At 40.5% G+C, this 144,179-nt stretch overlaps 2 protein-coding genes and 1 pseudogene across 3 annotated transcripts; 2 read left to right on the forward strand and 1 right to left on the reverse strand.

Moving 5' to 3' along the window:
• Window positions 1–1,662: 1,662 nt before the first annotated feature.
• On the forward strand, window positions 1,663–107,514 carry ANAPC1 (anaphase promoting complex subunit 1). 2 transcript variants are annotated; one of them, XM_060187343.1, is made up of 48 exons: window positions 1,663–1,899; window positions 3,543–3,779; window positions 5,157–5,318; window positions 7,768–7,819; window positions 8,002–8,102; window positions 9,457–9,539; window positions 12,565–12,638; window positions 17,655–17,800; window positions 18,072–18,292; window positions 19,054–19,263; window positions 19,739–19,834; window positions 22,761–22,851; window positions 22,941–23,006; window positions 27,607–27,738; window positions 32,308–32,448; window positions 33,180–33,240; window positions 40,415–40,602; window positions 42,268–42,342; window positions 45,426–45,694; window positions 46,673–46,764; window positions 47,807–47,955; window positions 48,818–48,896; window positions 49,689–49,725; window positions 49,826–49,896; window positions 50,994–51,172; window positions 53,958–54,184; window positions 56,281–56,399; window positions 57,621–57,892; window positions 60,030–60,264; window positions 62,684–62,775; window positions 66,050–66,184; window positions 66,340–66,422; window positions 67,519–67,597; window positions 68,368–68,442; window positions 70,611–70,687; window positions 71,170–71,260; window positions 71,391–71,444; window positions 71,910–72,103; window positions 77,555–77,641; window positions 78,794–78,911; window positions 81,422–81,499; window positions 88,619–88,686; window positions 89,714–89,852; window positions 92,684–92,770; window positions 99,531–99,626; window positions 103,081–103,279; window positions 105,211–105,345; window positions 107,146–107,514. In XM_060187343.1, exons 2-48 carry the CDS (start codon window positions 3,567–3,569, stop codon window positions 107,259–107,261), a joined length of 5,844 nt encoding a protein of 1,947 aa, XP_060043326.1. In that variant the 5' UTR covers window positions 1,663–1,899; window positions 3,543–3,566; the 3' UTR covers window positions 107,262–107,514. The 2 variants fall into 2 exon arrangements, with proteins under 2 accessions (XP_060043326.1, XP_007532225.1); XM_007532163.3 differs by having other exon boundaries at window positions 53,970–54,184.
• Window positions 43,800–44,712, forward strand: LOC107523001 (large ribosomal subunit protein uL22-like; annotated as a pseudogene).
• Window positions 107,515–112,472: 4,958 nt separating the features above from the next.
• LOC103121652 (putative speedy protein E7) lies at window positions 112,473–116,862 on the reverse strand. Its single transcript, XM_007532173.1, has 6 exons — window positions 116,703–116,862; window positions 116,348–116,545; window positions 113,556–113,614; window positions 113,181–113,266; window positions 112,610–112,784; window positions 112,473–112,532 (listed from the first exon to the last, which is right to left on the reverse strand). Exons 1-6 carry the CDS (start codon window positions 116,860–116,862, stop codon window positions 112,473–112,475), a joined length of 738 nt encoding a protein of 245 aa, XP_007532235.1.
• Window positions 116,863–144,179: the final 27,317 nt, after the last annotated feature.

The following is a 144,179-nucleotide window of genomic DNA, read 5'->3' on the forward strand; positions in this document are numbered from 1 at the left end:
GTGCTGCCAGGGATAGAACTCAGGACCTCATGCTTGAGATTCCAATGCCTTATCCACTGCACCACCTCCTAGACCACGGAAAGAACTGTTAATTCTTTTTTTTTTGTACTTTCTTTAAAAAATATTTTTATTAGTGATTTAATGATTAATAAGACTGTAAGATAACAGGCATATAGTTCCACACAATTCCCACCACCAGAGTTCTGCATCCCATCCCCTCCATTAGAAGATTCCCTATTCCTTTTATTTTATTTTATTTATAAAAAGGAAACACTGTCAAAAACCATAGGATAAGAGGGGTACAACTCCACACAATTCCCATCACCAGAACTCCATATCCCACCCCCTCCCCTGAGAGCTTTCCTATTCTTTAACCCTCTGGGAGTATGGACCCAGGGCCATTATGGGATGCAGAAGGTGGAAGGTCTGGCTTCTGTAATTGCTTCTGTAAAATGGACATTGACAGGTCGATCCATACTCCCAGCCTGTCTCTCTCTTTCCCTACTGGGGTGGGGCTCTGGGGAAGCAGGGCTTCAGGACATATTGGTAGGGTCGTCTGCCCAGGGAAGTCCAGTTGGCGTGGTAGCATCTGGAACCTGGTGGCAGAAAGAAGAGTTAACGTATAAAGCCAAACAAATTGTTGACTAATTGAACTCTTAATTCTTGAATCTTCCCATACTGCACCCCAGCACAACATGTCCAGGTTCCTGCATATGTTCTCTAATTCTGCTTATGAGGTTTTACCTTAGCACATGGCAGAAAGAGAAAGATGAACATGAGACAAAGAGACAGAAGCCAGAACACCCATGCAGCAGCACCTAGGGCAGCAGAGGGCAACCTGGGCTTCAGGTATGCAAAGCTTACACTCTGCCTGTTGAGCTATTTGTCCCGCCCCCTCTTTGGCTCCTGAAGTGAAGAACAGCTTTAAAGAAATGTTCAACGGGGCGGGGAAAGGGGGGTGCGTGGTAGAGCAGCGGGTTAAGCGCACATGGCACAACGTGCAAGAATCGGCATATGGATACCGGTTCGAGCCCCCGCCTCCCCACGTGTGTGTAGGTCCTCACGGGCTGCTATTATAACAACATCATAAGCTGTGTGCCTTAGAAGCTACAAACATCCGTTTCTCAGTTTTGGAGTCAAAAATTAAGATCGTGGTTCAGAGCTGTACGTTTTCTCCTAATATTTTTCATTAACTTTTTCTTTTTCTTTTCACCAGAGCGCTCTGGCTTATAGTGGTGTGGGGGGGATTGAACCTGGGACCTCGGAGTCTCAGGTATGAGACACTGTTTGCATAACCATTGTGCTATCTCCTCCGCCCCCCTTCATTAACTTTTCAAAGTGTCAGAAAGGGTTTAAGTGCGCTAGCAAGAAGATTGTCAGCAGCTCCTTCTCCCTATCCCAAGCCAGAAGGCATGCGCTTCCCATTTAGGGATCCTGAGGTGGTATGAAAAAGACCTGGAATTAGAAGGAAATTCAGGGTTATAACGACATCGCCGGGAACTCAAGGAATCCAGGCCGACTCTAGTCGTCCCTCCTAGCTAGGCATTGCGCTTCTAAAAAAGCGGCACTTGCCGGGCCTCCTCCTCTCAACTGCGCAGGCGCCTGGGCCGCGCGCCTCCTGCAGCGACCGGCCCCGCCCCGGCGAGGGGCAGGACGGGAAAATCAAGATGGTCGCGTCCATTTGAACATCCTGCTAGAGACACGCCCTTCGCGCCTGCTCGGCTTTAGGAGTCGAATCCGCAGTTGCTGTGTATTCTTCCTCCGGAAAAGAGAGGAAGAAGGAATGAGAAGCTGTAGAGGCTACGGAATTACTGTGACAGACCCCGCCGCTGCCCTCGACCCCCGCGCCTCCGGGAGCTGCTGGGGCTCTCCGCGCCTGACGCGCCCCGAGTCACACAGGTGCGGGCTGGGGTCCGAGGCACCTGCTGGTGACCTGCGTGCTCGGTGACCTGCACTCACTCACCTTGAGTCTGACTCGCCACGGGTGATCGGGTGGACGCGGAGCCAGGTGGCATCTCGAGGGCGCTTCTGGCCTGAGGGTTTGACATTCCGGGGATCCTGCACGCTGCACTGACCTCTTTCCAGAGCTAAATGTCTTGTTCCAAATGTCACTCCAGCCTCCTTGTCCCTCGGACAGGATTTTCGGAGGCCCAGGCACTTAACTGCCTGGTTTCTGCAGAGGCTGAGGAACCTCTGCTTTCTTTTGCGGAGAGTTCAAGGTGCCGCACGTCAGTGTATATTTATTTGTGTTTTCTCTTGGAGTATTTTTATGGTTAAGTCTGCAGGGATCCTCCTGGAACACTGCTGATATCTTGGCTTACAACAATGCACTGTTAAAATGTAACTTTTGTGGCCCCTAGTAAGTTTATAAAACCCTCAGAACTTGTAGAGTATTGTAAAAGAATTAACTTTGTTTCCGGGTACAAAAAAGGTGTGAAAATAATTCTATAATTGATCTCAACGTTTTAGTAAATTTTCAGTTTCACAACCGAAATTGGATACAATTTCTTTAATTTTGGCTGCCTTGTTGATTAGAGGAAATAGGAAGACTAGCTCAATTTAATTTTCTGTAAGTTTTGTAGGGCTCTACTGTAGTTATGCCCCAAATTCAAGTATTTTCAATTCTGAATCTTTGCAGGAGGAAAACCAGTGTCATGCAGATGACATTCAGTTATCTCAGATCTCAGCAATAATGCCTGAAAAAAAAGATTTGTCTTTTAAATAAAGAAACAGCATTGCTCTGTTACATGGTGCAGTACTGGCGCTGGGACCTCACACAGAACTTCGACACTCCAGGCTCTGCTACTAAATGTCCTCCTATCACCTCTCTTCCCCCAATTCAATTCAGAACAAAACAACTGCAACAGTAGAAGAATTGCATAGGGACCACAAGTACTTCTAGAGTAAAGAAAATAGCTGATGCAGGGGACAGGCAGTGGCACATGAGGTTGATTGCACACTGTACCCTGTGCAGTGACCCCACTTTAAGCCCCTGGTCCCCACCTACAGGGGAAAGCCTCACAAGTGATGAAGCAGTGCTTCTATCATTTTTCTTTCCTGTTCTGTCTCCTCTCTCCAAAGTTCTAGGTTCAGTCACCCAACCACCTTAAGTCAGAGCTGAGCAATGCTCTGGTTTAAAACAAAAACAAACAAAATCTCTCTCTCTGTTTCTCTCTGTCTCTCTCTGTCTCTCTCTCTCTCTCTCACACACACACACACACACACACACACACAATGTGGCACCTGAGAGCTTGGTGTATTCCAATCCCAGTGGTTCCCTATAGTTATAACTTTCTATTGACCAGTCTATTAAAATGTATTATTACATTTTAATAAGTATTATTACTTGAGAGTCAGATCTAGAATGCCCTTTCATGTTATAATTATTTGTACACCTATAGTGTTGTAGGGTTGAGTCTCATCTAAAGGATTATGATGTTTATACATACATATATATATATATATATATATATATATATATATATATATATATATATATGTTTTGAGTAGAAGCTAATCAGAATGCGTTTGAATTCACACAGAAATAATGTTGATATTTGAAACCCATGTCGAACTTCTATGAAGAAAGGGCAACAATGATTGCAGCCGGGGATTTGCAGGAATTTGTTCCTTTCGGTCGAGACCACTGCAAGCACCACCCAAATGCTTTGAATCTTCAGCTTCGTCAGCTGCAACCAGCCTCTGAGTTATGGTCTTCTGATGGCGCTGCTGGCTTGGTGGGATCCCTTCAGGAGGTTACAATCCATGAAAAACAGAAGGTCTCATTAAGACTGCCATTGTGTTTTTGAAGTGTAGAGTGATATGGTTTACTTGTAATTTAAACATACTCAGATTTGATAGCGATATGAATGTTATACTTCTAGGGTAGAGATTAAGATTTACTAATTTAAATCAAGGTTAAAATGATGACTTTGTTAGAGTGTCATTAGCATTAAGAAATGATGTAACTTAAGATTTTATTTTATTTAAATATTTTATTTTTGAGAGAGATGCAGAAAGAGAGAGAGAGAGGGAGAGAGAGAGAGAGGGAGAGAGAAGACAGACACCAGAGCACTGCTCAGCTCTGGCTTTGTGGGGGATTGAATCTGGGACTTTGGAGCCTTAGGCATGAGAGTCTGTTTGCATAATCATTATGCTATCTCCCCCATGCTAATTTAAGATTTTATAATGAGAGTCAAGTTTTATGCTATGAATATGGTTAATTTTAAAACTCTTTAGTAACCAGGGACCAGACTTCATGCTATTTGATGATTAGATGTAGAATTAGATATGATTCCTACTGTAAAAAAGTTATATGTCTGTAGGTAACAAAATAAATGACAGGTTATTGCTGGGCCTCAGTGCCTACACTACTAATCCACTGCTCCTGGAGGCTATTTTTTCCCTTTTGTTGCCCTTTTTTTATTATTGTTTGTTGTTGGATAGGACAGAGAGAAATGGAGAGAGGAGGGGAAGACAGAAAGGGGGAGAGAAAGATAGACACCTGCAGACCTGCTTCACTGCTTGTGAAGCGACCCCCCTGCAGGTGGGGAGCCAGGGGCTCAAACCGAACCGGGATGCTTACACTGGTCCTTGAGCTTCGCACCATGTGCACTTAACCTACTGTGCTACCACTCGGCCCCCTGAGTAATACTTCTTTTATAGGAGAATGAGATTGTGCACTATAAAATGACACTGCTTTATTCCATTTTTTTTTAAAAAAATTATTTTACCAGAGCACTGCTCAGCTCTGGCTAATGGCAGTACAGGGGATTGAACCTGGGACCTTAGAGCCTCAGGCATGAGAATCTTTGCATAACCATTATGCCATCTACCCCTGCCCTTTTATTCCATTTTTAGGTGCCATTCATATCCCTCAGGGAGAGGACATCTGTATATTTAAAAATTTAAACTTTTCTCTCTCCCATTCATTTTGAAGGGTGGGAAAAAGATGGAAGGTGGGTATATATGTACAGAAATTGCCCAGTGACCCCATGTGCACCTTACTGCACTGTTGGGTTTAGATGAAATCTTACTCCACAGCCAAGGAGAGTAGGGGACTTGGATCCAGATGACTGATTTTATTAATGAATTTTGTCAGTACTACTACAGAAGAAAAAGTGATTGAGCATACCTTATATATCTTAATTTTTAAGGAAAGCTGGCAGTTAAGGAAAGGCATAAGTGAAATTGGAGAAGAAGTGGATTATGATGAAGAACTCTATGTGGCTGGAAATATGGTGATCTGGAGCAAAGGAAGTAAAAGCCAGGCACTGGCAGTTTATAAAGCATTTACAGTTGACAGTCCTGTTCAACAGGTGAGTTGATTGACACTTTAGTATTTGATTAACTTTCACATATTTAGTAATAATGATTTTTTTTTAAAAAAGTCCTTTTCTCTTAAAATTTAACAAAGATGATCAAAACATAGCATGCTGACCCTGTCAGGTGTCCTTTTGGACATATAGTAAAGGTAATTGTAGGAAAATAGATATTTCATCTTTTTTCCTTCCTTTTTGAAAATTTCTACTTATTTTTATTTTGTTGGAAAATGACAGAGAGAAGGGGGGGAGGCAGGTAGTGGCGCACCTGGTTGAGTGCACATGTTACAGTGCACAAGGACCCAGGTTTGAGCCTGGTCTCCACCTGCAGGGGGAATGCTTTGAGAGTGGTGAAGCAGTGCTGCAAGTCTCTCCCTCTCTTGCTCTCTCTCTCTCTCCCTCTCTTTCTCTCTCTCTCTCTCCCTCTCTTTCTCTCTCTCTCTTTCTCTCTTTTTTCCCTCTAGATTTCTGGCTGTCTCTACCCAATAAATAAATAAAGATTAAAAAAAAAAAAAGAAAGAGAGGGGAGGGAAAGATAGAGAGTGAGAAAAGGGCAGACACCTGCAGCACTACTTTACCGCTTGTGAAGCTTTCTCCCTGCCAGTAAGGACCAGGGACTCGACGCCGGGCCCTTGCACATGGCCTGTGCATTCAGTCCGCTGTGTCACTACTTGGCCCTTCATTTCCTTTTTTTCCCCTATATCATCATTTCCCCTATATCATCATTTTCCCCTATATCATCATTTCCCCTATATCATCATTTCCCCCTATATCATCATTTCCCCCTATATCATCATTTCCCCCTATATCATCATTTCCCCCTATATCATCATTTCCCCTATATCATCATTTCCCCCTATATCATCATTTCCCCCTATATCATCATTTCCCCTATATCATCATTTCCCCCTATATCATCATTTCCCCCTATATCATCATTTCCCCCTATATCGTCATTTCCCCCTATATCGTCATTTCCCCCATATCGTCATTTCCCCCTATATCGTCATTTCCCCCTATATCGTCATTTCCCCCTATATCGTCATTTCCCCCTATATCGTCATTTCCCCCATATCGTCATTTCCCCCATATCGTCATTTCCCCCATATCGTCATTTCCCCCTATATCGTCATTTCCCCCTATATCGTCATTTCCCCCTATATCGTCATTTTCCCCTATATCGTCATTTTCCCCTATATCGTCATTTCCCCCTATATCGTCATTTCCCCCTATATCGTCATTTTCCCCTATATCATCATTTCCCCCTATATCGTCATTTTCCCCTATATCATCATTTTTTTTCACAGTATCCTTTGTTGACTTAATTTTTGTCTTTAAAACTTTGATGTTTGTTATTTGATTTGCTATTATCAACAAACTTTTTAGGAAAGTAAGGGAACAAAAAATTTGGACACATGATAATTATAATTGATTTCAACATATTTAATGAATGAAAACCATAAGAAGAAAAAAAGAAAACTGGATTTATAGTAATAACTGGAAAAGAAGACATAGATAATTTACCATCATTACAGTTAGCTTTCACACCTAACTCTTCTGAAAATTGGAGTAGCATTTGCCCTGACTTTTTAGGAAGACTGGGGAAATGTCGTTTCATAAAAGGAAGTTGAGGCTATAACAGGCTCAGTGGATTTCAGACATCTCTATAATTAGAGTGAAGTGCCAATGCCTGTTTCTCTTCTTGAATTTTAAAATGTTGAAATAATCCGCAATTCAACTACAAAAAATATCTTCTTCAAAATTGAGTACAGGAATTGAATAGACATTTTACTAAAATCATGTTGAACAACAAACACATGAAAAGATGTTAGTGTTGTTAGTCACCGAACAAATGCAAATCAATACCACAATAAGTCTAGAAGATTGTAAGGATGAGACTATAATTAGGTAAATCTGGAGATTATGAAGTTTGGCCCATGGGGGTAGCACCTTCACCATAGGCTCTGGGCATCCAGACAGCTCATCTGCACACAACGTGCGGCCCTGCAGCAGATGTTGGTAGGCCAGAGATCCAGGTGAGGGTCCGTCAGCGACTGTCTCCCCTCCAACCTGTGCAGCCATTTTTCTACTCAAGAAACACAAAGCTGCCTCTCATTCCTACAAAAAGTAAATAAATAAATAAATAAATAAATAAATAAATAAATAGGAAATTTGGAAGGAACCATTATTGATTTCACATTTGCAGCAAAGACATCTGTCTACTGAAAGTAGATTTTTTTTTGCTTTCTTCTTTCATAAAACCTATTTGCAAATATAGTTTATCTTACAATATTTGTCATAAACTAGCTTAATTTTATTATTACTATTTTTTTGTACTCAAAACCTTTATTGAACTAGTGAAGAGGTATAGTTATTATGTAGATGACATTAGTAAATAGGTTAATATCTACATGCAGTTTTCTAAAGCATTTTGTTTTGATTTTAGGCATTGTGGTGTGACTTCATTATATCACAGGATAAGTCTGAAAAGGCTTACAGTAAGTTTCTTCTTGATAATTTATGATTCTAGATGTTTTATTATTTTCATACAAAGTGAGTAGCCGCTAACAATAGTGACATAGCCTGAGCATTTTATATTGTTGTCGAGACTTTGTGTTGCTAGGTATTACCCTTTTTTAAGGAGAATAATGCATAAATCTTGTTGTGCCCTTCTTTTCAGGCAGTGAGGAAGTGGAAAAGTGCATATGTATATTGCAAAGCTCATGTGTTAACATGCATAGCATAGAAGGAAAGGACTACATAGCTTCTTTGCCTTTTCAGGTAAGTTTTAGTGTTCCAATTTTTTTTTTTTTTGCCTCTAGGGTTATTGCTGGGGTTCAGTGCCTGCACCATGAATCCACTGCTCCTGGAGGCTATTTTTTTTCCCTTTTGTTGCCTTTTTTTTTTTTAATTGTTGTTGTGGTTATTCTTATTGTTGTTATTGATGTCGCTGTTGGACAGGACAAGGAGAAATGGAGAGAGGAGGGAAAGACAGAGGGGGAGAGAAAGATAAACACCTGCAGACCTGCTTCACCACTTGTGAAGAGACCCGGGGAGCCGGAGGCTCGAACCGGGATCTTTACGCTGGTCCTTGCGCTTTGCGCCATGTGCACTTAAGCCGTTGCACTATTGCTCGACCCCCTGTTCCAATGTTTTTGTGTTTTGTAGGTGAATGTTGAAATAATTAGGTTTGATGTAGTACTCTTGTGTTTCATGTATTAAAATTATTACTTTTATTCAGGTGAAATAACTAAATTTTAGAAACTTTTCATCCTTTGCATAAAATATTTAATAAAATGAAAACTTTATTGTCTTTTGACAGCCTCTTTTTAGACTAAGTGATAAATAAAAAATAATTCAGATTATATTAAAATGCACATTAGTTACGTCTTTTGTGCTTCTCATACTTTTTTTCATGTCTAGTGCTATTAAAATTTTAGTGTATTTTCATTTTGAGACTTATTTTAGCCACTGACAAGAGCTTCAGATTTAATTCCTCTTCTTAGAGTTGTTCTTTAGAACAACTTTAGAACTTTGTAGAAGTTGTTATAATTTTTTAAAAATCTTTATTTGTTGGATAGAGACAGTCAGAAATTGAGAGGGAAGGGGAGATAGGGAGAGAGACAGACATCTGCAGCCCTGCTTCACCACTTGTGAAGCTTTCCCCCTGCAGGTGGGGATCAGGGGCTCGAACCTGGGTCCTTGCACACTGTAATATGTGCACTCAACCAGGTGCCACCCAGCCCCTTGAAGTTGTTGTAATTAATAATTGTTTTACTTGGAAAGCTCTTATTAAATTGGAAAAAATAATCTGGGGATTGGGAGATAGCTCACCCAGTAGAGCATATACTTGATCATGCTTGAGTACCTAGGTTTGAGCCCCTGACTACTACATGCTAGCACCATACAAAGAAATACTGTGGTATCTCTCATCTCTCTGTTTTTCTTCTTTCTCTTTCCCTCTATCTGGGAAACTATCAGGAGCAATGAACTCAAGCAGGCATATTCTGGCAGAGTCCCAGCAGCAAAAATAAATAGGAAACAAAATTAATGCTTTATAATGTTTCCTAGAACCATGTTATCAAGAGTGATTTCTTTTACTTGTTTTTTTTTTTTTCTCTCTTCTACGTGATAGGTTGCAAATGTTTGGCCCACCAAATATGGTTTACTGTTTGAACGAAGCAGTTCTTCACATGATGTACCTCCTGGTCCTCCCAGGTATTCAATTTACTTACTTTTACTTACTTACTTACTTGCTTTTTTTGGTGCTTGTTGTGAGGCAAAGTTGCCTAAAAGTGGTAATACTTTTTGTGCTAACATAGATACATCTTGTTTTTTCTCATTCAAGTATTACACATGAGTTATGTTTTATTAACTATTAATTTTAAATGTTTACTTTGAAAAGACAAATTGAGACGGTAAGGGAAGACAGAGAGGGATAGGGCTGAGAGAGACACAGCACAGTTTCACCTCTCATGAAGCTTCCACACTGGACTGGTAGCTTGAACCCAGGTCCTTGTACATGGTAACTTGTGCACTCAACTGTTGTACCACTGTTCAGCCCATGAGTTCTATTTCATGTTTGGCACTCAATTATCTGCATTCCCTTTCCCACCTTGAAAGTAGTAAGACTGAGCAAGTAGATGATTTAAAGGTAGCAAGACTTCAAAAAAGGATAGCAAGACTTACTTTATAGCTTTGCCACTGTTTGCTGCTTTGGACAAATCATTAGAGCTTCCTTAGCCATTATAGAATCCCGTTGTTTACTTCTTAGCAGTTAAGCAAGAGTTAAACAAATTAATGTATATGATCTTTGACAGAGTTTATCATCTTTCAGGTTTGTGATGGTGATAGGAGTTTGTTGTGTTTACTTTTTCACCCAAATGTTGAGTTTGTTGGAGGGTAAGAATGTACCTGCCATAGTGTGTTTTAGTAGTAGACGTGTTTTTTTTTTTTTTTTTTTGTTTTTAATTGCCCTTAGATTTTATTTATTACAAATGTCCACAAAACAGTCAGCCTTGGGAGTCGGGCGGTAGCGCAGCAGGTTAAGCACAGGTGGTGCAAAGTGCAAGGACTGACATGAGGATCCTGGTTCAAGCCCCTGGCTCCTCTGCAGGGGAGTCGCTTCACAAGTGGTGAAGCAGATCTGCGGGTGTCTAGCTTTCTCTCCCCCTCTCTGTCTTCTCCTCTCTCCATTTCTCTCTGTCCTATCCAACAATGACGACATCAATAACAACAATAATAACCACAACAATAATAAAAAAAGGGCAACAAAAGGGAATAATAATAATAAAAAAAAAGCAATCAGCCTTTATTGCAGTGTTACACACTTAATTCTAAGGGTTGAGAAGGAGAATGTTATAAACTAAAGGGGGAAATTTCAATGGACATTTCTAAAGGAGATACTGTCCTAGCCCTCTCACCCAAGTGAAAATTACCTAAGAGAGACCAGGAGGAAAGCAGCAGGTCAAACTGGTGATTTCACTATGGATCATGTTAGAAACAAAGGAACACTTGAAACAGTCATCAATATGGTCAGTTGTGCTGATCATTCCTGATCATTCCATTCTGCTTCCATAGCCTACACATCGGTCCCTCTGCAGCTACCACCTCTCCTGTCTTGCCTGCAGCCTCCACTTTGGTCTCTACCAAAGTTGCCAGCATGATCTTCTTCATAGCCTCTGTGCCCTTCCACTCTCTTGGGTCTCCTCCACAGTCACCTCCTTGATTCCCATCACCATGGTTTTGGTGCCTCCATAGTCACCTTTTCATAGTCACCCCTACCGCTTATAGGCTTTAATCTCTGTGTGTAGATGGAAGGCCTCTTTTCTCTTTTTTCCTTTCCTTTTCTTCTCTCCCCCTTTCTCTTCCTTCTTTTCTTTTTCCTTCCTTCCTCTTTCTTTTTCCTTAGTGTAATCTTAAAAAAAAAAAAAAAAGCCTTTACTTGTGGCTTCTGGTGGTGCCGGGGATTGAACCTGGAACTTTGGAGCCCCAGGCATGAGTGTCCTTTTGCATAACCATTATGCTATCTACCCCCATTCCTTGAAGTTATTTTATAACCATTATGCTATCTACCCCCACTCCTTGAAGTTATTTTATTTTATTTATTTATTTTTTTCCCTCCAGGGTTATTGTTGGGGGCTCATTGCCTGCACTATGAATCCACTGCTCCTGGAGGCCATTTTTCCCATTTTGTTGCCCTTGTTGTCACTCTTGTTGTTGTTGTTAATGTTATTGTTGCCATTGCTGTTGTTGTATAGGACAGAGAGAAGTGGAGAGAGGAGGGGAAGACGGGGAGAGAAAGATAGACGCTTGCAGACCTGCTTCACTGCTTGTGAAACGATCCCCCTGCAGATGGGGAGCCAGGGGCTCGAACCGGGATCCTTACACATGTCCTTGCACTTGGCGCCACCTGCGTTTAACCCGCTGTGCAACCGCCTGACTCCCCCTTGAAGTTATTTTTAAAGTGCATCCCTTTGTAAATAGGCGTAGAGTAAATTGCTCTAACAGTGAGCTGTCTCCCAATTCTCAAATTTCTCTCTCAGCTGCTGTGGATATACTGTCATTGAAAGCTTAAAACAAGAAAGCAGAAGACTGCCAGTTATTCCATTTTTTTCTGTAATGTGATGACTTCTGTTTGCATGTTTTCTGTGCTATGTTGATTTCCACTGGAATGTATAAGCATAGAATTACCTTGCAAGGAGAAACAAAAAATAATTATCTTTCAGAAGTGGAGATATTTCCAGTAATGAAAATAGATGACATTATAAAAAACTTTTATTGCTATTATTATTTTTTACCAGAGCACTTCTTAGCTGTAGATTATGGTGGTGTTGGAGATTGATGCAAAACATCTTATCATGGGTCTAGGCGATGGCACACCTGGTTAAACGCTCACATTACAGTGCACAAGGACCCAGGTTCAAGCCCCTGATCCCCACCTGCAGGGGAGAAGCTTCACAAATGGTGAATCAGGGCTGCAGGTGTCTCTCTGCCTCTCTCCCTGTCTGCCCCTCCCCTCTCAATTTCTCTCTGTCTCTACCCAATAGTAAATATACAAATAAATATTATAAAAATTTTTTAAAATTAAGAAAACAATTTATTGAGTTTTTAGAAGGTTACTTTTGTGATAGCCTATTTTTAGTTCACTTGTGTAATCTGCGAAAGATTTTTCTTTATAAAGATAGTGCAAAATTTGTCACAAATGGAGGTGTATTGTGACTGATTATTTGTCTATTACTAGAGAGCCTTTGCCCACGATGTTCAGCATGCTGCATCCACTAGATGAAATAACCCCACTTGTTTGTAAATCTGGAAGTAAGTATCTTTTTTTTATCAATTTATTTTTCCAGTTGGGGTCGGGGGGAGGGAGGGAAAAAAAGGGAGCTTATGAGCATTTGATTTGCTTAAAAAATAATGTGACATAAGAAATTTGTAAAAATGTGATGAGAATGGTTCATAGTGAAGCAAGAACCTGAATATCTTAGTGCTCACTGTTTAGGCACTTCTACTTCTAGCATATAGATTTTTAGGTTAATCAGGAATACATTTGTGTTTAACAGCTTAGCTATAGATGATGTTGGACTTTATTCTTCAGTAATAAGTCAATGAGTTACTCTTAAATAAGGGGAAGAAAAATTAGGTTGTAGTCGGTCGGCAAGGTGGCCTACTGAATCCTATTGGACCCTCAGGTATGAAATTCTGTGTTCAGTCTCCATTTTTTCTGTGCCAGAATGATGTTCTGGTTCTCTCTTTCTTTCTCCTCCTGCTTCTCTCCACTCTTTTTTCTCGTCTCTTATATAGATAAATATTTACAGAAAAATGTAGATCTTTTAGGCCTGTGCTATGTAAATTCAATATTTCATCATTCGTGCTCAATATTAAATAATTTGTTGGTACTGAAAACTCACATTTTCTACAGGTATTTCTAGATGCTTGTTCACATATATATTTATAGTGTGTGAAAGAGAGAGACTAGAGCACTGCTTTAGTATTTATGATGGTATATGTTTTCCTCTTGTTATGCCATGCTGGAGACTGAACCCTGGACCTTGCAAATCCTGCACCACCCTATTGCCACGGCACCTCCCTGGACCATATATTTATTTCTAACTCCAATATCACTTTACTGGGGAAATGTTGATTTATAGGATTGTTGTTGTCAAAAGGGTACATTTCCACATTTCCCTAAGACAGGTGTCAGTAGATTTCACTCTCAACCAAACCACCATCCTGTTCCTGTAGATACTTAGGCCCCAAACCTCCCTATCCCCTTCTGAGTCCTGCCTTTTATTAATTTTTTAAAAAAAATTTTTCATTTACTTTATTTTAATGAGAAAGAGTAGATACAGAGTGAAAGATACTGAGAGAAAGAGACCAGAACACTGCTCGGTTCTGGCTTATGGTGGTGCTGGGGATTAAACCTGAGATCTCAGAGCCTCAGGCTTTTAAGGTATTTGCATAACCATTATGCTGTCTCCCCAGCCCTATTCATTTTTTTAATTAAAATATATTTTTTAAATTATCTTTATTTACTTATTGGATAGAGATAGTCAGAAATAGAGAGGAAAGGGTAGAAAGAGGGCAAGAGACAGACACCTGCAGCCCTGCTTCACCACTTAGCAAAGCTTTCCCTCTACAGGTGGGGACCAGGGGCTCAAACCCAGGTCCTTGAGCACTGTAATGTGTCCTCAACCAGATGCGCCTGCCCCTCTTTTATTCATTTTTAGATAGATTTTTATTGAGGTAACATAGGTTTATAACTATTGTATAAATTACAGGCGTACAGTATAATTTAACTTCTATAGATGACTAGTTCATTTATCTTTATGTGGCAGCGAGCAAGGAACTCAGGCCCTGTGCACGTGTCTTTATTAAGCATCCTTCCATCCTCAATCCTTTATTCTTCTTCTCCACCACATCCTCCTCCTTGTCCTTCTTTTGCTGCTTTTGTCATGCCTACACAATTCTGTTGTTCCTGGTGGCCTTTTTTCCTTCTCTTTCTTTTTTCCCTCCCAGATAGAGGGTGAGAGAGGAAAAGCTATAGAAAGCCACCACTGTACTAGTCTACTGCTTGTAAAGCTTCCCCTTTGCATGGTTACCATGCAATGGTGTCAGGGGTTCTTACACTGGTCCTTACCCATGGTCAAGTGTGTGATCAGCTGAATGAGCTATCTTCTGACTATTATTATTATTATTATTATTATTATTAATGTAGCTACTGGGAGTGAATCCAGTATCTCATGCATCATTGAGTGTTCTCCTAAGGCAATTAAAAAAAAGATTTTTTATTAGTAATTTAATATTGATTTACAAAATGATAAGATAACGGGTATAATTCCACATGTTTCCTACCACCAAAGTTCAGTGTCCCCATTCTCTCCATTGGATACTGCATAAGTTCTCCCAAGGTCACAGATATGGGTTGACTATTATTATTTCTTTAATTGTCTACTATATTAACATATAGTAGACAATTTTTTGCTCATTTTTTCTAGGATCCTGACTTCTCTTCCTAAGTCACCTACTACTTCTGAGTGTCCTTCCTGTTTTTTTGTTTTTTCTTCTTTTTTCCCTCTTCTCTCTGGGTCCTGATAGAATTGGAGTTCAAAGCCCTCTGGTCATCTTCCCCTAACACTTAGCCCTCTGGGAGTATGGACCAAAGATCTTTAGGGATATAGAAGGTGGAGGTCTGGCTTCTATAATTAACTTTCCTCTAGACATGGGAGTTGGCAGGCCGATCCATACCCCCACCTAGGCAATTTTTTATTAATTCTTCAGTTTAAAGAGAATGGGGTGACGGGGGTGTGTGTGTGTGGGGAGAGAGAGAGAGAGAGAGAGAGAGAGAGAGAGGAGAGAGAAATAGATACCAACTCCACCATCTGTAGAACTCTGATATTTTTCATAGTTCTATTGGTAATGGATTTTGAGATGGTGGATCATGATTTTTCTTGTGATTCTGGGACTTGAATCCAGGGCTTCATTCAGAACAAACATAAGCTATCTCCTGACCTTTGGATCTTGTTTTCAAAATTAAATGTGGTTAAATATACTAATGATTATAAAAAGTGAGAAATTAAGGGGTAAGCAGTACTTCTGTTCTCTGATCAGTTTTATCTGCCTACATACTCTTAAAATATCATTGTGGTTAATATAATATAATATAATATAATATAATATAATATAATATAATATAATATAATATAATATAAAAATTTCCTTTATTTTTTAAATATATATTGTATATAAATTACATTCCATGGGCTCTATCTACCAAGTCTTCCAAACTCATAAGGGTTATGAATTTAGAATGCTTTTACCTTTTTTTTTTAAGCATTAAAGAAAAAAAAATGATGTAACAGTTAACAGGTGGTCCATAATATCTAAAGTTTCTCTTTTTTTGCCTTGTTGACAAATCCATATTATATTGATATGATAATAGACTCCATAGATAAATATACCAAGTTAGCTCTTATGGTTTAGTCAGGTGTATAGTTACTTTTGAAAATTTAATAACCTCAGAAATTACTTATTCATGATGTTAAATTAGAAAGTTACGTACATTATGATTCTAATTTAGTTTTTTAAAAATATTTTATTTTATTTTTGAGAGATGCAGAGAGAGATAGAAACAGAAAAACACAGAAAAACACTAGAGCACTGCTTAGCTCTGGCATATGGTGGTGCAGGGGATTGATCTTGGGACTTTGGAGCCTCAGGCATGAGAGTCTGTTTAGCAAAACCATCATGCTCTCTCCCCCACCCATGATTCTAATTTTGTAACAATATAAAATGTATAGGGCCCAGGTGGTGGCACACCTGTTTAAGTGCACATGTTACAGTGCACAAAGACCTAGGTTCAAGCCCCTGTCCCCACCTGCAGGGGGAGAACTTTGCGAGTGTTGAAGCAATGCTGTAGATGTCTCTCTGTCTCTCTCCCTCTCTATCTCTTTCTACCCTCTCGATTTCTGTATCCAATAAATAAAGATGATAAAAAATTAGAAAAAAATATATGTATAGGAACAAATTAAAAGTTGCTAATATATTAATAGCTCATATATTAGCAGTGTAAATTATGAGATGGTAGAACTATGAATTATTTTTAGTTATTGATCTTTTTTATAAAATAATTTTTAAAATTTCTAATATTTGGCTGAGAGGGAGACAACTTAGGATATTGAAATCAGGACTGGGAGATGACTCATCTGGTAGGTAGTACATTGGTCTTGCTGTGTATGGGGCCATGGGTTCAAGCCCTGGGACCACCTTAGTGCACTGTGAACTGCATCAGGAGAAACTCTGTGGGTGGTGTCTCACTCATTTAAAAAACAGTAAAGAATGAAAATAGGACCAGGGAAAGCACTCAGTGATACATATGTGTGTGTGTGTGTGTGTGTGTGTGTGTGTGTGTGTGTGTGTGTATGTATATAGCACATGTGTAAGACCTTCAGTTTGTTCTCTTTTACCACATTAAAAAAAAAAAATAGTCATGGTCTGGGAGGTGGTGCAGTAGATAAAAGCATTGGACTCTCGAGAATGAGGTCCTGAGTTCAATCCCTGGCAGCACATGTATCAGAGTGATGTCTGGTTCTTTCTCTGCTCCTGTTTTTCTCATTAATAAATAAATAAAATATTTTTAAAAGTAGTCAATGATTTATGGTACTATGGAAAAGATATACTTACTAGAAAGATAATTTAATTTGCATGTATAACCACTAAAACAGACAGGAGATATGGTGTTCTGTTTAGTACTGTTTGAATAGTTCTTTTAAAAAATATTTATTTACTTTTATATATTTTTACCAAGGCACTGTTCAGCTCTAGTTTATGGTGGTGTAGGGACTTGAACCTGGGACTTTGAAGTCTCAGGCATGAGAGTCTCTGCATAACCATTATGCTACCTACCCTGCCCTGTTTGAATGGTTCTTAAAGAAGGCGGATATCATAAGAAGGGCCAGTAAGGAAGTTACTTGGTAGAATGGTTGATAGCAGTATATAAATAAGTCAGTTATTGAAAGAGTTGTGTGTTTTTTACCTGTGACCAATGAAGTTAATGATGAGTTAGCACAATCTTCAGTACGTAGCTAACTATATATATGTGAAATTAAAACTGAAGATACTATCTTTAACATACATACCTTAAGATGGCTGATGCCCAAAGTAAATTTATTTAAAATTCAGGATTGACTTTATAATACATTATTAGACTTTTGTGTTTCAACTGGCTTGTACTTTTTTCTGTCTAACTTTCAGAATTGCAGGAAGTAATTTTATGAAAAGAACTGTCTTGTAAAGTTCATTGTTTCATATCTAATCATCTTTTTTATTTCTAAGGTCTTTTTGGCTCACCACGGGTACAATATGTTGTAGATCATGCCATGAAGATAGTTTTTCTCAGTACTGACCCCTCCATTATAATGACTTATGACACTGTTCAAAATTTGCATTCTGTGTGGGCTCTTCGGAGAGTCAAAACAGAGGTAAGAGTAAATGCATGTTACTACTTAATATGAAGGGAAAGTTACTATTTTTTTAGATTTTTTTTTTTTTTTTGAGGGGACAGTTATTAATCCTGGGGACTTCTGCATACTTTTGGAAGAGTTTTTGGTGACATAGATGGTGGTTCCTAAGGAAAAAGGATTACTATGTCTTTAATAACTGATGCTTCCCCTACCTTTTCAAAAGGCCTTTTAACTCTAATCATTGTCTGTCCCCCTGTGTCTCTCCCCCCTTGTCCAATTTTGATTTAAGGAAGAGAATGTTGTTTTAAAATTCTCTGAGCAAGGGGAAACCCCACAGAATGCGGCCACCAGCAGCTCTCTCACGGCACACCTCCGGAGCCTCTCCAAAGGAGATTCTCCCATGGCTTCACCTTTCCAGAATTATTCCTCCATTCACAGCCAGAGTCGGTCAACCTCATCACCCAGTCTACACTCTCGCTCACCGTCTATTTCCAACATGGCAGCTCTGAGGTGTGAACTTAGCGTGAAAGTATTTCCTTATTTTAAATAAGATACTTCAAGAGAAAGATACCTTTTAAAACTTTCTTTTATAGTTTGAAGCACTGACAATTTTTTCCTTAAGGCTCTTAGACCTGATTTTCAGGTTTACTCAGGCGCTTTTATTCTATGAGTCATGTTTAGAACCTATCTATACTTGTTATAGATTGGCTGCCCTATTTCTGTCACCAAGTACCAGTAGTATAATCAGTATTAATTTGCAAAAGTATTTTGGTCCCTTTCTTTGGTCTTAATTTGCATTAGCTTTTTTTTTTCCCTTAATGCCCATCCATCATCTATCTGATGATATGTGGACATAGTTATTTATAACTATGTAAATGTACATATATATATGTATGTATGTATTGGACTTCTATACAAAGGAAGAACATTTATTTTGTTACCACTGACCCCTCCATTATAGTAACTTTGTGATGCTATTCACTGTCAGACCCTTTTGAATAATATAAAGAATTCATCTTCAGAGATTGAACATGAACTCATTTTTAGTTTTAAAATAATTTTGAGGGAGAATTTTGATTTTTTTATAGTATAATAAAGCATATTAACACATATTTTCAGTAACTCTTCCTATTTCAAAAATTGTTAGTAATTAAGCCATGAATGCTCCATGTATTTAGGATTTTGAGTGTTATAGAAAGTCAGTTGTATTACCCTGTCTTGCTAACCGTGATGTGATTTTTTTTTTTTTTTGTGTGTGTGTTTATTTGCAGCCGTGCTCATTCTCCCGCTTTAGGAGTGCACTCTTTTTCAGGAGTACAAAGGTTCAACCTTTCAGGCCATAATCAATCTCCAAAGAGACACAGTATTTCTCATTCTCCAAGTAATAATTCTAATGGTTCATTTCTTGTACCAGAAACAGAACCAATTGTTCCTGAACTTTGTATTGATCATTTATGGACAGAACCAATTACTAATATAAGGTTTGGAGTATGTATTTTTATACTTAAAGAAAATTGTTGCTGTAGTCATAGAAAATGTTACTGTCTAGAAAAGATATTTTGGGAATTAGAGGTATGGTTTAAAAAGGAAAGATGAATTGAGGGCTAATCTGAGAGAGGACACATGGCAGAGGTCATATTATAAAGTCTGACGCCTTAGACCTTTTGAAGGGTAGGAATTAAAGTTTGAATTACTTTATGAGTAGGTGAAATATATAACATAGATTTTAAAAGTTCATTGACCTGATTAAATTTGTATAATTTCACAGGGAAAGAAGGCTTGTAATGTATTCAGAATCATAGAGTTGAAAGTAATCTTAAGAGATCATGAAATTTAAACATTAGAGAAATGTTTGACTTAGTAGTTTTTAGATTTATTATTGCAGAATATTTGATAGTTATTCTGGTAGACTTTGAACCAGTGTTGATAATTATTTTATTCATGTGTCTGTTACAGAGAGAAAAATTCACAGGCTTCAAAAGCATTTATTACATCTGATTTATGTGGACAGAAGTTCTTGTGCTTTTTAGTAGAGTCCCAGCTCCAGTTACGGTATGTACAAGTGTTTTTCATTCATTCTGTGTCATTCATTGCTTTGTTTTGGTTAAGCAGCTGTATGGCAGTAATTTATAAACCATAAAGTTGATATGTTTTATATGCACAACTAGGTAATTTCTAGTAAGTTTAGTTATTCAGTCAGCACAATCCAATTTTAAAACATTTCTGTCATTTTAGAAAGTTCTTTTGTAATTGATTTGCAACACTTTATAAATATGTACTTTCGTAATTTGTCTTCTGGACATTTTATAGACTCATGCATTATATTGTTTTTCGTACCTAGCTCTTTTCACATAATATTTTTTTTTCTCTCTTTTAAAAAATATTTATTTATTCCCTTTTGTTGCCCTTGTTTTATTATTGTAGTGATTGTTGATGTCATTATTGTTGGATTGGACAGAGAGAAATGGAGAGAGGAGGGGAAGACAGAGAGGGGGAGAGAAAGATAGGCACCTGCAGACCTGCTTCACTGCTTGTGAAGTGATTCCCCTGCAGGTGGGGAGTCAGGGCTCGAACTGGGACCCTTACACCAGTCCTTGCACCACATGCATTTAAACTCGCTGCGCTACTGCCCAACTCCTCACTTAATGATTTTTAGGGTCCACCATGTTGTAATGTGTATGAGCATTTTTTTCCTCTTGCTGTGTCATTGTCCAGTGTATGGGTATACTATATTTTGTTTATCCATTTATCATTTAGTGGACATTAGCCTATTTCTACTTTTTGACCACTGTGAATTATGTTGCTATGAACATTAGAGCAAAAGTCTTTGTGTGTACATACATAATTCCTTTTTTCTTGAAAGGATGCCTAAGTGTGGGGTTGTTGGTTAAAACAGTAACATTGTGTTGAATTTTTTTTTAGTAGTGATTTAATAATGATTGATAAGATTGAAGGATAAGAGGGGTACAACTCCATACAATTCCCTTCACCATGAGTCCCATATACCATTCCCTCCATTGGAGGTTTCTCTATTCTTTATCTCTCTGGGAGTATAGACCAAAGATGTTTATGGGGTGCTGAAGGTAGAAGGTTGGCTTCTCTGATGAACATGGCTGTTGGCTTATTGATCCATACCTCCAGCTTGTTTTTGTCTTTCCCTGATGGGATAGGACTTTGGGGAGGTGAGGTTCTAGCATACATTGGTGAGATTGTCTGCCCAGGGAAGTCAGGTTGGTGTCATGGTAACATTTGCAACTTGGTGGCTGAAGAGCAGTAAGATATAAAGTAGGACAAATTGGTTAATAATCAGGAAACTAATGGTAAGAATATAGCAGGGTCTTCATGTTGGCAGAAGCTAGGAAGTCTATTTTAGATATATTCTAAGAGGCTCATGACTTGAGTAATTTTTGCCTGCGCTCTACAGCTAACATGTAAGTGGGCTAAAGGTGTTGTCTAGGAAGATGGTGTCAAAGTTGGGAATAGGACTAGAAAGCTGGATTAGGGCAGAGAGTAGCTTCCAAATATGGGGAAAGTATATAAATACTGTTAACTGTAAATCCCATCAATCTAACCTAGGGCCCATCTCTATTTATATTAAGCACAGGAACTTGTGTTCAGTTTTTTTAAAAAAATATTTATTTATTCCCTTTTGTTGCCTTTGTTGTTTTATTGTGCTAGTTATTATTGTTGTTGATGGCATCATTGTTGTATAGGACAGAAAGAAATTGAGAGAGGAGGGGACGACAGAAGGGGAGAAAGATAGACACCTGCAAACCTGCTTCACTTGTGAAGCAACTCCCCTGCAGGTGGGGAGCAGGGGGCTCGAACTGGGATTCTTAAGCTGGTCCTTGCGCTTTGCGTGTTCAGTTTATAACAAAATCTCCAAGCCCGATTTCCATTTAGGCTACACCATTTAATATCCTTAACAGTAATGCTGAGGATTCCAATTTTTTGTCTTTGCCAACATTGAATGTTGGCAGTCTCTTTGATTGTAGTCATTCTAGTGAGTGTGTGCTAGATAATTTCTCTGTTGACTTATATATAATGTTGAGTACCACCTCATGCACTTATCAGCTGGTCATTTACTTTCCTATGTGAAACATGTATTCAAATATTTTGCCCATTTTTTCATCTTTCTATTTTGAAATAGTTCTAATAGCTATGATATAATATTGAAATAACTCTAAGTCAGAGGAAGTTGCAAAAACAATAGAAGAATACTGTGTATCTGATACTTATTTTTTTCCCCATAGATAACATCTTACATATTACATTATCAAAAAAGTAGTTCACCAACCATATTCATATTTAACCAGTTTTACGTTTATTTGTATAATCTTATGGAATTGTCTTGTGTATATTTATGTAGATACCACAATCAAGTTGTAAAATTTCATATTGCATTAAAGAGTTCTTTCATGTAACCCTGTTAGTCACATACACTATGTCTCTTTACAACTGCTAATTTGTTCTCTCTTATTATTATTATTTTTATTATTTTTTGCCCCCTGGGTTATATTACTGGGGCTTGGTGCCTGCACTTGACTCCACTGCTCCTGGAGGCCATTTTTCCCTTTTGTTACCCTTGTTTTTTTCGTTGTTATTGTTGTTGTTATTGCTGTCATTGTTGTTGGATAGGACAGAGAGAAATGGAGAAAGGAGGGGAAGACAGAGAGGGGGAGAAAGATAGACACCTGCAGACCTGCTTCTCCACTTGTGAAGTGCCCTTCCCTCAGGTGGGCTTGAACTGTCATCCTTGCGCCAGTCCTTGCGCTTTGCACCATGTACACTTAACTTGCTGCACTACCGCCTGATCATTTCTCTTTATTTTTATCAATGTTCTTCTTTTCGATAAATGATAGTATACAGTAACTAGTCATTTTAGATTGGCATTTTCCAGTTATGGTAATATCCTTGAGATCAGTGCAGGTTGCTGCATGTGTCAGTAATGTGTTTTATTTTTTATCTTAATATTTAGCTGTGTCAAATTTCAAGAAAGTAATGACAAAACCCAGCTCATTTTCGGCTCTGTCACCAACATACCAGCGAAAGATGCAGCACCAGTGGAGGTAAATGCAGGCACATTTCTTGAGAAGTTGAAAATCATTATACTTCATAATATACAGATATGGAAATTAAAACTTATGTCTTTCTTCAGAAAATAGACACCATGCTGGTCCTGGAAGGCAGTGGGAACCTGGTGCTCTACACAGGAGTGGTTCGAGTAAGTGCTTCTTTAATTTTTTTTTTCCTTTATGTCATTTTAGTTTGATGTTTCAAAATTATTACTCTATAATATTTGCCAGATGATTTTTTGTAAGAGTTAAAAGTGAATTTGCCATTTTAGGTAAGTCCTAATCTGGAGGCATAGAACTCACCACTGTTAGATGTTGGTACTATGTGCCCAGCACAACTGGGGCACCTTCATAAAGGAGTATAGGTAGATTAAACATGAGAAAAGGTTAACTAAAGCTTTATAAGTAATCAAGTGTTGAGGGGGCTAGAGAAACAGCTCATTGGGTAAGATGCCTTCCTTACTATGTACATGGTCCAGGTTTGAGCCCCCTAGTGCACCATAAGGGGGAATGCTAAAGGGAATCTGAGGGACATTCCAGTGCATTTATGTCTCTTCCTTCTCTATCTCTTATCTGAGTGAAAAAAGTTACTTGGAGTGGTGGAATTGCACAGGTGTGAGACCCTAGTAATGCCAAAAGACAATGTAGTTTTGACGTTCCCAACGGATGTGACCAGTGATGACAGGGAGAGGGATCTGTTTGAGGTCTTAGCCCGTATTATTGATGAGGAAATCCAAAGATTCTCTGTATGACTCCTCTTGTTTGTTTTGGAAGGTTTTTTTGGAAGGTTCTTTTTTTTTTTTTGGAATTATTTGTGTATCTTTAAGGAATAAATTGATTAGTTCTACTTGCTTTTGAATTTCTTCTTCTTTTTTTTTTTTTTCCTTCTGTCACCAGGGCTTGGTGACAGCAGTATTAATCTACCACTCCTGGAAGTCATTTTTTTCCTTCTTTTTTCCTATTTTTTTTTTTAATTTATTGGATAAGACAGAAATTAAGAGGGGGGGAAGGAAACCAAGAGGGAGAGAAAGAGAAACACCTGCAGAGACACCACTTGTGAAGCATCACCCTGCAGATGGGGAGTCGGGGCCTTGAATATGGATCCTTGCACATTGCTTTTGAATTTCTATATAAAGGAAACCATGCCATATAGTTTTCTCTAGCCAGACTATTTTTTTAAAGATTTTTATTATTATTTATTTTATTCCCTTTTGTTGCCCTTGTTTTATTGTTGTAGTTATTGTTGTTGTCGTTGTTGTTGGGTAGGAGAGAGAGTAATGGAGAGAGGAGGGGAAGACGTAGAGGGGGAGAGAAAGACAGACACCTACAGGCCTCCACCGCTTGTGAAATGACTCCCCTGCAGGTGGGGAGCCGGGGACTCGAACCGGGATCCTTAGCTGGTCCTTGCCCTTTGTGCCACGTGCGCTTAACCCGCTGAGCTACCGCCTGCCTCCCCAGGCTATTTTGTTTAACATATCTTATTACTAGACTTATTTATGTTGATATATATCTATTGTTTACTTATTTGTTGTTAAAGAGTTTTTCATTGTATGATTTATATCAAGACTCTATTTTACCTATCTACTGCTTACTTTAATAAATGTTTGTAAAGTTATAATATAGGTCTCCTTATAGACATTCATTTGGCCAACTCATTTGGTTGTTTTCCAGAGTGTAAGCTGTGCCAATTTGCAACATCTATTTTTCTTTTTTTAAAGAGGTTTGTTTATTTATTTATTTATTTATTTATTTATTTATTTATTTATTTTTGTCTTTGGGGTTATTGCTGGGGCTCAGTTCCTGCACTATGAATTCACTGCTCCTGGAGGCTATTTTTTCCCTTTTGTTGCCCTTGTTGTTTAATCATTGTTGTTATTATTGTTGTTATTGCTGCCATTGTTGTTGGATAGGACAGAGAAATCGAGAGAGGAGGGGAAGATAGAGAGGGGGAGAGAAAGACAGACACTTGCAGACCTGCTTCACCACTCTTGAAGCGAACCCCTGCAGGTGGAGAGCCGGGGGCTTGAACTGGGATTCTTACACCGGTCCTTGCACTTTGTGCCACATGTGCTTATCCCCTACTTTTAATTTCTTACCTTCAGTAGCGTTTAAGAATTTTTAATGTGCAGTTGGGAGGGTGTGCAGCTCTGGTGCAGTAGATGGAGCAGCGGACTCTCATGAGGTCTCAGGCATGCGGTCCTGAGTTTGATCCTTGGCATTGCATATGTTATAGTGAGACTCTAGTGTTGTCTCCCTTACCCCTACTAGTAAATACATAAATCTTAACAACAACAAAAAAAGAATTCTTAATGTCTTTTTAAAATTTTTTCTTTTACCAGAGAACTGCTTAGCTCTGGCTTATGGTAGTACTGGGTTTTGAACTTGAGATCTCAAAACCTCAGGCATGGAAATTGTTTGCATAACCACTATGCTGTCTCCTCAGCTCCTTACTGCTTCTTTATATTCTTGTTAATCCATAGTATTATTTTTACTGTTTTCTCCAAATTGGTGCCATGATGCAGCCGTGTGAGAATGGAAGTTTAGCCCTTTGCTGATTGGATTGGGGAGGGTGAGGCACAGTTTTTTCCATGGTGTTTGTTTTGAGTAGGTGATTATTGCCTGTTTTCTATGTATATCTAATTTTTCCTACATTGTTAGACCATTTTTTTTTTGTATGATGCTTTGTCTGGAGAGAATAGAGAGCAGCATTTTATGGGTCTCCCCCCCCCCCCTTTTCTGTCTCTGCCCTTGTATTAAGTTTGTGGTTAACTTCAACTGTGATTACCCAGAAGCCACTCTAAGAACTGAATGTTATATGCCAGAACTGGTGCTATATGTCAGTGGCTAGTTCTCTAGACTCTTAGTGCATCAGGTTACAAAGGCTTGTCCAGGATTTCTCTCCCTCTCTCTCTCTCTCTCTCTCTCTCTCTCTCTCTCACACACACACACACACACACACACACACACAGAACCCTTTTCTCTATTTTCTTGTACTTAATTCCTTCTCTCACTCCACAGTTGGGACAGAGAGGCTTCTGTCTTATTGCAAGATGGGGAGGTAATGCAGTGTGGAGAAGGCGGAGGGGGAGATATACAGCCTTGTTATTGTAGAGTAAGGATCAAAGCCCATGCTCCTCCCCAATTCCCACTGCTGCACACCATCTGCAAGTGGGGAGCGACTTCACCACAGCTGTGAAGGCAGAGCTCTGTCCACAATCTCTCCAGCTGTAGATGATGCCCCCTGGTTACTATGGAGCAGAGATGGAGGATAGGCCTGGCCTTAGTCTCTGCTGAGGAGGGGTAAAAAGAATGTGGGATAAAAGAACTCAGCTTGTCAACCACACCCCCTGATGAGGGGGATGGGAAACATGACTTTCAGAGTTTTCTTTTGATTCTTGTTATAAATGCTGTGCTGACATTTTGTTGTAGTAACTAATGCCTATTCCACATTTTCATGACCTGGAGCTTTTATTTATTTATTTTTTTAAATTTTTTGATCATCTTTATTTATTGGATAGAGACAGCCAGAAATTGAGGGAAGAGGCTGATTGAGAGGGAGAGAGACACCTTAGCACTACTTCACCTCTTGCAAAGCTTTCCCCCTTCAGGTGGGAACTAGGGGCTCAAACCTGGGTCCTTGCACACTGTAACATGTGTGCCACCACCTGACCCCTCTGATAGCTTTTAGGAAGCTATATGTCCTGGCTCATTCTTGGTTTTGTTTTCTAATCCTAAGGCTTAGGCAACTTTTGTTATTTTATGGAATTTTTGGTACAATTAACATAAGTGTGTATGTTGTTAAAATTGTATTTTAGTTCATAGTATTTCCTTGTAGTCTTTTCAAGAGATTTCACTGTGTATAAATGTGAGTTTTGGTTATTCATCCTGAGAAACCTATACATAGTTATAGTAAGGAATGGTTACTGTGGCTTGCTTAGTCTCTCTCTATTTTTTTAAACCAATGATACATTCATGTGTGATTTATTTTATTTTATTTTAATGAGGAAGCAGCACTTAAAAATTTATGGGGGTGGGGGAGATAGCATAATTATGCAAAGAGATACATTTCTGAGCCTCTAAAGTCTCAGATTCAATTCCTCACACTACTATAAGCCAGAGCTGAGCAGCGCTCTGGTTAGAAAAAAAAAAAATAGAGTTTATGAGGGAAGACAAATAGTGAGCACAAGAGAGCACAGTTTGAATTAGATTGACTGCCTTGTTTTCTAATGATTAATTCTATTATAATGAATGAGTCAGCATCACTGTGGCCTATGTCGTGTCATAGACAGAATGCAAGGTGTTATACTTGGGGCCTCCTCCACGGCTGCAGAATTTTGTTTCTTGAGCATTATGTAGCCTCAAAATTTTTATTATCATCTCAAAAGTCATTCATGTTCTTTCTCTCTGTGTGAAGGCTTAGTCAACTAGATTACTGCTTATAGTTTCTGAAAGCTTACTGTGTCTGTTGTCCTTATTACTAATAAGGTATTAAAATGCATACAACTGGAATTTTGCGTAATGTCTTGACTATATTTCTATAAAAACTGGCCTCAGTAATGAAAATAAATCATAAGAGAAGGGATGATATCATACCAAGATATTTATTGTTGGATGATGAATAAATTTGTTACATTGTGAAAAATTTTAATTTCTTTGTTTTTTTGCTGTGTTCGGTGGCTTTAACACTTTTATTTATAGATATACATTAAAACCAATATGTATTTCATCCACTCTTTTTGCTGCTTACAGGTGGGAAAAGTTTTTATCCCTGGGCTGCCAACTCCTCTGTCAATGTCCAACACGATGCCTCGGCCCAGCACTCCACTTGACAGCGTCAGTACTCCTAAGCCTCTTAGTAAGCTACTTGGATCCTTGGATGAGGTGAGAAGTGAAGTAACTGTTGACAGGAGTTTTAAAGAAGTTTGGTCAGGGATCAAGGAGGGGCCCAGTTGAATAGGGCATTGCATAAGTGTTTGAGTCCCTGAGTTTGATGCCTGGCTTCACGTGTGAAAACAAAGACATGTAGTTCCACGAATGATGGAACAGTGGTTTAGTCGTCTCTCTCTCTCTCCCCTCATTATTTCTGTCATTAAAGAAAAGGAGGAGGGGCATGGAGACAGCTCATCTGGGAAAGTGCATGCCTTGATAGGCATGAAGCCCTGGGTCTAAACCTTGGCACCACATCTACGTGTTTTGAATGGCACTTGGGCAGTTCCACAGATAGTGGAGTGGTGCTGTGGCATCTTTGCTTCTCTCCTCTCTATTATAAATAAATGTTGGAAAAAATGTGCAGGGGATGCTCAGTGGCATCATGCATATGTGAGGCCCTGCATCATAGCATCACAGTAAAAAAAAAAGGGTTGAGGGAGCCTAACTGGTAGAGTATGTGCCTGGTATGCTTGAGACCCAGGTTCAGTCTCTGCACTTCATTAAAGAAAAAAAAAAAGTTTGGTCAAATGTTAGCTTTTATCATGAATAACTTTGCTTCTGTTTTAGAAATAACAGAATTGGGTAGACTGGAGATAATAGAGCATAAGATTTGCATATGTGAGGTTTGTTCCCTAGCACATATATACCAGAACTGAGCTCTGATTTCTCTTTTATTAAAAATAAGCAAATAGGGAGTCGGGTGGTAGCGCCGCGGGATAAGCGCACATGGTGCAAAGCACAAGGATCGGTGTAAGGAACCCGGTTCGAGTCCCCGGCTCCCCACCTGCAGGGGAGTTGCTTCACAGGTGGTGAAGAGGGTCTGTAGGTGTCTATCTTTCTCTCCCCCTCTCTCCATTTCTCTCTGTCCTTTCTAACAATGACAACATCAATAACAACAACAATAACTTCAACAACAATGAAAAACAAGAGCAACAAAAGGAAAAATAAGTAAATATTTAAAAAAAGCAAATAACTAAAAGAAAAAGATATATTTCACATTTAATAGATTTTCATATGAGTGAGAGCCGGGGAAGCCTAGGTGTCATGGTACATGTGATGGTACATGTCATGTAGGGACTTGAACTGGGAACCTTAGGCATGTGAGTCTGACCTTCTTATCGGTGGAGATATTTACCCACTAACACAAATAAACTTCTTTAAAAATAAATTAAATTAACAGAATTAGAAGCTTAGGTAATACTTGTATAATTAATGTTTTGTTTTTTAAAATAGGAACACTGCTCAGGTCTGGCTTGTAGTGGGAATTAAGCTTGGGACCTCAAAGTCCCAGGTAAGAGATTTTTTTTCCCACCAGCGTTATCACTGGGGATTGGTGCCGGCACTACAAAGCCACTGCTCCTGGTGTCCGTTTTTTTCCTTTTTGTTCTCTTATTTTTTCTATTTTGCTTTTCATAGGACAGAGAGAAGTTGAGAGTGGTGGGGGAGGTACAGACGGAGAGAGAGAGAAAAAAAAAGACACCTGCAGACCTGCTTTACCACCTTTTTTTTTAAAATTTATTTTTTATTTAAGAAAGGATAAATTAACAAATCCGTAGGGTAGGAGGGGTACAACTCTGCACAATTCCCACCACCCAATCTCCATATCCCACCCCCTCCCCTGATAGCTTTCCCATTCTCTATCCCTCTGGGAGCATGTTGAAGTGGCAATCGTTGTGTTGATGCTTTACCACCTTGTGAAGGCTTCTGCCCTCCACCCCCACAGGGGGGAGTGGGGGCTCGAACCCGTGTCCTTGAGCTTTGTAATATGTGCACTTAACTGGTTGTGCCGCCACCTGGCGCTTGACCTGAGTCTTTTTGCATAACTATTATGCTATCTCTCTCATCCTAATTAAATGTTTTAAACACAGATTATTCAGTAAATTAATACTGACCTCCCTTATAATGGGTAAGTTACTTTTTGAAGGTGCTGTAGTGAAAATGATTCATTCTGTTCTGTCTAGAAATTTCACAGTTTACTTTGATGGAACAGGTATTCTGTTTGCATCAGAAATTATAATTTAAGCTAGACTTTGAAGATTTCTGAATTCGGAACAAAATATACTGTAGGAGATTCACTGATAGCAAAATACATCCTGATTATTCTGACTCTTTCAGAGGCAGATCTATCTTGGTTTGGACCTGGTAGGTTTTCTGTAGGTGGAAAGCCTTAGTTGGGACAAAGAGCAATCACATGGACATACGTATGGAGGAAGGAGAGTGCAGAACATTTCTTTATGCCTTTCTGTATCTCTCTCAGTGTATAGTTTAGGACTCAGCACATATATGGAATGAATGTTAGTGAAAGTGCAAGTAGCCTGCTGGTGAGACAGGGTAGGGAGTGGAATAATAATAACAACTCAATTTTTGAGTTCTCTCTATTTTAGGTATTATATACACATATACTATATATATATACATATATATATATTTCCTGTGAACAATTTTATTGGGGCTATACTATTATCTTGCTTTATAGGAGTAACTAAAAGTACAAAGAGGTTGCCTGTCTTAGGTCATAAAACCAATATAAGTTTTTAAAAAATATTTATTTATTTTCCCTTTTGTTGCCCTTGTTTTTTTTTATTGTTGTTGTAGTTATTAGTTGTTGCCATTGATGTCGTTGTTGTTAGATAGGACAGAGAGAAATGGAGAGAGGAGGCGAAGACAGAGAGGGAGAGAAAAAGACACCTGCAGACCTGCTTCACTGCCTGTGAAGCAACTCCCTGCAAGTGGGGAAGCAAGGGGCTCAAATGAGGATCCTGCGCTTTGCATCATGTGCACTTAATCCACTGTGCTACTGCCCAACTCCCTAATATAAATTATGTAGTTGGGATTTACATTCTTATTCACATGCTCTGCCAAGCACCAGGACCCATGCAAAGATGTGGGTTTGAGTTCCCAGCTCCCCACTTGCAGGGGGATGCTTTACAAGTGGTGAAGCAGGTCTGTGGGTGTTTCTCTGTCTCTCTCCCTCTCTATCTCCCCCTCCTCTCTCAGTTTTTCCCTGTTCTAGCCAATAAAATGGAAAAAATGGCCATCAGTAGATTCACTGAGCCCCAGTGATAACCCTTGGAGGCAAAAAAAAAAGAGTGAAGAGGTTTTTTGTTATTATTGTTTTCTCTTTTGTTTTAAAATTTTTATTTATAAAAAGGAAAACACTGGCTTATTATTGTTATTATTTACTGCAGTCACCAGGGCATTACAGATTCTTGAGAACAGAGGGAAGTAACAGGTGAAAATGAGTAGAGTGTTAGCTGATTGGATTGAGGAGGGCTGATGTGGATCCAGGCACAGAGATTTGTGACTAACCTTCTTTATTGTTAGGAAATTTGGAGGAGACTTTATATTTGAGAAATTTCAGAGCGCAGAAGTTTAAGGCCATTTCAAAGTGAAAGTTGGTTCTGTCAGTTTTTCCTACCCCTTCACACCCGCCAGGGTTATCAGTGGGGCTCTATGTCTACATGATGACTCTGTGGCTTTTGTTGGCCATTTTATTTTTCCTTATATTTTCTTTGATATAGGACCAGAATTACAAAGACAGAGAGGGGCAGAGAGGAGAGATATCTGTAGCACTGCTCCCACTGCTCATGCAGCTTCCTCCCTTTTTGGTGGGGATCAGGTTCTTGAACTTGGGTCCTTGGCATGATAATGTGTGCTGTTTACCAGGTACTCCACTGCTTGATCCCTGTTTTGCATACTATCTAGGCCTTAATTTCTTTCTGTAAATACTTGCAGTATTAAGTTCTTTTCCGTTTGTACCACTTTCCAAAAGGGGAACTGGAAGAGTGTCTTGAGTTTTGTGTAATTTAGAAGACATTCTCTTAAAGTAGAAACTGGCTTCAGACTTCCTTAGAATTCTTTCAATATAGAAATAGTGTCTTCATGCTAGTAAGGAGGGTCATAGGGAGAGTATATACTCAGGGGCTGGGTGGTCTGCAGGTGTCTCTCTATCTTTCCATCCTCTCTCAATTTCTCTCCTATCTAAATATATGTATCTACCAGAAGGGGTAGATATGTAGTGCCTGCACCAAGCTCCAAAAACTGGAGGCAAAGAAAAAAAAAGAGAGAGAGAGTATATATTAACATAGTGGCTAATGACTTTGCCACATCTCTAGTAGATTATGCAATTAGATTTAGAACAATGGGTTCAATTTTTCCTGGAAGTTGTTGGAGTACAAACTGGAGTATAATGACTATATCTTATGCTTGATTGATTCTCATTGTTGACAAAAGACTTAGAAATACCCTATATATTGAATTAGAGGAATACAAAATATGTTGGTTCTTGCAGAATGTCTGGTCAATGGCACTACACAGCTGTGGAGATACACTGGGGCCAAAAAACCAAAGATTGACAAGGCTAAAATGATGGAACTTCATCATACCTAGAGCACAAAGTTCTATTGTGCACTGCCTTCATTTTGTACAATTAAACCATAAGCTTATGAGAAATAAAATGCTTTTTTAAAATCTTTAATTTCTTTTTTAAATTATATTTATTATATTTATGACTTTTTATAGGTTGTTCTACTGTCTCCAGTTCCTGAACTCAGGGATTCTTCAAAACTTCATGACTCTCTCTATAATGAGGATTGTACTTTCCAACAACTTGGAACTTACATTCATGCTATCAGAGATCCTGTCCATAACAGAGTAACTCTAGTAAGTGTATATATGAGAATGGGTAGTTTTCCTAAGAAGAATGACTATTACTTTTAATTTATCAGAGTGTAGTATTTTGTCTGAAAAGTTAAGACCTTTTTCATGGTATTTAAAATCTTGTGTCCTCTTTAAAATTTTATAATTCTGCTTAACTTTTCAAATTTCTTTATTATTTAAAAATTGGGGATTGGGGAAATAGCATAATGGTTATGCATAAAGACTTTAATGCCTGAGGCACCTAAGATCCCAGGTTCAAACCCCAGCACCACCACCATAAGCTAGAGCTGAGCAATTCTCTGGTGGAAGGAAAAAAAAAGATTAAAAATAAATAAATAAATAAAAAATCCCATACTACAGAAAATTGGGGTGGTTTTATTTAAAATTGGGAACAAAGCTTGTTGAATTAGTTCAGTTGCATACTGATGTGATGATGTCAATTTTTAAAATTTTCATCAAAATTAAATCTGCTTTTGGTAATAGTGATTGTATAAAAATTAGGTACTTTATGAAATAAATAATCATTTTAATTTTTTTTTTGCAAATAAGCAAATTCAGTTTCCGAAATTGAGAAGACTGTGCTCTTCTTCTTGAGATATATTGTTTATTTTATTGAATTTTGCTTTGAAAGTCAGTCTTAACAGTATCATCTACTTTTAAAACATTAAAGGACTTTACTTATTTTACTACTGTTTACTTGCTCTGACTTGTATCCATTTTTTTTTTTTTTCTAGGAACTGAGTAATGGCTCCATGGTTAGGATCACTATTCCTGAAATTGCCACCTCTGAATTAGGTATGCCTGAAATAAAGCTTCACTTCTCATTTTGATTTGTAAGACTTGAAGTAGTGATGGCTTTATCTTAAATTGGGGCTTAAAAGTTTTTTTTTTTTTCTTTGTAATCATAGGATTTTTACTTATAGAGAAGCCATAAACAGTGGGGAGTACTCTGCTGTAAGTACTTTGCTGTGTACTGTAAGGCTAGGGTACATATGAAGGATGTATTAGCTGTCTTCTGGAAAAAAAAGAAAATTTACCAATGATGGAGGAGGGGGAGAAAGAGAGAGAGAGAGAGAGAGAGAGAGAAGAGACACACCAGAGCATTGCTCTGGAACATGCAGTGCTGGGGATCAACCTCAGGACCTTATGCTTGAGTATGCAATGCTCTATATCCACTTATCACTTCCCAGCCTGCACTTTCTGAAATTTTTAATTTTTACATCACATTGTATTTTATGGACATACTCTGATAACTAAGGAAACTTACACAAACAAAATAGTTTTTTGCATACTTAGTGGTTTTAATCTTAAAATAAATCTAATTTTTTTCCCCACCAGAACACTGCTCAGCTCTGGCTTATAATTAACAGGAATTGAACCTGGGACTCCAGAGCCTCAGGCATGAAAGTCTATTTTTTATTTTAATATTTATTTATTTTTATTGTTGGATAGAAAGAGAAATTGAGAAGGGAGAGGGAGATAGAGAGGGGTAGAGACAGAGACCTGCAGCCCTGTTTCACTGCTCGTGAAGCTTTCCCCCTCTGGGTGGGGAGTGGGGGCTTGAACCTGGGTCTTGTGCACTGTAATGTATGAGATGTTGAAGTCTTTTGAATAACCATTATGCTGGCTTCCTGGCTCAGTTTTAGGCAAATGAGAAATTAACAAATCGTCTCAAATGAGTAAAACAATATTATAGTTAAAATATAAGTCAAGTATTTTAGTAAAATTGGAGTCTGATTGAATTAGTATTGAAATGAAATTTATAAAATGCTAATTAGGTGGAAAAATACGAGAGAAGTAAACTTTCGAATTGAAAAAAAATTGCAAAAAAAAAAATTGCTAACCTATGGAAAGAATGAACCAAGGAAATTATTTTCATAGTCTAATCAGCAGATGGTGTGATTTTTTTTTTCTTTTCTTTTTTCTTTTGCCTCTTTTTTTTTTCTTTTCTTTTTTCTTTTGCCTCCAGGGTTATTCTGGGGCTCAGTGCCTGTTTTATGAATCCCCTGCTCCTGGAGGCTATTTTTTTCCCTTTTGTTACCCTTGTTTATCATTGTTGTTATTATTATTGTCCTTGCTGTCGTCATTGTTGGATAGGACAGAGAGAAATGGCGAGAGAAGGGGGCAACAGTGAGGGGAAGAGAAAGATAGACACCTGCAGACCTGCTCCACTGCTTGTGAAGCGACTCCCTGCAGATGGGGAGCCATGGACTTGAACCAGAATCCTTATGCTGGCGCCGTGTGTTTTTAACCCACTGCCTCACCCCCGAATTTTTAAAAAAATATTTATTTCCTTTTTTTGTCCTTGTTGTTTTATTGTTCTTGTAGTTATTATTATTGTTGTTGATGTCATTGTTGTTGGGTAGGACAGAGAGAAATGGAGAGAGGAGGGGAAGACAGAGAGGGGGAGAGAAAGACACCTGCAGACCTGCTTCACCGCCTGTGAAGGGACTCCCCTGCAGGTGGGGAGCGGGGGGCTCAAACCAGGATCCTTACTCCAGTCCTTCCGCTTTGTGCCACGTGCGCTTAACTCGCTGCGCTACCGCCCACTCCTGAATTTTTGGTTTTTATAATTAAGTTAGAGTATCTTTTTGTTTTCTTTTTCTTTCCTTTTTTTTTTTTTTTACCTCCAGGCTATCACTGGGGTTTGGTGCTGCCACTATGAATGCACTGCTTCTAGTGACCAGGGCTCTACATTGGGATCCTTGCTTTGTCCTTATGTTTTGAACTATGTGTGGTATCACTTGTCCCCCCTCCCCCCAGTATGTCTTCTTTAAATGCAGTGCCTGTGATCAAACTCAAGGATTCTTGTATGTACAGCTGCTGAGCCTTCTCCCTGGCCCAGTTATTTCTGAGTGAACAAAGCACCAATTCAACATCTTTGGATTTCCGCTCATTCCTGTCTTTGTTAATCTTATGTGATGGTTGGGATTGAACCCAGGGACTTAAGCATGCAAGGTAGATGCCCTGCTTTTGAGCCACTTTTCTGGCCTTAAAATGATTAAAAAGTAATTGATTATGTTTTTGATAGAGGCAGAGAAGGCAGAGAGAGTGAAAGAGACCACTGTACCAAAGGTTCCTTGTGATAGGGGCTGGGCTCAAACCTAGGTTGTGCATATTGTAAAGAACACACTGTCCAAGTGAGCTATTTTGCCAGGCTCCCTAGAATTACTTTTTCATTTTAGGATATACCTCATTGGTGTGATAAATGGTATTCTACATTGGTATAGAGATACCTTGCTTTTAATTTTTTATTGTGTCTGTTTATTTGAGGCAGTCAGAAAATGAGAGGTAAGGGGGAGATAGAGAGGAAGAGAGACAGAGACACCTGCAGCACTGCTTCACCCCTTGAAAAGCTTTCCCCCTGCAGGTGGGGGCTGGGGGCTCGAACCTGAGTCCTTGTGCATTGTAACGTGCGCTCAACCTGGTATGCCTTGCTGGGCCTTGCTGTTTTTAAAAAAGCATTGGGTCATTAATCTCAAGATATATTCCTATAGCTATACACGTACAGTATGAAAGCATACAATAATATATTAAATACAATATAAACAAAATAAAATCCTGTTCTTATAGCCAAATAGAAGCCATAGCCATCATTGCCAGTATGCTTCCACAGAAGTCTGGGGGAAATAACTGCTCAAGGACTGGACTTTTATGCCTATGGCTCTTGTTTGTTTATTGTTTCTATTTGTTTCTTTTTTTTAACCAAAGCACTGCTTAGCTCTGGTGATTAGTGGTTAGCATGAGGGACTGAACCTGAGACCTTTGGTGCTTTAGGTGTGAAAGTCATTTGCATAACCATTATGCTATCTCCCCAACCCAGTCTATGGCTCTTGGTTTGATACCCCCTAGTGCTGTGTGCATCAGAGTTTCTTTCTTTCTCTCTGGTGATACTTTGTGTCATACTGTATAAATAAAATAAATCTTAAAATAAGTAATAAATAAAAAAGGTCCCATAGCCCTTTATGCAGCATCTGGTTTATACTTACTTTTGGATTCAACTATGATATGTAATTATGGTTACTTTGCTGGCTTTCCATTTGATTCTAACTTTTGCTGTGTGTGCACCCCATTTCCCCCTTTTCCTAGAGCACTGCTCAGCTATGACTTATGGTGGTGCAGGAGATTGATCCTGGGACTTTGGTGCCTCAGGCATGAGTATTTCTTTGCATAACCATTATGCTATCTACTCCTGCAACACATATTTTTCGCCTGTGTTTAACTTGTAGGAATATGATCTTTTTCATACTAATGACACTGAGTTATTAAAGAAAAAGCATAAAAAAAACCTGTATGAGGTACTAGGGAATGAACGCAGAACCTGTACCTATGCGCTATTGCTGGGTAAGTTCCCTAGCCCAACTTTCTCATTCTTTTAATTTTAAAAAAACTTTAAAAAATTAATTTCTTTTATTATCTTATTGGATAGCGACAGCCAGAAATCAAGAGGGTGGGGGAACTAAGAGAGGGAGAGAGAGAGACCTGCAGCACTGCTTCACTACTCTCAAAGCTTTCTCCACACAAGTGGGGATGCCTCCCCCCGGGGTGGGGGCTTGAACCCAGGTCCTTGTGCATTGTAACATGTGCACTCAACCAGGTGCACCACCACAAGGCTCCTCTTTTTGATTTTTTTTTTTTGAGAAAGAGGGAGAGATAGCAGAGACATCAGAGTACTGCTCTACTGTTCAGGGTGCTTCCTAGAATGTTTTCTATACTCTCATATTGTTGGTATGCTTCTAAAAACCCCTTCTGTTTCATTAGTTTAATCCCCCCTGCTTAACACTATTCTATTTACATAACCACTTCATTCTATTTACATAACCGCTGTTAACAAGCACCACCCTCCCTCCAGGGCATTGGTGGTTCAGTGATGGAATTCTCGCCTGCTCCGCCCCCTCTCCTTGTCATACCCTGATTTTCACCAGTCACTTTTCTCTCCACCCTCTCTGCGTCACATCCTGTTCCCACCCTACTGGGCTAGTATATTTATAAGGACAACATTGTTTGTAGTTAAGTTTAGCTTAGCTTGGTATAGATTGCGCTGCGTCCTGCATGAATAAAGAGATACTGCGTATAACCCAGCCATGAGTCCCGGGTCATCTGTTACCTGCCCGTGAAGCCAGCCCGGCGAAAACAACATAATGGCGCCTACAACGTGGGACCGGACCTGCGCAACTCCCAAATTAAGTGAAGACTTTGCCTACCTATGCACTATGGTCTTCTCTTCTACTTATGAAGAGGTTTGCCAAAGCCTCTACTGTTTCATCATGAGACAGTTACTCTGTCTCTGGAACATTTTGCTCTGGGTCACACTTTGTTTCCCTGACCGGGAACTTTGGTTTCTTGTGACCCTAATCATAGAGCTTGGGAGATGCACTGAGATTTCTCCTTGGACTTTCTGGATTCCCTCACCCATGTTTCCTGAGGAAAAGGACTACATTTTGCTCCGGGCCACAATTTGGTTCTTTATGACCGTGATCGTAGACCTTGGGATATGCATGGGGATTTCCCCTGGGATTTTCTGGACTTGCATGTTTCCCATGGAGAAGGACTACTCTAATTTGAGGATCATTCTCGAGTACCCTGGCAGTCCCCAAGAATGGAGACACGTGGTTAGTTCTACTCTCCTGATTGGATTCTTTCTTCGATGGAAAGACACTTTTAAAAGTAGATGCCTGAAGCAATACAGCAGGAACAGTCAGAAGCACCCTAAATGGAATTTTGAAGAGCTTTTTGGACTAGGATGCCCTCCCGGGACTCATGATACTACATGGTGAGATCTGTTTCATAAGAGAGTGATTTAAATGACTGAATTTTTGCTTGACGTTGACTTAAAAAAAATTGCTGGATGCAGCCATGATTTCTAGAGACATCCAGAAATAATCCAAAAAATTGTTTTTTCCTCCTTTGATTTCTTTTTTTACGTCTTGGCATAAATCTGAAATGTTTAATCCTGAAACGGTATGAGTTATGGGCGGGGCAGATAGTACAATGATTATGTTAATTATTCTTATGCCTGAGGCTTCTACCCATGGTTCTTCTGTTTACCTTTCCACATTTTATTGAGTTTAAACTGTTTACACAACCTTAAAGTCATACTAGAAAGGACTTCCAATTATAGTGGAGTTATCAATTATAGTAAACTTCTAATCTGCTACAAGTTTTGTTTGACAAGTAAGTGAATTTCAGCTGTCAAGTCTTCACATGAAAAATCATCTACTCAAATGGAATTCCCAGAAATCCATTTGGACCCCTGTTCTCTGACATCGTCCACAAGATGGAATGACTACAACACACCCCCAGAAACCAATGATGTGACCTGGCACGACCTGAAGAAACAGATTCACAGACTCCAAATATCACTCTCTACAGAAAAGCAGAATTCTGGTGGCTGACATTCCCCATCGAGACAGACATGCAGCGTTTCATCCCTTGGCATTTTCTTCTGTGGTCAGCTACTTTGGACTGACGCCTCCATCGGACTTACTGGTACACGCTGCTGTGTTTCTCAAAGACTAACTTCAGCCAATTGCCTTGAGACTTTATAGACCATGTCTCTTTGCCTGCAGGCTCTTCCCCAGAGGCAGAAAACTCCCCCTCCTTATTAGGTTATGCCCACAGGGGCAGGAAACGCCCTTTGAGGCAAGAGATGCCCCCAGAGGCATGAAGCGCTCCCAGAGGCAAGAAATGCCCTTTCGCCTGCTAGACCTTGCCCTTTGAGACAAGAAACGTTCCCCTTGGCATCACACTGGTTATTGCTGCTCGCCTATTTTGTTTTCCATGTCTTATGCCAGTTCTTTTGAAAACGCCTGTACGATATAGGTTTCTGTTCACCCCACAATCCTGATACTATGGCCATTAGTTAAAAAGAAAGGGGGAATTGTTGGTATGCTTCTAAAAACCCCTTCTGTTTCATTAGTTTAATCCCCCCTGCTTAACACTATTCTATTTACATAACCACTTCATTCTATTTACATAACCGCCGTTAACAAGCACCACCCTCCCTCCAGGGCATTGGTGGTTCAGTGATGGAATTCTTGCCTGCTCTGCCCCCTCTCCTTGTCATACCCTGATTTTCACCAGTCACTTTTCTCTCCACCCTCTCTGCGTCGCATCCTGTTCCCACCCTACTGGGCTAGTATATTTATAAGGACAACATTGTTTGTAGTTAAGTTTAGCTTAGCTCGGCTTAGATTGCGCTGCATCCTGCATGAATAAAGAGATACAGCATACAACCCAGCCATGAGTCCCGGGTCGTCTGTTACCCACCCGTGAAGCCAGCCCATGGAAAACAACACATATGGTGCCTGGGGCTTGAATCCTGGGCCTTATGCACAGCAAGGTAGATGTGCTCTGTCAGGTGAAATATCTCCTGGCCCCTAAGTGGTATGGTTTTGATTCTAATCCAGGTAGGACAGCAACTCAAGATTTTTAGAAAATGGATACTTTTCATTATAAAGCTTTGGTTTGCAGAAATGTTGATTCATTTAAACACCTTTAAATCCTTGTTGAGCATTGCTATCTGAAGCTGCACATAGTGGATATTCTGAATATTTATGGAAATACTTCATATATTTCATATAAATTTATTCATGTAGAAATTGTGACAGAATGAACTTTAGTTTTTAAACTAGGGCATTTTTGAGAGTGAAATAGGGAATTATTTAATTCCTAGGATAGTAGATATAAATAATTTCTATCTCAGATGTCCTGCCTGTTTGCCACTTGTTTTTCTTATTTAAATTGACAATTATAATGCTAGTCTTAGACCTCTTGCAAATCCTGTTAAGTCAGTGGTTGTTTAAATTTTAAAGGTTTCACTTGGTAATGTCTGCACCCCTTGGCTCTTTAATGACAGCTTTCCATAGTGATTGTCCTTTACACCGTTATAGTTTAATAGAAAAACTTTATTATTAAAGGCAATAAAAATACATAAGAAGCATACTAAAATTAATCATTGCTTTAATAGTACAGACATGCTTACAAGCAATTAAGTCTATCCTGCCAAAAGAAATCGCTATTCAGATGCTTGTCAAGTGGTACAGTGTCCACAGTGCTCCGGGAGGACCCAGCTATCACTCAGAGTGGAATTTATTTGTGACTTGTCTCATGAACATGATGGGTTATAACACAGACCGCTTAGCATGGACCCGAAATGTAAGTACAAAAAATTATCTTTCTTCCTGAGTTATTCTGTTGTTAGAGTGTAGTGTTTGCAGAATTGCTAATGCATTTTTAGAATATATAGTAGATAGATTTACTAATAGACACACTTTTCTTTTTAAGTTTTTAAAAATATTTATTCCCTTTTGTTGCCCTTGTTGTTTTATTGTTGTAGTCACTATTGTTGTTGTTATTGATGTTGCTGTTTTTGGATAGGACAGAGAGAAATGGAGAGAGGAGGGGAAGACAGAGGGGGAGACAAAGACAGACACCTGCAGGCCTGCTTCACTGCTTGTGAAGCAACTCCCCTACAGGTGGGGAGACGGGGGCTTGAACCGGGATCCTTACGCCGGTCCTTGTGCTTTGCGCCATCTGCACTTAACCCACTGCGCTACTGCCCAACTCCCTGTAGACATGCTTTTTCAACAAAATGGTATAGAATAAAGCTTATCGTATACTTATATGTCATGAATCATAAAACTTTTCTAGCAAGTGTAACTACTGACTGTAAAATTTAGCAAGGCACTTTTAACTATTTCATTTTCATGGGCTTAACTGCAGTTTATGTTAACATTAGTAGTAATCTTGATTTTATTATTTATTTTTTATTGCTACCAGTGTTATCACTGAGACTCAGTACCTACATGATGAATCTTCTACTCCTGGAGGCCATTTTTTTCTTTGTTTTCTTTTCTTTTCTTTTTAAAATTGGATAGGACAGAGAAAAGTTGAGAGGGAGACAGATGGGGAGAGAGAAAAAGACTCTTATGCCTATAGACTTGGTTCACCACTTAAGAGGCTTCCCCCAGCAGGTAGGGTATGAGGGTTCCAACCTGGGTCCTCATGCATCATAACGTGCGCTCAACCGAGGTTTCCACTGCCTGGCCCCCTGTTGATTTTATTTATGAAGGAACTGTATTATAAATCACATCTGATTATTTGCTTTTCTCATCTATGTTTAGAGCAGCACTGTTTGTCATAACCCAAATTTAGAAATGACCAAGTGTCCAATGACAGATGAGTAGTTAAGAAAGTTATGGTATTGGGGGAGTTGGGCACTAGCACAGTGGGTTAAGCGCAAGTGGGGAGCCCCCGGCTCCCCACCTGTAGGGGAGTCGCGTCACAGGTGGTGAAGCAGGTCTGTAGGTGTCTGTCTTTCTCTCTCCATTTCTCTCTGTCCTATCCAACAACAGCAACATCAATAACAACAACAGTAAGAACTACAACAACAATAAAAGAAGACAACAAAAGGGAATAAATAAATATAAAAAAATTAAAAAATAAAGGCGCAAAGAAAGTTATGGTATTAAGATTATATACAGTGGAATACTGCTCAGCTGAAAGAAATGGTGAAATATTTTCTTTTGTTACATCCTAGATGGAACTTGAAGGAATCATGTTAAGTGAGGCAAACCAGAAGGAGGAATATGAATACTAGATGACCTTACTCATAGGTGGAATTTAAGAAACAAAGAGGGAAACTTACCTACTGGTTGAAACTTAACTAGTCTAGGTGTAGTCTGTTGTAGCAGATGCAGAGTTTTGATGACTTTTCTTGACTTCCATAATTGATAGAACTTCCATAATTGATATAACCTTAAGGGTTGATAATGATACATTTATATGATTTTGTTTTCTCTTATTGGGGTTATTTTTCAGTTTGACTTTGAAGGATCACTTTCTCCAGTCATTGCACCCAAAAAAGCAAGACCTTCTGAGACAGGATCTGATGATGTAAGCATGCTGTGACTATAACTCCACTTGTACTAGTCTCCCATATCTGTGGTGGTCTTGTTGATTTGTATATTTGTCTAATGTGTTTTGTTTCATTATAATAGCAAATACTTATTTTGAAGGGGTAGGATCTTTTATTTTCTGTGGCTTTTTTTTTGGTCACTAATGATAATCTCAAAATTACTAATGTATGTAGTGATCATCTAAAATTTCTAAACATTCACAGTGCTGTATGATTTAAATTTTGGTTTATAGATGTACTGTCAATTGTTCATATAAAGGGACATTATTTGTCTTTTTTATGTAATAGATACTACTTAATTTAGATTTTTAAGTATCAGATTCCATGGGTATAGTCTTGAGAGGTCCAAAAAATTATCTTTTCAATTGAGATCTTATTAACTTTAAGTGAAATTCTCAGATCTTAAATTTACTGCCTTATTAATCTTAACAACACTCATGTGATCCATGTTTCTTTCAAGACACAGGATACTTTCATCATTCCATAAAGCTTCTTTGTGATATTTCTAATCTATTCTATCCTTCCTTTTTTTTTTTTTAATATTTATTTATTCCCTTTTGTTGCCCTTGTTGTTTTCTGTCCTTCTTTTTGAAGTAACCACCCATTTGAATTCTTTCATCAAGTTACTTTTACCTGATTTAGACCTTGATAGTAATGAAATATTATATATAGAACCTTTGGTATTTAAGGTTTCTTTTTTTAAAAATTTCTTTATTGGGGAATTAATGTTTTACATTCAACAGTAAATACAATAGTTTGTACATGCATAACATTTCCCAGTTTTCCATATAACAATACAACCCCCACTAGGTCCTCTGTCATCATTCTTAGATCTGTATTCTCCCCACCCACCCACCCCAGAGTCTTTTACCTTGATGCAATATGCCAATTCCATTTCAGGTTCTACTTGTGTTTTCTCTTCTGAACTTGTTTTTCAGCTTCTGCCTGAGAGTGAGATCATCCCATATTCATCCTTCTGTTTCTGACTTATTTCACTTAACATGAATTTTTCAAGGTCCATCCAAGATCGGCTGAAAATGGTGAAGTCACCATTTTTTTACAGCTGAGTAGTATTCCATTGTGTATATATACCACAACTTGCTCAGCCAGTATTTTAAGGTTTCGTAACATATTTTGAGCAGAAGTTTTTACTATGGTTGTCCATTTTATTAATTTTTACTTAAAATTTTTTTACTAGTAATTTAATAATGATTAACAAGATTGTAGGATAACAGGGGTACTGTTCCATACAATTAATTCCCTTCACTAGAGTTCCTTATCCCATTCCCTCCATTGGAAAGTTACTTATTCTTTATCCCTCTGGGAGTATGGGCCAAAGATGTTTATGGAGTGCAGAAGGTAGAAGGTCTGGCCTCTGTAATTGCTTCTCTGATAAACATGGATGTTGGCACATCTGTCCATATCCCCAGCCTGTTTCTATCTTGGGGCAGCAGGGTGCTGGCGGCTGGTGTTTAGTGCCGACTCGGGAGCACTGTCAAAGCTTTAGTGGTGACCCCTCACAATGGTTTTCTACTCACTTAACCCAGAAAACCCTAAAAAATCATGCAAGTCAAGAAGCTCAAACTTTCGTGTTCATTTTAAGAACACCCGAGAAACTGCCCAGGCCATCAGAGGCATGCATATCTGAAAAACCACCAAGTATCTGAAGGATGTCACTCTATAGAAGCAGTGCGTGCCCTTCCATCATTACAGTGGTGGTGTTGGTAGGTGTGTCCAGGCTAAACAGTGGGGTTGGACTCAGGGTCAGTGGCCCATGAAGAGTGCTGAATTTTTGCTGCACATGCTTAAAAATGCAGAGAGCAATGCTGAACTTAAGGGCCTAGATGTAGATTCCTGGTCATTGGACATATCCAGGTGAATAAAGCCCCGAAGATGAGGTGCCAAATTCACAGAGCTCATGGCTGATTAACCCGTACAAGAGCTCTCCCTCCCACATCAAGAGGATCCTCAATGAAAAAAAACAACCAGATTGTTCCTAAACCAGAAGAGGAGTTGCATAGAAGAAATAGATATCCCAGAAGAAACTGAAGAAACAAAAACTTAAGACCCAGGAATAAACTGAGCAGAAAATAAATGTAACAAAGTAAAAACAACAACAACAAAAACTTAGTATTTGTTTCTTTTTTTTTTTTTTTTTTTCTTTTAACTAGTTCAGCTCTGGCTTATGGTGGTATAGGGGATTGAACCTGGGACTTTGGAGCCTCAGGCATGAGAGTCTGTTTGCATAACCATTATGCTATCTACCCCTGCCCCAGATTCAGTATTTGTAAAATATAGTATAATCACTCAGAATATAAAACTCATTTGGTAGTTAAGTGATATTACTGGTCTTAGTATACCTATGGTATGTAAATAGAACTCTCCTCTTAACACACAAAACAGTCCAGTGGTCACGCAACCTTCCTGTGTACACTAAATTGTCATTTTCCTCTTGGCTTCATAGGACATGAGCCAAGATTACCTTTAATTTTCCTCATCTCCCCCTGAGTGATAGGTGTCTGATCCCAAACTCTTTTCCTTAGAATGACTAGAGTTTCTTAAATGAGTTTTCAAGGTGATTTGTCTTAATATGTATCACTGGCATCTAGGGCTAGCTTAGCTGTTTTGATGTTGGTCCTGATTTTTTACCTTTCTAATTCTTTTTTTATAATCTTCGATCAATTAAATGTGAAAATGGTTTTGAATTGTTTTAAGTATATATGGTTTTCTTTTTTAATGATGATGTTTGATAATGATGACATTGTTAAAATTATTCTTTTAAGTTATATTTTTATTAGTGAATTAATAGTGATTTACAAGATTATAAGATAATAAGGATATAATTCTATACCACTTCCACTGCCAAAGTTCTGTACCCCCTTCCAAAGGTAACCACCATAATTCTCCCAAGGTCACACAAATGGGTAGACTGTCTACCTACCTATACATACATGCATACAACTTTTTCTAAGTTCATATGTTTCAATTCTCTATATTCCATATATGAGTGAAATGATTCCATGGTTGTCCTTAAAAATTACTATTTTTTTCTTCTTCTCAGGACTGGGAATATTTATTAAACTCAGACTACCATCAGAATGTTGAATCTCACCTTTTGAATAGATCATTGTGTTTGAGTCCCCTGGAAGTTTCACAGATGAAAGATGAGGATTTTTCACAGAATCTTAGCCTAGATTCTTCTACACTTCTCTTTGCTCACATACCTGCAATTTTTTTTGTTCTTCACCTTGTCTATGAGGAGCTTAAGTTGAATACGCTAATGGGAGAAGGAATTCGTTCACTTGTTGACCTTCTTGTTCAGTTGGCAAGGTAAATATTGTTTGTAGACTAGAAACTGTCAAGGGGTCCTTCAGTGACTTGATCTTAGCCATGAGTATCATACAGGAACTTTGTACATATATTTATCTTAGAAAATCAAAGTATAGTTGATAAACCATAGAATTGTTTGGAGATACTGGCTGTGTAAGGACCTTGTGGGCTGTGCTGACTTTTCTTTGTCCTAAAATTAGTCTCAAAGTGTGAAATGGGGGTAACTTGCTCAATTTTTCATCTTGATAAGGTAGCTTGACTATACTGTGGCAGAAGTTCTAAATAATAATCCCTGGTGCTTTGTTATAATACCTATAGTCAAATGATGTTTATAGTTAACAAAATCATAGTTTTGTATAAATTTTAAACAAAATTGTTTTTATGATTCCCATTTTAGTGATGAGAAAACTTACACAAGTATGTTTTTGAGTACATGAGTGATTTTGCTAGTTGGAGTCTTTTGCTGGCTTTTGTTGTTGGAGTTTATGGTTATCCCTGTCCTTCAGGCTCTAATAGTGAATTTACAATATCTGTAATAGGGCCTTCAGTATTTAGTAGTGAATCATATATATATGTAATTTTGGATAGTGACAGAGAAGTTGAAAGGGAAGGGGGAGATAGGGGGAGAGAGCATCTACAGCACTTCTTCACTGTTCATGAAGCTGTCCCCCTGCAGGTGGGGGTGGGGGGCTTGAACGCGGGTCCCTGCACACTATAATGTATGCACTCAACTATGTGTGCCATCACCCAGCCTATTTATTTATTTATTTATTTATTTATTTATTTATTTATTTATGAGCCAGAGACACTGCACATGCATGACTTCACTATTCTCAGCTAACTTTTCATTCAGATAGACCCCCCCCACCCCCATGAGTATGTTTTAATTGAGAAGTTCAACTTATAAATTCTCTTAACCACTGGAGGAAATGCTTTTGTGTCTTATTATTGCTTTTTTATATGCTTTAATATTTTTAGGGACTTAAAATTGGAGCCTTATGTAGATCATTACTATAGAGATTACCCAACACTTGTTAGAACTACTGGACAAGTGTGTACAATTGACCAAGGTGAGTGTTTGTGCTATTAAAAAATTTCTGCACTGTGTAGTGACTTTTGATTGTATCTTCTTGGTGATTAGTAGAGTGCATATTTCTTATCACTGATCTATTAACCAGAAACAGAATTCCTCTGCCAGGCAGATTATAATTTGTAATGTGTGGCTTCTGACTGAGGGTGAGTCATATTTTGTGTAACCTGCCCTTAAATACTGATGTTTTGTGTAAGATCTGTGCAGCTTAGCTGCCAGTCATGTATTAGCTTAACTAACTAATTAAAAACTTAATTGCTAGATTGTTTTGGTCAGGTTGGAAGAGATAGGGAAATACACTACAGCATAAAGCTTCCCTCAGTACTGTGGGAGCTGGTCTTGAACTTGAGTCTTAAGCATGGCCAAGCAGACACATTCCCTATCTCACCTGCCCTTAGTTGCTATGTTGAACCAATGGATGCCATATTGGAAAATACAGATATAGAATGTTTTCATCACTGCTGTATTATACCAGACCCTAAATTATAAGGGACTCAAAATTGGGGGCCAGTTGTAATCATAGTGTGGACTTGTGTTTCTTCTGTTTTCTCTTACCTTTGTGATAAGGGAGACATTTTGGTTAGTTTCTTACTGTGCCTTGAGCAGAAGAATTTGCTAAATTTCAATCCAGCATGGGATAAAATAGTGGTTATTTAAATTTTACATATTATAATATAATCAGTTATTTGTAGTGGCCAAAAACATATTGCATTTCAGATAATATGAAAAACTTCTGATTCTAAATGACAAGTACTGTTTATTGCTTCCCCTGTAAAATAAAATGGTATGATCATAATGCATTCTTTAAGCAAGATTACTATTACTGTTGAGAGAGAGAGAGAGAGATCCATAGAGAGACTAGAGTACTGCTCAGCTCTGACTTTTGGTGATGTTGGGGACTGAAATTGGGACCTCAGAGCTTTAGGCATGAAAGTCTTTTGCATACCGTTATGATGTCTTCCCAGCCCATTATAATATTAATGTTGTCTTGTATCTTTATGAACATTTATCTGATGCTAAAGGTCAGACAGGCTTTATGCAACACCCGTCATTGTTTACATCTGAGCCGCCAAGTATTTATCAGTGGGTGAGTTTGTGTCTGAAGGGCGAAGGAACGCCGCCATACCCCTACCTCCATGGGATCTGTGAAAGAAGCAGACTTGTTGTCTTGGTATGTATTAAAAAGTGTTGCCTAACTTTTTAGTTTTAATTTTTTTTTCCCTTTTCATAAACACCATTCCCACCTCAAAGACTGTGTCCCATCCCATCCCCCTTCCCTTCCCCCCACACCCCTGTGAAGCTGAACATCCATCCTCACCTTAAAACAGTTTTAAAATTTTAATTTAAAACTTATATTGTGAAATTGGTCTTTTTCATTTTATGTACACATTTGTGAATTTCAATATATATTATTAAATTAACATAATATATTAGTATATATATTAAATTGTCTAAGTTACTTGGTTTGATATCTATTTCTTTTTATATTATATCTTATTTTTGTACTTTTGTCAATCATCAGTTGGTTATATTTTTTTGTATGTTTATCTGTGAACTTCCTATTTTGCTCATTGATTTATGTTGTCCACACTGTCTTAACTACCGTAGCTTTATAATTTATATCTTAAAATTGGTGTGACTGCTATCTTTTCTTTTTCAAAGGTGAAGTTACAGGTACAGATGATGCTGGGTGAAGGAGTGGGTTGACAGAAGGGCACTGAAAAACTTTTTGATATGATGAAACTATTCTGTATCGTGGCTGTGGTAGTGATCATGTGTATAACATTTGTTAGAACTCAGCTGTATACCCCAAATCAATGAATTTATGTTCCTGTTAACATTCAGCATAAATGGCAACTTTAAACATCATTCCATATCAAAAAACCACGTCCTTGGATAATGTCATTTCAACATTGATGAGAAAAAAAGAACCCTGGCTGATTTTGACTGAAATGGTGTTACTTGAGAACCAGTTGTACATGATTCTATTTGAATTGTTTAAAAAATAATGTGCTATTTTTCTTCTTCTGCAGAGTATTGCACTTTATATACTCGGTGATGAAAGCTCTGTTTCCATTGACTCCTCACAGTACTTATCCAGAATAACTATAGGTAAGTCAATGTGATAGGTAGGTTTCCCAAAGCAGATTTTCTTTTTTCTCTTTCTTTCTTTTTTTCTCTTTCTTTCTTTTTAAAAAAATTTTATTTATTTATTAATGAGAAAGCTAGGAGATAGAGAGAGAGAGAACTATATATCACTGGTACATGTGCTGCCAGGGATTGAACTCAGGACCTCATTCTTGAGAGTCTAATGCTTTATCCGTTGAGCTACCTCCTGGACCATAAATGTTTCCAGAGTTGAGATAAAAACTTAAGTGTGTGCATTAGAGGCCATGTCTCATCTCATTTCATTGTTTTCTTCTACAGTTCACAACTGATTTACAGAGATCAAAATTACTTAAGATCTAGTGAGCTGTATTTTTGATGTGCCCAAAAGAGACTTTATTTTTTTTTTAAAGAATCACTTTTTTATTATTTTTATTTATTGGATAGAAACAGCCAGAAATTGAGAGGAAGGGGGAGATAGAGAGGGATAGAGTCAGAGAGACACTTCTAGTTCTACTTCATCACTTGTAAGCTTTCCCCTCTGCAGGTGGGGGACTGGGGGCTTGAACCCAGGTCCTTGCGCATTGTAACATGTGTGCTTAACCGAGTATTTTGCCACCCAGTCTGTTTTAGCTTTAAGGGGAAAATATATTTTTCAGCCTGCTGGATTATTGCTTACTGTGCTGTTTTAGGAGTTAATGTGTTAATGAATCTTTGTTTCTAGATGTCTTATAGATGCTATATGTTGTCTTTACTGGAATAACTATTAAAATTAAGTTTAATTGGGTTGTCTTTTAGCTCACCCAAAGTCACAAGGAGAACAAGAAGAAAACAGGTGACTTTCACTGAGATTGTTTTTAACATTAAATTATGTAAGATATTACTATGTGTTTTATTGTTCTGTTAGTAACATATTACTTTGTTTTCTCTTTTAGGCTTAGTTTCAGGCATTCTACATCAGTTTCTAGCCTAGCTGAAAGATTAGTTGTCTGGATGACTAATGTAGGTAAGATTTTCCTTGTTAATTCTTAGCAAGAATGATTTTGATATACCATTGAGAAACCCTTACTTTGGGGCAGAGGTAGATAGCATAATGGTTATACAAAGAGACTCGCATGCCTAAGCCTCCAAAGTCTCAGGTTCAAACACGCCTCCCAACAATAAGAGAGAGAGAGAGAGAGAGAGAGAGGGAGAGAGAGAGAGAGAGAGAGAGAGAGGGGAGAGAGAGAGAGAGAGAGAGAGAGAGAGAGAGAGAGAGACTCTTCTGCTGAATACTTTTAATTAGGACCTGCTTCCTTAAAATGAGCTAAAACTGGAAGACCTAAAGAAAGTCCTAGCTTTATGACAGTGCCCCACAGGACTGATATTATGACCCAGCAAAGCTTCATTTTCTTTCCATGTTAATATTAAAATTTCTGTATAATATTTGGAATGGGTAATATTTATCTCTTGTTGATTTAGTTCACTGTTACTAGTGCCCAGCAGTGGCTTTGGTGCCAATGTCAGATTTGTCTGGACAGTGACCAGGGGCTTGATGCACCAAGTTTTTGTGACCTGAGCAAGACCCTGTGGGTTTTCAGTTACAAGTATTCAGCAGCAGCTCTGGCACCAAGGTCAGCTGGGCCTGGATGCTGACTTGAGGGTCCCTGTTTCATGTGTCAAATGACACCTATGCACCAAGATCAAATAAGCATAGTGAGACCAAGTCCTTGTGGTCATGTGTGTCCAACAGCAGTTGTGGCACAAGTCAAATGGACTTGGTTGGTGATCTGGGTATCTTGAGTGTCCAGTGGTACCTGTGTGCCACATCTGAGTGAGGGCATTTTAATTTTTATTAACTATTGTTTTTGCTCTTTGGGAAATGCCTTTTTTTCTCCTGTGTTTTTCCTAAGATACATTGAATTACTTGTCTTTTTCCATAAGATTTTTAAGGGTTCTTTTAAAGAGACCTGTTGTACTGATCCCTAGTGTCAAGACACTAGTCTGGCATAAAATGAGTATCTTTGTTACTTGCCAGTATAGATTTTTACTAACTCTGTTCAGTAGATAACTGGGATAGTAACAAGTCAGATTGAAAATGTCCTTTCTTCCTTTCACTGTAAGGTTTCACTTTGAGAGACTTGGAAACTCTTCCCTTTGGGATTGCTCTTCCCATCAGAGATGCAATTTATCACTGTCGTGAGCAGCCTGCTTCTGACTGGCCAGAAGCTGTATGTCTCTTGATTGGACGTCAAGATCTTTCTAAGCAAGCTTGTGAAGGAAACTTCCCCAAAGGAAAGTCTGTAAGTATGAAAGAATCAGAGTTTACTTTTAGTTTTAATGAAATGTCAGTGTTCTTTATTGCTCTTTAATAAGCCTTTTTGCAAGTATATAAGATTGTCTTTTATATGCTAGATAGAGTTTATGATTGGACAACCGTTATTAAATGTAAATTGAATTTGGGAACAGGAGATTTTGTGTTTTGTCTTGCTTTCACCTTTCATTTTCTTCAATCAGGACAACAGTTGCCGTGCCTGTTTCCCACTTGTGTCATGTAGTTATCTCTTCCTATTAGTAGTTAATTTAACTACCCTCTAATTCATATGTAGAAAAAGGGAGGGCGCCTATGTCTGCGTAGGTAATATAGTTAATTTTTATTTTATACATTTTTGAATTTGATCTTTTAGATTAGTCAAACTATATCTGTTTATTCCTGTGAAACTAAATATTCATCTTTCCACCCTGGTCAGGGGCTAGAGGCACCAGAGACCAAAGTTGTGTATTTTTTTTTTTTCCTGCTTTTTCAAGCAGAGTACTGCTCAGCTGTGGCTTATCTTGGTGCTAGGAATTGAACCTGGAAACTCAGAGCCTCAGGCATGAAAGTTGTTTGCAGAACCATTATGCTGTATGCCCCCCCCAGGTGTTTTTATTTTTTAATTTATTATTATTATTATTTTGCCTCCAGGGTTATTGTTGGGGCTCAGTGCCTGCATCATGAATCCACTGCGCCTGGAGACTATATTTTCCCCTTTTGTTGCCCATGTTGTTGTATCATTGTTGTGGTTATTATTGTTATTATTTATGCCATTGTTATTGGATAGGACAGAGAAATGGAGAGAGGAGGGGAAGATAGAGAGGGGGAGAGAAAGACAGACACTTGCAGACCTGCTTCACCACTCTTGAAGCGAACCCCTGCAGGTGGAGAGGGGGCTTGAACTGGGATCCTTACACTGGTCCTTGCGCTTGTGTGCTTAACCAGCTGTGCTACCACCTGACCCCTTGCAAGAGGTTTTGTAATGTGTTATCTTGTGTATGTCTGATACCTAAGCAGCTTCCTAGTCTATTTTATTATCCACTATCTCCTCCTCCTCTCCCTCCTCCCCCTCCTCCTCCTTTTCCCTCTCTCTCTTTCATTTTCTCTCACTTCCTTGGGTGGGAGAGACAGAGAGAGGACAGATATCATTGCACCCTTGTGTTCCCATGTTGCACCAGGACTGGAATCTAGGGCTTCATGTATAACAAGGCACATGTTTTACTGAGTGAGTTAGCTTTAGATCTCAAAGGAATAATAATTAAAAAAAGAAAGAAAAGGTTTTAAGAAGTCCACAGATAGAAAGTGAAATACCATTATTATCTTATAATGATCTCTTCTTTTAAAATCAGCCTCTTTAACATTAAAAATGGAACTTTGGGAGTTGGGCAGTAGCGCAGCAGGTTAAGAGCACGCGGTGCAAAGCGGAAGGACCAGTGTAAGGATCCTGGTTCCCTACCTGCAGAGGGGGTCACTTCACAAGCAGTGAAGCAGGTCTGCAGGTCTGCAGGTGTCTGTCTTTCTCTCCCTCCTCTGTCTTCCCCTCCTTTCTCCATTTCTTTCTGTCCTATCCAACAACGATGACATCAATACCAACAACAATAATAACTACAACAATAAAACAAGGGCAACAAAAGGGAATAAATAAATAAATAAATATTCTTTTAAAAATGGAACTTTGAAAGCTTCTGGGACTCTTGTTAACTTAATAGAGATGATACCATGTATTATTCTGTGTTAATAAATAATGGTAGTATGACTACATAATCAGTCTTAGTTTACAGAAATAATTCCTATAAAATCTCTAATTTTAAAAGAAACTGAGGGCAGAGGTAGATAGCATAGTAGTTATGTAAAGACTCTCTCATGCCCATGGCTCCAAAGTCTCAGGTTCAATTCCCCGCACCACCACAACCCAGAGCTGAGTACTCCTCTTGTTAAAAAAGAAAACTAAACTATACTGTAATAGGTGAGTTAGCTATGAATGTACCTGCTGAGTTTATGAGAACAGAATTTTAAGGTATAATTCTCTCTACCTGTTTTACTGCACTCACTTTCCTTTAACATCTTTTCTCTATTTTTTTTTTTTTAAATTAGTGATTTAATAATGGTTTAAAAGATTGTAAGATTACAGGGGCATAGGTCCAGACCACACACCTGTCTTGCAAACTATTCTTTACTCCTGCCACCCAACAATAACCACCTTAGTTCTCACACTGTGTTTTAAGGCATTTTTATTTGAAACATACTTTGGGGAGAAAAAGGAAAAAAAACAGTGACCCGTTCTAGTTAACATACTGAAGTAAGCAAATGCCCTCTGATTTTCTCCTGCCATTGGTTATAGCCATCCAGGTTTTTTTATATATATATTTTTGTTTATACTAATCACCAACAATATTTAAATTAGAATGGATTTCTTAGTAAAAAGTATGTGGATTAATATTCCACTTGTGGTAATTCATTTAATTTTCAACATGTTTAGGAAGTAGGTAGATGTTTACAATTTATTTAGAACATTAGTGAAATCAGTCTTCTGGTTATTGTCTTAAACTTAAACCTTCTCCCTTGGTTTAATAGAAAATGTTCTGTAGTGGACAATATAGTTCTATTCTTACAAAAGGAACTTTAGGTCAGGGTCCCAGTACAGCTAAGTAATCAGTGCCAGCACTTCTGTGAAATACATTTTTATCTTTGTCCTGCTGTAGTCATGATGCACCGTCATATCCTTGTGTTCAATACATGCATGTGGACTAGTTTTTATTATTGTTATAATCAAGTCTGTCACTCAGGTGCTCTCATCAGATGTTCCTTCAGGAACAGAAACCGAGGAGGAAGATGATGGTATGAATGACATGAACCAGGAAGTCATGTCGTTAATTTGGAGTGAAGATTTAAGGGTGCAGGACGTGCGAAGGCTGCTTCAAAGTGCTCACCCTGTCCGAGTCAATGTAGTACAATATCCAGAGCTCAGTGACCATGAGTTCATTGAGGAAAAGGAAAACAGGTAAAAAGAAAGCACACCAAAGTTAAAAGTACCATGTAGTGTAAGGTTTCTTCTAAGGCCATAAAGCCATCAGTGTTTTCATAATATTTAGACATTTGCTGACATAAGTGTTGTATTTCAGACCCTTCTTTTAAAATACAACTGTGTGCTCTTTAGAAAAGATGAACAAGACCATTTTGCTAATTACCATTTTGAATAGTTACCTCAATAATTTATAAGAAAAATAAACTGTTGAACTCATTCTTCTGTATCTCGATCAGGAAAATATTTAGAAGGTGTTTTTTTTTTCCTGGTAAATTCTATGTTTATACCAGTATTTTATTTTCTTCTGGTGTGATAGGCAATATTTTATAAGCTTTCTGTCCTGGTACTCTCTTTTTCTTCTTTTCTTAAATATTTTTTTTAAAATTATCTTTATTTATTGGATAAAGACAGTGAGAAATTGAGAGGGGAAGAGGAGATAGAGAGGGAGAGAGACAGAGCTGTAGCCCTGCCTCACCATGTGTGAAGCATTCCCCTGCAGGTGGGGACCAGGGGCTTGAACCCAGGTCCTTGCGCACTGTAACATGTGTGCTCAACCATGTGTGCCACATGCTTTCCTGTTCTTTTTTTATATTTATTTATTCCCTTTTGTTGCCCTTGTTGTCTTGTTGTTGTAGTCATTATTGTTGTTATTGATGTTTTCATTGTTGGATAGGACAGAGAGAAATGAAGAGAGGATAGGAAGATAGAGGGGGGAGAGAAAGATAGACCTGCAGACCTGCTTCACCACCTGTGAAGTGACTTCTGTGTAGGTTGGAGAGCTGGGAGCTCGAACCAGGATCCTTACTCTGGTCCTTGTGCTTCGTGCCACCTGCGCTTAACCCGCTACGCTACCACCCGACTCCCAACTTTTCTGTTCTTATCCCTCTGGGAGTATGGACCCAGGGTCTTTATGGGGTGCAGAAGGTGGAAAGTCAGGCTTCTCTAATTGCTTCCCCGCTGAACATGGCATTGACAGGTCGATCCATACTCCCTGCTTGTCTCTCTCTTTCCCTAGTGGGGTAGGACTCTGGGGAGGCAGGGCTCCAGGACACATTGGTGGGGTTGTCTGCCCAGGGAAGTCCAGTTGGCATCATGGTAGCATTTGGAACCTGGTGGCTGAAAAAGAATTAAGAGCAAATTGTTGACTAATCATGAAACTAAAGGGAAGAATATTGCAGATGAAGATTTGGGATCTCCGTTTTGCAAAAGGCTAGGTCTATTTTAGATATATTCCAAGGGCCCGTGACTTTACTAGTTTTTGCCTGAGCCTGACATCTAATATGCAGATGAACCCAGGCTATTGTCTGGGACATGGTATCATAGTTGGAAAAAGGACTAGAAAGCTGTATCAGGGAAGAGAGTAGCTTCTAAATATGGGGAAAGTATATAAGTATTGTTAACTGTAAACCCCATTGATTTGACCTGGGGCCCATAGTCAGCACAGGAGCCTATGTAACCTCTGCATCCTGTAGTTCTGGGCTCGCATTCCATGGTTACGGCTAGGAACATTCCAGGGTGCACTAATTTCAGGACCCATCTTCCTTAGGTGGTAGGTAGAGTATGTTGTCCAACCTCCCTTGGGAGAATGGAACACTCCCTACCATTGTTGATCCACACTGAGGGCCAGGTCCTATAGGGCCCCACAAAGGGGTATGTTGTTCCTGATGGAGATGACCAGTGACAGTGGAGAGAGGGATCTGTTAGAGGAGGTCTGGTAAGCCCATCAGCCCCCCCTCAAGAGTTATTGCTGGGGCTTGGTGCTGGCACCATGACTCCACTGCTCTTGGTGACCATTTTTCCATTTTACTGGGTAGGACAGAGAAATTGAAAGAGGAGGGGGGATAGAGAGGGAGAGAGAAAGGAAGACATCTTCAGATTTGCTTCACTGCTCATGAAGTGTTCCCTTGCAGATGGGGAGTGCGCCTTGAACCCTGGTCCTTATGCTTCGTGCTATATGCACTTAACTGGGTGTGCCACCACCCAGCCCCGACAATATGCCTTCTTTAGAAGCACTTGCGTACAGATTACCTCCCAATTATGTTTGACATGTTGGTTTTTATTTTTTATTTTAGATTGCTGCAGTTGTGTCAGCGAACTATGGCCCTTCCAGTTGGACGAGGAATGTTTACGTTGTTTTCCTACCACCCGGTTCCAACAGAACCACTGCCCATTCCCAAACTGAATTTGACTGGTATGTTAAATTCTGATTTTAGTGAGAAAGAAAATTGATTAAGTATACGTTTAATGGAGTTCTTTTGAATTATTTTAGTTAAAGCCAAATAAATATTTTTTTCTACCTTGTGTTTTTTATAATATTTATTTATTTTATTTTCCCTTTTGTTGCCCTTTTTTTTTTATTGTTGTAGTTATTATTGTTGTTGTTATTGATGTCATCGTGGTTGGATAGGACAGAGAGAATTGGAGAGAGGAGGGGAAGACAGAGAGGGGGAAAGAAAGACACCTGCGGACATGCTTCACCGTCTGTGAAGTGAATCTACTGCAGGTGGGGAGCCAGGGGTTCGAACCAAGCTCCTTACACCAGTCCTTGCACTCTTCTGTGTGTTTAAATATATTTAATAGCAATTATAGTACTTATCAGAACTCAAATAGCAGATCAAATTAAACTTTGATGGAGGTAGAATATGGCTCACTATTTTTCACTTTAAAAAAAAAAATTCCCTTTTTTCGTTGCCCTTGTTTTTTTATTGTTGTAGTTACTGATATCATCATTGTTGGATAGGACAGAAAGAAATAGAGAGAGGAAGGGAAGACAGAGAGGGGGAGAGAAAGATAGACACTTGCAGACCCACTTCACTGCCTGTGAAGTGACTCTCCTGCAGGTAGGGAGCCAGGGGCTCAAACCCGGATCCTTATGGCCATCCTTGCGCTTCGGCCCACCTGCGCTTAACCTGCTGCGCTACCACCCAACTCCCCGATTTTTCACTTTTAACAAAGCAGAGTTTTGACCTGAGTGTGGGTCCTTGCACATGGTAACATGCGTGCTCAACTAGGTGCACCATGGCCTGGTTCCAGAAGGAGAATTTGTAACAGGAAGATCAGTTATTTTAAGGCTGTAATGTAACATGTGTCAAATAGTCTTTCTTGTTATTGCATGAGTTTTCACTTCTGCCAGTTGTACATTTGCTCATTTTCTAGTGTTACTGACCACAGTGCATTTTACAGTTCACATATCACTGGTGGAGAGATAGAGAGGAGAGATATACCATAGCACTACTCTGTTGTTTGTGAAGCCTCCCTTGTATATGGTGCTACCATGTGTAGTCTGGGTTCTTGAACTGGCATTATGGGAACTAGTGTCTTTCGTGTTTAAAAAACTATTCTCAAAGATTGATTTCATTTATTTGGTTTTATGAATTTTTATTTTTATTTGAAATTTTATTTGCTTGAGTAGGGCGGGCACCTCCTCGGAATACAACGGTAGACCTTAACAGTGGAAACATAGATGTGCCTCCCAACATGACCAGCTGGGCCAGCTTCCATAATGGAGTGGCTGCTGGCCTGAAGATAGCCCCTGCCTCGCAGATTGACTCTGCTTGGATTGTTTACAATAAGCCCAAGCATGCTGAGTTAGCCAATGAATATGCTGGTTTCCTTATGGCTCTGGGTCTGAATGGGCACCTTACCAAGCTGGCTACTCTCAATATCCATGACTATTTGACCAAGGTGAGTATTCTTGCTCCCAGCTCATGATATGCCTCGCCTAGGCAGTTGTGGTAGCTTCATTTTTTTCTGTTTATTTAAATAAAGACAGAGAATGAAAGAGACCCTATTTAAAGAAAATGGTTTTAGTGAAGTCCAATTCATTTATTTTTTTTTTAGTTGCTGTGTTCTTGGTGTTAGAAGTCATTGCTTAATCCAATATCAAAAAGGTTTATAGCTGTGATTTAGTCTAATATATATATATATATATATATATATATATATATATATATATGCCATACATATCACCCTTATAAAGATATTTATTTTTTTAATTTGTTAAGGGGAAGGGGAAATTGAGAGCAAGAGAAAAACACCTTTACAGCACTGCTTCAGTACTTGTGAAGCTTCCCTCCTGCAAGTAGGGGCTGGGGGTTATACCTGGTTCCTTTTACATGGTAATGTGCACGCAACCACTTGTGCCACCATCCAGCTGAGCTTATATATATATATATATATATATATATATATATATATATATATATATATATATATATGTTTGTTTTTTTTTTCATTTATTTATTCCCTTCTGTTGCCCTTTTTGTTTTATTCTTGTAGTTATTGTTGTTGTCGTCATTGTTGGATAGGACAAAGAGAAATGGAGACAGGAGGGGAAGATAGAGAGGGGGAGAGAAAGATAGACACCTGCAGATCTGCTTCACCATCTGTGAAGCAACTCCCCTGCAGGTGGGGAGCTGGGGATTTGAACTGGGATCCTTATGCTGGTCCTTGCGCTTTGTGCCATGTGCGCTTAACCCACTACGCTACCACCCGACTCCCCTGAGCTTTATATTTTTAATGATTACATTTTATTAAATTTCATTTAGAGTTAATTTTTGTTTATAATATAAGGAAATTATTCAATTTTATTCTTTTTATTCTTTTTTTTAACAGACATTCAGTCAATTTTTCCCCTCTCATATTAATTAAATAGTGATGTATATGACTACAATTTAATAGGAGTATACATAAACACCATTCCCACCACCAGAAGACTGTGTCCCCACCGCCGTCCTGGGAAGCCAAATGTCCACCCTCCCCCTCACCACAGGGTTTTTACTTTGGTGCCCTACTCTAGATTTAGTCAGATCCGGCTTTTAGTTTCCCTTTCCAATTTTATTCTTTTGCATGTGGTTCTGTAGATACCATGGCACTGTTTTTTGGGAAAAAAAAACCCAAACTATTCTATAGCTATAAAAATTGTCTTGGTCCCTTTTGGTCAGTTGACCATCTTTATAAAGCATTGCTCTGGATAATTTGAAAGCAAAATGCATATTGTTTCCTCATCTGATATCCTCTTTCTCTCACTTGCCACTTGGGATATGGCTGAGGCTTGGTGCCTGCACACAACAAATCCACCACTCCTGACAGAGAAAATTTTTCCTCCCACCTTTTTTGGATAGAGATGGAGAAATTCATAATGGTGGGGAGGGGGAGATGGGAGGACAGAGAGAAAGGGAGAGAGAGAGACCTGCTTCACTGTGACACCCCCCACATGTATGACATTATTCTTTCTCTTTCTGAATTTGAGTGCTTCTCTTTATGTCACCTTTCCTCTCTGACTTGTATATATCTCTCAGTTCTTCAGAACTTCCAGCCCCTCTCAGGGACTTTTTAGAATATTCTTTCATAATATGCAGAAAATTTTCATTATATTACTTTTTATTTTTAAAATTAATTTAATTATTGCATAAACAGAAAGAAATCAAGATGGAATGGGGAGATAGAGGAGAGAGAGAGAGAGGAGAGAGAGAGAGAGAGAGAGAGAGAGAGACACTTGCAGCACTGCTTCCCTGCTCATGAAGCTCCCGCCTCTGCTGTGGGGACTGAGGGTTTGAATCTGGCCCCCTGAACATTGTAACCTGTGCTCAACTGGGTACACCACCACCTGCCTCCCTCATTATATTACGTTTTAATGTATTTTTAGTTTAATATTTTTTTCCTGTCATTAGGGCACTGATTTCATGAAAGCAAAAACTGTGTTTAATTTGCTATCATGTTCACTGTGCATGTCTTAGGAAAGTACAGAAGACAATATTTTATATAAAATGACATAATTATTTTGTTAGTGACATAAACTTCACTCTGCTTTCTACCTTAGGGTCATGAAATGACAAGCATTGGACTACTTCTTGGTGTTTCTGCTGCTAAACTAGGAACCATGGACATGTCAATTACTCGTCTTCTTAGCATCCACATCCCTGCTCTCTTACCCCCAACATCCACAGAGCTTGATGTTCCTCATAATGTCCAAGTAGCTGCAGTGGTTGGCATTGGCCTTGTGTATCAAGGAACAGCTCACAGGCATACTGCTGAAGTTCTGTTGGCTGAGATAGGTATGGCATAGCAGAGTTGTGTGTCTTCATAAGCATACATTTTCCAGTTCACTGGAACCAGAGTAAGACTGATAGTAAAGGTGTGAAAAGCAGTAGCTGTGATGAACATAGAAAAGATCTGGTAGGAACAAAAGGAAAACTACAGGTAATGTTTCCCAAGGTTGATGTTACTCTGCAGGTTATTAGTCTGCATGTTTATCAGTCTGCCAGTATAGAGTTTCCACTATTCCATTTAATGAGGGAGCAAATAGTCTGACTCACATAACATGCTGTTTATCCTCCTTTGTCTTTACCAGGCAGTGGCTTGCAATAGTCTGTGCTTAAAATTCAAGCTGACTATTGGGACCCTTAAAACATAATATTTCTTGGGAGTCGGGTGGTAGCGCAGCAGGTTAAGCACACGTGGCGCCAAGTGCAAGGACTGGTGTAAGGATCCCGGTTCGAGCCCCCTGCTCCCCACCTGCAAGGGAGTCACTTCACATCTTTCTCTCCCCCTCTCTGTCTTCCCCTCCTCTCCATTTCTCTCTGTCCTATCCAATGATGACATCAATAACAATAACAATAATAACTACAACAATAAAACAACAAGGGAAACAAAAGGGAATAAATACATAAACAAGTAAATATTTAAAAAAAACAACTATCATGTACAAAAGCACTGTCAGCAGAATGAAAGTGACTGACTCCTGCTCTCCTCTTGTACATACTGGAGGGCATGTTAATGAGGAAATGCACTTTCCATGTTTTTAATTGAATTTAAATTTTACATATAAAGAGGTCTCTCCCCAAACTGAAGTTTATATTCCTGGAATTATATCCTCCGGAGAAAAAAAATGAAATTTTTAAAAAGTCTACCAAAATATGTATTTTAGAGATAAGAACAGACTTAAAAACAATCTAAAAAGTAAAAAAAAAATAAGAAGAAAATAATTAAGACAATTTGGGGGGGGGGGCTGTGTTATATTACAGAATATCAAAGTAATTGTAAAGGCCAAGGATACAGCATAATGGTTATGTCAAGAACTTTCATGCTTGAGACTCTGAGCTCCCATGTTCAATCCCAAGCACCACAATAATCCTAAGCTAACCATTGCTTTGGTAAAAAAAAAATAATAATATTAATTATAAATATTACATGTTCATGAACCTAAATTGGGGAATACTGCAGATGAATATTTGGGTCTCTGTTTTGGAAGAAGCTAGTAGGTCTAGTTTAGGGATATCCCAAGGGGCCCGTGACTTTCCTAGTTTTTGCCTGAGCCTGATATCTAATATGCAGATGGACCCAAGTTATTGTCTGGAAAAATGGTCTCATTGTTGGAAAAAGGACTAGAAAGCTGTATCAAGGGAGAGAGTAGCTCTCAAATATGGGGAAAGTATATAAGTATTGTTAACTGTAAACTCCATCGATTTGATCTGGGGCCCATAGTCAGCACAGGAGCTTATGTGTAACGTATGTAGGTCTGATCTTAACAATTTGAGCCCACTGTTAAATTTCAGTCAGATTACCAATTTGAAGTTTTAAGTGCTTAGATTGAAGGAACATATATATACTCAGAGCTATAGTCTATGCATCAAAAAGTTAGAGACATTTTTCCCCTCTCATATTACATTTATTAAATAATGATTTATGAAAGTAGAGGTTAATAGGAGTGTACATTAACACCATTCCAACCACCAAATGTCAAAGGTCTGTCATTGTCTTCCCCCCCTACCCCTCATGAAGCCGAACATCTACCCTTGCCCTCCAGAGATTTTTACTTTGGTGCCCTACTCCAAACTCCATCAGATTCTGCTTTGATTTCCCTTTCTGTTCTTCTTTCTCAACTTCTGTTTATGAGTGGAATCATCTCATACTTGTCTTTGTCTTTCTGACTTAGCTAACTTATCATAATTCCTTCTAGCTCCATCCAAGATGGGTCAGAGAAGGTGGGTTCATTGTTCTTAATAGCTGCATATTTCTTTTATTCTTTAAAAGACTTTATTTTATTGGATAGAGATAGAAATCAAGAGGGGAAGGATAGAGATTAGGAGAGAAAGAGAGTCACCTGCAGCATCACTTCACTTGTAAAACTTTACCCCTGCAGGTGGGGACTGGGGACTTGAACCTGGGGTCTTGTGCATAGTAATGTGTGTGCTCAACCAGATGTGCCACTGCTTGGTCCCTGGGCCACCTTTTTAATTCTGTCTACTTAAAGGGGGTTGGGGTGGGGGAGAGACAGAAAGGAAAGAGAAGGAAGTACCAGAGCACTGTCTCCTTTACCAGCTGTGATTAATAGCTTACTTTTTTAAGTGGGATGATATTGAATTTAGAGTTCTTATATAGCTTACTAGGAAGTGAATACCAAAACTTTTGAGCTTTGGAATTTTATGTGGCTGGCTTTAATGTTTTTTTTTTTTTTTTCTTTCTATTTTACAGGACGCCCTCCTGGCCCTGAAATGGAATACTGTACTGATAGAGAGTCCTACTCTCTAGCTGCGGGGTTGGCCCTGGGCATGGTTTGCTTGGGGGTAAGCACAGTTTGTGCCCTTGATGTTTGGTTAGGACATCTGCATCTTTAAGATGAATGACTTTGATGCTTAACTTGATTACCACCCTGCTTTACTGGGACTGTGGTTAAGCTGGTCATTTCTTTCTGGGTTTCTTTCAATGTGCTAGATTTGAAGATGTGGAGAAATTATAGTAAAGGAGGGAACATTGAATTTCTCCCCTGGCTTTTATGTAAGTTTTCATGAAGATAATAGGTTAAGACATAGGAAAAGATGACAGCACACTCAGACTGAAAATAGAAACTAGTGAAAATGTGTGTACGATGGTGAGCTTGTACAGTGTGTAGTATTGGTAGAGATAAACTATAGCCCTCTTTGTACTCACTGAGTACCCTAGAATGTTGCCATAATAGCATTTTCTTTGAGATAATCTACAATATCATTTTTTAAAAAAGTTTTCTTTCGATACTTTATTTAATAGGACAGAGAGAAATTAAGAGGGGGGAGAGGGATGGAGAGAGAGGTGGAGGAAGGTGGGGAGAGAGAGACAGGGAGGGAAGGGGAGAGAGAGAGAGACCTGTAAGCACTGTGTCACTGCTTATGAAGCTTGGAGAGAGAGAGAGAGAGAGACCTGTAAGCACTGTGTCACTGCTTATGAAGCTTTTCCTCCTGAAGTGGGAACTCGGTGCTTATACTGAGATCCTTTCACATGGTAAAACATGCTCTTAGCCAGATGCAGCACTGCCTGGCCCCTTGCAGTTTAATCCCATTCAAGAATCACAGCATGGAAACCAGAAATATTTTGTTAGATAACTGTTAGTGGAAAAAATGGCTCCATTAACCCATTTTAATGAAACTGAGTTATATAATGAAAGTTAACTTAATTTTGACTTTCTCTATTTAATAACATTAATTAAAGAGGTAGCTGATACAATGAAGGAACATTATACTGGGGACTGCTGTTGGAGTTTGGAACCTGGCCACTAGAGTCATCTCATTTAGCTGCAGTATTGTCTTATAGTTAAACAACTCAACGGCCTATCTTGTTTTATATCCAACTTTGCCTCTTGCTAGCTATGTTGTCTTGAGCATAATCTGTTTGTACCTCACTTTCCACACCTTAAAACTAGTGGCTATTTGACAGAGTTGTTATAATATGTAAACTGGTCCATGTTAAACACACAGAGTAGTGTCAGGACTAAACTACACGTTTAATAAATTATTTCTATTATATAATAGAAAACTATTATATAAAAAAAACTACATAGTTTTTCTTGCTAGGATAGTTCATAGACACAATAATCAAAGGGCTTGCATGCTTATAGGTCAGATTTCATTTATATATAATATTTTCTTTTTAATACTTATTTATTTATTTATTGCCTCCAGGGTTATTGCTGGGGCTCGGTGCCTGCACTACAAACCCACTGCTCCTGGAGGCCATTTTTTCCTTTTGTTGCCCTTGTTGCTTTATTGTTGTTGTTGTTATTGTTATTGCTGCCGTTTTTGTTGGATAGGACAGAGAGAAATCGAGAGAAGAGGAGAAGACAGAAGAGAGAAAGATAGACAGACACCTTCAGACTTGCTTCACTGCTTGTGAAGCGACCCCCCTGGCAGGTGGGGAGCCGGGGGCTCAAACTGGGATGTGCCATATTTGCTTAACCCACTGAACTACCGCCCAGTTCCCCCATAATATTTTCTTTTGCTATTAGTGTTAGATGTGTTTTCATTTTATTTTTATTTATTTATTTATTTTTATGGAGAGAGAAGGGGAAGACAGAGTGGGGAGAAGAAAGACAGACACCTGCAGACATGCTTTATCGCCTGTGAAGTGACTCCTCTGCAGGTGGGTAGCCGGGGGCTCAAACCAGGATCCTTATGCCAGTCCTTGTGCTTTGCACCACCTGCGCTTAACCCACCCGCTACCGCCCAACTCCCTTCATTTTATTTTTTATGAGAGAACTAGAAATAGTGATAGCGTGAGTGAGAGAGAAAGAGGACAAGCAAATAAAGCTTCACTCTACTATCCATGGAGCTTCACCTATCTTGTCTGTGTTGCTCTCATAGGGTGCCGGGACTTATCCCTCGGGCCTTATGCTTGCAGGGCAGCCTCTCTCTACTGCTGAGCAACCTCCCTGGCCCACAGTTGATTGTATTCTGAAGTTTTTTTTTTTTCCTGATTTTTTTTTTTTTATTGGGGAATTAATGTTTTACATTCAACAGTAAGTACAATAATTTGTACATGCATAACATTCCCCAGTTTCCCATATAACAATATAACCCCCACTAGGTCCTCTGAATCCTTCATGGACCTGTATTCTCCCCACCCACCCACCCCAGAGTCTTTTACTTTGGTGCGATATGCCAATTCCATTTCAGGTTCTACTTGTGTTTTCTTTTCTGATCTTGTTTTTCAACTTCGGCCCGAGAGTGAGATCATCCCATATTCATCCTTCTGTTTCTGATTTATTTCACTCAACATGATTTTTTCAAGGTCCATCCAAGATCAGCCGAAAAAGGTGAAGTCACCATTTTTTACAGCTGAGTAGTATTCCATTGTGTATATATACCACAACTTGCTCAGCCACTCATCTGTTGTTGGACACCTGGGTTGCTTCCAGGTTTTGGCTATTACAAATTGTGCTGCCAAGAACATATGTGTACACAGATCTTTTTGAATGGATATGTTGGGTTTTTTAATGTAAATTGGTCCAACCTCTGTGGAGAACAGTCTGGAGAACTCTCAGAAGGCTAGAAATGGACCTACCCTATGATCCTGAAGTCTTTATGTACAGACCTCTATATATAAAAATGTGTGTTATAATGTATAACGTGGACTATTAGTAGGTTTGAGTATTCACTTATGAGTACGAGGTACTTCCTCTGGGGGAGGGGAAAAATTCCAGATGCCTTCGAGTTAGATCATTCTTTTTTCTTTTTTAATTTTTATTTATAAAATGGAAATATTAATAAGACCATAGGATAAGAAGGGTACATTTCCACACAATTCCTGCCACTGGAACTCCATATCCCATTCCCTCTCCTGATAGCTTTCCTATTATTTATCCCTCTGGGAGCATGGACCCAGGGTCATTATAAGGTGTAGAAGGTGGGAGGTGTGGCTTCTATAATTGCTTCCCCACTGAACATGGGCGTTTGCAGGTGGATCTATTCTCCCAGCCTGTCTGTCTCTTTCCGTAGTGGAGCAGGGATAGATTATTCTTTATTTGTCATGTATGTTATAGATCTTACTCCTTAAGGTTTTCTTTCATGTGACTGTTACTTCATTTTTCAGCACGGCAGTAATTTGATAGGCATGTCTGATCTCAATGTGCCTGAACAGCTGTATCAGTACATGGTTGGAGGTCATAGGCGCTTTCAAGCAGGAATGCACAGGGAGAAACATAAATCTCCAAGCTATCAAATCAAAGTAAGTCCAAGTCACAGGAACTCAAAATTCTGAAAGCTAAATTAATTTGAAAATTTTTTTTACACCAACATTTGTAAATACTGATCCTAGTCTAATATTTGGACAAATTTTGTAATTCAGAACTTTTACACATGAATCTCCCTTTCTTTTACTAGGAAGGAGATACCATAAATGTGGATGTAACTTGTCCAGGTGCCACTCTAGCTTTGGCTATGATCTACTTAAAAACCAATAACAGGTATTATATCCCCAGCCCGTGTTTCCTGCCTCCTCATCCCAACTCATGACCATGCAGCTTTTATCTCACTATTATAGTAAAACTAATTTATTTAATATGTTTATACCGCTGTGCTTAGTATACTATGTGTGTCAGTGAAGCAAGCAATAGTGTTCACACCATTGGCATTTAAGTCGGATTAGACATTGTCTTATGTCTTTTTTTTTTTTTTTAACCAGAGCATTGTTCAGCTCTGGCTTATGGTGGTGCAGGGGATTGAACCTGGGATTTTGGAGCCTCAGGCATGAGAGTCTGTTTGCATAACCATTATGCTATCTACCCTCCATCCGTCTTATGTCTTTTAATTAAAAAAATATCTGTGATTCAACAAAAATTTCAGTGTTGTGATCTGGGAGGTGGCACAGTGGATAAAGCATTGGATTCTCAAGCATGAGGTTCTGAGTTCAATCCCCAGCAGCACATATACCAGAGTGATGTCTGGTTCTCTCTCTCTCCTTCTATCTTCATGAATAAATAAATAAAATCTAAAAAAAAAAAAATCAGTGTTACAAATTCCTCCCCTTATAAAATGTAAGTGTAGGGGCCAGGCAGTGGTGTACCTGGTTAAGTGCTCACATTACAGAGAATAAGGACATTACAAGTTCAAGGCCCCTGGTCCCCACCTTTAGGGGTGAAGCTTCATGAGTGGTGAAGCAGGGCTGTACATGTCTCTCTATCTCCCCCTCTTGATTTCTCTCTGTCTTTATCCAATATAAAAATAAATAAAAAGTTAAAAAAATTTTTAAAAAGAAAATATAAATGTATACAAAACTATCACAGTAGTGAAAAACACAATTATTCATGTGCAGTTTGAATGAATGTGTATGCCAGTACATTCTTGGCACTTTGATATATTTCAATGAGTAAAAAACAAAACAGAATTACATTTCTCTTTCATGAGATTTCTGTTATAGAAAAATATATAAGTACATTTAATATGTAATTACTATGTAAAAAGTGGGGCAATGAATGGAGTGGGTAGAAGTATTTTGGGATTCTTGACTTTCTGGCTGCTTTGTGAGCAATCTGATGTTTACTGATGTTTCTCCACTAACAGATCCATTGCAGACTGGCTCCGAGCTCCTGATACCATGTATTTGTTAGACTTTGTGAAACCAGAATTTCTCTTGCTTAGGGTATGCTATTTTAAATTTAAAAAAAAAAATTTTTTTTAAATTTATTTTATTTATTTATTCCCTTTTGTTGCCCTTGTTGGCTATTTTAAATTTTTAAAAATTTCTCTTATTGTGGGTCTGTGATTCTTAAGTTTAGCTTAACATTTCTACACGGGAACTTTTTATTAATCTATATGTGTATCTGATAGGTATTGTTCTTTTGATATTGCTTAAATATATTGTAGTAATCCCAGTAAAGGCAACAACATTGATATACAATACTTGCAGTGATATTTCAGCTTCTATATTATTATCTAAAACTTTCTTCCTAGAGGCTGCTGCTTCATTTCTAGCTTATTATATATTCTTTCATTATTACTAAAGGCTCAGTAATACTATCAAGGTTATTATTAATGGAGATGACTTGACATAATTGCCTAAAACATTCTCTCTATTCTTTAATATTTAAATGTTTTTTCACTGATTCTTTTTTTAATTTTGTGTGTGTATGTGTTTTTTTTTTTTAGTGGAGTAAGGTTTTAAAAAATCCAGTTCCTCCAAACTTTGATGATGAAAAATTAATTTCAGCATTTTACATTAGCATTTATTTATGTTTTATTTGGTATTTATTTTAATGAGTTTAAGTTGATACAATGTACTTTTATTTTTTCTAAATTTTCATCAGTTAAAACTGATTGTTAAATTAAATGGTTCTATTCAGTATTATCATTGTTATAAAATATTAACTTTGTCTGCTTTAATTAATTTTATATGTGTTACATCTTTTAAAGACACTTGCTCGATGCCTGATTTTATGGGATGATATTTTACCAAATTCCAAGTGGGTTGATAGTAATGTTCCTCAAGTAAGTATATATAATAAATGTTTTTTAAAGTATAATCCAAGAACTTAAAGTCACTCTGTAGTCACAGAGCTTCTGTGTGGCCCTTTGGATTTGAATCTGGGCTTAAAGCTCCAGGATTCTGCTCTTTTGAAGACAAAAGGAGCTTATAAATGTTTGTTGTCAAAGTAGAAATACATCCTTGTATGCTATTATAAGTAAATACTTTCTGTGAAATTTTAGTTAAGTAATCCATGTATATACGAACCCTTTAGAATCATGCTATTTCTTTTATTATTATTATTTTAAAAATATTTTATTATGTATGAAGAATTATAGAAAGAACCAGATATCACTCTGGTACATGGTACATGTGCTGCCAGGAATTGAACTCAGGACCTCACACTTGAGAGTCTAACACTTCATCTACTGCGTCACCTCCTGGACCACACTATTTCTTTTAAAAAATTATTTATTTATGTATTTAATTTTTAATAAAGTCTTTTTATTTATTATTGGATAAAGACAGAAAGAAATTGAGAGGGGTGGGGGATATAGATAGCAAGAGAGACAGATAGACACCTACAGTACTGTTTCACTACTTGTGAAATTTTCCCCTGTAGGTAGGGAACAGGGGCTTGAACCAAGGTCCTTGTGTACTATAATGTGAGCACTTAACCAGGTGAACCACTGCCTGGCCCATTTATTTGTTTATTTGTTTGTTTATTTATGAGAAAGAAAGGAGGAGAGAGAAAGAACCAGACATCACCCTGGTATATGTGCTGCCAGGGACTGAACTTGGGACCTTGCTTGAGAATCTAATGCTCTGTCCACTGTGCTACCTCCCTGATCACGGATCCTGCTATTTCTTTAGAATGTCTTTTAGTTTGTGAGTAAATGGCATTCACAATTAAAGACTAGAGGGCCCTGTGCCATATGGTAGAGAGAGATGGCTCTAGGGTGGTGGGTGAGGTGTCCTGACACATGGTTTAGGGGAAGATGTGAAATTTTACTTCTGAGACAAGTCCTGCAAAACAACCTTTTCTCAATAAAAGTAAATTAAGCTGGGGAGATAGCATTTAGTTATTAAAAAAATGTCTTTACTAGGTGAGGCTCTGAGGTTCCAGGCTCAATCCCTGACACCACCATAAGCCAGAGTTAGAGAATCAAAAAAAAAAAAAAAAAAAAAAAAAAAAATCAAGAGTGTAGAGGATAAAAGATGGAAGTATTTATCTGCCTATATTATACAACAATTTAGGCATATCCATCCCACTAAGGTGATGAGAGAGAAAAGATATTTCAAGTTTTTAAATTTGGTAATAATCAGAAGGTTGTGTTGTGATTGTTGTTTTACTATTTGCTGATTTAATGTAGAAAGCATCTTGAAATACTCCTCTGAAAAGTCTTCTAACAGGAGTCATAAGAATAAATCTCCACAGAGTTTTACTTCTATGAACTTGTATTAATATGTTTAGAAAATACTATTTCCCTGTGTATATCTTAAGAGGAACAAATACATTTTAGATTATTAAAGTTTAATCAACTATGTTTTTTGATAAACTTATTCATTATGCCAAAAGAAAAAGATGTGTGTTTCTAAACAGTAATTGTGTATTAACATATTCATAGTTTGGTTGGCTTAGCAGTTGATTGACTAGCCTCATTTAATGCTAGAAATATCCATGAATAAGTTACATGTCTAATTAAAAAATTACATATTTTATTTATTAATGAGAAAGATAGGAGGAGAGAAAGAACAAGATATCACTCCGGTACATGTGCTGCTAGGGATTGAACTCAGGACCTCATGCTTGAGAGTCCAATGCTTTATCTACTGTGCCCCCTCCTGGACCACTTTAAAATTGCTTTTTCACCTCTTTGTCCATTGTTACCCTTCACCTCTGCCAGTTCTACTCTATTGATTATCATTGCATTTCAATTTACTAGTATAAAAGGTGATTACTGTTGACTCACAAAAAAGCCTTTGAGTGATTCTTACTTAGTTGTTTCTACATTTGAAATTGGATGATTATATTCAGCCTGATTAAAATACAGACCATTGAATGAAATGGTTTGGTAAAATTTATTTCCTATAAATACGGCTGTGATAAACATTATGTTATTCTTCAACTAATTAAATACTTGTAAGTTGAGTATTAACACCCATGTACTTTTGCTTTCTATACTGACAGATTATAAGAGAAAACAGTATTTCTCTAAGTGAAATTGAATTGCCTTGCTCTGAGGATTTGAATTTGGAAACACTGTCGTAAGTTCTGAAATCCCTAACATTTATTAGATAAATAAATCGAAGTTTACTAGCTAGAAGCAGTGGTGCTCTTGATTTGACTGATTCTGAATCCCCCATATTTTTAATCTTAGTTTATCAAAAATTTGCCTTTTGTTTAGCTCTGAACTATAGAGCTTTTGCCTTCAAGGAACAATATATGTGGTTTCACTTATAAATACTTTTTTATTCTTCCCATTAAGAAGTGACAGTGGTCTAACAGAATTAAGGGTCTCCACTGTATAGAAGACAGTGCAGGTGAAAGACACATCTTGCCAGTAAGGGTGACATGTATTTCTGCTGGAGAAAAGCTCTAGAAATCCCTTTTATTGTATAGAGACACAGTTGTTCATTCCCTGAAGATTATGAACTAGCTTGGTAATGGGAATATTTGTTATTTTAACCAAGATTACAGCAACAATGAATTTTAAAGCAAACAATGACTATATAACATCTGCTTTCAGGCAAGCACATGTTTACATAATTGCAGGAGCCTGTTTGTCTCTGGGTTTTCGGTTTGCTGGCTCAGAAAATTTATCAGCTTTTAACTGTTTGGTAAGAAGTATCTTAGTTTACTTTATCTTTATTCTCTTTTCTTTCTTTCTTTTTCTTTTTCTTCTTCTTCTTCTTTTTTTTTTTTTACAAAATCTTACTGTACTTTTAACCTTTTATTTTTTCTTTACAGCATAAGTTTGCAAAAGATTTTATGACTTATTTGTCTGCACCTAATGCTTCTATAGTAAGTCTTTTACCATTTTATTTGATAATAAAATTAAAGTGAAAGAAATTTTACTGATAGTTCTATTATTCATGTATATCCAAGTATCTGCTATTGAATTTAAAATATAAAATTTGAAGCATTGACACATGTATTCTTAAAAGGTTTATTTATGTATTTTTATGAGAGAGAGAAAGAGAGAGAGACACCCCCAGAGTACTTCTCAGCTCTGGCTTCTGTTGGTGCTGAGGACTGAATGTGGGGCCTTCACCTTCAGACCTACTCTAGGTGCTATCTCCCTCATTCTGCTTTGCTTGCCTTTGTATTTTTTTCTGGGATATTAATTATTTGCCTTTAAAGAATTCTGTTCTTAGAGCTTTTAGAATTACAAACATTTATAGTTTTCTAATGACTGCCAATTTAGTTTTGATAATAAAGAAAAATGACAAAATAGTTGTAGTATGCCAATGATTTCTGCATTTCCAGACAGGTCCTTACAATCTAGAAACTTGCTTGAGTGTGGTGCTCCTATCTCTTGCCATGGTGATGGCTGGCTCAGGGAACCTTAAAGTCTTGCAGCTTTGTCGGTATTTGCACATGAAAACAGGCGGTGAAATGAACTATGGCTTCCACTTAGCCCACCATATGGCCCTTGGCCTTCTGTTTTTGGGTGGAGGAAGGTATGTGTTTTATTCTCAATAAAATTATTTATGGATAAGGTCCAAACAGATTGTGAAACTCCAGCTATAACTACCTATTAGCTTATCTTGGGACATTATATATATATATATGTATTTTTTGACATTGTTATATTTTTAAGTGAATTTTAGTCTTTAAATAGATGGTTAAAAAAAGGTTTGTCATTGTTTCCTTTTTATAAATAAAAAGAAAATAACCATAGAGTGGTACAACTCCACACAATTCTCACCACCAGATCTCTATATCCAATCCCTTCCCTTGATAGCTTTCCTATTCTTTAACCCTCTGGGAGTATGGACCCAAGGTCATTGTGGGATGCAGAAGGTGGAAGGTCTGGCTTCTGTAATTGCTTCCCTGCTGAACATGGGCATTAACAGGTCGATCCATACTCCCAGCCTGCCTTTCTTTTTCCCTAGTCGGGTGGGGCTCTGGGGAAGCAGAGATCCCGGACACATTGGTGGAGTTGTCTGTCCTGGGAAGTCTTATTGGCATCATGTTAGCATCCGGAACCTGGTGGCTGAAAGAGAGTTAACATATAAAGCCAAATAGATTGTTGAACAATCATTAACCTAATATTTCAAAGTTAACCCAATTGCCAAGTAATGTATTTATAGCAATAACTATCTAATATCTTCTTAACCCTAAGACAGCAAGAACCTCCTACTTCCTCTATAGAGCCTATATTTTCCCCAGTCCTGGTACCTCTAGGGTGGGGCTCACTTTCCTGTATGCTTCTCTCAATTCATACGAAATGATATTGCATCCTCTGATCCCAACCTAATCAATGCAACAAGTATCACCTTGACATGCTTTACTTCAGACTGTGTCCAGAGACATCAGGTGTAGAATGTCAACCCTATAGAGTCGGGCAGTAGCTCAGTGGGTTAAGCGCAGGTGGCGCAAAGCGCAAGAACTGGAGTAAGGATCCCGGTTCGAGCCCCTGGCTCCCCACCTGCAGAGGAGTCACTTCTTAGGCGGTGAAGCAGGTCTGCAGGTGTCTATCTTTCTCTCCCCCTCTCTATCTTCCCCATCTCTCTCGATTTCTCTCTGTCCTATCCAACAACGACGACATCAATAACAACAACAATAATAACTACAACAATAAAACAACAAGGGCAACAAAAGGGAATAAATAAATATTTTTTTTTAAAAAATAATGTTAACCCTTCAGCCTCTTTACTTGGGTGAGAACTTTCCTTTCATAGTATTCTCTAATTCTATTCCAGGAGGTTCAATTCGTAGCAAAGTCCCAAAACCTAGATATAGACCAGGTCCTCTGAGATAGAGCATGTATCCATAAATTAGGGCAAAATATATACCTGAAAGCAAAAGTACACAGTCTGCAGTGAGTCAGTATAAAGTTCCTAATGAAATAGTATCTAATTAGACTTAGATACCCTCCTCACCTACTTCCTATTACAGTTCTCTTACTCACTCCGAAGATAATCTTATCAAAGCAAGGACTGCAAAAGTTGAATAAGAGCAAGAGACTGGCATACTTTAACGATGACTGTTTAGTCACTATCAGGCCACCCCATCAGCTGGGGCCCTATTCGGGGAGTTCTGAGATTCCCAGACATGATGGGCCTAGACCTAGAATAAATCCCTCTCTCCATTGTTACTGGTCATTTCTATCAGGAGCAACAAAATAGACCCCTTTGTGGGCCCCCATAGGACCTTGCCCTCAACTTGGATCATCAGTGGTAGAGAATGTTCCAACCTCCGAAGGGAGGATGGACAACATACTCTATGGTACACCTGAGGAAGATGGGTCGATATTGGGGCAGCTTGGCGTTACTCTCGATCGCACTCTGTCATTTCATGAACATCTCATAAAAACTGCAGCAAAGGTGGGCGCGAGGAATAACATCATTGCAAGACTGGCCAGCTCCTCATGGGGCGCGAGCGCTTCCACACTACGATCATCATCTCTGGCATTATGCTATTCCACTGCAGAATACTGTGCCCCAGTATGGTTCCGTAGCCCCCATGTCCACTTGGTCGATTCCAAATTATATTCCTCCATGAGGATAATTTCTGGAACCATCCGTTCCACCCCGGTTCCATGGCTGCCAGTTCTTAGCAACATCGCCCCGCCAGATATTTGTCGGGATGCGGCATCATCTAAGTTCATTTCCCACGTCTACGCTCGACCGGACCTGCCAATATACGCGGATATCTTCACCCACCCTGTCCAATGCTTGACGTCTCGTCACCCAATCTGGTCCCCTATGCCTACACTGAACTTCTCTGTTCCAGACTCTTGGAAACAGAGTTGGCAGTCAGCTGAGGTAAAGAACAAAGACCTCATCACAGACCACTGCAAGCGTCAACCCGGCTTTGACCTAGCACGTTATGATTGGGCCCTCCTCAATTGCTATCGAACAGGCTATGGCCGGTGCGCCGCTATGTTCCATCGCTGGAACATAGGGAGAGCCAGAGACGACCCGAACTGCCCCTGTGGCTACAGACAGACCATGACCCACATAGTCAATGACTGCCACCTCTCCAGATTCAAAGGAGGTCTCGAAACTTTACATCAGGCTCAACCTGACGCTGTTGACTGGCTACAGAAGAAGGGCAAACGCTAGAAGAAGAAGAAGGGGCAGCTTGGAATGTTCCTACTCATGCCCACAGAATATGAGGTCAGGTCTACATGAATGCAGAGGTCACATAGGCTCCTAAGCTGAATATGGGCCCCAGACCACATCAAATCGATGGGGTTTACAGTCAACAATATTTATACCCCTTTCCCATATTAGGGAGCTACTCTTCCCTGATCCAGCTTTCTGGTACTTTTCCAGCCATGGCACCATCTCCCTAGACAATAACTTGTATCTATCTGCATATCAGATTTTAGGCTCAGGGGAAAAAAACTAGTATAGTCACAGACCCTTTGGAATATAACTAAAATATGCCTACTAGCTACCTACAAAATAGAGGACCCCCCAACTCTTCATCTGCACTATTCCAGCCTTTAGGTTCATGATTGTTCAATAGGCAGATTATTTGTGAGAATATATCTTGGGGAATCACAGTCCATGTAGTATATGTAGCACCCTCTGAGATGTTTTATCAATATTTAGGTTGAATATTGATTTCTAGGTAAGGAGTAGACTACATGTAAGTTATCTGGTTCAGTTGATTGAACATGCAATATACCTATTTATGCAGCTTAATATTTGTGTGTGAAAAACAAATCTATTCAGTTGATTTTGAAAGATTTGATGTGAAGTCATACTTGGTATCTTTTTCTTTAGTTTTTATTTATAAAATAGAAATACTGACAAGACTGTAGGCTGAGGGGTACATTTCCCAGGGAAGTCAGATTGGCTGACTTAAAAAAAAATTTTTTTTAAACAGCTGCCTTGGGCCCCTTGGAATATACCTAAAATAGACCTACTAGCTTTCTCCAAAATGGAGACCCCAAATCTTATCTGTAATATCTTGCCTTTAGGTTCATGATTAGACATCAACTTGTTTGGCTTTATATCTTGACTCTCTTTTAAATTTCTTTTTTGTATATTTATTTATTTATTCCCTTTTTGTTGACCTTGGTGTTTTATTGTTGTAGTTATTGTTGTTGTTATTGATGTTGTCATTGTTGGATAGGACAGAGAGAAATGGAGAGAGGAAGGGAAGACAGAGACGGGGAGAGAAAGATAGACACCTGCAGACCTGCTTCACTGCTTGTGAAGTGACTTCCCTGCAGATGGGGAGCTGGGGGCTCGAACCGGGTTCCTCATGCTGGTGCTTGCACTTTGTGACACCTGCAGTTACCCCGCTGTGCTACCACCAAACTCCCATCTTAACTCTTTTTTTAGCCACCAGGTTCCAGATGCTACCATGATGCTACCCGGACTTCCCTGAGCAGATGACCCCACCAATGTGTCCTGGAGCTCTGCCTCCCAGAGCCTTGCTCCACTAGGGAAAGAGAGAGAGAGGCTGGGAGTATGGATTGACCTGCTAATGCTCATGTTCAGCAGGGAAACAATAATAGAAACCAGACCTTCCACCTTCTGCATCCCATAATAACCCTGGGTCTATACTCCCAGAGGGATAATGAATAGGAAAACTTTCAAGGGAAGGGATGGAATAGAGTTCTGGTGGTGGGACTTGTGTGGAAATGTACCCCTCTTAACCTATAAAATTCTAAATGTATGGATAATCCTAAAATTTGTGAATAAAGTCAAGATCTCAAAAAATTTAAAAAAATATGAATGAGTGGTTTAAGGGGATATGTAATATATGAGCATATTGAAAAGTTACAAAAGTTATTTGATTTTATTTAAAAAAATTTTAATTATCTTTATCTATTTATTGGATAGAGACAGCCAGAAATTGAGAGGGGAGGGGGTGATAGGGAGAGAGACACCTGCAGCACTGTTTCATCACTTGCAAAGCTTTCCCTGTGCAGGTGGGACTGGGGGCTCAAACCTGGATCCTTGTTCATTGTAACATGTATGCTCAGTGTGGTGCACTACCACCCAGGCCCCAAAAGTGATTTTATATGATACTCAATACCATCTTTATTTTAGAATTTTAAAAAAATATTTATTTATTTATTCCTTTTGGTTGCCCTTGTTGTTTTCTTGTTGTTGTTGTTGTTACTGATGTCGTCATTATTGGATAGGACAGAAAGAAATGGAGAGAGGAGGGGAAGATAGAGGTGGAAAGACAGACACCTGCAGACCTGCTTTACTGCTTGTGAAGTGACTCCCCTGCAGATGGGGAGCCGGGGGCTTGAACCAGGATCCTTAAGCTGTCCTTGCACTTTGCGCCAAATGTGCTTAATCCGATGCGCTACCGCCCAACTCCCTATTTTAGAATTTTTTTAAATTTGCCTGGCTAGTATGTTGAATTTGAGCAACAGTGAAAAAAAATATAAGGAAAATTTTAAGGGATTTGATAAGAAAAGAAATCAGTTTTTATTTAGAAGCGTAAGTTGTCACTTCTTAATGATAATTTGCTTTTTCCACTTAGTCTATCATCTTAGAGGAATTATCGTGCTTTACAGAGATACAAAATAATGATGAGAGAGAGAGAGAGAGAGAGATGCCCTGTTTGAAAGAAACCCTATATTTAAAAAGCAAGTTAGGTTCATAATTCTGTAAATAAGCATAAATAAAACTAAAGATAGTGAGTGATATGCATACTTTATACATGACTCAGTGTTTAATCTCTAAAATTACATTCTTATTTCTCACTAGTACTTTAGGTTAAATTTTTCTTTATTAATAAATATTTTGAAATTTAACACATAGGGATTATTGATTTTGCTTTATATATGATCCTGAAATGGCTTAGGGGTTATCTGGAAAATAAGACATTCACAGCATTGCCAGACATACATTTATTACGATACTTCATCCCAATTCCTCATGCATGCCTTGAAAATTTACACAGGATAACGAATCATGTCTGCTTTGCAGGTACTCTTTGAGCACGTCAAACTCTTCCATTGCTGCTCTCCTCTGTGCCCTTTATCCCCACTTCCCTGCCCACAGCACTGACAACAGGTGAGTAGTGAGTTTGTCCTCAGAGTGATCTGTTTCAAGTTTTTGAAGTTAATAATTTCATTGTGCTTCAGTTCCAGGGACTCATGCTCATTTTAGCTCTATTTTGGTAGTGGATTTAGCTTTCCTCCTGAACAAAATCTATTTTGTTTTTTTCATCAAGTATTAGCCAGCAGCTTTTTCATCTAGAGAGATAGACTGTAGTTTTAAACTACAGTATATTGCATAGCCAATAATGAAAAGAAGATATATCTATTTAAAATAGAAGCCTATCTTGAATTTCAGACTTCAATGATAAGTAGCATATAATAACATTGCTGAATTAGCCGGGTTTAATCCATAGATCTACCTTATGCTAGAGATGAGCAGTGCTTTTGTTGATCATAATAAATAAATAAATAAATAAATAAATCTTTCGAAAACTTAAAAAATAATTTGTTGATAGGAACCGATATCTTTATGTAACAGATAAATATAATTTATTCCCTGGCATCATTGGTTTTGTTTCTCTAAGATTTATAGGAGTGGGTAGATTTGGGTGAGAAGGAGGCTGTCTGATATAACTAAAAAAGATCAGTTTAAAGTCTTGAGTTTTCCTTTTATAGAATCTTACAATGTGAATTTATTTTTCATTTTAACCTGAAGTTTAAATTTTTAATGCTTTAAAACATTGTTTGATTATTAGAAAACCATATAGAAAGGGAAAATAGTGTCATAATCCTATCCATTGACTTTTGGTATATTGGGATGTGTGTGTTTTTCGCATATGAAAGAGCTTTATTGCCTGAAGAGAACTGGCATTTTCCTTTCCTCTCTTTCCTGTCAGACATTAAGAATAAAAAGATAGAAAGTAGAATAACTCCCTTTGGAAATAAAATGAGATGTCTGTGCTCAGCAGAGAAGGATATTATAGAGAGCTGATTTGATATGTGATCAATTTGTTAGGATTTTCATGTTAAAATTATTTTTATTTTTCTCTAAAACATATTAATTGTGAAAACTCAAAAGATCATTCCAAAGATGTGCTTCTAGTTTTTTAAAGGTAAATTCTCTATTGCTTTTTAACTGAATCTCATTTTGCTTTAGCTTATAGGCAGCAGTACTTGGAGAGCTCTTGCTATCTTCAGTTTTCACCTCTTTTTTTTCTGTGAGCAGGTATCATCTCCAGGCTCTCCGACACCTGTACGTGTTGGCAGCAGAACCACGACTTTTAGTGCCTGTGGATGTGGATACAAACATGCCCTGCTATGCCCTCTTAGAAGTTACATACAAGGTAGCTCTCTCCCCTGCCCCCTCTCTTAATCATGATTTCTTTGCAGATCAAAATGTTTTTGAATTGTTGACTGAAGGATGACAGCAATGAGTTGAATTCTTTTTTTTTGAATAAAAATTTTAAAATATTTATTTTCCCTTTTGTTGCCCTTGTTTTAAAAAAATTTTTATTATTTTTTTCTCTTTTTGTTGCCCTAGCTGTTTTTATTGTTGTGGTTATTATTATTGTTGTTATTGACGTTGTTGTTGCCAGATAGTACAGAGAGAAATAGAGAGAGGAGAAGACAGAGAGAGGGAGAGAAAGATAGACCCCTGCAGACTTGCTTCACCACCTGTGAAGCAAGTCCCCTACAGGTGGGGAGCTGGGAGCTCCAACCTGGATCCTTACACCGGTACTTGCACTTTGTACCACGTGCGCTTAACCTTCTGTGCTACCGCCGGACTCCCCACCCTTGTTTTTTTTTTTTTTCTTTTTAATAACTTTTTTCTTTAAACTTTGTATTATATCAACAGTGCATTTTCTTTTTTTTATTTCTTTATTCCCTTTTGTTGCCCTTTTTAAAAATTGTTGTAGTTATTACTATTATTGATGTCATTGTTGTTGGATAGGACAGAGAGAAATGGAGAGAAGAGGGGAAGACAGAGGGGGAAGAAAGACACCCACAGACCTGCTTCACCGCCTGTGAATCGACTCCCCTGCAAGTGGGGAGCCTGGGGCTCGCACTGGGATCCTTATGCTGGTCCTTGGTGCTTTGCGCCACGTGGGTTTAACCTGTTGCGCTACTGCCCGACCCCCTGTGAGTTGAATTCTTATAGAAATCAAAGCTTCTAAAGTTATTGTACATCCTGCCAGGACATGGACGCTTATTGACGGTTTATGGAGGTATTGTTTTGGACATCATCATTACCTCCTTTGAGCTTATAGTTTGAAATGTTCCTGTTAGGTTTTTTTTTAAAGATTTTTTAAATATTTATTTATTCCCTTTTGCTGCCCTTGTTTTTTACTGTAGTTATTATTGTTGTTATTGATGTCGTCATTGTTGGATAGGACAGAGAGAAATGGAGAGAGGAGGGGAAGACAGAGGGGGAGAGAAAGACACCTGCAGACCTGCTTCACCTGCTTGTGAAGCAACTTCTCTGCAGTTGGGGAGCTGGGGGCTCCAACCGGGATCCTTACAGTAGTCCTTGTGCTTTGTGCCATGTGCGCTTAACCATCTGCGCTACCGCCTGACTCCTGTCCCTGTTAGTTTTACATAGCTGATAGTAATGTTCTCAAGAATGAGTTGAGTTTGAATTTTTAGTAGGATGTGGTAAAGATAATGTGTTTAAGGGGGCTGGGTGGTGGCACATTGGGTTAAGTGGACATAGTATGAGGTGTAAGGACCTGAGCAAGGATCCCGGTTTGAACCCCCAGCTCCCCACCTGCAGGGAAGAAGCTTCAGAAGTGTTGAATCAGTCTGCAGGTGTCTCTCTGTCTCTCTCCCTCTCTATTTCTGCCTCCTCCCCAATTTTTCTGTCCTATCCAAAAAAATGGGCTCCAGGAACAGTGGATTTGTAGGTTCTTAGTACTGGCACAGAGCCCCAGGAATTTCCATAGAGGCAAAAAAAAAGATTATGTGTTTAATGATCCTTTATTTAGAAGCATGAATAGATTACACATCATGTGTCCTTCTTTTCTGAAGATTATGAAGTATCGTCTGTGTATCAACATTGTGCTAGGATCTGAGTGTAATAATGAGATGACATTGTCATACTCTTTAAGGATCAGAACCTTGGGGAGCCAGACATGGATATAATTTGAATAGAGTGTGATGGTGGGGAATATATTTGGGATGCAGGAGGAGCAGGGGAGAAGGGCTCCCATTCAAAACCTCTGCAGGCTATCATAGCGTTGGAGCAAAAATTTGCTAACTGAATGGGGCATGTTTATAGCAGAGGAAGGGGACAATATGTGCAGAAAGCCAGAGACATTGGAAGTACAAATCTCTACTGCTGTAGCGTAAAGGGTGGGACTTTAAGTGGTAGAGGGTGATGTAAACTCTGCACAGCTTTGTAGACTTTAGCCATTGAAAGCTTGGAAATTAAAAAAACAATTTTTTTTTTTAAATTTAGAAAATGGAGATGCTGACAAGACCATAGGATAAGAGGGGTATAATTCCACACAGTTCGAACCACCAGAATTCCCTATCCCATCCACCACCATCACCACCCCCCTTCCCTGCCCCGCCTTGAAAGCTTTCCTACTCTTTATCCCTCTGGGAGTATGGGCCCAGGATCATTATGGGGTATAGAAGGTGGAAGGTCTGGCTTCTGTAATTGCTTCCCCTCTGGACACGGGTGTTGACAGGTTGATCCATACTCTCAGAGGCTTGAGAATTTTATAGAAACTTTTATTCCATTTGACAGATGAAGAAACTCTGGAAAAGGGGCAGCATAGATTAGAAATATTTCTTTTGTGTGGCTTTCTCTAACTGCATAGTGAAGTATGACCGCTCTTTTATATTTACAAAGGGCACTCAGTGGTATGAACAAACCAAAGAAGAGCTGATGGCTCCTACTCTTCTTCCAGAACTCCACCTTTTAAAGCAGGTGAGTTGGATGTAATTTAGGGAGATCTTTTTTTTTATTTCTTTATTGGGGAATTAATGTTTTACATTCAACAGTAAATACAATAGTTTGTACATGCATAACATTCCCCAGTTTCCCATATAACAATACAACCCCCACTAGGTCCTCTGTCATCCTTCTTGGACCTGTATTCTCCCCACCCACCCACCCCCACCCCAGAGTCTTTTTTTTTTTTTTTAGTTTATTTCTTTATTGGGGAATTAATGTTTTACATTCAATAGTAAATACAATAGTTTGTACATGTATAACATTCCCCAGTTTCCCAGAGTCTTTTACTTTGTTGTGATACGCCAATTCCATTCCAGGTTCTACTTTTTTTTTTTTTTTTCTTCTGATCTTGTTTTTCAACTTCTGCCTGAGAGTGAGATCATCCCATATTCTTCCTTCTGTTTCTGACTTATTTCACTTAACATGAATTTTTCAAGGTCCATCCAAGATCGGCTGAAAACGGTGAAGTCACCATTTTTTTACAGCTGAGTAGTATTCCATAGTGTATATATACCACAACTTGCTCAGCCACTCATGTCTTGTTGGACGCCTGGGTTCCTTCCAGGTTTTGGCTATTACAAATTGTGCTGCTAAGAACATGTGTGTACACAGATCTTTTTGGATGGATATGTTGGGTTCCTTAGGATATATCTCCAGGAGAGGAATTGCAGGGTCATAGGGTAGGTCCATTTCTAGCCTTCTGAGAGTTCTCCAGACTGTTCTCCACAGAGGTTGGACCAATTGACATTCCCACCAGCAGTGTAGGAGGGTTCCTTTGACCCCACACCCTCTCCAGCATTTGCTGCTGTTACCTTTTCTGATGTATGACATTCTCATCAGAGTGAAGTGGTATCTCATTGTTGTCTTGATTTGCATTTCTCTGACAATCAGAGACTTGGAGCATTTTTTCATGTGTTTCTCGGCGTTTTGGATCTCTTCTGTGGTGAATATTCTGTCCATGTCCTCCCCCCATTTTTGGATGGGGTTATTTGTTGTCTTGTTGTTGAGTTTGTCAAGCTCTTTATATATGTTGGTTATTAAACTCTTGTCTGATGTATGGCATGTAAAGATCTTCTCTCATTCTTTGAGGGGTCTCTTGGTTTGGGTAGTGGTTTCTTTTGCTGTACAGAAGCTTTTTAATTTGATGTAGTCCCATAGGTTTATACTTGCCTTAGTCTTCTTTGTAATTGGATTTGTTTCATTGAAGATGTCTTTAAAATGTATGCGGAAAAGAGTTCTGCCAGTATTTTCCTCTAAGTATCTGATACTTTCTGGTCTAACATCCAAGTCCTTGATCCACTTGGAATTTACTTTTGAATTTGGTGAAATACAGTGATTCAGTTTCATTCTTCTGCATGTTTCAACCCATTGTTTCCAACACCATTTGTTGAAGAGACTCTGCTTTCCCCATTTAAAAGTCTGGGCCCCTTTGTCAAAGATTAGATGTCCATAGGTGTGGGGGCTCACTTTTGGGCTCTCAATTCTATTCCACTGGTCAGTGTGTCTATTCATGTTCCAGTACCAAGCAGTTTTGATGACAATGGCCCTAGAATACAATTTGAGATCTGGGAGTGTGATGCCTCCAGTTCTGTTCTTTTTTCTCAAGATTGTTTTGGCAATTCTAGGTCTTTTCTGGTTCCAGATAAACATTTGTAGCATTTTTTCTATTCTCCTAAAAAATGTGCTTGGGATCTTGATGGGGATAGCATTAAATTTGTAGATGGCTCTGGGTAGTATATTCATTTTGATGATGTTAATTCTTCCAGCCCATGAACATGGACTATTTTTCCACTTCTTTGTGTCTTTGTCAGTTTCCTTGAGTAGTGACTCATAATTTTCAGTATACAAGTCTTTCACTTCTTTGGTTAGGTTTATTCCTAGACATTTTATTGTTTTTGTTGCTATAGTAAAAGGAATTGATTTCTGGATTTCAATTTCTTCTAACTTAGTGTTTGCATAGAGGAATGCCACTGACTTTTGAATGTTAATTTTGTAGCCTAACACCTTACTGTATTGCCTGATGATTTCCAAAAGCTTCTTGCTGGATTCCTTAGGTTTTTCTATGTATACTATCATGTCATCTGCAAATAGGGAGAGTTTGACTCCTTCTTTTCCAATCTGTATCCCTTTAATTCCTTGCTCCTGCCTGATTGCTATGGCAAGAACTTCCAACACTATGTTGAATAGTAATGGTGATAGTGGGAAGCCCTGTCTTGTACCTGATCTGAGTGGGAATGCTTCTAGTTTTTCACCATTGAGTATGATGTTGGCTGTAGGTTTGCTATATATAGACTCCACTATCTTCAGGAATTTTCCATCTATTCCCATTTTTTTATAGTGTTTTGATCATAAAGGGATGTTGTATTTTGTCAAAGGCTGTTTTTCATCAGTTGACATGACCATGTGGTTTTTGGTCTTGTTTTTGTTGATGTGGTGGATCACATTGATTGATTTACGTATATTAAACCAACCTTGCATACCTGGGATAAACCCCACTTGGTCATGATGAACAATCTTTTTAATATACTGCTGTATCCGGTTGGCTAGAATTTTGTTCAGTATTTTCGCATCTATGTTCATCAGAGATATTGGTCTGTAGTTTTCTTTTTTGGTTGTGTCCCTGTCTGCTTTTGGTATCAGAGTGATGTTGGCTTCCTAGAAGCTGGCAGGGAGTATTCCAGTGTCTTCAATCTTCTGGAAGACTTTAAAATGTAGAGGTATTAGTTCTTCTTTGAAGGTTTGTAGAATTCATTTGTACAACTGTCTGGTCCGGGACTTTTATTTTGGGGAAGATTTTTGATAACTGTTTCAGTTTCATTAGCTGTGATGGGCCTGTTCATGTTATCTACTTCCTCTTTACTTAGTTTTGGAAGTTGGTAGGTATCTAGGAAATTGTCCATTTCTTTCAGGTTCTCTAGCTTGGTAGAAGCCTTGCATGATAGGTTGAATTTCTGTGGTGCCTGTTGTGATATCTCCTCTTTCATTCAGTATCCTATTTATTTGGGTCTTTTCCCTTTTTTGTTTTGTGAGTCTGCCTAAAGATTTGTCGATTTTATTCACTCTTTTGAAGAACCAACATTTACTTTCATTGATCTTTTGTATGGTTTTCTTATTTTCATTGTTATTTATTTCTGCCCTAATTTTAGTGATTTCTGTCCTTCTGGTTGCTTTAGGGTTCTTTTGTTCTTCTTCTAGGTTTTTAAGATGTGCATTCAGGCTGCTTATTTGTGCTTTTTCTTGTTTCCTAATGTGTGCTTGTATAGCTGTGAACTTCCCTCTCAGTACTGTCTTAGCTGTGTCCCTAATATTTTGATATCTTGTGTCTTCATTTTCATTGAACTCTCAATACATTTTGATTTCTTCCTTTATTTCCTCTTTGACCCAGAAGTTGTTAAGAAGTGTATTGTTGAGCTTCCACATTTGGGGACTATTACTAGTGTTTTGTTGATTGTTAAGTGTTAGTTTAATTCCACTGTGGTCTGAGAAGATGCTTGGGATGATTTCAATGCTCTTGAATTTGCTGATGCTATCTTTGTGACCTAACATTATGGTCTATCCTTGAGAATGACCCATGTGGATTTGAGTAAGATGTGTATTCCAGTTTCTTGGGATGAATGACTCTGAAAATGTCCAGTAGTTCTAGTTTATCTATCTCTTCATTTAGCTCCCTTATGTCTTTATTGATTTTTTTGCCTGGATGATCTGTCAAGTTGAGAGAGTGGGGTGTTGAAGTCCCCTACTATGACTGTGTTGCTGTTAATATATTGCTGTAGCTCTTTCAGTAGACGTTTGATGTATTTAGATGGCTTCTCATTGGGTGCATAGATGTTAATAATTGTTAAGTCCTCTTGATTGACTGATCCTCTGAGCATTAAGTAGTCTCCATTCCTATCTTTTTTAATCTTATCTGTTTTAAAGTCTATTGTGTCAGATATGAGAATAGCTGTTCCTGCCCTTTTTTGTGGGCCATTGGCTTGTATGATAGTTTTCCATCCTTTCACTTTAAGTCTGTGTTTGTCTTGTTGAGTTAGGTGTGTTTCCTGTAGACAGCATATTGTTGGGTTGTATTTTCTGATCCATCTTCCTACTCTGTGTCTTTTAATAGGTGAACTCAGGCCATTGACATTTATTGATATCAAAGATTGAAGATATTTTAACGCCATTCTTGTAGAGTTTTATGGTGTTCTGGCCTATTTATGGTGGTCTGACTGTTTATAGAAGACTTTTCAGAACTTCTTTCAGGGCAGGCTTGGTGATAGTTGATTCCTTCAACTGTTGCTTGTCTGAGAAGGTTTTGATGCCTCCATCTAGTCTGAATGGCAGTCTAGCAGGATATAGTATTCTTGGTTGAAAGCCTTTCTCATTCAGTACTTGATAGATATCTTGCCATTCTCTTCTGGCCTGTAATATTTGTGTGGAAAAGTCTGCTGCTAATCTTATGGGTTTTCCTCTGTAGATGACTCTTTGTTTTTCTCTTGCAGCCTCCAGGATCCTTTCTTTATCCTTATTCCTTTACATTCTAAGTATGATGTGTCTTGGTGTCTTTAATTGTGGGTTATTTCTGTTTGGGACCCTCTGGGCTTCTTGAATCTTTATGTCTTCGATGTTGTCTAGACTAGAGAAGTTTTCAGCTATTATGGCCTGAAGAATGCTTTCTTCCTCTCCTTCTCTTTCTTACTCTGGTAAGCCAATAATGTGTATATTATTTCCTTTGAAGTCATCCCATAGGTCTCAGTTGTTGTTTTCAGCGTCTCTTAATCTCTCTTTGAGATTTCTTACTTCTTTTTTAGTTGTCTCTAATTTGTCCTCGATCTTGCTGATTCTGTCTTAAGCCTCATTGATTCTATTCTCTCTGCCCTCTACTGTTTTCTGGAGTTCATCTATTTTGTTACCCTGTTCTGATACTGTTTTAGCTTGTTCAGCTAGTTGTGTTCTTAGCTCAGCTATTTCAGCTCTCTAATAACCTTGAGATAATTAGTGTTTTCTTCCATAGTCTCATTTGTTGTTCCTGTATTTCTGATTACAGTTCTTTCAAACTCTTTACTCCTGTATTATTTCCTTAGCTAGTGTTTGGGTGTTGTACTCGTTATTTTGTTCTTCACCCTTTGGGGGACTTTTAGCTGGACTCTTGTCCTGGTTTGTTTCTCCATTATTTCTTCTTGTTGGTTTAACCATTTTATATATTATGTTATGAGTTCCCTCTCTCAGTACTTTTCAGATTACTGATCACTATTGCCTGGATTGACTTGTGTCTAAGTAAGGTAATTAAAGGGTTCACAGTGGTGGAAGTTAACAGTTGTTTCAATAGTATTTTTATCCCTGAGTTGGGGCTCAGTGGTTTAAAAGCCTCTTTTTTTTTTTTTCTTCCTTGTAGGCTATGGGAGCCTGAGTGCTTTTAAACTACAAGTAGGCTTCTTAGCTTAATCACTGACTTCTGATCAAGAGATAAAGCAGGGTGTGGCAGAGATACTCCAGTGGTTATGCAAAGATACTTTCACAGCCCCACCGCCATGCCACTGAGGTATAGGTCTTCTGAGTTTCCTGGCTAGATCTCTGTCCCCTGGTGTCCCTCCTTGTCGCTGCTCCAGACTCTGAGGGCAGTAGCAATGGAGACTCAGAGTTGCACTTGGTGAGTCTCCAGGGAGTCTTCTCCTCCCCTTAGCTGTCCCCTTGTTGGTGGAGCAGACTGGAGGTGGTGTCTCAACTGACAAACTGCTGGACTGTTACCAGCCACTTAATCTCTCCCTAAGCTCCTCTCTGTCACCAGCCACATGTGTTTGCACTCACCGATGACCTGGTGGGTTCCTGTAGTCGTTCCAGTCCTGTCTCATTTGGGTCCCAGGTGGTCTCCTTTGGTATTCCTAGTTGATCTGGGAGAGGAGAGGAGAGGAGAGGAGAGAAAGAGATCTGCTGCTGCTCGAAGCCCCGCCTCCGGAAGTCTAGTAGGGAGATATTTCTTTTCTTTTTTTTTTTTTTTATTGTTGTTGTTGTTGGATAGGACAGAGAGAAATGGAGAGAGGAGGGGAAGACAGAGAGGGGGAGAGAAAGACAGACACCTGCAGACCTGCTTCACCGCCTGTGAAGCGACTCCCCTGCAGGTGGGGAGCCGGGTTCGAACCGGGGTTTGAACCGGGATCCTTATGCCGGTCCTTGTGCTTTGCGTCACCTGCGCTTAACTCGCTGCGCTACAGCCCGACTCCCAGGGAGATATTTCTAAGGCACAAAGCCAGAAAAAGCAGTGCGGTAAAGGTAATTAGGTAAAATCTTGTCTTCTTTTTAGTGTTCTGTAGGAAAAGTAGCTTCAGAAGGACTAGTCCTGAGGAATAGAAGATTTTGGATATTACTAATAAGGTAGATAGCCTCATAACATGCTTCATACACATTTTTTAAAAGACACTTATTTACACAGAGAGAGGGAAAGGAGAAGAAGAGAATCACTCTGGCACATGTAATGTGGGGATTGAACCCTGGACCTCAAACTTGAAGAGTCCAGTGCTTTATCCACTGCCACCTACCAACCACTCACATACATTTTTCTGGAAATGGAGTATATTCATGTCTTGTTGTCTCTTTCCAGCCTAGTTATTTGTATTCCCTCTGAGAAGTACGGACTTTTTTTTTTTTTTTTTTTGGTCAAGCTGTTTTCAAGTTTCTGATTAATTTGGTGTATTGCACCAAAGTAAAAGACTCGGGTCAGGGGAGGGTCCAGATCCTGATGGCAGAGGAGGACCTAGTGGGGGTTGAATTGTTATGTGGAAAACTGGGAAATGTTCTGCATGTATTTTACTGTATTCATTGTATTTTACTGTCAGCTGTAAACAGTTACTTCCCCAATAAAGAAGTAAAAAAATTTCTGATTAATAGACGTTACAAGATTGTAAATGAGATTGTATACAAGGTATAGTTCCACAGCACACCAACACCAAAGTTCTGTCCCCCTATCCACCCAGTGATAACCACTGTAGTCTTTCTTTCCTCCTTTCTCTCTCTCTCTATTTTTCTCTCTCCCTCTTTATTCCTCTCTTTTTCTTTCCCTCTTTAAACCACTATTTTCTTAGCTTTGAGTTGACTGTTTTACATTTATCTTGGCAGATTAAAGTTAAAGGTCCACGATACTGGGAACTTCTTATTGATCTAAGCAAGGGGACACAACACCTGAAGTAAGTATATTGAATTTTTCAGATGTATCTGTGAGGTGAATAGAAGTATAAGAGAAGGAATAAAGTATAGATTCTTATCTAGCACAATCCCTATCATCCTTTGATCTCACTTAGGGTATTATGTATGCATGTGGTTTATGTCTGTGAAGAAAAGTTTGTGTTCAAAAATGAACATGAGGGAGTTGGGCGGTAGTGCAGCAGGTTAATAAGCACAGGTGGTGCAAAGTGCAAGGACCGGTGGAAGGAACTCGGTTTGAGCCCCCGGCTCCCCACCTGCAGGGGAGTCACTTCACAGGTGTTGAAGCAGGTCTGCAGGTGTCTGTCTTTCTCTCCCTCATCTGTCTTCACCTCCTGTCTCCATTTCTCTCTGCCCTACCCAACAGCGACGACATCAACAGCAATAATAACTACAACAATAAAATAAGGGCAACAAAAAGGAAATAAATAAATATTTTTTTTAAAAATGAACATTTTACTCATCAAGATGACTCCTTAGTAAAGTATTTGTCTTCCATTTGTGAGTCCCTAGGCTTGCCCTCCACCTGGTATCACATTAGAAAACAACTAGGAGGATGGGGGTAGATAGCATAATGGTTACACAAAGAGACTCATGCCTGAGGCTCCGAAGTCCCAGGTTCAGTTCCCCACACCACCATAAGCCAGAGCTGAGCAGTGCTCTGGTAAAAAAAAAACACACACACACAAAACAAAACAAAACAAACAAACAAACGAAAACTAGAGGCTTACAAAAACTAGAGGCTTACAACATGCCGAGGCTGAATCAGGAGGAACTGGAAAACATGAATAGGCCTATCACAATTAAAGAAGTTGAGAATCATCAAAAAAACCTCTCCAACAACAAAATGTCCCAGCTTAGATGGTTTACAAATGCATTTTACTCAGTTAATGCTAAGTTTATTCACTAAAGTGGCATAAGTTGGGGCAGTGATGTAATGAGAAATGGTAAAGATTTCATTTCCTGTGAGCAGTAATGCCTTATGTTAATTTCGTTCTTGTCTTCTTTCAGGTCAATCCTTTCCAAGGATGGGGTGTTATATGTTAAACTCAGAGCAGGCCAGCTCTCCTATAAGGAAGACCCAATGGGATGGCAAAGTTTGTTGGCCCAGACTGTTGCCAACAGGAACTCTGAAGCTCGGGCTTTCAAGGTAGTATTGGCTGCTAAAAACTGGTAGATTCATTTTGAGACCCACTAACCCAGCAAAGCATATACTTCTGTGATAATATTTAGGATGTTGGTCCCCACTCATTGCTGCACACTGCAGAGACTGCTGGCCTTGTTCTTTTGTCCCTTTCATCTGGCAGCCATAGATGGGCCACCTGCCAGGACTAAAGATGATTTATATATGATTGCAGGAACAGTCAGTATTGCTTAATAGCATCTGAAATATTTGGATTAATAATTTTACTTGCTAGTGCTGAAATTTGTCAAAATTTACTTAATTTATGGCAAAAAATAAAAAAATATTTTCACAGGCAAGCTCTTACCAGTACCATTTTAAATTACCATTTGTTGCTTTTATCTTGGTAAGGACAAGACGATGACAGATTTAGTCTTATTTTATTAGCTTGCTTTTTTTATTGTAATAGTACTTGATTCCTAGTACAGTTGTTTTTAGAATGAATAGTTAAGAAGGGTGTGTAAAACATTCTCATTCCCATTGACTATATATTCACATTTTACAGCTCAAATTTCCAACAATGTTAAAAAAAAAGACAAAAACCTACCATTAAAATATCTACATTTAGCTTCAGTTTTCAGGAATCTCTTGAGAAACTGTTCCTGCTGAAGATTCACTGTCAAGCAACCTAATGAATCCTTAGATAAAAAATGGGTTGGGAGTCGGGCGGTAGAGCAGCGGGTTAAACACAGGTGGCGCAAAGCGCAAGGACCAGTGGAAGGATCCAGGTTATAGCCCCCAGTTCCCCACCTGCAGGGGAGTCGATTCACAGGCGGTGAAGCAGGTTTGCAGGTGTCTATCTTTCTGTCCCCCTCTCTGTCTTCCCCTCCTCTCTCCATTTCTCTCTGTCCAATCCAGTAATGGCATCAACATCAACAATAACAATAAATAAAACAACAAGGACAAACAACAAAAGGGAATGAATAAATAAATATAAAAAATAATAAAAAAAAATTAAAAATAAAATATCATTAAAAGAAATGGGTCATGGGCCAGGGGGAGAGCATAATGGTAATGTTAAAGCTCTGAGGTTCCAGGATTAGTCGCCAGCCCCACTATAAGCCAGAGTCTGATCTTCGTATTTCTCTTATTGGATATATAAAATATATTTTAAAATGGGTCAGATGACACTGAGCAGATAGCATAATGGTTGTACAAAAGGCTTATGCCTGAGGCTCCAAGATCCCAGGTTCTGTCCCCAGCACTGGCATAAACAAGAGCTGAGCCGTGCTGTGGTTGAGGGTGGGGGGGGGGGGGAGCTTGACGGATGAACTGAGCACAGCCAAAGGACCAAGTTAGCACTGTTTTTCCAACTTAGGAGACATTTTGGATATGGAAGTCTTATGATTCAGTCATAAGTAACTGACCTAAGATTAAGTGAATTAAATTAAAGTGAAGTAGGTCCTAGAGTTTAAATACATATAATCGATACTAGTGAATTTTGTTTGGTAGTATTTGTTCAGTTTATAAAATAATTTTCAAAGATTTTTTTTTTTGGACAAAATTTTAATTAAATTAATACCGTTGCTTCATTTACAGATGAGTGTTCATTTCACAGACCATCATCCAATTTTTAAGGAAAATAGAGAAGCTTAGACATGAGTTTGAATGGGACAAGTCAAATTTAAGAGGCATCTCAATTTCCTCCCTGTTGGGAATTGAGAAGTAAAATAAAAACCTCAGTGGACAGTGGTAACCCCATCATAATCCGTTTTCAAACTTGTACTTTGCATAATGCTTTTTACTTCATTTTTAAAAATTGTACTTACCTTTTTAAATGCACAGAGATGCATTTAGTACACTCTTACTATTATGCAGCCGTCAACATCATTCATTTACAGAACACTTTTCATCTTGGAAAATGAAAATTCAGGGCCGGGTGTTGGCCCACCTGGTTGAGCACACACATTATCATGCACAAGGGCCTGGTCCCTATTTGGAAGTAGAAAGCTGTAGGAGTGGGGGTGCCAGGTGGTGGCTTACCTGGTTGAGCGCACATGTTATAATGCACCAAGACCCAGGTTCGAGCAAGTGGTGAAGCAGTGCTGCAGGTGTCTCTCTGTCACTCTCCCTCACTATTTCCCCTTTCCCTCTTGATTTCTGGCTGTCTCTGTCCAATAAATAAATAAAGATAATTTATAAAATTAAATAAAAAAAGAAAAAGCTGTAGGAGTGGTGAAATAGAACTTCAGGTGTCTTCTTTTTGCTCCTTTGTTATCCCCCCATCTCAGTTTCTCTATCTCTACTCAAAGAAAAACTAAAAGAAAAAAAACAAACAGAAACTCCATGTTCATTTGCCCAAACTCCCGTTGTTGTTGCTCTCCAGCCCCTCCCTCTCACTCTTCTTCATCCTGAATTCTCAAGTTCTGACTGTTCTGTGTACTTTAGATAAATGGGATCATATGTTGATAGTACTAGTCTTTCTGTGACTAGTTTTTTTGAATGATGTGTTTTCTTTCTTTTTCAGAAATTATTCAGGTTTCTAGTTTGCTTTCCAGTTAGCCAAAGAAGGAAGGGGAAGGTATATTTTGGGTGATTTGTGTATAAGATCTGGTTATGAATAGCCTTCTTTTTTCTATGAATAAACTTTTTGACAAGTTAGTAGCATGTTTTGTGCAGACAACTTCTTACTACAACAGGCTGTTGAAGCTCTAGCATGCTTCAAAGACAGGTTAAATTTCTGTGAGAATATTGTGTGAAAAAAGTGATTTCTTAAACATTGGCAGCATTGCAATTTGAGCTGTAAGAAAAATAATCTTTGGCATCTCTCTTATATTTGCTGTTGTTCTGTCTTGTAGCCGGAAACAATTTCAGCATTTACTTCTGACCCAGCACTTCTGTCATTTGCTGAGTATTTCTGCAAACCAACTGTGAACATGGGTCAGGTATGTATGTATCATGTGATCTGTTTAACTCCAAGATTAGGACTTGATATTATTTCTGTCAGTGGGCATCAACAACACCAAAAAAACTCTGTAATATCCATATCTATTTTTGAAATTGATGACATAGCTCAATCACATTAAATACGTTTTACTCGGTACATACAGATTTTCCATAGTCTAAAAATTAAACTCTATAACTTCTTACCTGGTTCAAAGAAACAAAAATTCAGTTTTGATTGGTGATGTTTTTTTTAAAATTTCTTTAAATTTCTTAGGGGGATTAATGTTTTACATTCGACAGTAAATACAATAGTTTGTACAATAGTCTGTACATGCATAACATTTCTCAGTTTTCCACATAACAATACAACCCCCTTTAGGTCCTCTGTCATCCTCTTTGGATCTGTACTCTCCCCCCACACACACCCCAGAGTCTTTTACTTTGGTGCAATACACCAACTCCAGTTTAGGTTCTACTTGTGTTTTCTCTTCTGATCTTGTTTTTCAACTTCTGCCTGAGAGTGAGATCATCCCATATTCATCCTTCTGTTTCTGACTTATTTCACTTAACATGATTTCTTCAAGCTCCATCTATATGGGCTGAAACCGGTGAAGTCACCATTTTTTTTTTTAATTATTTTTTTTTAGATTTTTTTTCTTTATTGGGGAATTAATGTTTTACATTCAACAGTAAATACAATAGTTTGTACATGCATAACCTTCCTCAGTTTCCCATATAACAATACAACCCCCACTAGGTCCTCTATCATCCTTCATGGACCTGTATTCTCCTCACCCACCCACCCCAGAGTCTTTTACTTTGGTGCGATATGCCAATTCCATTTCAGGTTCTACTTGTGTTTTTTTTTTTTTTTCTGATCTTTATTTTCAACTTCTGCCTGAGAGTGAGATCATCCCATATTCATCCTTCTGTTTCTGACTTATTTCACTTAACATGAATTTTTCAAGGTCCATCCAAGATTGGCTGAAAACAGTGAAGTCACCATTTTTTACAGCTGAGTAGTATTCCATTGTGTATATACCACAACTTGCTTAGCCACTCATCTGTTGTTGGACACCTGGGTTGCTTCCAGGTTTTGGCTATTACAAATTGTGCTGCCAAGAACATGTGTGTACACAGATCTTTTTGGATGGATATGTTGGGTTCCTTAGGATATATCTCCAGGAGAGGAATTGCAGGGTCATAGGGTAGGTCCATTTCTAGCCTTCTGAGAGTTCTCCAGACTGTTCTCCACAGAGGTTGGACCAATTGACATTCCCACCAGCAGTGTAGGAGGGTTCCTTTGACCCCACACCCTCTCCAGCATTTGCTGCTGTTACCTTTTCTGATGTATGACATTCTCATCAGAGTGAAGTGGTATCTCATTGTTGTCTTGATTTGCATTTCTCTGACAATCAGAGACTTGGAGCATTTTTTCATGTGTTTCTCGGCGTTTTGGATCTCTTCTGTGGTGAATATTCTGTCCATGTCCTCCCCCCATTTTTGGATGGGGTTATTTGTTGTCTTGTTGTTGAGTTTGTCAAGCTCTTTATATATGTTGGTTATTAAACTCTTGTCTGATGTATGGCATGTAAAGATCTTCTCTCATTCTTTGAGGGGTCTCTTGGTTTGGGTAGTGGTTTCTTTTGCTGTACAGAAGCTTTTTAATTTGATGTAGTCCCATAGGTTTATACTTGCCTTAGTCTTCTTTGTAATTGGATTTGTTTCATTGAAGATGTCTTTAAAATGTATGCGGAAAAGAGTTCTGCCAGTATTTTCCTCTAAGTATCTGATACTTTCTGGTCTAACATCCAAGTCCTTGATCCACTTGGAATTTACTTTTGAATTTGGTGAAATACAGTGATTCAGTTTCATTCTTCTGCATGTTTCAACCCATTGTTTCCAACACCATTTGTTGAAGAGACTCTGCTTTCCCCATTTAAAAGTCTGGGCCCCTTTGTCAAAGATTAGATGTCCATAGGTGTGGGGGCTCACTTTTGGGCTCTCAATTCTATTCCACTGGTCAGTGTGTCTATTCATGTTCCAGTACCAAGCAGTTTTGATGACAATGGCCCTATAATACAGTTTGAAATCTAGGAGTGTGATGCCTCCAGTTCTGTTCTTTTTTCTCAAGATTGTTTTTGGCAATTCTAGGTCTTTTCTGGTTCCAGATAAACATTTGTAGCATTTTTTTCTATTCTCCTGAAAAATGTGGTTGGGATCTTGATGGGGATAGCATTAAATTTGTAGATGGCTCTGGGTAGTATATTCATTTTGATGATGTTAATTCTTCCAGCCCATGAACATGGAATATCTTTCCACTTATTTGTGTCTTTTTCAATTTCTTTGAGCAGTATTAATATTAAGTATTAGTAGCTGAGTAGTATTCCATTGTGTATATATACCACAACTTGCTAAGACAGTCATCTGTTGTTGGGCACTTGGGTTGCTCCCAGGTTTTGGCTATTACAAATTGTGATGCCAAGAACATAGGTATACACAGATCTTTTTGGATGGGTATGTTAGATTCCTTAGGATATATCCAGGAGAGGAGAGGAATTGCAGGATCATAGGATAGATCCATTTCTAGCCTTCTGAGAGTTCTCCAGACTGTTCTCCACAGAGGCTGGACCAATTTACATTCCCACCAGCAGTGCAGGAGGGTTCCTTTGACCCCACAACCTCTTCAGCATTTGTTGCTGCCACCTTTTCTGATGTATGACATTTTCACGGGAGTGAAGTGGTTGTTGTCTTTATTTGCATTTCTCTGTCAATCAAAGACTTGGTGCATTTTTTCATGTGTTTCTCAGCCTTTTGGATCTCTTCTGTTGTGAGTATTCTGTCCAAGTTCTCTCCCCATTTTTGGATGGGGTTATTTGTTTTCCTGTTAAATTTGGTAAGCTCTTTATATATTTTGGTTATTAGCCTCTTGTCTGATGTATGGCATGTAAAGATTATCTCCCATTCTGTGAGGGGTCTCTCTGTTTGGGTATTGGTTTCTTTTGCTGTGCAGAAGCTTTTTAATTTGATGTAGTCCCATAAGTTTATGCTTGCCTTAGTCTTCTTTGTAATTGGATTCATTTCATTGAAGATGTCTTTATAATGTATGCAGAAAAGAGTTCTGCCAGTATTTTCCTCAAAGTATCTGATAGTTTCTGGTCTAATATCCAAGTCCTTGATCCACTTGGAATTTACTTTTGTATTTGGTGAAATATAGTGGTTCACTTTCATTTTTCTGCATGTTTCAACCCATTTTATCCAACACCATTTGGTGAAGAGACTCTGCTTTCCCCATTTAATAGTCTGAGCCCCTTTGTCAAAGATTAGATGTCCATAGGTGTGGGGGCTCACTTCTGGGCTCTCAATTCTATTCCACTGGTCAGTGTGTCTATTCATGTTCCAGTACCAAGCAGTTTTGATGACAATGGCCCTAGAATACAATTTGAGATCTGGGAGTGTGATGCCTCCAGTTCTGGTTTTTTTTCTCAAGATTGTTTTGGCAATTCTAGGTCTTTTCTGGTTCCAGATAAACATTTTGTAGCATTTGTTCTATTCTCCTAAAAAATGTGGTTGGGATCTTGATGAGTATAGCATTAAGTTTGTAGATGGCTCTGGGTAGTATATTCATTTTGATGATGTTAATTCTTCCAGCCCATGAACATGGACTATCTTTCCACTTCTTTGTGTCTTTGTCAGTTTCCTTGAGTAGTGACTCATAATTTTCAGTATATAAGTCTTTCACTTCTTTGGTTAGGTTTATTCCTAGATATTTTATTGTTTTTGTTGCTATAGTAAAAGGAATTGATTTCTGGATTTCAATTTCTTCTAGTTTAGTGTTTGCATAGATGAATGCCACTGACTTTTGAATGTTAATTTTGTAGCCTGACACCTTACTGTATTGCCTGATGATATCCAAAAGCTTCTTGCTGGATTCTTTAGGTTTTTCTATGTATACTATCATGTCATCTGCAAATAGGGAGAGTTTGACTTCTCTTCCAATCTGTATGCTTTCAATTCCTTGCTCCTGCCAGATTGCTAATCTGTGGAAAAATCTGCTGCTAGTCTTATGGGTTTTCCTCTATAGGTGACTCTTTGTTTTTCTCTTGCAGCCTTCAGGATCCTTTCTTTATCCTTATTCCTATCCATTCTAAATATGATGTGTCTTTAAGTCTGAGTTAATTCTGTTTGGGACCCTCTGGGCTTCTTGAATCTTTATGTCTTCGATGTTGTCTAGACTAGAGAAGTTTTCAGCTATTATGGCCTGAAGAATGCTTTCTTCCTCTCCCTCTCTTTCTTCCTCTGGTAAGCTGATAATGCATATATTGTTTCTTTTGAAGTCATCCCATAGGTCTTTGTTGTTGTTTTCAGTATCTCTTAATCTCTTTTTGAGGTCTCTTACTTCTTTTTTAGTTGTCTCTAATTTGTCCTCGATCTTGCTGATTCTGTCTTCAGCTTCATTGATTCTATTCTCTCTGCCCTCTACTGTTTTCTGGAGTTCATCTATTTTGTTACCCTGTTCTGATACTGTTTTAGCTTGTTCAGCTAGTTGTGTTCTTAGCTCAGCAATTTCAGCTTTCAGCTCTCTAATAACCTTGAGATAATTAGTGTTTTCTTCCAGAGTCTCATTTGTTGTTTCTGTATTTCTTTTTTTTTTAACATTTACTTCTTTTTCTTTTTTTTATTTTTTATATTTTTTAAATTTATTTTTTAATTTTTTTATTTAAGAAAGGATTAATTAACAAAACCATAGGGTAGGAGGGGTACAACTCCACACAATTCCCACCACCCAATCTCCATATCCCACCCCCTCCCCTGATAGCTTTCCCATTCTCTATCCCTCTGGGAGCATGGACCCAGGGTCATTGTGGGTTGCAGAAGGTAGAAGGTCTGGCTTCTGTAATTGCTTCCCCGCTGAACATGGGCGTTGACTGGTCGGTCCGTACTCCCAGTCTGCCTCTCTCTTTCCCTAGTAGGGTGTGTCTCTGGGGAAGCCGAGCTCCAGGACACATTGGTGGGGTCTTCAATCCAGGGAAGCCTGGCCAGCATCCTGGTGGCATCTGGAACCTGGTGATTGAAAAGAGAGTTAACATACGAAGCCAAACAAATTGTTGAGCAGTCATGGACCCAAAGCTTGGAATAGTGGAGAGGAAGTGTTAGGGAGGTACTCACTGCAAACTCTAGTGTACATCTGCTTTCAGGTATATATTTTGCAGTAGTTTATGGATATTTGTGAACATAAGCTCTCTCTCACAGAAACTGGTGTATATCTAGGCTATGGGACTTTGTTAGAAAGTGAACTACCTGAGATGAAATTAGAGTGTACTATAAAAGGAAAGGTCTCACCTGAGTAATGAAGCTGAAGGGTTGTCATTCCACACGTGAAGTCTCTGGACACAGTCTGAGGTGAAGCATGTTGAGGTGGCAATCGTTGCGTTGGTTAGGTTGTGATCGGCAGATGCAATATTATTTGGTATGTTCCTGTATTTCTGATTACAATTCTTTCAAACTCTTTACCCACTCCTGTGATTATTTTCTTAGCTAGTGTTTGGATGTTGACTCCCTCACATTTTTACTTTGAGGGTTAAGTAAAATAACCATTCCTCCTTTTTCATTGACTATTGTTTGTTAGACACACTACTTAGTATTTTATTTAGTTTTCTCAGTTATGTGTGTGGGCATGTATGTGCTGCCAGGGAGTGGACCCAAGAACATCCATAAGATGCAGCTCAGCGACTTCTCTGGCACAGTCTTCTTCCCTTTCCTTTCCTTTCCTTTCCTTTCCTTTCCTTTCCTTTCCTTTCCTTTTCTCTTTTGTTTTCTTTTATTTCCTTTCCTTTGCTTTTCTTCTCTTCTCTTTTCTCCTCCCTTTCTTTCCTACTTTCTCTCTTTCAATAGAGGGAGAGGAGATATACTGTTTGCACTGTCTACCATCAAAGAAGTTCAGCTCCCCCTATAATGCCCCCCCCCCCCAGCCTCATGCTGTCATTAATGCTCTCATATCATGTGAGAACTCAAACCCATGACCTCATATAATCAGCCATATGCTCTACTGGGTGAACTATCACCTGGCCCCAAATTCTCCACTTATTCCTACTATAAGTATACATGTCTTAACCAGTCTGTGTTTACAGATGAGGAAATTGCCACTCAGTGATATTGGGTCCAAGGAGTCGTGTTTGCACATTTTATGCCACAGGTCTCTGATAAAAACAGGTGCCTGACTTTGAGCTGAGCTGATCTGGGCTGTGCTGCCTCCTTCAATTGTTCTCCTCACTGTTTCTATTGCATCTTTCTCTACCCTGTTCTTAACAGTCTAAGCCAAGGTTTTTCTTTGGAATGTCATATCTGTTTGTTTCCTCAAGCTTGATCTTTTGCTCTTTTCTATAGCACTTAAATCTTGAACTTTCCCTTAGAAATTAAATTTGGTTGTCTTTTATTATTACTATTTAAAGCTGCATGTTTTATGACTTACAAAGACTTATCTACTTATGAGAAAGAGAAGAAGAGAGAACCAGAGTATCACTGTGGCACATGCAATACTGGGAATCCAACTTGGGACCTCATGCTAGTGAGCCCAACTTTTTCTCCATCGTACCACCTCCTAGGCTGTGCATGTGCTGTGACTTTTAAATGGTTAGCTATTTTATCCTTTTCTTTCTTTCATTGTGGATCTTTAAAATGGGCCATGTATAAATTGTTTCTTGAGATTATTTTAGAATAAATGTTCATGTGCTTCAAAAAAACTTTTAATTTTTACAGAAACAGGAGATTCTGGATCTCTTTTCTTCAGTACTTTATGAATGTGTGACTCAGGAGACCCCAGAGATGTTGCCTGCTTACATAGCAATGGACCAGGTATGGTTCAAAAATGTATTCCAATTCTGATGAGATTTAGCCTGTATTTCAAATAACATATTGAAGAGTGGTATAAGGTTCCTACCCGTCTGTCTTTTTAGTTTTTCATTTACTTTTAAGAACCAGCCCTCCCCCTCCATACACCCTTACCAAAGTTGAAGTTTTATATCTATCTATCTGTCTATCTATCTATCTATCTATCTATCTAAAAAATTAAAAGGCTTGGGATTTATTTATTAATTTTTTTAATTTATTGGAGAATTACTGGCATACAGTTGACAGCAAAGCACAATAGTTTGTACATGCATAACATTTTGGTTTGGGATTTATAATAAGCATGTCCATTGTTGGGCTGGCTTATTCTGAGGTTCCTATTCTTTCCCTTTTCTCCTCTTCCTCTGTTAGTCAAAGAAGAGGATGTCCCCTTTCTTTCTTCCCTTGCATGATCTCATGCCTCCTTCTGACAAACTCTCTTCATCAAAGATATTATCCACATGAGTAGTATATGAATAGCACCTCCCCCACCCCCAGGCTGTTAGCAGTGTGTAATACTTGTGATCCAGTGGATAGAATCAGCTTGCAGTGATTTAGGAAGTTGGAGTTTGTTTTAATTTTATTGACACTAGGGTTATTTCTGGGGTCATATGCCTGTACAATGAATCCACTGTTCCTGGTGGCCTTTTTAAAAAAAAAAAAAAAAGTATCACTCATGAAGCATCTCCCCTGCGGATGGGGAACCAGGGGCTTAAATCCAGGTCCTTATGCTTGGTAACGTGTGTTTAACCAGGTGTGCCACTGCCCAGCACCCCCCTTGCACCTTTTTTTTTTTTTAATACAGAAATTTAGAGACATCTGCAGCACTGCTTCACTGCTTGTGAAGCTTCCCCCTTGCAGGTGGGGGCCCGGGACTTGAATTTGGATCCTTGTGCGTGATAATTTGTGTACTGTGTTTGCCAGTGCCCAGCCCCTTAGATTTTTATATTATTGGTGGTTTAACAGAGACTAAAAAGGCCAATAATACTTACATGCTTTCCTAAAGGATCAGAACAACTTACTTTAGGTTATTAGTAATATATTTTTTAATAATACATTTTCAAACCCAAATTTATGATAAAGCTAAGCTAATGGTTTTCTCATTTGGCTAATATTAACCTGTAAAAATACAGTTCCAGATCCCAAATTCCAGGGGCCTTTCACAGACACAATTTTGCTGTTCAAGGCTGACTTTTTCAGGTAGAGACAAACACCCCACACTTCCTCCCTACCCACGACACCTAAGCTTACCCAGGTGCTGTAGTATACCTGTATGGTGTGCCAGAGACTCAACCCTGGCTTGAGTGTATGGTGAAGAAGGTGCCCTACCATGTAGCTAAGACTTCTGTAGTTTGTTTGCTTGTTTATTTATTTATTGCATAGAGATAGCCAGAAATTGAGAGGAGGGGGAGGGGGAAAGGGGGAGGAGGAGATATAGACGCCTGCAGCCCTGTTTCAACACTTGGAAAGCTTCCCCCCGCAGGTGGGGACCGGGTCCTTGCACATTGTAACGTGTGCTCAACCAGGTACGCCACCACCTGGCCCTAGACTTCTATAGTTTTAAACAGCTCTTTTGCTGTTGGCCCAAGAGATGGCACAGTGGGTAGAGTGCTGAACTTGAGTTGAGTTCCAGAGTTCAACCCCTGCCATTGCATATGCCAGAGTGGTATTCTATTTCTCTGTTACTCTGCCTTCCACTTTCTTATTAGTAAATAAATAAATTTTATTTACTAGGAGTGAGATAATCTGCTAATTGTCCTTTTCTTTTTCACTTATCTCACTGAGCTTAATTCTCTCAACTTTCATCTAAGATGTGGCAAAGGAGATGACTTCATTTTAATAGCTGAAAAAATATATATCACCTTTTTTTTTTTCCTAGAGAGGAAAAAGAGACCATAGTACTGAAACTTCCTTCAGTGTGGTCGTACACATGGTTTGAGCACTACTCAAATGCGCTGTTTTCCCACCCCTTCACAATTTTCTTAGCCACTCATCTGTCATTGGACATCTGGGTTGTTTCCAAATTTGGAACAGAAAGGGAAAACACAAAGTCATATTTGGACTGGGTGTAGTGTCTTGCATCAAGCAAAGGACTCTTGTGAAAGGAGGGAAGGGAGCAGATAGAGAGGCACGTAGGGTGCTGGCACATGACAGTGGACAAGGACCTAAGTTGGGGTTGAGAGTGTTCTGCAGACACCTGTCATGGGGACATAAGAAATCATACCCATATGTCAGCAATAGAGCAGTAGTACTATAAACCATTACCTTCCACACTCCCCATAAAGTGATTTGGAAAAAATATGTATCTTAAAACAACAACAAAACAGCTCTTGGGTTAATATAGTAAGTTTATAGATAGTTTTTTGGGACTCAATGTTAAGTCAGAGGATGTAACCTCTAATAGCAAAGTAATCTATACTGAAAAGCTGAATGGAAAAATGCATCTAGGAGGGGCTAGACACCCCCCCATCTGAAAATCACACTGTGTCATGTCACTTTCTTAGTTAAAAGGGTAATTCCAATATAACCAACTAAGTCTAGAATGCTGTTAAAGTCTGGTATCTACCTTTTTTTTTTTAAAAAAAAAATATTTATTTAATTGAAAAGTGTACCCATGCAAGGATCCCAGTTTGAGTCCCCGGCTCCCCACCTGCAGGGGGTTAGCTTCACAAGTGGTGAAGCAAATCTGCAGATGTCTGTCTTTCTCTCTTCCTGTCTTCTCCTCCCCTCTCAATTTCTCTCTGTCCTATCAAAAATAAATAAATAAATAATAAAAATGGCCATAGGAGCAGTGGATTCATAGTGCAGGCACTGAGCCCCAGCGATAACCCTGGAAGCAAAGAGAAAAGAAATGAAAAAAAGAAATGAATCTATGATATCCATACCTGATGCTGCTTCTATATAGTTGTCAAGCACTGGTTTGAGTTTTTCTCTTTTTACACTCTGAGCTTTCATCTTTGGAGTTAGGGGCAATATCTTGAGAACATCTCTGGTTGTAGTAATGACCTTTTAGATAGGTCGAAAGAACGGTGTTATCACTAGAACTGTTTTTGCCTTTGATTCCTGACTTGATCCTGGCTGTGTCATTGTACCCCTGTGTTTCCAGAGGTGGCTGGCTTTCCACCTGTTAGGTCTTCATTTTTTAGAACTAGTGAGTCAGGAATGTGCTCTTATGTTTCTTTCACTTGAAAGCAGTTTGTATGGGACATAGTGAAGAAGCTCTGACCTCTAGAAGCTCTGCCCTCTGGTGGTGGTGGTGGTGGTGGTGGTGGTGGTGGTGGTGGTGGTGGTGGTGGTGGTGGTGGTGGTGGTGTGTGTGTGTGATGTTTTAAAACAATACTCTTGTGCACAAGTCTAAGGAAGAGGCAGTTAGAGGAATTTCACTCTTTAAATTGATTGCCATTTCTCTCTGCTCTCTAAGGCTATCAGAAGACTGGGAAGAAGAGAAATGTCGGAGACATCTGAACTTTGGCAGATAAAGTTGGTGTTAGAGTTTTTCAGCTCCCGAAGTCATCAGGAGCGGCTGCAGAACCACCCAAAACGAGGGCTCTTCATGAACTCTGAATTCCTCCCTGTTGTCAAATGCACTATTGATAATACTCTGGACCAGTGGCTTCAAGGTAAAAAGAGCATTGTGACCTTTGTGCTTTTAAGATACACTGGGATTCAGATTTTTATGTCTTAATGTTCTTCTTCTTTATATATATATATATTTATTTATAAAATAGGAATTATTGATTAATGTTCTTCTTCTTTATATATATATATTTTATTTATAAAATAGGAATTATTGACAAGACCATAGGATAAGAGGGATACAATTGCACACAGTTCCCACCACCAGAACTCCATATCCAATCTCCTCCTTGATAGAGTCCCTATTCTTTTTAAAAATATTTCTTTATTTATTCCCTTTTGTTGCCCTTGTTGTTTTATTGTTGTAGTTATTGTTGTTGTTACTGATGCCATCGTTGTTGGATAGGACAGAGAGAAATGGAGAGAGGAAGGAAAGATAGAGGTGAAGCGACTTCTCTGGAGGTGGGGAGCCAGGGGCTCGAACTGGGATCCTTACGCTAGGACTGGATTACTTGCTATTTGTAACTGCTTTCTTTTTTCTTTTTAATATTTTAATATTTTTATTTGTTTATTTGATAGAGACAGAAATCAAGAAGAAAGGGGAGGATAGAGAGGGAAGGAGAAAGACCTACAGCATTGCTTCACTGCTTTCAAAGCTATCCCCCTACAGTGGGAACTGGGGCCTTGAACCCGGGTTGTTGTGCATTGTGACATGTGCACTCGACCAAGTGTGTCACTACCCAGAGTCCCTGGTTGTAAGTTCTCTTTTTTTTGCCCTCCAGGGTTATTACTGGGGCTTGGTGCCTGCACTATGAATCCACTGCACCAGGAGGCCATTCCCCCACCCCCATTTTTGTTGCTCTTGTTATTTTGTTTTGTTATTGCTATTGTTGTGGGATAGGACAGAGAGAAACTGAGAGAGGAGGGGAAGACCAAGAGAGGAAGAGAGACACCTGCAGACCTGCTTCACCACTTGTGAAGTGACCCCCCTGCGGGTGGGGAGCCGGGAGCTGGAACTGGGATCCTTGCGCCAGTCTGTGCACTTTGTGCCATGTGCACTTAACCTGCTGCACTACCACCGCCCAGCCCCCTGTAAGTTCTTTAAGGCTTTATGAAAACTCCCAGTGATCCCGGAGCTCATTGTTTGAATTCGATTAGTGTTGTTTTTTTTTTTTAATTAAAAAAATTTTTTTTTAATATTTATTTTCCCTTTTGTTGCCCTTGTTGTTTTTTATTGTTGTTGTTAGTGATATCGTTGTCGATAGTTCAGAGAGAAATGGAGAAAGGAAGGGGAGACAGAGGGGAGAGAAAGATAGACACCTGCAGACCTGCTTCACAGCCTGTGAAGCGACTCCCCTGCAGGTGAGGAGCCGGAGGCTGGAATTGGATCCTTATGCCTGTCCTGAGCTTTGTGCCACGTGTGCTTATCCCGCTGTGCTACTGCCAGACTCCCTCAATTAGTGGTTTTTGTAAATTGTATTTATTTATTGAATAGAGACAGCCAGAAGTTAAGAGGTAGGGGGTTGATAGAGAGGGAGAGAGACAGAGAGACACCTGCAGCCCTGCTTCACCACTTATAAAGCTTTCCCCTTGCAGGTGGGGACTCGGGGCTCGAACCCGGGTCCTTGCATATTGTAATACATGAGCTTTACCAGGTGCACCACCACCCGGCCGCCCTCAATTAGTGTTTTAATAAGCTTTGGACATAAGGCTGTGAGCAAGAGGCTAACAGGGACCCTATGGCTCTAGCTATACCTAGTTAGAAAGACAAAGGGGTGGGGGTGCTAAAATTATAAGAGCCTGGCTATAATCTTCTGTGGCACTCAAAACTCTCCAATGGCAGGCAGGCTCAGAATACACCTGTCTGGTGTATACTAAGCTCAGTGAGTTCTTGATGGAAAAATGTCAAAAGAGGACATTCCTGTATCTCATTCTGCAGTCAGTTGGCTCAGCTCCATTTGTGTTTCTCTTGCAGCTGGGGGTGATATGTGTGTGCACGCCTACCTCAGTGGACAGCCCTGTGAGGAGTCACAGCTGAGCATGTTGGCCTGCTTCCTGGTCTACCACTCCGTGCCTGCTCCAAGGCACCTGCCATCTATAGGATTAGAAGGTAATTGCATATCTAAATTCTTTTTCAGCTCCTGTGCTATTGACTCAACCATGTATTTTAGTCTCTTGATGGGACTTTTAGTGGAATTTGTTTTGCTAGTAGAATTTCCTAGATAGAATTTTCCCACTTAAGATTTTTCATGCTTAGGTGTTGTTGAGATGCCTTCTCGGAAAAGAAAAAAAAAAATCCTGAACTGTACACATTCACAAACTTTTCTTTAAATTTAGAAAAGAATGGCTTCTGACATCTTCAAAGAATCCCAAATAATATATGCTAATAAATAAAATAATGTTCATGTTATTATTTTTGTTAGCTAACATTTACTTTCTGTTTTTTTTGTTTTTACATCATATCTTAATTTCTAAAGCTTTAAAGTGAGTGGGTGTGTAATATGTGGATTTTAATGTTTTCAGACTAGAGAATTAAAAATATTAGTGTCTGACTATATTAGAATATAGAATATGATACAAGGTTGAGTCACTTGATAATGAAGTTATAAAATAATTGTAGATAGGGAGTCGGGCTGTAGCGCAGCAGGTTAAGCGCAGGTGGCGCAAAGCACAAGGACCGGCATAAGGATCCCGGTTCGAACCCCGGCTCCCCACCTGCAGGGGAGTCGCTTCACAGGCGGTGAAGCAGATCTGCAGGTGTCTATCTTTCTCTCCTCCTCTCTGTCTTCCCCTCCTCTCTCCATTTCTCTCTGTCCTATCCAACAATGACAACAACAATAATAACTACAACAATAAAACAACAAGGGCAACAAAAGGGAATAAATAAATAAAATAAATATTAAAAAATTAAAAAAAAAATAATTGTAGATATCATTTTTTCCCCTTCTCCACCTCAAGACAAACTATGAGCCATTTATTTCATGAATAATTAAGGGTCTACTTACTTTTAACCTTTTTATATCACTATTTCTTAAGAATTTTTTTTTTTTGAGGAAGGTGAAAATTACATCATTCAGATCTAAAATTTAGCACCATTACTAGTTTTATTGCTACTTAAAAAACCTTCAATTAAATTGTTGTCTAGAGGGCTGGCCAGAAAGCTCATCTATAAAGTGAACATGCTTTGCCATGAACACAACTGCACTGGAAACACCTTCAGTGCTGTGGTATCTTTCCCTCTTTCTATCTGAAAAAACTCAAGAGTGGTACAACTCCATTGATGGGGAAAAAAAAAAAGCTTTCTAGAGACCTCTAGCCATGGTTATGTCAGAATTGGTTGTTTTGGATTAACTCTTCTCTGAAATTAAGTATAAAAGCTAGACCAAGTGACAGGAACTAGCTACTTAAGTAAACTGACAACAGACATGCTTGGCAGGGCTTAATTGAGCAGCAGTGACTTCACTGTAGAAACTTTGTATTCACCTTTACTCTGTCCGGAGATATTTATCAATTCATGGCACAAGAATTAGACCTGTAAACAGTTTAGCCAATAAACAGCAGTGTCACTGGGCATTGGAACCAGAGATGGGGTTAATGATTGTCCAAGAACCTAGAACTGGAGAAACAATTATAAATAGGGAACAGGAGTGACTAAAAAAAACCTGTATGCATTCTTCCATTTAAGTATCTTAATCTGCACGTGCGTAAGGTTAGACTTTAAGAAACCTAGCAGAAGTCAAGAGGCTAAAAACAAAGGTATTTCAGAAACAGCATATGCAAAGGTGACCAGAGGTAGCTTATTAAGACCTGCCAAGGTAAAATCATTCTGGCATGACTGACTGATTGCAGCTTTATGAAAAGGGGTGTATGGCTGAATTTATTTATAGACACGATCTTTCCATTTCTCTAGGGAGCACGAGCTTTGCTGAACTCCTCTTCAAATTTAAACAGCTGAAAATGCCAGTTCGAGCTTTGCTAAGATTGGCCCCTTTGCTTCTTGGAAACCCACAGCTGATGGTTATGTGACTTATGTGATCCTGCCTCGTGGTAGAAGTGCCCTGCAACCCAGTGCTGCACAGACGCACAGCAGACGACAAAGCTGAGGAGACAAGTTCCACTATATAACTGGAGGAATGAGCTGCACAAACCTCAGTGTATTAAAACCGAAGCATTTCAGATATGGCAGAGGTTATTGTTGTCAGCATTAATAATACACAATATAGAAAAGTGAGTTAAAATTTACTTTTGTAAATAAATGTTTATTGGTTTGTTTTCAAAACTCTGAATTGCTTGATTGGGGCTTCAGAGACTAGCTGGGGGTGGGGGTGGGGAGAAGAGGGGAAGGCTGGCTACCACTTTTTGACTTCTTTCAGCTGCGAAGATTTACATGAAGTGACTTTGTGCTGAAAAAAACAAAAACAGAAACCAACCAACCAACCAAATAAAAAACCCACTCAAGATCATTGAAGAAGCTGTGTCACTGAATTTGACTCTCTATAGCAATTAAAGGACTTCCAGCCAGTCACAGTTGTTCTAGCTAAAATAGGTTTGTAGAGGTCGATGAGCTAGCTCACCTGGGCCCCTTCTGCACACCACACCACATGGAAGTACTAAGGCAATTGAGAGGTGCTGTGGTGAAACCCTCGTGATGCCCCCACCCCAACCCCCAAAGTGAAAAAGTTTGTATAGACATCCTCATCCTCGATCTCCTCTAACAGGAACTTTATAATATGTTCAAGAATTGCTTGACACGAAACCTACTATAAATACCAAATAGAGAATTTTTACTACAGTGAGGTCTTCAGGCATTATGTTCGCATATATGAAAATTAAGAGACAGTTCATTTCCACCCAAGATTTAGAAAACGTACATCTGTGGCCAGGGGCTTCTGGACTGATGTTAAACATTCATAGAAAGGTGTCTTATGTGTCAAGGGTCCCATACAAACAGAAGAAAGTTTCCCACCGTCCAGTGTTTTATGTAATCTCTGTGCTTCCTAAAAGAACAGTTGAATCATGAACTTGCAAAAGCTGCAAGATTTATCTGATGACTGTGTATTTCCATATCCTGGACATGTTGTCTAGCTGTAGAAGTGAAAAGGATGAGGCTGGCGACGTAGCTCACCAGGCAGGATGCCTGCTGTGCCGTGTGCAAGACCCAGGTTTGAGCCCCTGGTACACTGCAGGGGAGTACTGGGGAAGGTTTCAGTGCTGTGATCTCTCTATCCTCCCACTCCACACAACCCCCCCCCCAAAAAAATAAAGCAAATATGTCTCTACTGAGGCTCTTACCAAAACTCATGTGATTTGCTAGCAGAGGAGATGAGCATTTAGACTGCATGCAAAGTGACCTGCTCCTACATATGAAGCATAGGTGAGGCTGGCAGGAGGTGGGCATGAAGTGTGCTTCCCTTCAGACTTAGCCTTTCTCCTAATTAGAAATAAAAGCAGGGTGACTAGAGCTGGCGGAATAGCTCATTTGGATGGTGCACCACTCAGGTTTGAGCCTGGCCTACCCCTCTGCACTGAAGGAAACATCAATGCTGTGATCTCTCTTTCAAAGGGGGAAGGGGGAGAAGAAGGGTGACTGGGGAAATAGCTCAACTGATAAGAGTGTTGGACTCTCATGCTTGAGGTTCCTGGTTTAATCCCTGTCATTGCATGTACCTGAGTGGTACCCTGCCTTGTACAATGTGTCTTTTTCTTGTCTAATGAGAACCAATATCCTCTATGTGTAATAAAATAAATCTCTTAATAATTTTAGTGAGAGAGATACAGAGGGAGAGGGACACCAGAGCACTGCTCATCTCTGGCTTATTGTGGTGCTGGGGACTGAACCTGGGACCTCAGGCATGAAAGTCTTTTATTTTTTTATTTATTTATAAAATAAAAAATATTGACAAGACCACAGGATAAGAGGGGTACAATTGCAAACAATTCCCACCACCAGAACTCCGTATCCCATCCCCTCCTTGATAGCTTTCCTATTCTCTAACCCTCTGGGAGTATGGACCCAGGGTCATCATGGGGTGCAGAATGTGAAAGGTCTGGCTTCTGTAATTGCTTCTCTGCTGAACATGGAATTGAAGTATTTTTGTATAACTATTATGCTAATCTCCCAAGCCCTATAAAATAAAGTCTTTTAAAAAATGAAGGGTTGAGAGAGCTCAGTAGGTAGACTGCTTGTCTAACAGAGTACGAAGACTTGGGTTGGATTCCTGGCAACTTGCGGTTGCACCATGGGCAGCACCAAGTTTCATGGATGGTGAAGCTGTGCTTTGGTGTCTCCCTTTCTCACTTCTCAGTCTTTCTCTTTTTCAAAATATGTAGACTAAAAAAAGCTGGGGGGGGGCGGGTTGCTGAGGAGGCCGTTTGGCATCTCTGCACATGCCTGAGGCTTTGTTTTATTCATTGGAGTCACATTAAACAAGGACAATGCTGTCTCCAGACCATTTGTTTGTCACCTTTTATTCTGCTCTTTCTCTCATAAAGCCTATTCTGGTTGACGACATTCTTTTTGATGCGTGTGTAGTGCCAAGGATCAAACCCAGGTTCTTGTGATTGTAACACATACGCTCTACCTCCGCCTGGCCCCATGAGCCTTTGTAAACCTGCATGTTACCTACCATAAGTGAGTGCTGACAGGCTTCCGGTCTAGGGAATGCCCTCCAAGTGCCCACTGGCTTCACCTCTCCTTCCCTTCACTGCTGGCTGAAACCTGCAGACGCCAGGGGCACAGGCATGACCGAATCCTGTTCTCTGCCCCATAACTGAACTGCAGAGATCGTACAGGGGAGCATTTTTCTGCAGAAAGTGCTTTAAGGATGAGAGGACCTTAAGAAGACCTGGAAACCTTGAAAGAGTGAAGACAAACTGTGGGTAGATGTCATAGACGCCCAGCCTGTACAACAGACCGTTAGGTTAAACCCTACCGAGCTACCTCTCTGTGCTGCTTAAGCATATGTGAAAAGGACTGTTTCTCATACAAAGGCTTACAGGGCCAGGCAGTGGTAGAGCACAGGTCTTAATGCACAAGGATCCAGGTTCAAACCCCTGCTCCCCATCTAGAGTAGGGGAAGCTTCACAAGTAGAGAAACAGTGCTGCAGGTGTCTGTGCATCTGTCTCTTTCTTTCCTTTCTTCCCTTCTCAATTTCTCTGTCTCTATCCAAAATAAAATTAAAGCAAAAACAAAAGTTCACGTTCAGTTGTCTGTTCCTGCTTCCTATGGCCACCAGGTCTACCCATTCTGAAAAACACTGGCTGCTTCCCATTGTAGTCACTCCAGAAAAGTCTTGTTTGATAAATGTGGAGCCCCTCAAATCTTAGTTGTTACCCTTAATTCCTGCCTGTGCAGAAGGCAGCTTAGCTTAGTTGTTCATCATCCTCTTGCTTTGCTCCATCTTACGTCACAGAGCAGGGGTGGGGAACATCAGGTCTGTGGGGGATGTATGGTGGACTGAATTCTTTGGTCAGGCCCTGCCTAGGCAACAGCAGGCAGAATTCATTGGAATTCATTAAGTACTAATTTCTAAGTTCATAAATGTGTATGCATGTGTTATATCCAAATTGTGCTCGGCAGAAAAAAGGTTCCCACCCCGGGTCTCAGAGTGAAGGTGTGGCTAGGGTGAGCAGTAGGGGCTGCCAGGAGCACATGTGAGGGCCCAGGTACAGGCAGCTGCTCACCTACATGGCACTGACTACGGAGCTGCCGTGATGCTTTGTTTTCTCTGGAGTTCTGAGATGCCTGACATATGGCCCTCAAATTAAAAACCTGCGGCTCAACTTTCTGCCCAACTAGGTTTTTCTCAGAGCACACTTGCCCCCCCCTTTCTCCTTCTTCTCTTGTTTTTCTGGGGCCAGCAGTGGCTCTGCCTTTGCAGTGAGGCAGCCTAACTCAGTTCACAGGATTGTTCTAGAACATTTGCCTGCACAAAGGTTTTTTTTTTTTTTTTTTTTTTTTAAGTTGAGGTATTATCAGTTCACAGCATTGTGTGTTTCAAGAATGAATATTTAAGTTCACACCTCTTCAAATGCCTATCACATCACATCCATCACCAAAGTACCTGTGACCTCTACCAGAGTCCACTGGACCTCTGCCTCTCCCATCAACCGTACCACCCTTCTTGTTAAATTCAGTCCTGCAGTTAAAATCCAAGAGTTTGTTTTGTCTGTACCACATGGTTCCTTTTGAATTTAATTGAAGATTTGTCTACCCCTTCTTCAAGTAAATACAGATATAAAAACTGAATGTAGGGAGTCGGGTGGTAGCGCAGCGGGTTAAGCGCAGGTGGCACAAAGCACAAGGACCGGCGTAAGGATCCCAGTTCGAGCCCCTGGCTCCCCACCTGTAAGAGGGTCGCTTCACAAGTGGTGAAGCAAGTCTGCAGGTATCTATCTTTCTCTCCTTCTCTCTGTCTTCCCCTCCTCTCTCCATTTCTTTCTGTCCTGTCCAACAATGACAATATCAATAACAACAACAATAATAATTACAACAATAATAAAACAAGGGCAACAAAAGGGAATAAAAAATTAAAAAAAAAACTGAATGTAAAGTGAAGAAAGAACCTTCTAGAAAGCCTGGTGCTGGCTAGTCAGGTGAGGTTTTTTTTTTGTTTTGTTTTTTTAAGTAAATGCCATCTATTATGTGCTCCTCAGAGTGTTAAATGTACTTTTTTCCTTTTCTTCTTTTTTCAAGGCATCTTACTTTTTAGAGACCAGTAAGCCCTAGAGGCTTCTGTTCACACACATGTTCTTCCAGTCTCTACCTTAGTGCACTGTAGCTTCGTGTAGTAGTAAGACACAGAGTTTTGATGACATGCTGAAATTTATCTTTCTTTCATCCCAAGAGCCTTTGTCATAATAGCCTCTTTTCTAGAAAGGACACCTTAGTGTTTTCCATGAATTTATGTTTTAAAATTTCAGCTCAAAACCTTGCAGAAGTTTTTCATTGCCTGCATCAGCATTCCTAAAACTGCCTAAAAACAAAAATAAATGCAAATCAGAATCTTGTGTTGTATTAGAAGCAATTCCACAACCAAACCTTTGGGAGAGTTTTCAGAAAGACACAAATTGATCACTTTCTTTACCAGGGTTGTTTTCAGGGCCCTTCTGGGGGTGGGGGGGTAGGCGGTAGTATTTTCTCCCCATGCTCACCAGCCTTGTGTCTAGGGGGATCCCCCAGGGTGAGGCCTACACTCACCTGGACCACCTGCAGACCCTGCTTCATTCTCAGGATCCTAGGGGGCACATTGTCGCACCCGGCCCCAGACCCAGTGGTGTGGGTTCTGGGCCTGGATCTGAAAGGGAAACAGTGGGGTGAGTGCCTGGAGGAAGCACCCACCTCACTTACCCTGGAGGGGTGGGCCTGACAGACCTCTTCACACAGCTCTGGGGTGACCCAGGCTCGGTACTCCATTGCATGGAAGAACTCTATCTTCAGCTTCAGGAACTCCTTGTAGAGCTCTGGCCAGTGCTCTCTGCCCAGCAGGAACTGGAAGATGCTCCTCTTGGACATGGGGTTGTCTTCCTCCATGTCTGATGCGATATAGCTGCCGTGGGAAAGAGGAGGTTGGGCCAGCAGGAGAGAGAGGCTGTGGGGGTCATACCGGAGGACCCAGTCTCCTTGCGGTGCACTCAAGAGACACGTCCCGGGAAGACCTGTCTGCAGATGGCCCGGGTCCTGAGACTCAGGCCCAGTGTCTGGTTGCCTGCCATTTCCCCGGGGCTTCCCCCTCAGGCCAGTCAGTCTCTTGGTAGCATGTGGTGTTTCCTGACCACAGTTGCCATCTCTGAACCTTATGCATCACCTCTCCCATCCCCAAGACCATGTGGCCTGTGAAAGCCTCATCTGACCAAGAGAAACTATTGTTCAGAATCTTCTGATGAGGCAAAGGGGCTGTGGGAATTGAGGGTTTGTGAAAGCAGCCCCCCGAGGAGGCACTCACAGGGCCAGGAAGAAGTGAATCCTGTTGTAGAGGTGTCCAGGCAGCCCGACCCGGCCGAAGTACTCGACCACCATGGAGAGCAGGTACTGTGGGGAGATGGGACTGTGATGGGGTGTCTGGAAAGAGGGAGACGGTTCTGGAAGGCCATAGTGGGAGAACTCGGGGTTTTGTGTGGGGACGTGTAGAGACTCTGGGGAGCAGATGTCTAGAGGGCAGGGCAGGGCAGGGCAGGGCTTGGCGGTCTTGCTTCCTTGTGTGTTGAGAGCAGGTCTTTGAAGGGCTATTCCTGCCCAGATAATTTCTATCCTCTCTACCTGCCCTAAGGAGTAGTGACTACAGACCCCTCTGTCCCTCGTCATTTGGTGGTGCAGATACCTTATCAGAGACTTTGAGGAAAATGTCAGCTTCCAAGAAGGTCTGAATGATGGGGTCCTCTGCAAAGGAAGAAAGGATTGATGGCCATGTTCAGCAGGGAAGCAATTACAGAAGCCAGACCTTCCGCTTTCTGCAACCCATAATGACACTGGGTCCATACTCCCAGAGGGTTAAAGAATAGGAAAGCTGTCAGGGGATGGCATGGGATATGGAGTTATGGTGGTGGGAACTGTGTGAAGTTGTACCCTCTTATTCTTTGGTTTTTGTCAGTGTTTCCTTTTTATAAGTAAAAATTAAAAAAAAAAAAAAAAAAGGTTGATGAGCTGTGGGAACTTCCGGATCCTGTGGGAGAGGAGGTGGAAATCTCTCCTTCAGGAGGGTTCTAAGCCTCCTGATGACAGTTGCCTCTCTGTTCTCCAACACACAGAGCAAGTTTCAGCTGTGGACACTAATTTTATGATTGTTATTTCATCTTCAACCTGGTGGAAGGTGGTGATGTGTGTATTTACTGCAGAGATGGTGAGCCAGTTCTCAGAACTGAACATTTTTACTCTAGCCCAAAATGTCATTATACTGTGACTCTGCCTTTGCTTGTGCTGTCTGATGACTGCGGCATGGAGACTATGTGCCCTCTGGGGACACTGGGCATGCTGCCTCCCCTTAATAGCCCTCCTCATTCCCTGAAGACAATGGCCTGGCCTCCCCTTTTGCAGCTTGTCCACCAGGGATTGGAGTCACGCCCCTAGGTACACTTGATTCCTCTCTATGCCTTGCTCTTCGTGCAGGACAATGACATTTGCACAGCAGAGGGGCCAGAGGGATGATGGACCATTTCACCCTCCTTGACCCTTCTCAGGTGAGCTTGACCCTCACAAGGGCTCTGTGCACTAGAACTTTCTGTGATAAAGAAAATATTCCAGAGGTCAGGCGATGGCATATCTAGTTAAACATACACATTACAGTGCACAAGGACTCAGGTTCAAGTCCCTGGCCCCCACGTGTGGGGGAAAGCTTCATGAGTGGTAAAGCAGGGCTGTAGGTCTCTCTCTGTCTCTCTCCTTCTCCTGCCTGCCTCAGTTTCTTTGTCTTTGTCCAATAAAAATAAATTAAAAAAAGGAAAATATTCCATATCTTTGCTGCTCCATCTGGTAGCCAGTGGCCCTGTGTGATGACTAAGAACTTGAAAGGCAGCCTGTGAGACTGAGGAGCTGAAGCCTGAAGTTACTTAATTCATATCAAGTTCAGTCCTAACAGTTAAATGTGGCTTGTGGGTGTTACATTAGGGGAGCTGAGTGTACTCCCGCTCCCAGTTCTCCTTTGGGTCCTAGTGCTTCTTCTCAGCTCTTTCCTAATTAGACTGTTTTTATAAAGCTGTTGTACCCTTGCTTACACCCTGTCTCTAGGTGTCATGCCTTGCTTTAAAAAAATTTTTTTTTAAATTTATTCCCTTTTGTTGCCCTTGTTGTTTTATTGTTGTAGTTATTATTGTTGTTATTGATGTCGTTGTTGGATAGGACAGAGAGAAATAGAGAGAGGAGGGGAAGACAGAGGGCGAGACAGAGAGACAGACACCTGCAGACCTGCTTCACCGCTTGTGAAGCGACTTCACTGCAGGTGGGGAGCTGGGGCTTGAACTGGGATCCTTAAGCTCATCCTTGTGCTTTGCGCCACGTGCGCTTAACCTGCTGCGCTACCGCCGGAGTCCCCCCCTCCAAAACTGTTTTTAATTATCTTTATTTTGTTTGATAGAAACAGTGAGAAATCAAGAGGGGAGTGATAGGGAGAGAGGCAGAGAGACACCTGCAACACTACTTCACTTGCAAAGCTTTCCCCCTGCAGGTGGGGCTTTTTTTTTTTTTCTTTCTTTTCTTTTTTCTTTTTTATCTGTCACAGGTGGAGAGCAACTTATTTCTGTGCAGGGTCTTATTTCTGTCACAGGTCCTAAGCACTTACTGTGCCCTCCCATCTTGAGCACAAAGACAGCAAGCTCTTCTTTGTATTCTCATCAGTCTTAAAAACGGAAACTGATGGGGGCCAGGCAGTAGCACAGCAGTTAAGCACATGTAGTACAAAGTGCAAGGATCCTGGTTCAGGTCCCCGGCTCCCCACCTACAGGGGGGTCGCTGCTTCACAGGCAGGTCTGCAGGTGTCTCTCTTTCTCTCCCCCTCTCTGTCTTCCCTCCTCTCTCCATTTCTCTCTGTCCTATCCAACAACAGCACAAATAAAAAAAAAACTAAAAGAAAAAAAACCACAAAAACCTGTAACTGACAAAAAGGATGACAGAGGCCCTAGTGGGGGTTGTATTGTTATGTGGAAAACTGGGGAATGTTACGCATGTACAAACTATTGTATTTACTGTCGAATGTAAAACATTAATTCCCCAATAAAGAAATAATAATAAAAAACATAACTGAAAGGACTGAATGAAAGAATTTCCACAAACTGAGGAGGCCTCTTGATTTGCCCTGGAAATATCTTGATAATGGAACACTCAGCCATGAGCTTCCCGAATTCTCCCACTTCTTCCAAGAACTTGTCTCAGATTGAAACCCTATCAGTACAGTGTGTGTGTGTGTGTGTGTGTGTGTGTGTGTGTGTGTGTGTGTGTGTGTGTGTGTAGGGGGCGAGGTGGGAACCTGGGGTGACTGCTTCTGTGCTGCCTGCATACATTTCAGCTTGGGATCTGAGCATGACTCTAGATCCACTATCCCCTCCCCACGGCCCCTCCTATCCCCAATTCTTGAGTTAGAAGCTCTTCAAGTTCCTGTTCAGTTCAGCTCAGAACACACACCCAGAAGTCGGTAGAATGCTTCCTGGTCCTCGGGGCGGTAACTGGGTCTTCTCTTCCTGTTCATCCTGAGTTTTGTTCCCTCCACATGATGGACAGTCCATACGTTCCTCTTCTGCCCCCCTTTTCTCCAGAGCTGTAGCTGGGAGAAAGTCTCAGAGGAGTAGGAGTTGGAGGCCAGGGGGCAACTCTCCTGGGCAGCTGCAGGAGTAAGACTCCCCGTGAGAATATGACTGTGAACTTGACCCATCCTGAAATGCTGGGTTCACCCTGCATCATGAGGACACAGTGACATGCAGAGTTGCTCTGCAGTCGCTGGGGGTTGAGGGAGGGAATAGAGGAATGTCTCAGCACAAACCTGCCCTGACTTCTGCCAGGTTCCTCCTCTTCTGGCCTCTCTTCCTTCTGGACCTTTGCCCAGGGACAGCTTCCAGAGTGGTGTAATTGGAGGCCAGAGGGATCCTCTTTTGGGGGGCTGCAGGGAAGGGAGGAACTCTGGAATGGTGGGAAGAACCCATCTGGGGAATACTGGGTTCTCCCCTTCCTGCCCATCTTGAGGGCTTCGCATGTGACAGCTGAAGAAATATGAGAATAAATGACCTTCACCTTTTGTTTTCAAAGGAGGGCTGGGATTGAATTAATATTTGCCTTTTTATTTTTTGCCAGGTCAACAGTACATTCTTGTGCATCTTACTTCCTTATTTTTTTTCTGCTCAGAAGACACCTGTATGGATGTAATTATGAAACTCACTAGTAGAGATAGCTGGGGAGACAGACAGCATAAAGGCCTTTATGCCTGAGGCTCTGAGCTTCCAGGTTCAGTCTCCAGCACCAGTATAAGCCAGAGCTGAGCAGTGCTCTGGAAAACAACAACTGCACCCGCAGCTGCAGCAACAATGGAAACAGCACCTTGGGCCGGATGCTGGCACAACTCATTAAGTGCCTCGTATTACCAAGGACCCAGGTTCAAGTCCCCACTCCTCACCTGCAGGGGGTCGGTCCACTTCAGGGGTGAACTTTGAAGCAGTTTAGCAATTTTCTATCTTTCATGCCTCTAGGGTTATCTCTGGGGCTCAGGGCCTACACTATGAATACACTGCTCCTGCAGCCATTTATTTATTTATATTTTTATAAGACAGAGAGAAATTGAGAGAGGAGGGAAAGATAGGGAGGAAGAGAGAAAGACAGACATTTGCAGACCTCCTTCACTAATTGTGAGGTGACCCCCTGCAGATGAGGAGCCAGGGGCTCAAGCTGGGATCCTTGCATGGATCCTTGTGCTTCACACCATGTGAGCTTAACTCGTGTGCCACTGCCTAGCTCCCTTTTCCCCTCTCTGTCTCCCCACTCTCTCTCAATTTCTCTCTGTCCTATCTAATAAAAATCACAGAAAATGTTCAGCGGGATTTACAATTACAGAAGCCAGAACTCCCACCTTCTGCACCCCATAATGATCCTGGCTGGGTTCCATGTTCCCAGAGGCATAAAGAATAGGAAAGCTTTTAAGGGAGGGGATGGGATATGGAGTTCTGGTGGTGGGAAATATGTGGAATTGTACCTCTTTTATTCTATGGTCTTGTCAATATTTCCATTTTATAAATAAAAATTTTTTAAAGTTACAAAAAAAACACCCCAAAATCTAAGTAGTGGATTCGTAGTGCTGGCACTGAGCCTGAGTGATAACCCTTGTGGCAACAAACAAAAACATCAAACCAAAACTCTAGTAACAGAGGTCCTCACTCATGTCTAGAGTGAACAAGATTGTGGCCTCCCTACCTCACCTGGACACCCTTTCCTGTGCTCTGACAGAGCCAGAGTCAAGAGCAGAGCAGCAGCAGTGATGCTGGAGTGGGATGTCCTCACATTGTCCTTCACCTCGAGCCTGTGGATGATGGGTTGATGGCCACACATACCTGCCTTGCCTTCCATGGGTCTCCTTTGCTGGATTTTGTTGGCTTGGGGTAGTCTCTGAGGAGGCTGACAAGGCAGGGGGAGGGATCCTGTCTTCTGTGTACAGAAAATGAAGGAGACCCTGTGTGTTGCTGACTGACTTGCTTCTTTCTGTTTAACCTGCTTCTTGAGAAACCTGATCTTTAATTAGATGGCAGCAATCACACTAACACCTATTGATGGCTCACCCAGCAGCAGACTTGGGTCAGTACAGGAAGAATCAATCACCCTGTTTTATCCTGATACAGGCCAGGGAGGTCTGGCTGATAAACATACCTGGTTGATGGATGAGGAAGCAGCTGCTGAATTTGTCTAGGACATGTTTCTCGAGTGGGATTTGCAATTAGAACTTGTCTGATGAGGGGACCTCAGTCACACATCCACTAGGGTCACACTGGATACCTCATGCCTGTACCCTGTCATAAGTAAGCACGTAAGTGAACTGCAGGGAAGTCACTGGCAGTCAAGCCTGGGGAGAATGTGACCCGAGTGGCCCACACCTTTCTGGGACAGCCCTGGAGGTAGATAGAGGCAGCAAGTGCCAAAAGGCCCCTGAGGACCAGTGTGTCACCCTCACTCAGGTCAGGCCTCCTCATGACTGGTGCCCCACTCTCTCCTCATCCCTCTCACCCTCCTCACTGCTTCCAAGACTCAAGGCACCACAGATGGCCCAGTTCTTCGTGAGTCACGTTTGCTCATTCTCCTTTTCCCTGGATTTTCATTTCCTCCTCCCTTTTGCCCACACCTCTCTTCCGCTACGTTTGAGATCATTTCATGCCACCGTATAGGTGTTTCCTCATCTTTGTCCTTTGGGGTTCAGTGGAGAAACACAGATCAGGATCCCAAACTGAGCCCGCACAGGAGTGAGGGATGCCTGTGCCTGTGAGCACCTCTTGCCTCTCCAGAATGAGGCCCTCACATACAACACAGCCTCACGGTGGGGGAAGAGCTGTAGCCAAGTGTGTGGGATCAAAGAGCTTCCAAGATTCCAGAGCCACTGATGACATCACACTATTCCACAGGGAACGGGCTGTGGGGGACAGGTGACTCAATCCAGCCTGGACATGGGACTGCCTCCTCCCCACCTCATCTCTGCTCTGAGCCTCATCTTATGTTAATTAAATCAGGCATCTTTTCAAATAAAGTCACTTACCTATATATCAAAAAGTCGAGGAAGTACTAAATTAAAAAGCTGTTTGATTTTGTGTCCATAATATTATGATAAAGCTTATTTTTACTACCTTTCTTGTATGTTAAGCTATGACCATAGTAAGATAGAGATTTTATTTAGCTTGTATATTTTGAGATGATTGGAGATTTATATGGCAGATGTAAGAAATAATGCTGAGAGATCCTATATAACTTGTATTCAGCCCCACCCCCAAAGCAGCAACATGCATCATTTTATTTTATTTTTTTGCCTCCAGGTTTATCACTGAGGCTTGGTGCCGACACTATGACACCCCCCCCCCCGGTCCTGGAGGCCATTCTTTCTATTTTTATTGGATAGGACAGAGAGAAATTGAGATAGGAGGGGGAGATAGAGAAGAAGAAGAAGAGAGAGAGAGAGAGAGAGAGAGAGACAGAGAGACAACTTGCAGACCTGCTTTACCACTCATGAAGCTTTCCCTCTGCAGATAGGAAGTGGGGGCTCAAACCTGGATCCTGTGGAAGTCCTTGCATTTCATACTGTTTTTTTGCTTTTTTAAAACAAGGTTGTTTCTTTTTTCTTTTTCTTTTTTTTTTTTTTGCCTCCAGGGTTATTGATGGTGTTCAGTGCCTGCACTATGAATCCATTGCTCCTGGAGGCTATGTTTTCCCTTTTGTTGCCCTGGTTATTTATTATTGTTTTTTTTAATTAATTAATTAGTTAATTAATTAATTTTAAACTAGAGCACTGTTCAGCTCTGGCTTATGATAGTGTGTGAGATTGAACCTGGGACTCTGGAGCCTCAGGCATGAGAGACTGTTTGCATAACCATTATGCTATCTACCCTCCACCCAATTGTTGTGATTGTTGTTGGATAGGACAGACAGAAATTGAGAAAGGATGGGAAGACAGGGAAGGGGAGAGAAAGACACCTGCTTCACCACTTGTGAAGTGAACCCCCTGCAGGTGTGGAGACAGGGATCTTTACGAGGTCCTTGCGCATCACGCCATGTGCACTTAACCCAATGTGCTACCGCCTGGCCCCTGAGCTTCACACTATGTATGATTAACTGGGTGCACCACCACCAAGCCCCCACAACCTGCAGGAAATTGACATTGCCACAGGATACTGACTTAATTTGTGGGGCCAGAGCTGGTGTAATTTCTTCATTCAAGGTCACTTTTTTCATTTAGATAGACATACAGAGAAGCAGAGAGAGAAACATATATATACATTTATATGGAGAGAGAGAGAGAGAGAGAGAGATTACTCCAGAGTGCCTCCCATGAGGTACCAAGGCTTGAACCTAGGCCGCACATGGGGAGGCACAAGTCTTACCCAGTGAGCTGTTTTTGACACCCCATTGACATTATTTAGATTTCACCTGCTTTACAGGCACTCACCTAAGTGAGTGCATTTAGTTTAATATCATTCTGTGTCCTGTGCACACTCTGAACACCACCAAGATACAGAAACACTTCAGACTGGAGAATAGTCTCATCACTCCCGAGCTTCATGCTGCTTTTCTGATCCTACCCACTCTTGCCCACCACTAATCTCTTTACCATCTCTACACTTTTATAGTTTAAAAAAATACTACATAAATGAAAGCAAATGGTACTTAATCTTATATGATTGGTGATTCCCCCCACATCCAACCTAAGTCCCTTCAGAACCATCTGAGTTTTGTAGATCAATATCTAATGTCTTTTTTATTGCTTAGTAGTAATTCAGGGTCAGATAGTCAAGTGCATTTTCAGCTGTTCAAGAATTACCCATGCTTTTCTATAGTGCTTCTGTCATTATATAGTTCCATAGTAATGTAGGGCTGGTTCAGTTTCTTCATGTCAGAACCAGAATTTGGCGTTATTCATTTTTTTTAAATTATAATTTCATCTCACTTTGATTTCATTGGTATTTCCTTAGCAGACAATGATGCTGAGCATCTTGACCAAAACCCCCACCCTTGGTACAAGCCAGCAGAAAGTAGAAAATTTTTCTAGTTTTTTTTTTTTTTTTTTTTTTTTGTGCACAGAGGGAGTCTATTTCCCTCATCTGTGTAAAGTCTGGCTGCCTCTTTATTGTTTGGGTTCTGGGGAGATGGGGTGAGATAGAACTAAGATTGGGAGAGAAACTTCTATTACTTTCCTTGCTGTGTTCACAATGCCCTTCTGAAAAGTGCCTGTTTCTTCTGTGCAGTCCTTAGGCTTCATCCACTGGGATCAGCTCTGCACAAAGAGAATCAAGGCCATGCACTCCCCAGAGACTCAGTGCCCTGTTCCTGCTGGTGGAGAGCAAGAGATTTATGTAAGTGCTTCCTGGAGGCCATCCAAGGTCTCTCTTATGATGCCCAGGACAGAGATGTACCTGTGAGCTGGAAAATGCTTGTGGCATTAAGGAGATTATAGTTAGACCCTGGATTTGTGAGTTGCTTTCTGTGCTTCTACCTACACGTGTTCTTAAAAGAAAGGTAAAGTATCTGTAAGCCAGATGGACACACAGGAGCTGCCACAACAAGGCCATCTGCATTCTCAAGATGGTGTTATCCTGTGGGCCAGTGAGGAGACTGTGGGCTCATGCTGGGGGGGTACAAAGGCAGTGAGGGGGGGGACATGCTCAGGCCAGGTATGGCAGACACAGGCCTTGGGAATTCAGTCCAAGGGATGCTGAAGTTTAGTGGGGATGGGGTGCAGAGTCAAGGGAATGTGTGAGGAGAAGATGGCAGAGATGAGATGCTCAGGGCAGAGTGGTGGCAGCTTCTTCCTGGGAGGACTTTGGTGGGGACAGGTTACGAAGGCTCCCGGTTGCCAGGGGTGTTGAGGACTTGGGCAGGGCTGGGCTGGGGGATCTTTCACCAAGCCCCCCACTACTGTATCTTCACACAGAAAAGTGGCCCTTTGCTGGATGTCTCTGGGGAGTGAGGAGGAAATGACAACACCTGTCTCCTAGCTCCATCCTTAGGCTTCCTCTTCCAGGGTGGCCTCTGCCCCAATGGGTCCCTGTGGCTGGCCATGGCATTGGGGCCCCCCATAATCTGTCTTCTTGAAGGCAAGAAGGCCCTGGGGGTTCCTTTTAGATTTTAGGGTATCAGCACAACAGGTAGATGGTGCCAGCTCTCGTCCCATCTCAGGACCTAAGTTCAAATCCTCTATGCCCTCAACCTCCTCGGAGACCCCTTTGGCTCTCAGATCAGCCCCCCTGGCCATCACCTGAGAGGACAGTTTGCTTCTCTTGGGGGTCTCTGCTCCCATAGGTGCTAGTCCTCCCAGGGAGCCTCCTGACTTCTGCTCCAACTGCTTCCCCTTATTTGGGGGGACAGATTTCAATCCTGTTAGGACAGAAGGCACTACTACAGCCCCAGTTCCTAGAGCGGTACATTATTCTTTTCTACTTAACACAGGGCATCTTAACCCAAACTCACTCAGAGTGACATGCCCTGTGCTGACTGTGCCATTCTGGTCACCTACTTCTGGAGACAGTCACGCTGGGGCTGGGCTCCTCGGGCGCTATGTGTCTGAGCTAGCTGGGCAGTCCAGGGAACACCTCTAATTTATCAAGTCATAGACTGGCTCCCTGTTTTTAGGGGGTGGGGAGGCACTGGTGTCTGGAGGGATACAGGCCTGGTAACTGCAGCTGTGGTTGTGGTTTTCTGACTTCAAGTGGTGCCACAGTGGCTGGCACTTGCTGGATCGTGTGTGTGTGTGTGTGTGTGTGTGTGTATCTTTACCTTGTAATAAACTGCTTGCTGCATAAACTAGCTAGAGGGGATTCTGGTGTCTCTAGCTAGAGCTTTCTTTATTTTTCATTTTTAGCTGTAAGGAAGGGGAAACCCCAACTCCACGGGCTGGAGCATGACATGAGCCCAGAGGAAGTGGCTCATGCCATGATTCAACAGAATCACGAAGATGCAGCTCCTTCAACCTTTCCACTCACTCTTCTACTTTTTTTTGTGAGACCGAGGACTGAATTCAGGGCCTCATGCTTGTATGATACTGCTGCTGAGAGGCCTCTGTGGCACATGAAAAACAATTCTTTGAAAGAGGAAGAAACGGGGGGAGAGATATGATAGCACAGCTCCGCCATCCATGGTTTGCCATTGGTGCCACCCAAAATGTGCTACTAGGACTCAAATGCTGGGCCTCTTACATAATAAGGTGTTTGTTTTGCCAGTGCTTTGCTTGGATCCCTATCTACTTTATGAGCAAGAAAGTGAATGATCAGTGTGCTGTACCACTCAAGCATGTGGGGTGCTGGGAATAAACACGACCTCACAGCCACTAAGGCGGATGCTGGGTGAACTGTCTCTGGCCTCCATGTATTGTTCCATTTCATCAGCATTGCTCCACCACCAGCCTTCTGCCACCTCTCTGCCCTAAGATCCCTAAAGATCATGGAGGGTGGCTCTGAGGCTGACCAGGAGACACAGATCTGGTCCTCAGGGTCATGAGGACTCTTGCTTTTTTAATAGCTCTGAAAAGCGGCCAACAGGAGAATTAGAATCTGTGGGTTTTTCTCCTCTTTCAGTATGTGCCAATACTCCCACTTCGGCAAGAGCTGTTCACCCCTCTTCTTTCATCATCTCACTTGGACCCAACTCAGAAATGCTTTAGCGCTTATCTCCTTTGGCATGCTTTGTCACTGAGGGTTTGGCACCATCTGTAGTGTTTGACTTGGTTGTGTGTTGTATTTTCCAGCTTTGATCAGGGCCACTCAAAAGCCTGCTCCTGGGGGACCCCTTGTCTAGGTTCCTTAATGTCATCACAATCACGCTTGGTTGTGAAGTGGCACATCTTGGAGAACATTCAGTTCACCTGCCTAAATCTTTGTGGACGGATTCAAAACAAGGCCTGTTGGTGGAATCTTCCCTCCGTCCTCAGACTTCTCTGTTCTTTCTCTTTGCTTGTGCCCTGTGTGTGGGTCCCACATTAAAGGCGCCCTGTTTCAACCCACATGTTACCTCCTCAAACAGTCCATCCCTGCCATATCTATATAAAGTGTCCTTGGGGTGCCTTCTCCTCCCCTCCCCAACTGGCAGTTCTGAGTAGTCTTTTTAATCTATCTTATTATTTCTTTCTCCATTGTACTTATTGTCTCTTTGCTAGTCTTACAATTTATATTTATTGCTTAAAATCAGTTTCCCACTTTGAGAATATAAATTTGTCAGTGATGAGTATCTTGATTTCTTTCTTTCCTTTTTTTTTTAAATTGAACCTGGGATTTCTGGATCCTCAGGCATCAAAGTTGTTTTGCACAACCATTATCCTATCTCCCTGGCCCTTTCATTGTTTCTGTTCACTGAGGTATCCTAATGGCCAGAACATTGCCCGACACACAGCAGGTGCCCCACGGATAATTCATGAGCAGATATGTGAGTGCATCTCCAGTCTTCTTAACCATCCATCAGCCTATCGCTCATTTTCTTCAGAAAATCATGCTGAGTAGGAATTCCTTCTGAAACCAAAGAGAAGTACAAGCGAACAATGGGAAAACTTTGTTTTTAAGGGTCTTAAAAATGTTATTTATAAAAAATGGAAATATAGGATTAGAGGGGCACAACTCCACACAATTCCCACCACCAAAACTCCATAATCCAATACCCTCCCTTGAAAAAATTGCTAAGAAGCATGCATACTGAAAAGTTCACGAGTCACAGACATACAGACAGGGACATTGGTATACTATACTTTTGCTCCGGGTTGATTAAACTCTTGTTGTCTTGGGTATGGTATTAGGGGATGGGTTCTCTGAACCACACCCATGGCACTTCTTAGTCTCACTTGTGACTCATGTCACTGACCTCTGTGATCACAGCTTCTACTTCTCCCTTTTCCTACCACCACGTTCACTTGTTTATTATTCAACCCTCAATACTTCAAGATTTCTTTGACTTTATGGAAATGTTTTAAAAGTACACTTTCTTTTTGTAATACATGTTTTTAAAAATTTATTTCATCATTATTATTATTTTAAAATATTTATTTATTCATTCCCTTTTGTTGCCCTTGTTGTTTTATTGGTGTAGTTATTATTATTGTTGTCATTGTTGAATAAGACAGAAAGAAATGGAGAGAGGAGGAGAAGACAGAGAGGGGGAGAGAAAGATAGACACCTGCAGACCTGCTTCACCACCTGTGAAGCAACTCCCTTGCAGGTGGGGAGCCGAGGGCTCAAACTGGGATCCTTATGCTGGTCCTTGCGCTTTGTGCCACCTGCGCTTAGCCCGCGGTGCTACCACCCGACTCCTTATTATTATTATTGTTATTATTGATGACAGAAATATAAAAGAAAGATCAGAGAGAGCACTACTCAGCTCTGGCTGATGATAATGCTGGGGATTGAATCCGGGATTTTGGAGCATGAAAGTCTTTTGAATAACCTTTATGCTGTTTTTCCAGTCCATGAGTTTTTTTTTTTAAAGGACTTATTTATTATGAGAGAGAAAGAATGAAAAAGGAGGGAGAGAGGACCAGCTCTGGCTGTTCATCTCTGGCTTTAGATGATGCTGGGGCTTGAACTTGTGGTCTCTGGGACCTCAAGCAAGCAAACTGGTGCTCTAATAGGCTAAGAAATTTTCCTGACCCGAGAGGTTCAACTTTGTATTTCTTCAAAATGTGTTATCACACCTCACCATCACTAAATTTCCAATATCCTTTCACCAAAGTCCACTGGACCCTCTCCAGCCCTGCAACTCACCCCTTCCCCACTCTACCCATTTGCCAACCTTAGTTTTGCAGTCTGAGTCTAAAGGCTTGTCTTCATCTGACTGCTCATTCTACTGCTCCGTTTCTTTATTTGCCTAGCATGAGTGAGAACATTCAGTGTTTTGTCATATCATTTTTTTACATTTTTTAAAATTAAAAACAAATTATATTTATTTATTGGATAGAGATAACCAGAAATTGAAAGGGTAGGGGGAGGTAGAGGGGGAGAGAGAAAGAGAGACACCTGCTGCAGCATTCATAAAGCTTTCCCCCTCTAGGTGGGGACTGGGGGCTCAAACCCAGATCCTTGCGCATTGTAACATTGTGTTCAACCAGGTGCGCCACCACTTGCCCCCCCCCCCCCCCCGTATCAGTTTCTTTAGTATTTCTTGTTGGGCTGACTCAGTGGGAGTGAATTCCTTTAACTTTTGCTTGTCTGAAAAGCTCTTCATCACTCCTTCAAACATAACTGATATCCTAGCTGGATGTATATTCTTGGGTAGAAATATTTCACATTTAAAATTTTGGATATGTCTTGCTAGGCCATTCATTTCTGTTGAGAAATGGTCCAATAATCTTATGAGAATTCCCTTACAAATGGATCTTGTTTTTTTTTTTTTTTTTTCCTCTGGCTGCCTTTAAAATTCTCTTTGGTCTTTGCCACTTAATAGCTTGAGCTATTACCTAAAGAAGGAATCTGTGTTCTCATTGTTCCCAGGAGAAAAACTCTTTAAGACCAGGGGACCTTAAAGAAGGGAAGGATTCTCAAAGTGTGTTCAGACTTGGAGCTGAGAGGCACACTCCCTGCTATGGCCTACAATGTCATGGCATTTTCTAGGGAGTATTAACAATGCAGTTTAATAGCTTAAACATGTGCTTTAGTGTGTTTAGGCTTAGATTTAATGTGTTTGGAACTCTTAGCATGTTTCGGTGTCTGATTTATTTTTCTTTTTACTCAATTTCATTCTTCCCCATGTTGTTTTATTTTATTTATTATTTTTATTTCTAGAGTTTGGTGCCAGCTCTACAAATCCACCACTTCTAGTAGCCATTTTTCTCCTTTCTTTACTTCTTTCTTTCTTTCTTTCTCTCTTTCTTTCTTTCTTTCTTTCTTTGTTCCTTTCATTCTCTCCTTCTTTCTTTCTAATTTTTATTAGATAAGATAGAGAGAAATTGAGAGAGGACAGCGAGATAGAGAGAGGGAGAGAAAAATAAATACCTGCAGACCTGCTTCACCACTGGTGAAGCAGACCCCCTACAATTGGAGAGCAGGGATTCGAATTAGAGTCCTTGTGCTTTTGTAATATGTGTGCTTAACCAGGTATGTCACAGCCCGGCTCCCTTCCCTATGTCCCTATTAATGTATTTAGCTTGTGGAGCCAGGGCCACACACACACACACACACACACACACACACACACACACACACACACACATATGATTTCACCTTTTCATTCAGATAGAGACAGAGAGATGTGGAGAGATACTATCACAGCAAACCTTTCATGGCACTTCTATGTGGTTTTGGAGCCTGAACCTGGCCTGTGTGCATAACAGTGTATATGCCCCACCCAGGGAGCTATCTCTCAAACCCCTGATTAAAAAAAAATGACTATCTCAAGACATGCAATTTAATGGCTATAATACGGTTTGAAGTAGAGATTTTACAAACTTGTTCTCACTATTGCGAGAATGGGATTCAGAACATGACTATGCTTGGTGGTAACACATTTTCACAATTTAAGCTTATCTTTATTTGGGAACTAGTCAAACACTAGTTGGCATCAAGAGTTCCCCTCAGCAGAGATGATAAAATAGTTACCACTGCTGCTCTGCCTGGGACCCAAAAGAAGGTCAACTCTCATTTGTTAAGGTGAACCAAGAAATAAAGCTGTGACTGCAAAGGCTGATTGCTCATTTGCTTGTGGGGCTTTGAAATAGGATGTTCCAAACTGTTAAGTGCACACCTGGATATCTTTATGTCAGTATGTTTAATTTTAAAACCAGACACCTCCCACTCTCAACAAGTATTCCTAAATCCTTTTGCTTTCTTCTGTGAGCCAAAAAGTCGTTTTCTCTGATGACCTGGACTTCTGTCGCCTTGATTTTTCTCACTCAAAAGAAAAACAATAGGGCTTACCTTATTGGACTGTTACGGCCTTCAAAGGAAGTATCAAATTGTTAAATACTCCCTAGAAAATGCCATGATCTGGAAGTATGGATCGACCAGTCAATGCCCATGTTCAGCGGGGACGCAATTACAGAAGCCAGACCTTCCACCTTCTGCACCCCACAATGACTTTGGGTTCATACTCCCAGAGGGATAAAGAATAGGAAAGCTATCAGGGGAGGGGATGGGATACAGAGTTCTGGTGGTGGGAATTGCGTGGTGTTGTACCCCTCTTATCCTATGGTTTTGTTAATGTCCCCTTTTTTTAAATAAAAAAATAAATAAATAAAATAAAAAAGAAAATGCCATGACACTGTAGGCCATAGCGGGAAGTATGCCCTTCAGCTCCAAGTCTGAACATGCTTAGAGAATCCTCCCCTCCTTTAAGGTCCCTGGTCTTAAAGAGTTTTCTCCTGGGAACAAGTGACAAAAAAGATTACTTTTTTAAAAAAGTTTTTTGAGACCAGAGTCCTGCTAACGTCTGGCTTATGGTAGTACTAGGGACTGAACCTGGGACCTTTGAGCCTCAGGAATGAGAGTCTTACTGCAGAATCATTATGCTGCTTCCCAAGTCCCCTCTTTATTTTGTGTTTTCTTGTTCTGTTTTGTTTTAAAGCAGGTATTATTATTATTATTATTATTATTATTATTATTAATTTTTACCAGGCCATTGCTCAGTTCTGGCTTATAGTGGTGCAGGAAATTGAACCTGGGACCTAGAAGCCTCAGGCATGAGACTCTCTTTGCATTACTATTATGCTATCTACCCTTGCCCCAGATCAGATTCCTTCTTTAGGTAGTAGCTTAGGCAGTTCGCACCCTTGTTGGGGAGCACAAGTCTGTAGATTAGCTCCAGGGTGGGAGAGCAGGTTGGTGGCCTTTTGAGTCACCTCCAGTTGGTAGTGTTCATTGGCCCATCACATCTTTGACATCTGTTGTGTGATTCCATCAGTGGCCAGTAGGTGGCAGGCGCTGTACACCATTACCAGCTTTATTCCACTTGGGCTTTTTCAGAAGGGAAAGATCTATTTCTAAACCAGTCCAGGCTTTAGGGCAAAGCTTAATCACATGGAAAAGAACATGCAATAACTACTGGTATTTTCTGTAAACATGCATGCTAAGCGCGGCTGTCAGTTGAGACTGAGGACAGAGGGAACACTCAGAGAGAGGTCTCCTGAGGACAATCTATAAAAGGAAAGCCCTGCGGGTTTTTAATTTAAGAGCCTCACAGTTAACCTTTGTGACTCATCGAAAGAAACACTGAGAACCGAACCGGGAAGGACCACGATAATACACTGTGTGAATATTAACCTGCTCCTGGGTCCACGTTGCCCTTTGCAGCTTCTTCCCCCAGATGCCGAGGTTCAGAGGAGAAACCAGATTCCTGAACAGTCAACTCCCATGCCTCATGCCTGCCCCGCCCCCCTTCCCTTAAGCCACACCTTCCAGGAGGCTGGTTTTCCTACTCTTTCGTCCCGGTCCCTGGTTTCTTGTGTTTGTCTTCTCACTGGAGAAACGTTCATTTGAATCTCATCCTAAAATTGGCAGCAGATGGCAAAGGAGCTGAAGCGCTGAGAGACAGGGCACAGCAAAACAAGAGCAGCGTCTGGTCCACAATGAAACCATGAGGAATGGGCACTTTTGATTTTATTATGTGTGGTGGATGCACAGGACACGAAATCTCCATCTTGACCATATTCAAGTATACAGTAGAAAGGTGTTAAGTCCCTTAATGTTATTATCTAGGCAGTGCCCCCATCTATCTTTCCCCCTTGTAAATGTTACCCTTGTAGAAACTGGAACTCTGCACCCAGAAGATAGTAACTTCCCACTCTCTCTCCTCCATCCTCTAGCACCACCATTCTGCTTTCTGTGTCTGTGAGTCTGACTATTCGAGCTACTTTATACAAGTGGGATCGTACAGTATTTGTTTTTGTATGACTGACTTCTCATCCCACGTAGCATAAAGTCCTCAGAGTTCATTCATGTTGTTGCATATATCAAAACTCCCTTTCTCTTTAAGACAGAGTAACATTTTATTGTATGTATCTGTTATATTCTGCTTGTGATTAGATCCCTCTGTGGACACTTGCTTCACTCTTATGTTTTAGTTGTTGTAAAGAATGCTGCCAAGCCAGATGATGGTGCACCCACTTGAATGTACACATTACCACGAGCAAGGGCCTGGATTTGAGCTTCTGCCCTCACCTGCAGAGGGGAAGCTTCATGAACAGTGAAGCAGATCTGCAGGTGTCTATCTTTCTCTCTCCTTCTCTACCTCCCCCTTCTCTTTCAATTTCTCTCTGTCCTATCAAATAAAGTACAAAGAAAAAAAGAAAAGGAAACAAAAGAAAGGAAAAATGGCCACTGGGAGCAATGGATTCATAGTGCAGGTACTGAGCCCCAACAATATACCTGGTGTTAACTAAAAAAAAAAAATGTTGCTGAGAACATGAGGGCACAGATAACTTCTTTGAGACTTTGCTTTTCAGAATACCCAGAAGTGGAACTGCTGGGTCAAAGGGTGATTCATTCTGAGGAACTGCTACATAGCCTTCCGTAGCTGTTGTACCATTTCAGTCCCCCCACGAGTGCACAGGAGTTTCTCCACTTCTCTGCCGTCACTAGTTTTTGTTTTGGATAGGAGCCCTCCTAATGGGTGGGAAATGGTGTGTAAACACTACTAGGGTCATTTTTTTTTTCCTTCTAGAGCTTCCTCTTGATTGGGTCAGTCATCCTGACATTTTCTTATGACAATTTGTGTTGTGAGGAAATATAACAGTTTTCCCCTACCTCCTCCTAAGAGCCTCCGCCCACACAGACCTCTGTGTGACGCTACCACTACATCCAGTCCCTCATCTGAGAGACCAGACCCATTTGAGAGCAGCTTCATTTGGATCCATCTTAAGTCACTGAAATTTCCTGCAGGGTCAACAGGTCACTGCTTAGAAGAGGATGTGGCTTTACAGCCTCCGAGGACAGACTGATTTGAGTCTGAGGAGTCCCTTCCTCACTGAGCTGCTCGCTCCTCTGATGGAGGCTGGGCAGGTCAGGAAGCACCAGGTCTTGAGCCTGGTTGATGAGATTTAAGGTCTTTGCAGTTTCCGATAACCTTGTAGCAATGTTGCGCAGACACATTTATCCTAGGGAGCAGGAGTAGCCAAAAGTGCCTGCTCACAATATGCCTCTGTTGGTTCCCTAACGTGTCTTGTCGGGATCAGTGCTTCGTATTGTGTGTACCGGTCTCCAGGCTCTAGATTAAGTTATTTGAGGTACTCTCAAGTGTGTCTCTGAAGACATCTATGTAGGTCCAACACAGTCAAAGATCATCTACACTCATCTAAGCTGAGACTCATGGGGAGGGAGCTACCAGCCAGTACCTACCAGATGCAGTAAGTCCTTTTGGTGATAGTGCTGGGGTGGTGGGGGTAGGGGTGGGAAGCAGGCCTGTACCAGAGTCTCAGCCACTAAATTCCCCTGTGTTCTTATCATAAATGAGGGTACTGATGATTATCTCACTGTAGTCAAGAAGCTTGAACAAGCTAACAGTGCAAATAGAAGATTCTGGAACACAGTAGGTACTTTCAGTGTGTCCCCTCTTTTCTTCTGACAGATTCTTAGTAAATGATTGAAAAGAGCTGTTGAGTCCAAGTTTAGGTAGAGAAGAGTTAGGTCAGGGTTGAGAGCCATTTTCTTGCTCCTGGTCTGTGCTCAGTAGTCAGTGACCTGTGCCCAGAAGCCAAGAAGTGTTCCCTGCAGACGGGAGATGTGAGCACAGAGCTCACACTGCCACCCTAGTCTGCACCTGTGGCTGGTAGCTCCCTCCTCCATGAGTCCTTGCTGGGTGAAGGCAGATGTCCTTTGACTGAGTTGGACCTGCACAGAATATATCTCTTGGGAGATGCACTCAAAAGTACTTTAAATCCATTAGTTGAGAATGAGAGGCCAATTCACTGCAATTTACAGGTCCCTGAACACTAGCTGACACTTGCTGATGAAGCTGGGGTTCCACTTCAGAAGGACTCTAGTGAAAACTCTGCCCAAATTTCTGCTTTATTCTCTAGTCTGTCAACAGGCCAACTGCCCGGAGGCAGCTATAAATCCTTCAGGTATAGAAAAGTTTCAGTTTAATTCTCAAGAAATAAATTTAAAAAATCCAAAATCACATTTACTGAGCATTGAAAACTTTCAAATGTCCATTTGTTGACTGGTAACTAATGATCTATTTTAGGGTAATGGCTTTATTTTGTTATCATTTAAATATTTACTTACTTTATTTCACATTGTGGAGAGAGAAAGAGAAAGAGAAGAAAGAAAAAGAGAAAGAGAGAGGGGGGGAGAGAGAAGGAGGTCAGGTATTGGTGCACCTGGTTAGGCGCTCACATTACAGTGAGCAAAGACCCAGGTTCAAGCCCCTGGTCCCCAACTATAGGGGGAAAGCTTCATAAGTGGTGATGAAGGTTTGCAGGTGTCTCTCTGTCTCTTTCCCTCTATGTATCTGCCTCCCTTCTCAATTTACATCTGTCTCTATCCAATAATAAAATGGATAAATAAAAATATTAAAAAGAGAGAGAGAGAGAGGTGTGCCTCAGGTATGCATGTTGAGTGCTCTGTCAGTTGAACTATTCCATTGGCCTGTTTTCTTCTAAATTTGAAATCATTCTAACCTTCCCACTCTTTGTAGACTTTGACCCACATCCATGAGAGAAGCAGGGAGCATGTCCTTCCCTTCAGCATTCAGTACACTGCTGTTGAACCACACAGCATCAGCACTGACACAGGGGAAGGTTACTGGAGTGAGAAGATTTTATATAATTAATTCATTTATTTTTATGAGCTATTTAATATTTATTTACAAAAGTACAGGACAGCAGGGGTAGAATGCCACACTATTGCTATTCCTAGAACTTCCACTGTTCTGAATCCCCAGTCTCTACATTGTAAGCTACAACAGTTCTCTTAAGGTTGCAGATAAGGGCTAACTATTATTTCTACTACTATATGTCCGTATTTTTATATAATTGTCCATTTTTTAAGATCACATCTTCTCTTCCTTTCCAAGTCACACATAAACCTATTACTACATGCAAATATCCCTTCATTTTTCTCCCTCTCTTTATACTTCCTGATGGAGTTGGCGTTCAGAGCCCTCTGGTAATCTTCCACCCATCATTTCTCCCCCACTGGGAGTATGGATCAAAATTACTTTTGGGGTGCAGGAGGTATGGGAGTTATGGCTTCTGTAATAGTTTCTCCGCTATACATGGGTGTTGGCAGGTAGATCCACACCCCCAGCCTGTTTCTATCTTTCCCTAGTGGGGTAGGGCTCTGAAGAGGTGAGATGAATGAGTCGATTTTATATTTATGTCTCAAGATGCCTCTAACACTAGCTTGTGGGTAAGTACAAGTATCTATAAACTCAGAAGTCAGTTTCTTTTTAGATCAAGTTGTTGTAATGTAGTATTTTTCATCTCCACACTAGACCATCCAGTTCACCACATACTGGAAGAGGTTACTCTCAGGGCCAGGAGATGGCTTACCTGGTAGAGTGCAACACTTCACCATGCATAAGAACGCGAGTTTGAGTCCCCAGCCACCAGGTGAAAATACCTTCATAGGAGGAGTTTTCACAAATGGTGGAGCAGTGTTGTGGTGTCTCTCTTTCCTTATCTCTCTGTCCTTTCCTCCCCTCTCCCTCTCTCTGTCACTCATATACTCTATATTAAAAAAAGAGAAGAGTTTGCCAGCAGTGGTAGAATAGTGTAGATGTAAAGCTCCAGTGAAAACTCTGGTGACAAAAGCAAAATCAAAAGAAAAAACATTCAGTGTTGTGTGGTGGTGCATTGGTTGAGATCACAGGTTACCATGTGCAAGGACCTGGGTTTGAGCCCCTGCTCCCCACCTGTAGGGGGGAAGTTTTATGAATGGTGAAGCTATGCTGCAGGTGTCTTTCTCCTTCTCTAGCTCTCCTTTCCCTCTCAATTTCTGTCTCTATCCAAAATCAGGTAGTGACACTTAAAAAAAGTAAAGGACTACTCCAAGTTCCAAACTTCTCTTGTTCCAGAAGTAGTTATATCAAATTAAGACATTCTTGAATGCCTCACAGAACATAACTATCCCAGTATTTTCATCAGTTCTGTAATTCAAGAATAGCCAAATGGAAGAGTATCTTGGGGCCAGGTAGAGAGAGAGTAGACAGACTCCATGCTTCTCCAGGGGTGGCACTCTACATCTCTGTGTGGTCTCTGGCCCAGAAACAATGGTGATGGCTTCATTAAACAGAAGTTAATAGGGTCTAGGTGGTGGAACACCCAGTTGAACACACCTGTCATCATGTGCAAGGACCTGGGTTCAAGTTTCTTTCCCCACCTGCAGGGGGAAAGCTTCATGAGTGGTGAAGCAGTACTGTAGGTCTCTATCTCTCTGCCTCTCTATCTCCTCTTTCCCTCTCAATTTCTTTTTTTTTTCTATTAAAAATATCTTTTTAGGGAGTCAGGTTGTAGCTCAGCAGGTTAAGCACATGTAGCACAAAGCCCAAGGACCAGCAGAAGGATCCCAGTTCAGGTCCCTGGCTCCCCACCTGCACAGGAGTCGCTTCACAGGCGGTGAAGCAGGTCTGCAGGTGTCTATCTTTCTTTCCCCCTCTCGGTCTCCCCCTCCTCTCTCCATTTCTCTCTGTCCTATTCAACAACGATAATAACTACAACAACAATAAAAAAACAAGGGCAACAAAAAATATCTTTTAATTTATTTTTTAATTTTTAAAAATTACCTTTATTTTTTTGGATAGAGACAGTCAGAAATCAAGAGTGATAGAGAGGGAGAGAGACAAAGGGACACCAGCAGCACTGCTTCACCAATCACAAAGCTTTCCCCTTGCAGGTGGGGACCAGGGGCTCAAACTCATGTCCTTGTGCACTGTAACATGTGCTCTCAACCAGGTGCACCACCACCCAGCCCCCTAAAAATATCTGTTTTAAAAATGGAAATGTATAGCTTTTGTGATTTGGGTTTAGTGATCACCTGCAGTTTGCTTTTTTGCAGATTCCACATCCTTCTTCCCTTGCGAGATACCCAGGTGACATCAGGGCCTCCTGTTATACGAGGAGATGGAGGCCGAGACAGAGGGGCCGGAAGGCTGTGGTGGGGGATTGAGGCAGGGCTGAGGGACGCCACCCTTTGTTCTGACCTCTGTCTTTGGCTGTTGTTTTGGGATGTGCTTGCCAGCTCCTAGTACCTCCCTTTTTTAGCTGCTTCATTGGCAGCCTGGATTCAGGGCAGGCAATTTAAGGCACAACTTCACTATCTTTTAAGGGAGTGGTGTTTTAAGGGGAAGATGGGATGGTTGGATGCAGCTCCTCTCCTTCACCTCCACTCATGAGCTCCAGGAGCTCAACCATCTTATTCTCCAACTGAACTGTCTCCTGTCACAGTTCTTCTTCTGGAACAAAGTAAACCAAAGGTGGAGACGAGTGGCTTTTTCTTATCCTGGAGAAGCCGCTCACAGCACATGGAAGAGGGTGAAATGTCAGCGCTAGGAGTGAGGAGGGTCAGAAAGCAGGCCTTCTCTTTGGGTCAGGAGTCTGGGGAAATGAAAAGCCTGTTTATTCTTTGCTGAGGAGGGGCATACATTCTCTCTTGCAAATTCACCACAGTTTGATTGAAAAGGGCACACATAGCATCTTCTGTGGCTTTTAAAATGGGGTGTGTGGGCAGCCTTCTACAGAGGACCAGGGTCATAGCTGGAGGCACCCCCTCCCCCCGTTCTTTTAGGCCTGCCAGTTGCAACATCTGACTCGGGGGCTCAGTGTGGTAATGGAGGTATTATCCTGGGTTTTGGCTTCAAGAGGATCTGCGATGATTTCTTTGTTATTTCATGGACATTGGTGCTGATGGTCGGCGTGTAATGTGGTCATGGTGGGTCTTGGGGTTTGCCGGACACTCTGGAGCAGAGGGAGGTGGGGAGGGACTGTGGTCAGTTTGCTGACCTTAGAGCACTCACATGGGAACCTCATATTTTTGCTCAAGAATGTTCCCAGGATTGGTGCGTTTGTAAATGTGCCAGTCATGCTGTCAACCTTCATCACGTGTGCCCTCCAAAAGATGCTTCGTGGTTTGTTTTCTAGTGAGAAAGAAAACATTTGGTTTTTTGTTGTTGGGAGGGTGGGGACAGAGCATTTTGGTGGTGAGTGCTGTGTACCTTGTAATCTTACCATCTTGTAAACCACTATTAATAACAAAAAAAGAAATAATTTGACATAAAAAGGAAAAGCATTTAGTTCCCTAGAATCTGGCCACATCTTTGAGGGATGCTCTGTGCCAGATTCTCACAGTGTTGAGAGATTTTTCACAGATCCATCTTATTATTTCAACTGCAAGTAATCATGGGTGCATAGTCCCTAGGATCCACTGCACTAAAGGTCACATTGGAAAGACCAGGTGGTAATGCGCATGGTCAAGTGCACATATTACCTTGCTTGAGGACCCAGGTTCAAGTCCCCAGTCCACACTTGCGGGGGGCAGGGTGGGGAGGGAGGCTTCATGAGGAGTGGAGCAGCCCTTCACGTGTTTCTCTCTCGCTCTCTGTTTCCTCACTGTTTCTCTCTATCTCTGTCAAATAAAAGAAGAAAGAAAGGAAGCGAGAAAAGGGAAATAAAAGGAAGGGAAAAGAGAAAGAAAGGAAGGAAGGAAGGAAGAAAAAAAAGAGAAAGGAAGGAAGAAAGAAATGAAGAAAGAAAGACACAAAGGGGAAAAACAGCTGTTGGGATCTGTGGCTTCATCATGCAGGTACCAAGTTCCAACAATAATCTTGGAGAAGAAAGAATCACACTGGTGTTTGTTGATGATCCAGGAGCTGTCTGGTCGCTCTTTGATCTGACGGTGTCCTCTGGACACATGCAGTGTTGCAGCGGGAATCAGCATGGACTTTGCTTCTCTGGAGGAACCCTTTCTTCATGAGGAGATGAAACCCCTTATCATGGGGGCTGGATGCTTTGTACCTGTTTATATTTCCTGGGGTACATTAGGGGTCAGGCTGTGGATGCCTTTTCTTTTTGAAGCTGTGTCATTGTCCTGACACAGGCCACCCTGTTCTGGAAGGCACAGAAGACCAACAGTTCTTTTCCAGCCCCTCCTTCCAGGGAAGCTCTCTCAGTAGGAACTGAGGCCTGACTGCAAGCCAAGTCAATAAGACCAGGGACTGAAGCCATTGACCAACTTTCTGCATTTTTTTTTCTTTCCTCCAGGGTTATCACTGGGGCTCAGTACTGGCACTATGAATCCACTGCTCCTGATGGCCATTTTTTTTTTTTTGGGTAGCACAGGGAGAAATTGAGAGAGGAGGGGTAAGTAGAGTGGGAGAGAGAAAAATAGACACCTGCAGATCTGCTTCACTGCTTGTGAAACGTCCGCCCCCCTGCACTTGGAGAGCAGGGGCTTGAACCCAGATTCTTGTGTGGGTCCTTGTGCTTAGTACTATGTGAGCTTAACTGGGTGCACCACCACCCGGCCCCCAAGACTGACATTCTGGAGGGAGGAGGTAGGACTTGTAAAGAAGGCTAGGATTTAAATTATTCAAGATAAAAAGCCTGTTAATTTTAAGTGCATTCCTTTTTTAAGTTGTTAGTCCTTTTTTTCTTCTATTATTTTATTGTAGGGTTAATGGTTTACAGCACAATTGTTGACACATGGGTACTTTCTCATCTCCCCCTGACAGGTGTCTGTAAAACAATCTCTCCCTCAGTTAAGGTCCTTTCCACCATCACGCACCAGGATCCCAAGTTGCCCCCCACCCAATACCCCTTCCCTGCCTTTTTTCCCCAAAGTCCTTTGCTTTGGTGCACTACTCTAAACCCAGTTCCAGTTTCACTTTGTGTTTTCCCTTTCTGTCCTTCTTTCTTTCTTTTTTTAAAAAAATATTTATTTTATTTATTTATTCCCTTTTGTTGCCCTTGTTGTTTTATTGTTGTAGTTATTATTGTTGTTGTCGTTGTTGGATAGGACAGAGAGAAATGGAGAGAGGAGGGGAAGACAGAGAGGAGGAGAGAAAGACACCTGCAGACCTGCTTCACCGCTTGTGAAGCGACTCCCCTGCAGGTGGGGAGCCGGGGTTCGAACCGGGATCCTTATGCCGGTCCTTGTGCTTTGCGCCACCTGAGCTTAACCCGCTGCGCTACAGCCCAACTCCCTCTGTCCTTGTTTCTTTAGTTCTACCTAAGTGTGTTATTTTTTCCATTTATTTTATTTTATTTTTCCTCTAGGGTTATCACTGGAGCCTGTACTATGAATCAATCCACTGCTCCTGGAGGCTATTCCCCACCCCATTTTTGTTACCCTTGTTATTGTTGTTGTTATTGCTGTTGTTGTTGTTGGGCAAGACAGAGAGAAATCAAGAGAGGAGGGGAAGATATAGAAGGAGAGAGAAAGACAGATACCTGCAGACCTGCTTTACCGCTTGTGAAGCAACCCCCCTGCAGGTGGGGACTTGGGGGCTAGAACTGGTATCCTTATACCAGTCCCTGAGCTTCACACTATGTGCACTTAAACTGCTGTGCTACCGCCCGGCACCCCGTTAGTGTATTCTTTTGTTTGTTTGTTTGAATTCTTTAAAAAAATTTTTTATTTATAAAATGGAAATACTGACAAAAACCATAGGATAAGAGGGGTACAATTCCACACAATTCTCACCACCAGAGCTCCGTATTCCATCCCATCCTCTGATAGCTTTCCTATTCTTTATCCTTCTGGGAGTATGGGCCCAGGATCATTATGGGGTGTAGAAGGTGGAGGGTCTGCCTTCTGTAATTGCTTCCCTGATGAACATGGGCATTTGCAGGTTAATTCATATTCACAGACTGTCTCTCTCTTTCCCTAAAGTGTATTCTTAATGAATGCAGGTAACGCAGGTAACTGATGACGACCAACACAATTGGGATAGAGGGTCTGTCACTCCAAGAAGTTGCTCTTTTGTTGCTCTTTTTTAAAATATTTGTTTATTTATTCCCTTTTGTTGCCCTTGTTGTTTTATTGTTCTAGTTCTTATTATTGTTGTTACTGATGTCATTATGGGATAGGACAGAGAGAAATGGAGAGAGGAGGGGAAGACAGAGAGGGGGAGAGAAAGACAGAAACCTGCAGGCCTGCTTCACCACCTGTGAAGCAACCCCCCTGCAGATGGGGAGCCAGGGGCTTGAACCGGGATCCTTCTGCCGGTCCTTGTGCTTTGTGCCATGTGTGCTTAACCGGCTGCGCCACGCTGGACTCCCCAAGAAGTTCCTCTTAACCTCCTTGGCGTGCCCCCTCCCCTTGGTCCTGGCAAGTGGCCTGTTTTCTATCACCGCTGTAATTCTGCCTTTTCTAAAAGTTCATATACAGTGAGCCAAACAGCATGTAGCCCCCACATCTGGCTTCTTTCACACCACACTGTCTGTCTGAGGCCTGTTGCTCTTCATCGAGAGTTGCACGATCTGTTCCTTCTCACTGAGTGATTATGCTTCATATGTCTGTACCATGGCTTTCCCTTCTGATCCCCCTCTAAATGGGCATCTGCATCTCTGTTATCTTGTGGTGATTACAAATAAAACTGCAGTGAACATCTGTGTGCACATGTCCTTGTGTGGATTTGGGTTTTCATTCTCTTGGGTAAAATACCCAGGAGCAGATAGACTGGATCATAGGATAGATGCATGTTTAACTTTATAAACTTTTGCCAAACTGTATTCCAAGGCTGCTGTATCAGTTCCTATCTAAAATGGGTACTTTTACTCCAGGAGAGAGAACTGGCCTTTCTATTGACCTCCGTGGGTTTTCAAAAAGTCTTATTGGATCCCACATATGGAATTAAGATTTTGGCCTTTAATCAAAGATGATTGTGTATCTGTACATGAGATGTCCCCATTTTTGAGCCCTGAGGGCGGTACAGGTCTGCTTCTAAGGAAACTAGATACACCCCTGTCCCACATGTGTGTGAGCCAGGCCTCTCGAGAATGCATCTAGCCCTCCCATGTCAGGTCCGCATGTGTGCTTCAAGTGACAGTTTCAAGTTCATCCTGTGTTGAGATAGTGCCTGAGGCGAGAGGAGAAAGTATCTGTGCCTGTCAGATCGGGTGGGAAGTGATTAATCATGGAGACTTCTGTGGCATGCAGAATGGTGTTGTCTCCTGGCCTTTGTCCGAATGTGGCAGGGGCAGGCAGGGTCAAGTTTAAATCCAAGATGACAAGTGTCTGGGGCTGAGGATGGTTTTCGCTGAATACTTGGCTTGGGGTCAACAGCTCTGTGTCTCACACCTGGTGAAAACTGACTCCCAATTAAAAAAAAAATACAAACAAAAAATGACTTGTAGGGATTGAGGTACTGTTGACATGGCTTTGGGCTAGAACTTCCTGCAAAGTTTTCAGAATCAAAATGCCTGGGGGGGTATTTGGGGGTACCCTGGTTTTTGGCAGCACCCAGGATACCAGGTTTCACCTTGGAAGTTATTGCCACAGTGCTGTGTACCTTCAAAGTATAGAGAAGTGCTTTGAAGTCCTCAGGGAATCGGTTCTGTCACTGAGCCTGTATACTTCTGGGTAGGCACAAATTGTGCCCCTTTGTATCCCCAGATCCTGTGGCTTGTGACATTTAGACAGTATCATCTACTTATCACTAGGGGATATTGGCCTCTTTGAGAAAAGATGTGCTCAATCTTATCCTCAACTCTCCGACTCTGCCTTGTGCTTTTCAGTGGTATCTGAAGGCTGTGGTTTCTACAGTCACAACTGGGGTCTGTTTATGGCTTAGTAGTGAAGATACAGGCATCAGCTGGGGACACACACATGGTGATTAAGGACCAGAGTCCAGCTTGAATGAGGAGGTTCACTCCCTCTTAAGCTTTTTGTTTGTGGTGGGAGGTATCTTTGCTTTTTTTTTCTCTCTTTTCATTTCTTTATTTTTATTTCATTTAGAGAGAGACAGAGAGGCAGAAGCAGAGAGAGAGAGAGAGAGAGAGAGAGAGAGAGAGAGATGACAGCACTGAAGCTTCCTTTGGTGTGGTGGGGGCTAGGCTTTGGTGTGGTGGGGGCGTCGTCCTGCGTCACACAAGACAAAGCAGCTCACTGTCCATCTCTTCTGCTGCCCCAGCCTCTTTACTTTTTCACTGAATGTGGTAACTAGCCACCAGGCAGTGCTACACTAGGAACTTTTGGACTGTACCATGTCTTTCTGGAAAGGTATGGTGGTCTTACCCCAGAGTTGGGGACCCTGTGGGTGCCTCCCCATCTCTCTTATGGACATGAGAAGCTGCTCTTGGTCTGTGGCTTCTGACCACCAGGTGCCAGGTCTTCCCTGGGGGTCACCTCAGTGGATCTCAGGACAAACCTCCACCCACTTCCGTGTGTGCCCCTCACCCCCGTAAAACCCATCTTTCTAAATCTGAAAGGGCTGGGTGCCAGATCACCTAATTTGTCTTCAATTCTATGGACCCAGGACCATCCCAGAGAGGAAAGTGGTCTGGTGGACACGCCCTGGTATACTCAGTACAGAACATGTTGGGAGAAGGCAGTATTTTTCTGTTTTAAAATAAGCAGGTTTGGAAGGAGCTGGGAAACTGCGGGGGGGGTTTAGTTACAAAATGACTATAATTGTGGGAGAGGTATTTTCTTTCAATTTTGAAACACATTAAACAGGATATACAATTTAGAAATAAGTTACAGTTAGAGGAGGGCTCTTTCATCTTGGGGGCACTGCCCCTGGCCTGCGAGGATGGTCACAGGGCCCAGGTGGGTGTTATTTTTCAACTTCCATGTCTCTCAACTTCTGTGCCACCAATGGAGGGGTGACTACGGGTCCTGGGGAGGGGACCCTGTATTTTCTCTGTCAGCTGCTGGGCTGTGTGCAGATGGGTAGAAGGAGAAAGCAGGCCCAGGGGCAGACCCACCTGAAGGCAGCTATGGAGCAGGGTCTGGGGGCCATAGGGAGTTCTGGTCCCCTAGGGCATGATGGTGGCCACCCCTTTGCCCATATACTCTCATCAACTTTCTGAACAAAGGCCCACTGAGCACTCGCTATGTGGGGGTGAGCATCGGGGAAGCCACGACATAGTCAGGTCTCATCCCCCACAAGGAGAAAGAGCCCCTGTAGAAGGCCAAAAAGTGGTACTTTTTGGCTTACTGGCTTTGTACTAGTTTAGAAAGGGTGTGTTGCATATGATTTTGCCCAACGGCTCAACTGATAGAACATAGACTTTGCGTGCTTGAGATTCCTGGTTCAGTAGCTGGCACTGCATGTACCAGAGTGTTACACTCCTCTGTTACACTCCCCTCTCTCTCTCTCTCCCCTGTGAAATTCTCACCCCTTTTTTAGATGTAATACATACAATGAATCTTATTATTATCATGTACCTAGGAAATTGGCACATACTATTTTTCTGGTTGAAAAGATAGCCCTATCCAAAGTCTCAGGTTCAATCCCCCACACCACCATAAACTAGAGCTGAAAACCGTAAACCAATGCTCTGGTTTAAAAAAAAAAAAGAAAAGATAGTCCTAAATGTTGCAATTCTATCAGACTTTAGGACTTTAGTTGGTTTGTATATAATGTACTATAATAACTGGAAATGTTCATGTCCCCCTAAAGTGCAATCCATGTTATTTTTCCATCCTCCCAGTCTGGTGGGATTAGGTATCAGGATTTGGGGGTGGGGTGGGGTGTGCTGAAGTCATGAAGGTAGAGCTTGCTCTGATGGGATTAGAGTCCTTAGAAAGGAGACCCCAGGAGGTTGGGCAGTAGCCTAGCAGGTTAAGTGCACATGGCGCAAAGCACAAGGATTGGCCTAAGGATCCTGGTTTGAGCCCCCAGCTCCCCACCTGTGGTGGGGGGGTCCCTTCGAAAGCAGTGTAGCAGGTCTGCAGGTGTCTCTCATCTCTGTCTTCCCCTCCTCTCTTGATTTCTCTCTGTCCTGTCCAACAACAACAACAGCTATAGCAAAAATAACAGTAACAACTACAATAATGGCCACACAATGGCAAAATGGACTCCAGGAGCAGTAGATTCATAGTGCAGTCACCAAACCCCAGCAATAACCTTGGAAGAAATAAATAAATAAATAAAATTGTGTCTTAAAAAAAAAAGAAGAAAGGAGACCCCAGAGAACACCTTTATTCCCCAGGTAAGGTGAGCCCACAGTAAGAAGACAGCCATCTGTGGCCCCAGGAATGATGCACAGCCAGGTCTTGGACTTTTTAGTCTGTGAGAAATGAATTCTATTTTTTATTTTTCACCAGGATACCACTCAACTCTGGCTTCTGGTGGTGCTGGCAATTGAACCTGGCACCACAGAGCCTCAGGCTTGAAAGTCATTTGCATAATCATTATACTGTCTTCCTAGCCTGTGAAATGACTTTTTGATCACTACACTATTCAAGTCAGTGGTATTTTGTTAGAGTAGGTGAAGAGACTAAAATGTTTAGCAGACATATTTCAGTGTTTTCCCCTCAACTGATCTGACTTTGTTCCTTTAATATGCAGAGAAGCAGCTTCATTTACCATCCTATTGACTTTCTTATCAATGGGTTGAATATGTGTGCTGAAACTCTCTCTCTCTCTCTCTCTCTCTCTCTCTCTCTCTCTCTCTGTGTGTGTGACTATAAAGTCAAGTTTCTAATATTTTTGAAAAGGATGCTTTGGCAGAAGATAAAAAGTTGGACTCTAGAAGAGACTTAACAAGCTTTTTTTTTTTTCCTGTTTCTATTTTGGCATGCATTTCTCATGGAGTTCTGTTGAAAAGGTATGTGTATGGGGGCTGTGAGGGTAGGGGAGACCATCACTTTATCAGTCTAAGTGAGCTAACTAACGACTTTGTTCTGCACATTCACTTCTAATTCTGTAT

This window comes from Erinaceus europaeus, chromosome 3 (genome assembly GCF_950295315.1).
Source record: "Erinaceus europaeus chromosome 3, mEriEur2.1, whole genome shotgun sequence".
Taxonomy (NCBI): domain Eukaryota; kingdom Metazoa; phylum Chordata; class Mammalia; order Eulipotyphla; family Erinaceidae; genus Erinaceus; species Erinaceus europaeus.

Coding starts and splice junctions, on each gene's coding strand:
- LOC103121652 (XM_007532173.1), bottom strand. CDS start 116,862: ATGGGTTCTTCCCACCATTCCAGAGTTCCTCCCTTCCCTGCAGCCCCC. Junction 112,785..113,180: donor ATTCACTTCTTCCTGGCCCT/GTGAGTGCCTCC, acceptor TTCCCACGGCAG/CTATATCGCATCAGACATGG. Junction 112,533..112,609: donor CCCCAGAGCTGTGTGAAGAG/GTCTGTCAGGCC, acceptor TTTCCCTTTCAG/ATCCAGGCCCAGAACCCACA.
- ANAPC1 (XM_060187343.1), top strand. CDS start 3,567: ATGTCGAACTTCTATGAAGAAAGGGCAACAATGATTGCAGCCGGGGAT. Junction 9,540..12,564: donor GTACCTCCTGGTCCTCCCAG/GTATTCAATTTA, acceptor GTCTATTACTAG/AGAGCCTTTGCCCACGATGT. Junction 45,695..46,672: donor CTTCTTGTTCAGTTGGCAAG/GTAAATATTGTT, acceptor TAATATTTTTAG/GGACTTAAAATTGGAGCCTT.